The sequence below is a fragment of the Ranitomeya imitator genome, chromosome 3 (assembly GCF_032444005.1).
Source record: "Ranitomeya imitator isolate aRanImi1 chromosome 3, aRanImi1.pri, whole genome shotgun sequence".
NCBI lineage: Eukaryota > Metazoa > Chordata > Amphibia > Anura > Dendrobatidae > Ranitomeya > Ranitomeya imitator.
Genome location: NC_091284.1, coordinates 711,154,486 through 711,291,743, shown reverse-complemented (window position 1 = coordinate 711,291,743; position 137,258 = coordinate 711,154,486). Strand labels below are relative to the sequence as shown.

The 137,258-nt window shown below is 41.6% G+C and overlaps 1 protein-coding gene across 2 annotated transcripts; it reads right to left on the bottom strand.

Annotated features, from left to right (window-relative positions):
* Positions 1–21,643: 21,643 nt before the first annotated feature.
* COL2A1 (collagen type II alpha 1 chain) lies at positions 21,644–81,079 on the bottom strand. Of its 2 annotated transcripts, XM_069758674.1 has the most exons (54): positions 80,858–81,079; positions 77,812–78,021; positions 76,089–76,105; positions 75,781–75,813; positions 74,715–74,747; positions 74,563–74,616; positions 74,031–74,132; positions 70,498–70,575; positions 69,336–69,380; positions 69,201–69,254; positions 68,218–68,271; positions 67,909–67,962; positions 66,909–66,962; positions 66,699–66,752; positions 66,282–66,326; positions 65,727–65,780; positions 61,657–61,701; positions 61,247–61,300; positions 56,226–56,324; positions 55,325–55,369; positions 55,013–55,111; positions 53,721–53,774; positions 53,082–53,189; positions 51,452–51,505; positions 50,994–51,092; positions 48,411–48,464; positions 48,108–48,206; positions 47,278–47,331; positions 44,236–44,289; positions 42,511–42,564; positions 42,358–42,411; positions 41,174–41,218; positions 40,815–40,913; positions 40,601–40,708; positions 40,248–40,301; positions 39,724–39,777; positions 38,237–38,290; positions 38,002–38,055; positions 36,357–36,464; positions 35,932–35,985; positions 34,380–34,433; positions 34,072–34,233; positions 31,952–32,059; positions 29,662–29,769; positions 29,177–29,230; positions 28,724–28,831; positions 27,503–27,556; positions 26,723–26,830; positions 26,103–26,156; positions 25,902–26,009; positions 25,521–25,809; positions 24,488–24,675; positions 24,073–24,315; positions 21,644–23,095 (listed from the first exon to the last, which is right to left on the bottom strand). In XM_069758674.1, exons 1-54 carry the CDS (start codon positions 80,949–80,951, stop codon positions 22,949–22,951), a joined length of 4,476 nt encoding a protein of 1,491 aa, XP_069614775.1. In that variant the 5' UTR covers positions 80,952–81,079; the 3' UTR covers positions 21,644–22,948. The 2 variants fall into 2 exon arrangements, with proteins under 2 accessions (XP_069614775.1, XP_069614776.1); XM_069758675.1 differs by lacking the exon at positions 77,812–78,021.
* Between the last annotated feature and the right edge of the window lie 56,179 nt (positions 81,080–137,258).

The following is a 137,258-nucleotide window of genomic DNA, read 5'->3' as shown; positions in this document are numbered from 1 at the left end:
TTTGTTTAGCCCTTCGGGATTTTCCCAGGTGTCACTAGTTCTCTATGTAGGCTCATTACCATTGTTCTAAGATAGAGTATGTAATACAGATGTGCCTTGTTTTCTGGTCCTAATTTTCTTTTTTCTATTATAGAGTCGTCTTTATTGAAGTATATCTCTGCTATACTGCCATTGCTGTCACACCACCGCCCGGACTCCGTACCACTGGACTTTACCCACTGCACATTTGTTATGCCATATACCTCGGAGACACTATATGTTTCACCATTCAGCATGTATTGTCTTTTTGTGTGTACACCCACTGTGGCCACGTCATTCTTTTATAGGTCCTTCCCCCTTTTGTCTATTTGTTTAGCGCTACATCCCCATCAGGAACCACCCTTGCCGCTCCTCGTTCCGGGGGGAAGGTTCCTGTTGTAGTACTTCCCCATACCTGCGGACCATTTACCGGCGTTACACCTCGTTTCCTAGGAGACGCGCCTGTTGCTCTTCCCGCGGCGTCACTTCCGCCCACGTGTGGCGCTCTCTGATTCGTGCGCGCCACCTCTTGGGACACGCCTTCTTTCTATTTGTATGCGTACTTGCCGGCCTTAGCACAGACTAGCGGGGGACACCGCGTCTATCCGGGGCACTCGTTGTTATCATCCCGCAGGTAATATATAATATATATATATATGTTTCCCTTGGCACATGGTATTCTTCCGTTGGTACCTTTTTATATGTTTACATATACATCTTTTTCCCTTCCCTTAGCCTTTTGGGCGCTACTATCAGGGTTATTTCAGGTACGGCTTCCCTTTATTTTAGCTTGGGCATTTAGATGTGGTTCCTTTTACATAACACCCCTCACAATTTTCCATATAGGCGCTGCCTTCCTCGTGTCCTGGGACTAGTTTGTTCCATACCTTATTCCTTCATTTACCCACTAGTACGGTATGTTGTAGTTTCGTTCATTTTTTCCATCTTTCATTTTCTTTCACCTTTCTCTAAGTGCACATTGGTGCCAGATATTATACCTCTCGCTCTGCTTGACGTTATGTCTAAATACATATTTCCTTCATGTGATCCATTTTCAGTTTTGGCTCAGCTTCATTATATACTGGCAGGATTTTGTATATATTTTGTATATATTTTATTTTTTCACTGCACTGTATTTATGTATATATTTATTTCACCTTTGTAGTTACTGATGAAGGTCCTGTATGTTTTGGACCGAAACGTTTAAGTACTACAATAAAGTTCACCTGAGCATTAAGTTGAGTGCAAAGGTTTATCATTTTATGGTGGGGATATCTGAGACATGGCTGGATGAGAGCCATGACTGGGCTGTTAACTTGCAGGGTTGTAGTCTGTTCAGAAATGACCAAACGGATAAGCGAGGGGGAGGGGTGTGTCTATATGTAAAATCGTCCTTCAAACCCATCCTGCGTGATAATATAGGTGAATCTACTGAAAATGTAGAGTCCCTGTGGGTGGAGATAAGGGGAGGGGGAAAAATAATAAATTACTGATAGGGGTTTGTTTTAAGTCTACAAAAATAATGGAAGCAATGGAGAATATCCTCGTAAAGCAAATAGATGAAGCTGCGACTCAAGGACAAGTCATTATTATGGGGGACTCCAACTACCCTGAATTAGATTAGGGAACAGAAACCTGCAGTTCCAGCAAAGGTAATTGGTTTTTGACAACTATGAGAGACAATTACCTTTCACAACTGGTTCAGGACCCAACATGAAGAGGACACTGCTAGACCTAATATTAACCTAATATTAACCAACAGGCCAGACCGCATATCAAATATAAGGGTTGGGGGTCACTTGGGGAATAGTGATCCCAAAATAATAAGTTTTCATGTATCCTTTAATAAGATGTGTAGTAGAGGGGTTACAAGGACACTAAACTTCAGGAGGGCAAATTTCCAGCGGATGAGAGATGATCTTAGTGCAATTAACTGGGACGATATCCTGAGACAAAAATGCACAAAGAAAATAGGAGACGTTTATTAGCATCCTGGATAGGACCTTTGCACAGTATATACCGTATGGGAATAAACATACTAGAAATAGGAGGAAACCAATATGACTAAATAGAGCTGTTAGGGGCGCAATAAGTGACAAAAAGAAAGCATTTAGAGAATTAAAGGAAGTAGGTAGTGATGAGGCATTAAATAAATACAGAAAATTAAATAAGTTCTGTAAAAAGCAAATCAAGGCAGCAAAGATTGAGACAGGGAGACTCATTGCCAGAGAGAGTAAAAATAATCCCAAAATATTCTTTAACTACGTAAATAGTAAGAAACTAAAAAATGATAGTATTGGCCCCCTTACAAATAGTCTGGGTGAAATGATGGATGAGGATGAGGAAAAAGCCAATATGCTAAATGACTTTTTTTCATCAGTATTTACACAAGAAAATCCTATGTCAGACAATATGATCAGTGATAACAAAAATTCCCCATTAAATGTCACCTGCTTAACCCAGCAGGAAGTACGTTGGCATCTAAAAATCACTAAAATTGACAAATCTCCGGGCCCGGATGGGATACACCCCCGAGTACTGCAGGAATTAAGTACAGTCATTGAAAGACCATTATTTTTAATCTTTAAAGAGTCCATATTAACAGGGTCTGTACCACAGGACTGGCGTATAGCAAATGTGGTGCCAATATTCAAAAAGGGGACAAAAGCTGAATTCGGTAATTATAGGCCAGTAAGCTCAACCTCTACTGTGGGTAAAATCCTGGAGGGCATTCTAAGGGATGCTATGCTGGAGTATCTGACGAGGAATAACCTCATGACTGGTGTTGAGCGATACTTTTCGACATTGGGAAATTTTGGGATCAGATTGGATCGGCCGATATCCAAAAAATATTGGATATCGCCGATACCGGAAACCAATGCAAGTCAATGGGACACAAATATCGGAATTAAAATAAGCCCTTTCTGCCTTGTACATCCTGTACCGGGGGGGAAGAGTGTGGGCAGTGCCTGGGCGGAGACTGCGTGTCTGTGTGGGACCGTAGGGGGTCTGTGCGGGCCTGCCGGGGGTCTGTGCAGCCTGCCGGGGGTCTGTACGGGCCTCTCGGGGGTCTGTGCAGCCTGCCGGGGGTCTGTGTGGGCCACTCGGGGGTCTGTGCGGCCTGCCGGGGGTCTTTGTGCTTGTCCCATCGGGCTATGCCTGCTACAATGGCAATGATTGACACATTAGCCAATGATGGGACAGTAGTAGTCCCATTATCCGGCTAATGTGTTGAATGTAAAAAAACCAAACACAAACATACATACTACATGCATACAACATACTACATACATACATACAACATACTACATACATACTACATACACACTACATTCACACTACATTCACACTACATACATACTACATACATACTACATACATACTACATAACTACATACATAAAAACACAAAAAAGCACAGTAAAACCAAAAACGCTCTGTTGCAAAAAAAAATCACAGTGGACAGCTGGTGGTAGAAAAAAGGAAAAAAACAGGGTATTTGGTTGATACGTTTTTTGCAAAAAATGTATATTAAGCCGCTCTACCAAATGTCAAGGTTTACCCATATCAGAGCAGTCCTAACTAATGTATGTAATACCAATCTGATGTATTTAAAACCTGGTTATATGTGTTGTGAATTCTGCTCTTGGGCTCCCTCTGGTGGTTATGAGTGGTAGTGCTGCTGTCTGTGGATCGCAGCATTTATCAGGTGTGTTCACTTTTTGCAATTTGGACTCAGCTATTTAGACCTGCTTGATCCTTTAGTCAGTGCCAGTTGTCCATTGTTTTTGGAGGATTCACATCCATTACTGGTCTCTCCTGTTTGCTGTGCTTTTCAACAAAGATAAGTCCTGGCTTTGTTTTTGCTGTCCACATGCTGTGGGCCTTATAGTTCAGTGCATTTTCATGTTTTGTCTTGTCCAGCTTGTCTGTGTAAGGATTTTTTTGCAGCCAAGTGGTATCTCTGGAGATGCAGATATACCCTCCATGTCTTTAGTTAGATGTGGAGTTTTGTATTTTCTGTGGTGGATATTTTCTAGTGTTTTAATACTGACCGCATAGTTCTCTGTCCTATTCTTTCTTTTTAGCTAGTAAGGCCTCCTTTGCTAATCCTGATTTCAGTCTGCGTTTGTCTTTTCCCTCTCCTCTCACAGTCAATATTTGTGGGGGGCTGTCTATCCTTTGGGGATTTTCTCTGAGGCAAGATAGTTTTCCCGTTTCTATCTTTAGGGGAAGTTAGTCCTTAGGCTGTGTTGAGGTGTCTAGGGAGCGTTAGGTACATCCCACGGCTATTTCTAGTTGCGCTGCTTAGTTCAGGGTTTGCGGTCAGTACAGGTACCACCTTCTCCAGAGTACGTCACATGCTGCTCCTAGGCCACCATATCATAACACATATGTACAATACCTGTATGAGCAGGATTCAGAAAAGAAATGTCCATGTGGACAAGCTGGACAGAGCGGCTCCTGTGCGCACAGCTCGAAAAAAGAGGGGTGGAGGCCTCCCCAGTCTTTTGGACACAAGAAAACAATTATGTAAAACCAGAACACATGAGCTGCGCGCACAGTGAACAAGCCCATAGAGACATGTTCACACCATCAAGAGACTTGAAAACACAAAAAAGCACAGTAAAACCAAAAACACTCTGTTGCAAAAAAATCACAGTGGACAACAAGTACTAGTAAAAAGATGGAAAAAACAGGGTATTTGGTTGATACGTTTTTTGCAAAAAATGTATATTAAGCCGCTCTACCAAACGTCCAGGTTTACCCATATCAGAGCAGTCCTAACTAATGTATGTAATCCCTATCTGATGTATTTAAAACCTGGTCATATGTACAATACCTGTATGAGCAGGATTCAGAAAAGGAATGTCCCATGTGGACAAGCTGGACAGAAAGGCTCCTGTGCGCACAGCTCAAAAAATGAGGGGTGGAGGCCTCCCCAGTCTTGTGGACACAAGAAAACAATTATGTAAAACTAGAACACATGAGCTGCGCGCACAGTGAACAAGCCCATAGAGACATGTTCACACCACCAAGAGACTTGAAAACACAAAAAAGCACAGTAAAACCTTGTGGACACAAGAAAATAATTATGTAAAACGTTTGGTAGAGTGGCTTAATATACATATTTACATAATATACATATTTTGCAAAAAACGTATCAACCAAATACCCTGTTTTTTCCATCTTTTTACTGGCACTTGCTGTCCACTGGGATTTTTTTGCAACAGAGTGTTTTTGGTTTTACTGTGCTTTTTTGTGTTTTCAAGTCTCTTGGTGGTGTGATCAGACCCCCGAGGCTCTGTGCGGGCTGCCCGGGGTCTGTACGGGCCTTCCGGGGCTCTGTGTGGGCTGCCGGTGGTCTGTGTGTGTATGCAGGCATCGTCCGATGGGACTACAAGTCCCATTGGACGATTCCTGCTACAGTGACAGTGATTGGCACATTATCCAATGATGGGACAGTAGTAGTCCCATCGACCGTGTGTTGAATGAAAAAAAAAAAACATACATACTACATACATACTACATACAGTACATTCATACGTTACATACAGACATACAGTACATTAAACATAGAGTACAAACTCACCATTACTTGTCATTTTGATCTCCGAAGCCAGTGTCACATGTAAGAAATATTAAAATAACAATCAACCAATATACTCCCTGATCCGCAGAAATCCACGAGTGTCCCACGACGATCTCCCATGGAGAACAGCAGCATCAGCTAATGCGACCGCTCTCCAGGGGCTCCAGGAACACAATGACGGGAGGATGGTATCCTTCCGAACTGTATTCCTCCGCTGCTGTAAAAAAAATGGTCCCTAGTCCCTTTTCCCACGCAGCAATTGCCATAAAGTGAGACTTTGAACTATAGTAACCTTAGTGATGCACTGCAGGAGCCATTGTCTCCTGTCAGTGTGTCACTGGAGGTCCTATAGAGCAGTGACATCACCCGATGTCACTGTTCTATAGGGGAGATCGTCGTGCGACACTCGTTATTAATAGGACTACGGCGGACAGGTAGTATACAGTTTATTATTTTACGTTTTTTGCAGGCGCTGAAGTAAGTATGGTTAAATGAAGAATATTAAAATACTTTTTTCCTAATGTGTGTGTGTTTTATTAACCCTTTATTACTATTGGATTAATAATGGATAGGCGTCTTATTGACGCCTCTCCGTTATTAACCCGGCTTAATGTCATCTGAAACCGGGGGGTGGGTGGGGGTGCCAATATCCATGGCCCCTCCTTAGGCTATGAATATCAGCCCACAGCTGTCTGCGTAGCCTTTCTAGCTATAAAATATAGGGGGACCCCACGTCATTTTTTGGGGGGTCCCCCTATTTTAATAGCCAGTAAAGGCTACGCAGACAGCTGCGGGCTGATATTCATAGCAGGCTACAAATATTGGCCCCCGGCCATCAGCTTTCCCCCTCTGGTGCAGAAAATTGTGCGGGAGCCGTTTTTCTCCATTTTTAAAAAAAATTAAACGCTCATTATGGCCTCTTTCATATTTGCGTCGTTACGGGTCCGTTGCTATGCGTCGGGCGACGTACCTTTTTTTTTTTTTTTAATTAAACGCTTATTAAGGCCTCTTTCACACTACGCGTCGGGCCGACGTACCGACACGTTGTGAAATTTGTGCCCCGACGTGGGCAGCGGATGCAGTTTTAGAACGCATCTGCTGCCCATTCTGAAGTCCGGGGAGGATGGGGTGGAGTTTCGACCGTGCATGCGTGGTAGAAGATGGCGGACGCGACGGACAAAAAAAGTTCACTTGAATGTTTTTTCGTGCCGATGGTCCGCCAAAACACGACGGATCCGTTGCATGACGGACGCGACGTGTGGCCATTCGTCGCGATCCGTCGCTAAAACAAGTCTATGGGTAAAAACGCATCCTGCGAGCACATTTGCAGGATCCGTTTTTTTCTGCCGGATCCGTTTGTTTCTCATAGAGTTGTATTAGCGCTGGATTGCGCCAGATGGTCACATGTTTCATCCGTTTTTTGCCGGACCGTCGCTGTGCGTTTTTTTCCGCCGGACAGAAAAACCGTTCCTCTGTATGTGTTTTCCGTCCGGCGGAAACAGCTTTTTTGACGGATCCAGTAAAAAACGGATGTATGTAGTATGTCCCTGCAGGCCCGCACAGAGCCCCGGCAGGCCCGCACAGACCCCTTGCAGTCCGCACAGAGCCCCGGCAGGCCCGCACAGACCCCACCCGCACACACAGTGTCCACCCACGCACCGCCCACACTCTTCCCCCCTCTGGAACAGTATGTAGAAGGACAGAAAGGGCTTATTTACATTCCGATATTTGTGTCCCTTTGACTTGCATTGGTATTGGGTATCGGTATCGGCGATATCTGATATTTTTTTATATCGGCCGATCCAATCCGATACCAATAATTCTGGATATCGGAAGGTATCGCTCAACACTAATCAGTGGCTCTCCCCACTGGACCTCTAACCAGGTCTGGTTGTGTGCGATAATGGGTGTAACTTAGTGGCAGCTTTAAAGCTTGGCAAGCTTGTACACGTTCCATGCATGGCCCACGTGCTGAACTTGGTTGTACAGTGGTTTTTAAAAACATACCCTGACTTGTCTGGCCTACTTGCCAAGGTTTGCCGTGTCAGCACACATTTCCGAAAGTCATCTCAGGCTTTTGTCGATCTAGTTTCCCTGCGGCAGCACTTTAATTTGCAGACTGATTTGTGACCTGCCCACAATCTGGAATTGGAACTTCCATATGTTGGCAAGGCTTAGTGAGCAGCAGAGGGCAGCTTCTCAATGCCCATGAGAGTAACACTCAGCCCCCACACAAAACAACTGTTGAGTGTGTGTGGATTGGTGAGGTTCTTCCAATCTTTGAGTACTGCACCAAGATGGTCAGCGCTGATGACTCTATTATGAGTGTAACCATCCTGCTGCTCTGCCTATTAAAACATTTGCTGCAGAATCTCAAAGATTAAGCTTTGAATGCAGAGCAGGTGGCTATGGAGCAAAATTGTACAGTGGCTGATACCACATAGCTCAGCCTCACACAATATTCTCAGGCCACATTGGGTGATGACAAGGAACAGGAAGAGGAGGAACAGAAGTGTTTGCTCTGTGCTACAGAGGGGAATCCCAATCCCAGGTTCATGCCTGTCCAGCATGGTGGCCTGAAAAGGAGGAGGAGGCTATGCATCATGAGGAGGAGAGGATAATTAGTGTTCTTCCTGGTGAGGACACTGAATGTTTGACTCTTTGTAGTCTGCCACGCATGGCAGAGTTCATGTCCAGATGCTTTTCCCAAGATCCTCGCGTAAAAGACATTTGGTCCACTATGAAATACTGGCCATAGTGGAAGACTTGCTAAAAAGATTACCCTCAGACAACGCTAATCGCAGATTTTCTTCAACTTTGTAATCCCTACGAATGACAGCAATGTTACGTAAATGCAGGCCCAATTTTTTGCAGGGAAGTTGTCTGAAATCAGTGTCTGTCAGAGACATTGTACTTGTTAGGCACAAGCTAATGTACTGAGTTTTTGCACATCTTGTGAAATCCATGAATGTTACAGTGACTGTCTACCTCACATAGTGTGCATCTCGCTAGCAATTTTTGTTTGTTTTTTTGCACAGGTGTCAAATTTACATCTACAGTTGTGCTCAAAACTTTACATATCTTGGCAAAATATTTGCTTTCTTGGCCATTTTTCAGAGAATATGAATGATAACACCAAAACTTTTTGTCCACACATGGTTAGTGGTTGGGTAAAGCCATTTATTGTCAAACTGCTGTGTTTTCTCTTTTTAAATCATAATGACAACCCAAAACATCCAAATGACCCTGATCAAAAGTTCACATACCCTGGTGATTTTGTCCTGATAACATGCAAAGAAATTGACACAAATGGGTTTGAATGGCTGCAAAAGGTAACATCCTCACCTGTAACCTGTATCCAAGGAATTGATAATGCCAGTCAGCAGCTTTCAAACTGTGATTAACAAATGGAAAATCAAGGGCTCTGTAAAAACAAAACCATGGTCAGGTAGACCAACAAAAATATCATCCACAACTGCCAGGGAAATTGTTCAGGATGCAAAGCAAAATCCACAAATAACATCAGCTGAAATACAGGACTCTGAAAACTAGCGGTGTGGCTGTTTCAAGATACACAATAAGGAGGCACTTGAAGAAAAATTGGCTGCATGGTTGAGTTGCCAGAAGAAAGCCATATACTGTGCAAATGCCACAAATTATCTCACCTACAATACGCAAAATAGCACAGAGACAAGCCTCAAAACGTCTTTAACAAAATTGAACTTTTTGGTCACAACCATAAACCTTACATTTGGAGAAAGGTCAACAAGGCCTATGATGAAAGGAGCACCATTCCTACTGTAAAGCACGGAGGTGAATCGCTGATGTTTTGGGGATGTGTGAGCTACAAAGGCACAGGAAACTTAGTCAAAGTTGAAGGCAAGATAAATGAAGCACATTATCAGAAAATACTGGAGGCAAATTTGCACTCATCAGCCCTGAAGCTGCACATGGGATGTACTTGAATGTTCCAACATGACAACGATCCAAAACACAAGGCCAAATCAACCTGTCATTGGCTACAACATAGCAAAGTGAAGGTTCGGGAGTGGCCATCTCAGTCTCCTGACCTCAATATCATTGAACCACGCTGGGGAGATCCCAAGCACGCAGTTCATGCTAGACAGCCCAGGAATTTACAGGATCTGGATGCTTTTTGCCAAGAAGAGTGGACAGCTTTACCATCTGAGAAAATAAAGAACCTCTTACACAACTACCACAAAAAACTTCAAGCTGGCATTGATGTTAGAGGGGGCAATACACGGTATTAAGAAATGGGATATGTGAACTTTTGATCTTTTGATCAGGGTCATTTGGATGTTTTGGGTTGTCATTATGATTTAAAAAGAGAAAACATGGTAGTTTGACAAAAAATAGCCTCACCCAACCACTAACCATGAGTGGAGAAAAAGTTTTGGTGTTATCATTCATATACCGTATATACTCGAGTATAAGCCGAGATTTTCAGCCCAAATTTTTGGGCTGAAAGTGCCCCCCTCGGCTTATACTCGAGTCACGGTAGCGGTGGGGTCGGCGGGTGAGGGGGTGAGGGCGCTGAGGCATACTTACCTAGTCCCAGCGATCCTCGCGCTGTCCCTGCCGTCCCACGGGCTTCGGCGCTGCAGTTTCTTCCTCTCTTCAGCGGTCACGTGGGACCGCTCATTACAGAAATGAATAAGCGGCTCCACCTCCCATAGGGGTGGAGCCGCTTATTCATTTCTCTAATCAGCGGTGCCGGTGACCGCTGATAGAGAAAGAAGCTGCAGCACCGAAGACAGGAGGGGACAGCGCGAGGATCGCCAGTACTAGGTGAGTATAGCATATTCACCTGTCCTCGTTCCAGCCGCCGGGCGCCGATCCATCTTCCCGGCCGGCGCCTCCATCTTCCCGGCGTCTCTGCTCTCTGACTGTTCAGGCAGAGGGCGCGATGACGCATATAGTGTGCGCGGCGCCCTCTGCCTGATCAGTCAGAGCAGAGACGCCGGGAAGATGGAGGCGCCGGAACGAGACGCCGGGAGCTGCAATCAAGGGAGGTGAGTATGTGTTTTTTTTTCTTTATTGCGGCAGCGGCGGCACAAATTTATGTGGAACATCTATGGGGCACAGTGAACGGTGCAGAGCACCGTATATGGCACAGCACAGCTATGGGGCACAGTGAACGGTGCAGAGCACCGTATATGGCACAGCACAGCTATGTATGGGGCACAGTGAACGGTGCAGAGCACCGTATATGGCACAGCACAGCTATGGGGCACAGTGAACGGTGCAGAGCACCGTATATGGCACAGCACAGCTATGGGGCACAGTGAACGGTGCAGAGCACCGTATATGGCACAGCACAGCTATGGGGCACAGTGAACGGTGCAGAGCACCGTATATGGCACAGCACAGCTATGTATGGGGCACAGTGAACGGTGCAGAGCACCGTATATGGCACAGCACAGCTATGTATGGGGCACAGTGAACGGTGCAGAGCACCGTATATGGCACAGCACAGCTATGGGGTACAGTGAACGGTGCAGAGCACCGTATATGGCACAGCTATGGGGCACAGTGAACGGTGCAGAGCACCGTATATGGCACAGCTATGGGGCACAGTGAACGGTGCAGAGCACCGTATATGGCACAGCACAGCTATGGGGCACAGTGAACGGTGCAGAGCACCGTATATGGCACATCTAGGGGGCACAATGAACGGTGCAGAGCACCGTATATGGCACAGCTAGGGGGCACAATGAACGGTGCAGAGCACTATATGGTTCACACCTATGGGGAAATATGAACGGTGCAGAGCACTATATGGCACAGCTATGGGGAAATAATGATCTATTTTTATTTTTGAAATTCACCGGTAAATGCTGCATTTCCACCCTAGGCTTATACTCGAGTCAATAAGTTTTCCCAGTTTTTTGTGGCAAAATTAGGGGGGTCGGCTTATACTCGGGTCGGCTTATACTCGAGTATATACGGTACTCTGAAAAAAGGCCAAGAAAGATATATACACACCTTGAATTAAGAACAAAATGTTATAGGGAGTGGTGAGACGTAAAAAAAATATGTTGATTGTAATTAAAAAATGAAAACATTAAGCCTTAGCCTTTTCTCATATTTACAAATCCTACATGTTGACCTCTACTTATTTCTAGTTTCGGATGTGATCAGATAATGAAACAGGATAAACAAAAATAAGAGTCACCCATTTTAATAGTCATTTTACAAACCATATTAGTAATTTTTCCTTCTGACTTCCTTTTAAAAGATCTGGAAGAAAAGAGTTGTGATGAGTAGAGTTGAGCGACTTTTACTTTTTTAGGATCGAGTTGGGTTTCGCGACACCCGACTTTGTCAAAAGTCGGGTTGGGTGAAATCGGCCGATTATTGCGAAAAGTCGGGGGCCGACCGAAACACGAAACCCAATGCAAATCAATGGGGAATCAAAGTCGGCAGTGAGTGGAGGACAGGAAAACACCTACAGTGTCCATTTTAATGCCAAAAACATCAATTCTTATTTCTTAAGCTTGTCAATCTTAATTTACTTTATAATAATAGTTAGGCATTGAAATCAGGGGGTCATTTGGCTAAAGTTGTGGGGGGGGTAGGTCTGGCTCAAGAATTTCTTGGGCCCAGGAAATGCGGAATACGTCACTGCGGTGGAGCAGGGAGAGGTATTTCAACTTTGCAAGTGCTATGATCCTGAGCAAGCAGGGGGGGGGGCACTCATTGGCACTGGCACAGGGCCCCTCATAGTACGGCGGTGTGTTTGATGGCAGGTGGCGCCTCCCACTGCCAGAGACACTTTTGCGTACTATGAGGGGCCCAGTGCCAGTGACGTCGCCAATGATTATGCCCCCCACCTGATGAAGGAACCTGCACTTTCCTCTTTGTCCCCATGTAAGGTGGTATAGTATGCGGGATGGGGAACCTGACTTTCAGCAGGGTCAGATTCAGGCTGTGTAGAGTGCAAGGGTAATGTAGTGGTCTGGGTCAATGTACCAGTAGACTCATCTAGCAGTGGCTGGGCAATAGGCAGGATGAGGAGGAAACACAGATATAGGTCCAAATAATAAAGTAGGCTAAAAGCAGTTAAAAATTGGTAACAGGACAAAACAGGCGGCATAGCTTTGTTCAGTGGAGGACAACTGTAATGAGTGGCGCAGACACAGTTAGTAGGCCCACAATAAAAAAAGTTGGCTAAATGCAGTTCAAAATTGGTAACAGGAATAAACAGGCTGAATTGCTTTGTTCAGTGGAGGATAACTGTCATGAGTGGCGCAGACACAGTTTGTAGGCCCACAATAAAAAAGTAGGCTAAATGCAGTTCAAAATTGGTAACAGGACTAAACAGGCAGCATTGCTTTGTTCAGTGGAGGACAACTGTATTGAGTGGCGCAGACACAGTTTGTAGGCCCACAATAAAAAAGTAGGCTAAATGCAGTTCAAAATTGGTAACAGGATTAAACAGGCGGCATAGCTTTGTTCAGTGGAGGACAACTGTAATGAGTGGCGCAGACACAGTTAGTAGGCCCACAATAAAAAAGTAGGCTAAATGCAGTTCAAAATTGGTAACAGGACTAAACAGGTGGCATAGCTTTGTTCGGTGGAGGACAATTGTAATGAGTGGCGCAGACACAGTTAGTAGGCCCAAAATAAAGTAGGCTAAATGCAGTTCAAAATTGGTAACAGGACTAAACAGGTGGCATAGCTTTGTTCAGTGGAGGACAACTGTAATGAGTGGCGCAGACAGTTAGTAGGCCCAAAATAAAAAAGTAGGCTAAATGCAGTTCAAAATTGGTAACAGGACTAAACAGGTGGCATAGCTTTGTTCAGTGGAGGACAACTGTAATGAGTGGCGCAGACACAGTTAGTAGGCCCAAAATAAAAAAAGGTGGCTAAATGCAGTTCAAAATTGGTAACAGGACTAAACAGGCGGCCTAGCTTTGTTCAGTGGAGGACAACGGTAATGAATGGCACAGACACGGTTGGTAGGCCCAAATATAAAAGTAGGCTAAAAGCAGTTCAAAATTGGCAACAGGACTAAACAGGCGGCATAGCTAGGTACTGGGGTGGGCTCCTCTGCTGAGTAGCAGACAGTGGTAGTAGGTGCAAAGTATTAACTGGTCAAAATGGAGGCCAGGGCCCCTGTATATTTTAACTATCATCTATCATTTCAACAAACTTGTATTGGCAGTGCCATTGAAGGATTTAACAGCACAGACTACACAGTGGTGGAGCAGGGAGAGGTAACTATTGCAAGTGGTAGAGCACTTTTCAAGCTGGGGGGGAACACTCTCGTGGGCGGCGGTACTGGCAAAGGGCCCCTCATATTACGACGGTGTGTCTGACGTTGGTTGTGCACCACCACCATCAGAGACACTTCATTGTACTATGAGGGACCCTGTGCAAGTGCCATCGCCCAAGAGTGGGTGCACCCACCTGTCCAGGGTAACGGCACTCGCATTGGTGCTTGCCCCACGTGGTGACCACGGCCCTGTGCGGGGAGTCAGCCCATTTAGGGAGGTATAAAAATTGCCTATAGTGGACATTTAGCAGCTGCAAATGGCGGAATTGGAGAAGTCAGTAAGAGGAAGCCAAAAGCAAGACATTTTTCAGGCAAGCTACGTGTCAGCAGGAAAAGGTGGGGCAAAATAATTTGAAATCCATGATTGGTTCATTTTAATGAAGGTTAGATCATCAAAATTCTGGGTAGCCAGACGTGTCCTTTTTTCAGTCAGTATTGAACCAGCAGCACTGAAGACTCTTTCTGATAGCACACTTGAAGCAGGGAAAGCGAGCTCCTGTAATGCATATTCTGCCAATTCAGGCCAGGTGTCTATTTTAGATGCCCAGTAATCAAAGGGGAATGACCTGTGAGGGAGAACATCGATAAGGGAGGAAAAGTAGTTCATAACCATACCGGACAAATGCTGTCTCCTGTCACTTTGAATCAATGCAGCACTTCCTGTCGTGTCAGCGGTCATTGCGAAATCACTCCACAACCTGGTCATAAAACCCCTCTGTCCAACGCCACTTCGGATTTCTGCACCTCTAACACCTCTGCCATGTTGCCCCCTACGGCTCGTGTGAGAACCATCTCCGCTGCTGTGTGCTCGGAAAACCTAAACCAAACGGTCTACAAGAGTTGCTTGTTTGATAGCCAATATTTGCTCAAGGTTCTCATGCGGTGTGATATTTTGTAATTTTACTTTATATCGTGGATCCAGGAGGAAGGTCAACCAGTAATCATCATCGGTCATCATTTTGATAATGTGGGGGTTACTTTTTAGGATACGCAAGGCATACTCAGCCATGTGGGCCAATGTTCCAGGTGTCAATTCACTGCTTGTGCTGGGTTGAGGAGCACTTTCTTGCAAATCAACATCACTTGTGTCCCGCAAAAGCCCTGTACCTGAACTTGCAACCAGTTTCTATTGCCCCCTGTGAAGCATCCTCCTCCCATAAATATTCATCCCCATCATCCTCCTCCTCTTCATCTGCCACCTCGTCCAGGAGAGTTCCCTGAGCAGACAATGGCTGACTGTTATCAAGGCTTCCCTCCTCCTCGGCTGCAGACGCCAGCTCCTTAATGTGCGTCAAACTTTGCTTCAGCAGGATGCTCATGCTTATGATGGCGTCGTCTGCACTTACCAGCCGCGTGCATTCCTCAAAACACTGAAGGACTTGACAGAGGTCTTGGAGCTTCGACCACTGCACACCAGACAACTCCATGTCTGCCATCCAACTGCCTGCCTGTGTATGTGTATCCTCCCACAAATTAATTACAGCACGCCTCTGTTCGCACAGCCTCTGAACCATGTGCAGTGTGGAGTTCCACCTTGTTGCAACGTCGATTATTAGGTGGTGCTGGGGAAGATTCAGTGATCGCTGATGGTTCAGCATACAGCTTGAGTGTACGGGCGACCAGCGGATGTGCAAGCAAAGTCTTCGCACCTTCAGGAGCAGGGTGTTGTGAATTCTGCTCTTGGGTTCCCTCCAGTGGTTGTAGGTGGGAATGCAGTTGTCTCTGAGTCACAGACCTGGCCAGGTGTATCGGATGATTACAATTCTGACTGGGATATTTAAGTGGGCAGGATCCTTTAGCCCTTGCCAGTAGTCAATGTTCCTTGTGAAGTGTTGGATCACTTTCTGGCTTCTCGTGCTTGCTGCCTATTTCAGCAAAGATTAGTGTTTGGTTTTTGTTTCTGTGGCACACTGCCAGTGTGCTTGTTTCAGTTTTATTCCTGCTCTGATTGAAGGATTCACTGGAGTTGCAGATTTACGCTCCTACATCTTTTAGTAAAGATGTAGGAAGTTTTTGTATATTCTGCTGTGAATGTTTTGAAGGGTTTTTTATACTGACCGCACAGAACTCTGTCCTATTCTGTCCTATCTAGCTAGAGTGGCCTCCTGTGCGAATCCTGTTTTTCTGCCTGTGTATGTTTTTTCCTCTCCGCCTCACCGCCAATATTTGTTGGGGGCTGTCTATCCTTTGGGGATTTTCTCTGAGGCAAGATAGTATTCCTATTTCCATCTTTAGGGATATTTAGTTCTCCGGCTGTGACGAGGTGTCTAGGTGTGTTAGGTACACTCCACGGCTACTTCTAGTTGCGGTGTTAAGTTCAGGATTGTGGTCAGTACATTGGCCACTTTCTCCAGTGAATGTTCTCATGCAGCTCCTAGGTCACCGGATCATAACAGCAGGGCTGGTAACTCCGGATAATTTTTGAGGAAGCACTGCACCACCAGGTTCAAGGTGTGTGCCAGGCAAGGTATGTGTTTAAGTTCTGAAAGGGCTATGGCAGCCATAAAATTCCTTCTGTTATCACCGACTACCTTGCCTGCCTCAAGATGTACACTGCCCAGCCATGACTGAGTTTGTTGCTGCAAGTACTCGGCCAGTACTTCCGCGGTGTGTCTGTTGTCGCCCAAACACTTCATTTCTAACACAGCCTGCTGACGCTTACCACTAGCTGTTCGATAATGGGACACCTCATGTGCAACACAGGCAGCTGCGGATGGAGTGGTCGTGCGACTGCGCTCTGTGGACGAGCTTTCGATTCTGGAGGAGGAGGAGGGGTGGCGAACGCCTGCAGTCAACTGTTTCCTAGACTGTAGGCTAGGCAGAACTGTCCCACTATGGCTGTCCCCTGTGGACCCTGTATCCACCACATTAACCCAGTGTGCCGTGATGGATACGTAACGTCCCTGGCCATGCCTACTGGTCCATGCATCTGTTGTGAGGTGCACCTTTCTACTGACTGATTGCCTCAGTGCATGGACAATGCAGTCTTTGACATGCTGGTGGAGGGCTGGGATGGCTTGTCTCACAAAGTGTTGACTGGGTAGGTCATAGCATGGTACTGCGTAGGCCATCAGGGCTTTGAAGGCTTCGCTTTCAACCAACCAGTAGGGCTTCATCTCTTTTGAGATTAGTCTAACAATGTGGGCGTTCAAACCCTGTGTACGCGGATGAGAGGATGAGTACTTTCTTTTCCTAACGAGAGTCTCTTGTAGGGTGAACTGGACTGGAGAGGTGCATATGGTGGAACTAGTGGTGGTGGTGGTGGACATGGCGGATTGAGAGAGGGTTGGTGATGGTATTCTCGATGTTGGCCTACATACAGTGTTTCCTACCAAGAACCTTGTGATTCCCTGACCGCTTTGACCTTGCGACAATACCTCCACATTTGCTGCTGGTGGTATCCTAACCAGTGGGCTTACAGTGAGGGAAGTAATGTAGCGTTGCTGACTACCTTCATTCTGAGCAGGTGCACCAACGGTACGGGACGTTTGGTAGTTAGTCCAGGCTTGCAAGTGCATGCTGGTTAAATGTCTAAGCATGCACGTTGTATTTAAATTTTGAAGATTCTTCCCTCTGCTAAAGGTCTTTGAGCATTTCTTACAGATAACTTTTGACTGATCATTCGGATCTTGGTTAAAAAATTGCCACACTGCACTCTTCCTACTATGGAATACCTTTTCAGGCATTGCACGCTGTGCTACTTTCACCAGATGGCCACGCTGTCCTAAAACTGTTTTTGTTTTTGACAAACTTTTTGGCCTGATACAGGCCTGCCAGATGAAAGCTGTTGCTATGTAGATGGCTGCTGCGGATCATCCTCCTCCGCTTCTAAGCTACTGGCAGCGGCACCCTCTTCCCCCAATGGCTGCCAGTCTAGGTCAACAACTGGGTCATTTTCACCTCCTCTTCAATGTCATGTGCACCTTCCTCTGTGTCACCGTGTAAGTTGCTATAGCGTTCGGGACGGGGCACCATAGTCTCATCAGGGTCAGATTCTGGCTCAGTACACTACGAGGGCAATGTAGTGATCTGAGTCAATGGAACAGCATAATAATCTAGCTGTGGCTGTGCATCAGTGCACTCCATGTCCGATTCATCTTGTAATGGGCAGTTAACAATTTCCCTTTCTAACCCAGGCACGGTATGTGTAAAGAGCTCTATGGAGTAACCTGTAGTGTTGCCTGACGCATCCTTCACTTTTCGTTTGGGTGAAGGACACAAGGAAACGTCTTATTCCTGACCAGGAGCATCCACTGACGACTCGCTGCTTTTATATTTGGAACTTTCTGGGGAGGAGGCGAAAGATCTAGAGGCTGAGTCAGCAAGGAAAGCCAAAACTTTTTCCTGCTGCTCCGGCTTTAAAAGCCGTTTTCCTACTCCCAGATAAGGGAGCCTTCGAGGCCTTGTGTAGCCAGACGACGATGCTGGATCAACACCTCCAGGCTTAGGTGCTATTGTGCTTTTGCCACTACCACCAGATGCACCACCGCCACCATCAGTACCAGCTTGCAACCACCGCCAACGGCTTATTCCACCTGACTTCCTCATTTTTTAGAAAATCTAACCAAAATAACAACCGTTATATGGTACTGTAAAACAAGGTAGAAGGTGTATATAAACGTGTTGAGATTTTAAATCTCCCTTTTTTGGGGGGGAGACTGAACAAAAAATCAGCCCCTGTGCAAAAAAACAACACAATGTAAGTGGCTGAAAGTGGCTGGCTGATATACGACAAACTAACAGGACAGAAGTATATCCACTTTGTGAGAATTTGAATCTCCCCTTTTTTTGGGGGAGACTGAACCACAACTTAGGCCCAGTGTATATAACAACGCAATCTAAGTGGCAGAAAGTGGCTGGCTGATATACGACAAACTAACAGGACAGAAGTATATCCACTGTTTGAGAATTTGTATTGAATTTGCCGACTTCAACTCAAAAATGTTTCACAAATCCGTTCATTCCTCAACCAAGAATCTGCAAAAACCCTAGTCCATGCCCTCATCATCTCTCGTCTTGACTACTGCAACCTCCTGATCTGTGGGCTCCCCTCTAAAACTCTCGCACCCCTCCAATCTATTCTAAACTCTGCTGCCCGACTAATCCACCTATCCCGCTATTCCCCGGCCTCTCCCTTCTTTCAATCCCTTCACTGGCTCCCCATTGCCCAGAGACTCCAGTACAAAATCCTAACCATGACGTACAAAGCCATCCACAACCTATCTCCTCCATACATCTGTGACCTCGTCTCCCGGTATTTACCTACACGCAACCTCCGATCCTCACAAGATCTCCTTCTCTACTCCCCTCTTATCTCCTCTTCACACAATCGTATACAAGATTTCTCTCGCGTATCACCCCTACTCTGGAACCCTCTACGACAACACATCAGACTCTCGCCTACCATCAAAACCTTCAAAAAGAACCTGAAGACCCACCTCTTCCGACAAGCCTACAACCTGCAGTAACCACCGATCGACCAAACCGCTGCATGACCAGCTCTATCCTCACCTACTGTATTCTCACCCATCCCTTTTAGATTGTGAGCCTTCGCGGGCAGGGTCCTCACTCCTCCTGTACCAGTTATGACTTGTATTGTTTAAGATTATTGTACTTGTTTTTATTATGTATACCCCTCCTCACATGTAAAGCGCCACCATGGAATAAATGGCGCTATAACAATAAATAATAATAATAATTTGAATCTCCCTCTTTTTTTTGGGAGACTGAACCACAACTTAGGCCCAGTGTATATAACAACGCAATCTAAGTGGCAGAAAGTGGCTGGCTGACATACGACAAACTAACAGGACAGAAGTATATCCACTTTGTGAGAATATGAATCTCCCTCTTTTTTTTGGGAGACTGAACCACAACTTAGGCCCAGTGTTTATAACAACGCAATCTAAGTGGCAGAATGTGGCTGGCTGATATACGACAAACTAACAGGACAGAAGTATATCCACTTTGTGAAAACTTGAATCTCCCTTTTTTGGGGGGAGACTGAACCACAACTTAGGCCCAGTGTATATAACAACACAATCTAAGTGGCAGATAGTGGCTGGCTGATATACGACAAATTAACAGGACAGAAGTATATCCACTTTGTGAGAACTTGAATCTCCCTTTTTTGGGGGGAGACTGAACCACAACTTAGGCCCAGTGTATATAACAACACAATCTAAGTGGCAGATAGTGGCTGGCTGATATACGACAAATTAACAGGACAGAAGTATATCCACTTTGTGAGAACTTGAATCTCCCTTTTTTGGGGGGAGACTAAACCACTACTTAGGCCCAGTGTATATAACAATGCAATCTAAGTGGCAGAAAGTGGCTGGCTGATATACGACAAACTAACAGGACAGAAGTATATCCACTTTGTGAGAATTTGAATCTCACTTTTTTGGGGGGAGACTGAACCAAAACTCAGGCCCAGTGTATAAAGCAACACAATGTAAGTGGCAGAAAGTGGCTGGAAGATATATGAAAAAATACAAGGACTGTAGTACAATTTCAATCTCCCTACAATGATCTCAGGAAAAGTATGGCAGCAATAAAAAGGACTGCTGCACACAAAAGTGAGGAGTGGACAAATAAACAAGATAACTGTGCAGAAAGGAGCAACAGGATTTTTGCTTTTAAAAAAGCAGTTGGTTTGCACAGCGGCGTGCAAACAGCAGTGCAGCTATCAGGGAGCCTTATAAGGCAGCCTAATAAGCTACAGAGCTGATGCACAAAAATCTAGCCTCCACTGTCCATGCAAAGAAATGGTGGTGTTGGACAGTGGAAATCGCTAGAGCAGAAGCAGTTTGGGGGTTAATCTTCTCTCCCTAACTATATCCCTTCTTCTGATGAAGCTGCGGCAACCTCTCCCTATGCTACGATCGGCAGAAGTAAGATGGCGGTCGGCGTGCATGCCCCTTTATAGCCCCTGTGACGCCACAGAAAGCTAGCCAATCACTGTCATGCCTTTCTCTAAGATGGTTGGGATCAAGACCTATGTCATCACGCTGCCCACACTATGCGTCCTCCTTCATTGGCTGAAAAATGGTGCTGAAAGCGTCATACGAAACGTGACTTTGGCATGAAGATCGCCAACTTCATGGCCGATCCCACACTAGGATCGGGTCGGGTTTCATGAAACCCGACTTTGCCAAAAGTCGGCGATTTTTTAATTTGTCCGATCCGTTTCGCTCAACCCTAGTGATGAGACCCTTACCACTACCATATGTGCCAGATTGGAAAGCCTCTTCGGGCACCTCCAATTTTTGCCAACTTAGCCTGTCTATGTATTACATGGCTACATATTAGCAACTTGTGCGTGCCAGCAATGGCTTATCCTTTGTCAATGTCATCTGATCACCATGGCTTTGCAATGCTGGACCCACAGTGATCAGCTAATTGCCTGACTACAAGCTTTCATTACCACAATTCTAGGGTTAAATTAGCTGCATTATATCATATGAAGGTTCACTTTCTTGTAGTAAACATATTCAAGAGATTTAGTATTCTCTTAGGTTACTAGTATATGTTCCAGGTTTCTATACCTAGGGGCAGAACAAAAAAACAAATAAAAAATAAAAAGCCTTGTGAATTATTTTTTTTAATTAAAATTTTTATTTGTGTTGTTTCGTTCTGTCATGAAATATCCCAGATAAGATTAACATCATTCAACAAAGATTACATCATAGGATGGAATTTAATACAAATAAAAAAATCAAACAAAACGGGTTTTATTTTTTATAGAAAAAGCTTTCTATCTTTATTGCGGAAGAACAGAAGGGACGAGAAAATGAGAAGAGGAAAAAAAAAGGTACAGTAAGACAATTATTTCACAAGAAAGATTAGTGTTGGTGTTGAACATGTTTACTAGCCTACCATGCTGAAAATCAGTATTGCAAAATAAAAAAAAATATCTATTTTACATATACAAAATAGTACATATTTTTATTTAATCCGTTACGGTCTTGCTTCCCCCCCAACCCCCTCTTGCCAAAAATGTCTACCTGTTTGTCCCTTAAAGTCAGAAATACTTATAATTTTCGGATAGAAAATTCAGGGATCAACAATTTACATACATAATTGGGAAAACGACAAGGATATAATTTTGAATGGCTTTGACCTAAATAATATAAATCATCCACTTGCCCACTACAATACTGATTTTATTGACTCTAGCTGCTAAACTTTGGCATTGTCCACGTTCCACCATAAAATAGCAACATTTAAGTCACCATTTTCTATTCCACTGATTCCTCATGATCCTTGATCTTTGATCCATCTTTTAGTCTTCTACTAAACCCAGAAGCATAAGGGAGGCACCTTATCTTGATGAAACAAGCCACGATCTCTCCATCCATTTCTGGAGCATTTACTGTGTGTTTAGTTCAGCTTCAAGATTAAACTTGTGTCTTTATAGTTGTTTAGTTAGTGTGAGGTAGCTTAAACCTGGGAAGTTTTAGAATTTGTCCTAAACTTCCTTCATCTCATATTGGAAAAAAAAACAAAGGGCAGGCAAACTTGAAATCCTGGAACTTTTTTGTTTTGCTATCTACAGTATAATAAAAAAAAAAGCAAAAAGAACAAAGCTCAGATCGACTTGTACTTTCCAAAAAAGTTATTTTTATATCAGTTGATGTTACAAAATACAAACTTTTTTACAACAATAGCACCATTTTATTCAATGACACACAGTACTTCTGCTGGAATACACTGTGAGGGGGGGAGGGTCGCTTTAAACTGCACTTCGTACATCGGTTAGGAGGGGGCCTTCAATCATGCCAGTTAGTGTCACACCTTCACCTGACCCATAGGTCTTACAGGAAGACAATAAATAAATAATACCATGATTTTATTCCGTAGTCTGCCCAGTTCTGGCCTTGCAATACAAAATAAAATGTCCAAAATGTAAGCGCGTGGATGAATGGAAATTTGGGGTCGGTTCAGCCATTCAGTGCAGAAGTCCTAAAAGTGATTGGAAAGTACTCAGGTCCTTAGGGTTTTTATTTATTTTTATTTACTTTTTTGTTTTTGTTTTTACAAGAAGCAAACTGGGCCAATGTCAACGCCAAATTCCTGATCAGCTCCACCAATATCCATAGGTGCAATGTCTACAATGGGCAGGCGGGAAGTTTTCTGTGTCCTGTATTCTATAACTGTCTTGCCCCATTTGCCAGTGTGTTTCTGAAATAAATAAGAAACAATGGTTAGTTGAAAGATAAAATATACATCAACTCATTGTCCTTAAAACAGACTCAATGTACTGGGATGCGGAGAGGTATTCCTGAAATTTCCTACACATTATTGCCATTTAGCCCGGCAGATTCATCCCCGACTCAAACTCTACTATAATGGGAAACTTTTGGTGCAATATAGCTTCTATACAACATGGTGCACTTTACACAGACTAGAATAAGACATATTTTTACTTTTACTTAAAGGGAATCTGTCACCTCATTTTGGCCCTATAATCTGCGGCCACTGGCATCAGGGGCTTATCTACAGCATTCTGTAATGCATTCTGTAATGCTGTAGATAAGCCCCCAATGTTACCTGAAAGAGAGGAAAAACAAGTTAGAATATACTCACCCAGGGGAGGTCCGGTGCGGTCTGGTCCGATGGGCATCGCAGGTCCGGGTCCGGCGCCTCCCAGTTTCATGCGATGTCGTCCTCTTCTTTGCTTCCTGTCGCGGCTGCTGCGCAGGCATACTGATTTGCCCATTTGAGGGCAGAGCAAAGTACTGCAGTGCGCAGGCGCCAGGAAAGGTCAGAGAGGCCCAGCACCTGCGCACTGAGGTACTTTACGCTGCCCTCAACAGGGCAAATCAGTACTCCTGCGCAGGAGCCGCGACAGAAGCAAGGAGGATGACAACATCTTATGAAGATGGGAGGCGCCGGACCCGGACCTGCGACGCCCATAGGATCCGAACCGGGACCGCTCTGGGTGAGCATAATCTAGCTTGTTTTTCTTCTCTTTCAGGTTACATCGGGGGCTTATCTACAGCAGTACAGAATGCTGTAGATAAGCCCCTAATGGTGGTGGCTGCAGTTTATGAGGCCAAAATGAGGTGACAGATTCCCTTTAATATGCATTTATATGACCCTCATAGTTTATACTCTATTTAATATATTTTCTTGAGTATTTCTAGATTTTTATTTACCTTGCAGCCATCTTCCAAGGCGGTGTATGTAAATCTGCTGTTGCCCTCAGCTCTGATCTCGACATCATTGGATCCCTGGAGCAGGAGAGCCTTTTTCAGGTTGCCTGAGGCCTCTTCCATGAAAGCTATGCTGTTCTTGCAGTGGTAGGTGATGTTCTGTGATGCATCAGTAGACAGCAGGCGCAGGAAGGTCATCTGGATACTGGCAGTATTGGGTGCAGAGCTGTCTTCACCATAGCTGAACTGCAGTTACAGAGACAATAATAAATGTAAGTTGGTGACCAATGAAGAAATAAGAAATGTAACATTAACAATGTGCAGATTTTATTATCCATTAAACTTGTATTATGGTAATTTAGTACATTTGTTTACAGCTGTAGATTATATAAAAATGGGAAGATAGAAAAGAACTTACTTGGAATCCACCATTGATGGTCTCTCCAAACCAGATGTGCTTCTTGTCCTTGGTCTTGCTTGTCCACCAGTTCTTCTTGGGTATTTTGGTTGGGTTGGGGTAAACACATGTTTCTCCAGTTTCCATGTTACAGAAGACTTTAATGGCATCCACAGTGCAACCCTGGTTGGGATCAATCCAGTAGTCACCTGCAAAGAATGATCGTGATATTTAAAGGAGAGTCTTCACTTTTCTGCATTAGGTGTCTCATTATTTCAACATTATTTTTTTACATGAAATTCTACAATCCTGATCTAAAAACCTAAACTCAAATACAGACTGAATTTATCATATAGGTAAAGTGGGTGTCTACTCAAGGCCACACATACAATGTATCTGGTACTGTGGAAAAAGCACTTTATATCATTCCATGAATTAAATAAAAATAGCCTCTCATATTCTATTTTCTTAACTTAAAGGGGTTGACCAGGATTTATATCCTTAGGAAAAGTCATCAATTTCAATGCACAGAGCTGATCAATCTGCAATGGCTATTCTCTGGCATGGCAGCTCAGCTCTTATTGAAGTGAATGGGAGCTGAGTTGCAGTATCTGAGTCCTGTAGTTGAGCCTGAAATGCAGTGCTATTACGGCTATGTACATTGTATACATCTGGCCCAGGGACGGACATGTAATTGGTGCAGCCTGTGCAGTCGCACGGGGCCCATTTCTACCTCCAAAACAAGTGCAATTTTGAATTTTTAGCAGCTCTTGGGCTGCAAAGGGCCCATATATTGTTCTTGCACAGGGGCCCTTTTGTGTCTGTGTCCGCCAGTGATCTGGCCATAGTGGAGGTTGCAAACAGCTGATTAATGGGGTTTCTGAATATTGAACCCCAGTCAATCTGATATTAATGACCTATCCTAGGAATGGTTCATCAATATAGAAGTCCTGGGCGACCTCTTTTAGTTTTTCAGAAAGTGTTTTTGAATTTGAATGATTATATGGAAATTCAAGAAGACAGAGATCCATGTTTATGATTGTTTTATACATACCACTCTTCCAGTCAGGATGGCACAGTTTCAGGTCACGGCAAGTACGAGCTGGGTTCTTCTTGCTACCATCTGGGCTACGAATGCTCTCGATTTGGTTGTTCAGTGATTTAAGAGTGGCATCAACCTCAACATCATGCTGGCGAAGATTGCTAGAGGCCTGGTCAGCACGCATGTAACGGAGAGGATCAGGTCCTTTCTCAGGTTGAGATAGGCCAGCAAACGCAGACATGTCAATGCCAGGGCCGGGAGGACCAGGAGGACCAGGTGGACCAGGTTGACCAGGAGGACCCTATTAAAATAACCACAAAAGAGGAATTTTATCACTATCAAACTATACTTATTGTAAATGATTCAAGTAAATATCACATTGTTTATACTTACAGCAGGGCCAGTTTCACCACCACGACCACGGGGACCAGGTGGACCAATTGGACCAGGCAAACCATTAGAACCATCTTTTCCAGAAGGACCAACAGGGCCGGGAGCACCCTAAATAGGTTAAAATAAGATATATTAGTGATATTTATCAATATGACCTTTTTGTCTAATATTATTTTGTTTTTGGATATATTCAAAACTTACTCTTGGACCAGAAGGACCGGCAGGACCAGTAGCACCTTGATCACCAGCAGTACCCTAAAAGTAAAATATTAAATAAAATATATGGCACTTGTATTGTGAGCCCTATGTATGATGGCAATACTTGTGATTTAATTCAAGAAATGTCATTGGATCAAACGGCATTCAACATCTAAATGTAAAATAAGTTACAGATTGAGTAGCTCAATAACCTTTAAGTATTGACTGTGGTGCTTTAATGTATAAGTTTGCCAATACCTAAACTTTATTTTACCTTTTAATACCATTTTTTAAATTCATAATATCTAGAATTGTGATACTAGTCAACATGGAAATGGTCAGCGTACATTGATAGATGGTTTGTAGTCTGTTGCCATTGAGTATTTGACAGAATTGTATGTAGCACAAGACAAACATCAGTGAATCTACCCTATAGAACAGTGATATCACCTATATACCAGCACTAGAGTCATTATAGCAGCCTGGCACACAATGCTATATATCAGTGAGGACAGTCCATATATCTCCAGCACTACAAATACATACTAGATTGATATTCTAGTTTTTATCAGCCTTGCTATAGGCACCACATATCGTAAATATGTTTTTCCAGTTCTACTTACTGGAGGTCCGGGAAGACCCTGAAGACCAGTGAATCCTCTGTGTCCCTTTTGTCCTCTCTCTCCAGCTTCACCACCCTCACCCTTGTCACCACGAGGACCTTGAGGACCCTAAAATAGAGATGAGTGTTAACAAATTATAAATCAAAAGTGTATGACCTGATAAATTTTTACTTTCATACCGAAGATTTTACATTTGATGCCATTTCTAATGTATTTCCATGACACAGAAACCTTTCTATTTTAACAATATTGAAATAAATTTCGGCACCCGTGTAAAGTATGGACCCCACTATAAATTCTCTAAGCTGCATTTGCATTAGGTTTGTATGTTCTCCCCGTGTTTGTATGGGTTTCCTCCGGGTTCTCCGGTTTCCCCCCACACTCCAAAGACATACTGATAGGGAATCTAGATTGTGAGCCCCAATGGGGACAGTGATGTTGATGTCTGTGAAGTGCTGTGGAATATGATGGTGCTATATAAGCAAAGCATAATAGAATAGTCTTGAAAAACACCCAACATCGCTTTAAGGCTAGGTTTCCAATTATCAGTTTTTTTGTGCAGTTTTGAAGTAAGAACCAGAAACGCATCATAAGTGGAAGACACCTGGCAAGAAAAGACTGAGACTTCTCTTTCTCCTGAATCCACTTCTGGCTCTTAGATTCAAAAACTGGATGAAAAACCTGAATGTGTGAATGCAGCCTAATTTTATCTGTCACTATGCATATTAGTTATTTTATAGCATTATTGTGGCATTAATATATGTAAATAACTGTACTTACAGGCAGACCACGAGCTCCAGCGGGACCAGATGGACCCAAAGGACCTTGATTACCCTAAAAAAAGGAAAAAACCAAAATGGTAAATATATTGTTATAAGGTGTTGTTATATAGTTTTGGTTTCCTAGATGTCATTTGTTATATGAATAATTTTACAAACAATGAGTATACCTATGGTTGAAGACATCTAAGGAAAATAGAAAAAGAGGCAAAATATCTATGTATATTTCTTATGTTATTCATCATTGTTACAGGTCATTATTAATAAAATGTCTCCATAAAAATTCTGAAGGAGGTAGTGTGGTAAAGTGGCCATATAATGATAGTAGTAGGTATAAGTATTAATTTACAGTGAGAGGCATGACCACTTTACAATAAAAAGTACAGTGTGAGATTAAGATGCATTAAATAAACTGTAAATTTATGTAAAAATACTCTCTCAAGAGTCATATGTATTGTAGAAACCATTAAGTCATTTACACACGTCTTATGACCGGAACATCCCACAGATGCTCGATCAGATAGACGTCTGGGAAATTTAGAAGCCAAATCAAAACCTTGGCCTTGGGGGTCAAGTCATGTTCCTTAATCCATTCCTGAACATATTTTGCAGTGCGATAGGGGGAATTATCCTATTGAGAACGTCCATAGCCAATAGAGCATACTGTTCCTATGAAGGGATATAACGTGGTCTGTACAATGTCTAGGTGGATGGTCAGTGTCAATGTAACATTCACAATAAGGTAGGGCCCAAAGGTTTCCGCTATACATTCTTCTTCTTATAGAGCAATTAGTTGCCATCTCTTCTCGAGGCAAGTGATGCACAAACATTAGGCCAACCAGATGATGTAAAGGAAGACATGACCCATCAGACCAGGGCACCTTGGTCCATTTCCGATGCTCACTTGCCCATTGTAGGCACCTTTGTCAATAGACAAGACTAGCATGAGCGCTCTTCACTGATCTGCGGCTGCACAGCCCCGTATTCAGCAAGTTGCAATGCTCTGTGTGCTGACACTTTTCTACCAATTTGTGCTACAGACCGTAGGTGTAGCTTCTCAAGGGCTCAGATCTTTATGCTTGCCAAATTTTTCAGCTTCTACCACATTTAATTTAATAATTGACCGTTCTCTTGCCGCCTAATACATTGCACCCACGGACATCAATTAATACAATCAATTTTCCAGGTCATTGTTCCGATGCCAAATGAATAAGATACTTACAGATTCTCCTCTGTCTCCCTGTTTTCCAGTTGGGCCAACAGGGCCAGGAGCACCAGGGGAACCGGGAGCACCCGGAGCGCCAAGAGGGCCAGTCTCACCACGGTCACCCTGAAGGAATGAAAAAAATGATGGAGGATTATCAGAAATGGAGAACATCATGGAATGGATATCAATGTCTAATATTATCTTCTGTGTGTGCAAAATCAACAATGTGGCTAAAGTGCAATGTTTGGATTATCATTATTATCATTATTTTACACCAGATAGAAAAAATAATCAATGTGACAAAAATCTGGTTTATTAGGAATTTGGTATGCATGTATCAGTTTAGTATCTATAGTATCTGATCAAAATTACTAAAATGTAAAACTACATATTTACTTAATGAAATTTCAAATTAAAGTGGTTGTGATGTTTCTTAAAGAGATTACCATATGTACTAATCAATCTTACCTTTATACCAACAGAACCATCACGGCCAGGAGGACCATCAGATCCAGGGTTACCCTAAGGAAACATAATAGTTTTGAATCCTTTTCTTTGAGATCAGATTTATGTTTCCATACAATTTTATAGCTTTTTAAATGAACCACCATTTGGTCTGGATTAATGGATATTTATACCACAGTGTTATGAAGTGGTGTCTCTAGAAAAACCTAAGAAGGTGTTACAGTCCATGAGATCATGAAGAACATGTGGCGATATATCTGGGATTTTTTATTTTCTCCATGTAGTTTGTGCTTCCTGGGTATGTCAGCATGACACTTATTATAAATCAGTAATGTGTAAAAATAATGGTTCTAAACTTTTTGCACAAATGTAACCAGAAAATACTGAGTCAGACATTTGTTACATGGTTATGAAACTCATTGTATAACATGACTGATTTCTATTATTTGGTTAATACCTAATATTATGCGTCTAAATTTTCTACTTACTTCACGTCCAGGCTCTCCAGCAGGTCCAGTCAAACCAGGTGGGCCAACAGGGCCAGGGGGTCCACGGTCACCAGCACCTCCTGAGCTTCCTTGTTTTCCAGGCTCACCCTAAAAAACATTTGATTAATATCAGAATATTCAGAATATAATCACACACATTCATAGACAGTCAATGAACAGCTTAACAGGGTTCCCAATTTTACAAACTTATTATAATATGTGTTGTGAAACTAAGAAATAAAAAAAATAAAATAAGAGTGCAATACATCATCATGGACACGGATATTAATATGTATTGTTTTATGTTCAGATATGACATAAAAAACATTGAAGATTATGCACCAAAATCCACATGTGTTACAGACGTTAAATCAGTGGGGAAAATCCACGGAAATAATTGATAGACTGCACGTTTTAAAATCTGTAGGTCAGGTGAATTACCGTATGGTAAATTTTCCGGACTGTGGGGATGAAATTTTTAATCTCTGTTGCTACTTTAATCCAGTGTGTATTTTTTACACAAATCTGGACAGAACATCTGCAGCAAATCGGCATCACGTGAACAAGCCCTTACAGATCAAGAATTGACTTTATGAGTTAAGATTAGAAATTGAGTTTAATTTACAATGGCTGTCTTGACTCCAGTGGATCCATGAAAAGACTTGATTATTAAAAATTAAACAAAACACCTAAATATATATCCTAATGGTAGCCATTGAAATATATACACCTATACAAAAAGGCTCCATGCAAGAGCAAATGCGGATAAAAGATATTTTTATTTTCAAATCACAATAAAATAAGACCAAAAGGTAATAAAAATCAGTATAACAGGGCCCTGTAAACATACAGGGCCCTGGACGAAGCATTTCACTGCGAAACGCGCGTCGGGTGTGGTGGACGCCTGGATCCTCTCTGTCACCTCTGGTAATGATTATGTTTGTATACCTTAATATCTTATATACATGTCACTATGATTGAATAGACTTCATTGGACCCCCTTTTTGGCCTTATTTGGGATTATTTTCTCCTGTATGTTTAGATAATGTTCATACATACTCTGGCCTATTATATAGGGGTGTATTGTCTCGTGAGATAGGATTTTAATGTCATGTGTTGCACTATGCAGAAATAACTAACATTCATTACCTTACTTATACATATATTTATATTTTGATTGTTTATATGTGAGTTATCTCCAGGTGTGTCCACTTTTTCTTTCCTGTATTTGTGGTCCTCATCCTTGAGTTATACTGATTTTTATTACCTTTTGGTCTTATTTTATTGTGAGTTGAAAATAAAAATATCTTTTATCTGCATTTGCTCTTGTGTGGAGCCTGTTTGTATAGGTGTATATATATTAAAAATTAAATTCAGCAGTAATCCTCTGTGCAGTGGTAGGGCTCACTCACACTAGTGTATAACAGAGGCCGAGAGCTCTCTGATGTTTTATCGGAGAGCACTGGGTCCATTTTTATACAATGGGGCAGCTCAGATCTGCTGTTATTTTCTCATGTCAATTCCCTCAGAGAGATACAATAGTGAAAACTGATCTATAAGTTGTGATTATAAGTTGGATTTGGAAACCATCTATAATTGTCTCTATACGATCCCCGTGACAAAGCATAAGGTGAAACGTGTGTTAGGGCGTGGCCATCCATTTAGAGGTTGGGAATTATCGGTTGGATATTGGAATATTGAAGACTCTTGTACACTATCACTATCTATTTATGCCAAGTGTGTTAGTTCTTATACATGACTTATACAAAATACTTTTTGGCTGATTTGTACAACAAATGTACAGTATGTATATCCTTTTTGCAAGATTATGGTACTAATTTTGATGTCTGTACATGTTTTTTTTTGATTCCCCTATTTCTATAAAACCTTTTTAGATGTTTCTGATAAAAATGGTGTTTTTTATCATATTGTACCTGCTCGTAGGATTTATGTCTCTACATATTGTTAAAACAAAATCTTGAGTATTAATTTTGATTTTGCTAATTTTTGTTTAAAACCCTGTTTTGTTTTGTCAAGTACGTACATTTGTGGAATGAGCTTGTTATGTATTACTCTTTTTTGTAGAAGTTATCCTAAATAAAGTTTTGAGCTACATGTATATACATATAACATACTTATAATGCTCAAGTGTAAAGAGTTTTTATATTGCATGATAAAAAAAGAAACTTTTATAATACAAAGGAAATTTGCATTACTACTTTCATGCAAGAGTATTTACAAGGTCATTGCATAAAATACATAAAAACAATTGTATGTTGCACAAACTTACAGATGGTCCAGGAAGACCAGGGAAACCTCTCTCACCACGCTGACCAGGCAAACCAACAATACCACGCTGTCCAGCCAAACCTTGAGGACCAGGAGGACCATCAGGACCCTAAAAACAAGAATCATATTTAAAGTTAGAATATCTCTTATATATTCTGTATTGGTACAGTAGCAACAAGCAGCTCACTAGCCTCTTTCACACTTCAGTTATTTGGCGTCAGTCTAAAACCACCATTTTCCTCAAATAACGGATCCGTCATTTTTTTTGACGGATCCGTTATTTTCCCATAGACTTGCATTAGTGACGGATTGTGACGGATGGTCGTCCGTTCCATCCGCCATGCGACGGATCCGTCGACATTTGGCGGACGTTTTCTGAAAATAGACGGACATTGGAACGTTTTTTGTCAACGCCGAAATGGCGGATCGCGACGGATCCGTCGCGTCCGCCATTCCATAGAATGGGCGCCTATGGGCGACGGATCCGCCGCAACCGTTTTTTCGGCGGATCCGTCGCCCCAATCCGTTTTTTCAATTGCGCATGCTCCAAAAAGTAGATACTTCTCCCAGACAACCCCCAAGTAACGGATCCGTCAAAAAAACGGATCCGTTAGAACCGTTTTCGCAACAATTGTGACGGATCCGTCAATCCGTCACTATGTCGGTAGTGACTGACGCCAAAAGACTGAAGTGTGAAAGAGGCCTAAGGCTACTTTCACACATCAGGTTTTCGCTGTCAGGCTCAATCTGGCTAAATTAAAAAAAAACGGATCTGGCGGATCCAGTTTTTTTCCCCATAGACTTGTATTAGTGCCGGATTGTGCCGGATGACATTGCATTTCGTCTGTTTTTCGCCGGATCCGGAAAATCTGCCATTTCCGGTTTCTGTAAAAAACGTTTATAGCAACGTTTTTTGTCCAAATTGGATGTGTTTAAAAAAAATGTTCCTGTGCTGTGATAATCTTATCAATGTGCCCCTGTTTACTGTTACTGTTTAATGGCCGTGTCTGACTGTACAGGAACATGGTCTGATCATACCACAGCTCCTGGGCAGGGGAGGAAGCAAAAGAGTGTACAGAAATTACAGCATAGGATCGCAAATGATTCTTTCTTTGAGGTAAACTATTTTTAAAAACAGGCAGGGAAATGTTTTATCTCAGAAAAAGAATCAGCTGCGATCCCGTGCTGTCCTGTCTGTATACTCTCTTTTGCTTCCCCCTGCCCAGACCATCAGACCATGTTCAATAGATCAATACATCTTGGGATAATAGCTTCCACAATTGGATGTGTATAAAATATTTTTCCTGTGCTGAGATAATCTTATAAATGTGCCCCTGCTGTGTACTGTGTAATGGCCGTGTCTGACTGTGCAGGAACATGGTTGGATCGTACCACAGCTCCTGGGCAGGGGAGGAAGCAAAAGAGTGTACAGAAAGAACAGCATGGGGTCACAGCTGATTCTTTTTGTGAGGAAAAGGCAGGGAAACACTTTTCCTCACAAAAAGATTTTTTTATTTTTCATGATAAAAGTTTTTCTTCATCAATTGAGTGCTTGAGGTTGCTCTACAATATTGACTTTATTTTTTCCTCTGAAGCACTGAGTTATTGGAGTGTGCAGGTTATATCTAAATCACTTTATAAATATTTTTATATATAAAATGTACTTTGTTCGCGGTAAAACCCTTTTAACGTCAGTCGAACGTACCAGCTTTGACTGACCATCTATTGTGTACAGGGGCCACCCAACTTTTTGGCGAACAAAATAATGTTTATGGGGGATCTTAACTTTTTCCCAACAAGATATGACGGTCCGGACATAAAAAGGATTAGGCTGAACTTCAATGCCCAATCTTTTCTTTTTATTACTATGAGCAATATGCCACTATCAAAAGAGTTGTGGTAAGGTAGTGGATTACTTCTCACTTTTCTCATGGAAATCACAGTCACTCTCATAACCAAGACTACATGAATATCAGGAAGAATAGCTGTTGGACAAACTAGGGTTTGGCTGATAGCTTTTGTTTATGGCCTCCTTAAGTCTTTCAGAAGTACAATAAAGTGCTAACTCTTGCCTCCATCGGAAAATTGGATTAGTATCACAATGAGTGTGTGAATACTCACATTAGGACCATCTTCACCAGGCTCTCCCTTCTCACCAGGAGCTCCAGCAGGACCCTGAAGACCTGGATCACCAGCACGGCCAGGTGGACCACCATCACCACGGGCACCCTTAGGCCCATCTTTTCCAGAACCACCAGGTGGACCAGGGGGACCGGGGTTTCCCTGTGAAATATACGTTTTTTAATATTTAGGTATCAGTAAACATGGCAGGTAGCATATCATTTGTGCCAGGGTACATGATAGGAATATATAAGCCTTGTGATATTAATAAGTACTTGTGTATTTATAAATGAAATCAAGTTTCTTACATTTGCGCCAGGGGGACCAACTCTGCCTGCAGCACCTGGGAATCCAGTAGCACCCTAAAAAGAAGAAAATATGATTTAATCACAACCATTCTATACACTATTTCACGTACCATATAGCTAAAAGGAAAACTGTACTCTATTGTAAGACAACTAATTATCCATGTCCCAAAGAATATATTTATCATATCTGTTATATCTATCTCCTTGTATGAATTGGTAAATTTGTGTCTTGTATCACCATTATTATTATGCAGCGATGATGGTCTAAATTCACATGTGACCTATTTTCTCAACTTACAACAATATAAAGCAATAGAGGAACAAATATTAATGAAACAAAAGCTCGTTAACAAGAGTAAGTGATAATGGCTTATTTGGCATATGCCAATTTTCTTAAAGAGGCACTGTATTATTTTGTTTGGGCAACTGAATATGTAAGGTATTGGCTTAAATACATGTTTAATCTTTTTTGCTGCCCAGTAAACCTCCCACAGATAACTGCAATAGAGATGAAAGGTTCGTAGGAATCAGCCTTGATGTATTTATTCATTATCCTTCACTTGAATTAATGTCAGAAGCACATTTCCTGAATAAAGGACATGAGGCACCGTCGACCAATGATATTCTTTGTTCTCATAAAAGAAGCAGTCAATGACTTTTTCTTGCTTGTCATTTGATTGCTGAACATTACATTGTGATCGGGAGAAATCATGCAAACTATCATTTATGCGAACAATCACTGTGCTGAACACTGTGCCATATGAAAGGGCCTTAAAGGGAATTTGTCACCAGGTTTTTGCTACCACATCTGATGGCAGCATAATGGAAGGGCAGAGACCCCGATATCAGCGATGTATCACTTACTTAACTGCTTGCTGTAGTTTTGATAGAATCATTTTTTGTTTCTGTTGCAAAACTAGCAGTTCTCTGAATGCTGAGCTGTGTATAATCCCACCCACATCACTGATTGGCAGCTTTTTGTGTATACCATGCATAGGCAGAAAGTTGCCAATCAGTGGAAGGGGCTGGGTTATATAGAGTTCATGAATATAGAGGATTACATGGCAGCAGGTTTAATAGTGCTCTAGTGACAATCTCATGTTTATCAAAACTACAGCAAGCAGCCCAGTAAAAGACTGATCACTGTAATCCGAGTCTCTGCCTCTACATTCCGTGGCTATAAAGTAAAAATATGGTGCGCACAGAGGAACCTGAGTTTGCGTCTGGATTTTCCAACAGAAAATCCCCAACAGAATACCTTGGTGCATAAGGTTTTATCAGGTCACAACCACACGTTTTTAGTTGCTACATTGACCCATGAAACGTTTCTGCACTAAAGCTATCCTTATGTAAAATGTATTTTATGAAACACTCGGAAGAGCCACTTGCAGTGTCCATGTGATTAAAGACAATAGTTTTTAGGCCGAATCCAAGTATCATTGTTTGAGTGATGGTCTACACACATTCCTATTTTTCTTATTGTAGATGTTAGAAGGAATGTGTTATGGAATTAGTAGCTTAATACTGCCAATAAATAAAATAATATACTTACAGATGGACCTTGGGCACCACGAGCGCCTTTAGGACCATTAACACCAGTTGGACCCTAAAATTACAAAAGCACATTGAACATGTTACATATTTGATGTGACATTTTACTGCTGCAAACAATAATTTTCCATCTCGTATGCTTAATAGGTGTAGGAATATACAATTTAGTCCAGTTTCACACATCTGTGATGCACAGACCGCAATGCACAGACTGGGAACGGGTCTTCTGATCCAGAATCGGCAGCCTCTTATACAAACTGACTTAAGAGACTGCTGAGTTGAAGTCAGGAGATGGTGATTGTCCTAAATATCTAATAGTAAAATGGAAGCATTTACAGGTACAATATGTGCGTATTCTGAGGTTTATATTACTGTATTTAGTTTTCAGATTTTACTAGTTATTCATTTTAGAAATAAAGCGCAAACCTGTGGACCCGGAGCGCCAGATGGGCCTTGTGGACCAGGAGCACCAGCGTCGCCCTTCTGTCCAGATTCTCCCTGCTCACCCTTGATACCAGCTTGACCATCAGAACCCTATAATGCAAAGGAGAAAACATCTCAGAACAGATAGTAGTAAGACAAAAAAATTATGGAACTAAAATTCCCGTTAATCTCTTCAAATCAGTAAGTAATCCTTACAAATATGAGTTCCATGAGTGGATTCCAAGAAGAAGGAATGTTGAATCTCTAACCAAACGTTTCAATGGCATTGTTAAGGGTATTGAGCTACTTGTTCAATGCCCTTTTACTCCTCCTTAACCATGTGAATTGATAATGGATATACTCATATATGCCACTTAAACTATTCTAAAAAACTGCAGCATCAACGTAAGTAAAGATATTGACTTGATGCCCTCCTTGATGTTTATTGCAATGCAATTTCCAATTAATAGATGAAGTTATTTATTTTGTACAGCATTTAACCCCTTATCGCCCTATGACATTATATGTACGTCATTGGTTGCCTTCCTCTCTTTTATGCGGGCACTGGTGCTGAGCCTGCACCTGTTTCGGCACATGACAGCTAATTTGATCAGCTGTCATGTGCCCCTAACAGCCGCAGGTGGAATTGCGATCCACCCGCTGCTGTTAACTAGTTAAATGCTTAACCTGCGCAAACAAGGTGCGCGCCTCAGGTGTCACATGATTGCGGGGCGCCGATGAGTTAGCAGTGGCTGTCGTTCATAGCAGATGAGCATTTCATGTGTAACACAAGAGATCAGATGATCGCAGCTTCTAGTCTCCCATGGAGACTCCCATGGAGACTATTGAAGCAAGTAAAAAGTAAAAAAAAAAAAGTTTTTAAAAATATTTTAAAGCTTTCAAAAATATAAAAGTTCAACTCACCCCCCGTTTTGCCCCAATCAAAATAAAACAATAAAAAATACACATATTTGGTATTGCCATGTTCAGAAATGCCCAATCTATCAATATATCTAAAAAATTAATCAGATTGGTAAACGGCATAATGAGAAAAAAAAAATCAAAATGTCAGAATTACGTTTCCTTGGTCGCTGCAACATTGCAATAAAATGCAATAACAGGGGATCAAAACATTGTATCTATGCCAAAATGGTATCAATAAAAATGCCAGCTCAACATGCAAAAAATAAGCCCTCACCCAGACCAAGATAATGAAAAATGAAGACGCTGCGGGTATTGGAAAATGGCACCATTTTTTTTGTACAAACTTTTGATTTTTTTTACCACCTAAATAAAATAGAACCTATACATGTTCGGTGTCTACAAACTCATAATGACCTGGAGAATCATAATGGCAGGTGAGTTTTAGCATTTAGCAAACATGGTAAAAAAAAATTGTGGAATTGCACTTTTTTTGCAATTTCAACGCACTTAGAATTTTCTTCCCAGTTCCCAGCACATGATATGACAAAATGGTGTTGTTCAAAAGTAAAACTTGTCCTGCAAAAACAAGCCCTTACATGGCCATATTGATGGGAAAATAAAAAAGTTATGGCTCTGGCAAAAAGGGGAGCAAAATATGGAAACGCAAAAATGGAAATATCCCTGGTCGGTAAGGGATTAATGTACTAAATGTCATTTTACTTACAGGTGGACCAGCAAAACCAGCAGGGCCAGGTGGACCAGTCTCTCCACGATCACCCTAGAGGAAGAGAAAATCATGTATAAACAATCCAAAAAGAATCAACTTTATTGTTAACCTGTTTTCTAATACCAAATAATAACAGAACAATTGGCTGAATTGTAATTGTGATACTATCCTTTCTATAAAGAAAGCACCAGAATACTAATAATAAAATATTCTAAAAGAAAAATGTACTTACAGGAGCACCACGGGCGCCAACGATACCAACTGCACCTGGAGGACCAGATTCTCCCTATAACAGATAAAGAAACAACAATTGATTTCCTCAGTCCACAAAATCTACAAAAAAAAGAAGGTAATAATACGATCAGTATTATGTATACTAGATTGCTTTGCTTTTGTTTTAGTTTTCTTTTGCTTTTTAATATTTATGTTCCATCATTTCTGTTTCATAGAAGAGTCTGATGGACTGTATATGGACTCGGTGATAAGGTTCACATACTTTATAATGCATTGGTTATAATATAAGTGACAAATGACTGTGCTTAAAAGGGGTGTACATCAGAAATGAACACAAATCCTTTTTTTCTAATATTTTTTTATTTTGTGATTGTACAGTTTTTATATGTATTCTCTCTACGTGGTTTGGGGGCCGTCATCTTGCTTGTGCTTTGCTTCTGTTACCAGCATTTACAGATGCTTTATAATTTATCAACTACATGAACCATAACCAGCAATATTCTGGGGCATTTCTTGATTTTTTATGGGAAAGCTTTCTAGGCATGCTCAGTGATCTGCGCAGAGATCATTATACAGAGAGGTGAGCTCTGAACATCACCTATTTTGAATGGAAGTCTATATATAGTTCTTACATATACATCTGAGGATATATTCTTTTTTAGGTAACTAAATACCATGCATTTTCTACTCTCTAAATTTTTTATATATTCTTTCTGATTATAAAGAAAGATTTGCTTCTTTGAGAATAGACCTGGCTAGTTATAGAGCCAACAGAACCTGGTAATACCAGCTTTACTATTTTACTTACAAGACAAGTTAACGCTTTGCAGAACATATTGGTTCTCAGAATACAGAATACAAAAATAACAAGTTTTGATTAGCGAATTCTGAAACAAAATACCTGTCCTCTCTGTAAGACTCATCTCATGGAATAGGCGACCAAACACACTAATGTATTATATGAACATCCAGAGTGGCGTAACTTGAAGTTTATGGGCCTCAATGCAAAAGCTCTAACAGGGCCTCCACCTATTGCAAAGTCTTCAACAGCAATGAGCTTTTCATTTGGGCCAAAGGGACCTTATGGGCCCCCTAGACTCAAAGGCCCTGCTGCGTTTGCAACCCCTACACCTATTATAGTTACACCCCTGAACATCACATTCATTTCAATGAGAACTGTAATGTCTAATTTGCCCTGAGATGGTGTTACAGGGAAATTGAATTTGCTATGAATTCCTCCACAGCTTCCATCTAATTGGTAGCGTTTCCAGCAATGGGACACCCTTTGGTTATTTTATCATTTAGGACACTTCGGTCATTTATTATCTATAAGAAAGGTCTCATGCATTACCAATAAGACCTTATACTTAGCAGTATTTCTCCAATGTTTTCTATTAGTGTGGGATATTTAATATTGTTGAGTTGTTGGTAGAACAGTCTGGAAAAAAATAAATATAAATATTGTACAGATAAAATGGTACATACCTTCTCACCATTAGGACCAGAAGGACCAGGTGGACCAATTGGACCAGTCAAACCCTGCAAAGAAATCAAAATTTGAATGGTTGAATAGGAAAGTTCTAGACCTTCTTCCTATACCAGCTCGATTAATGAACATCCAATACCCTTTACTACTGCTTTTTGTGGTAATGTTATAATTATTTCACACTTAATATAGACATAAGAGTCTACATGTATCATGAAATGAGTGCTAAACGTTCAGTTAAGCTCTGCTATACATGGCTGTAGACAACTAACCCTCTCATCTCAGTTATCTAACCACTGAACCCTACACTTACTAAAAATGACCTTACCATTGGACAAGTAAGTCTTAATTATACGGCCTTCTACAGTTTAGAAATGTAGATCGTTCTCTAACTAAACAGAGCCCAACCACAGCACATGAGCCTGATATAGTCCCATGCCCTTTATAATATTTATACATAAGACAATGTTGGCTTCGAGAGGATTTTTATCATAAACAGATTGTAGTGATATGTTATACATACTCTAGAACCATCTTTTCCGGGAGCACCTTCTGGACCCTTTTCACCAGTGTCACCCTATTTGAAAAGAAAGCATAATTATGAATATCTTAAGAATATTTGCGCTGTGATCTTATCAAATATGATAATCAATGTTAGATCTAGAAATTACGCATTTCACAAAGAGCTTGGAATGATGGCCTGATAATGTTATCCAAGTGTATGTTCATTTATGAAAAGATTATTGGTTTATGATCGGTTCAGTAAACGTTTCAGCCAATTGCAACATCATAAATTTGGCTATTGGTAAATTATGTTAGATATACCGTAATCTAAAAAGCTACATGGGGAGTGGAAAATTAAATAACTTCACTTACTCTGTCACCTTTAGGTCCTGAAATACCAGATGTTCCTCTTTCTCCAGGCATACCTTGAAGACCAGGTGGACCTTGAGCACCATTTGGACCAGTTGGGCCACCAGCACCCTACAAGGCATATACATGACACATAACCAAAAAGTTCAAACATGTTGTTAGGCCATGTATACTGCCATCTCTAGAAATGTGGATGTATATTTTAAATTCATCCTACCTTAGGACCATCAGTACCAGGAGTACCAGGAATACCACGAGGACCTTGGAGACCTTGAGGACCTGAGGAGCCACGTTCTCCTGGGAAACCACGTTCACCCTAAAGTAAAGTGGTAAAAATGATCAACTGATTGACAATAATTTTAAATTACGCACAAGTGCAAAAACTACTAGTGGATGATCTTTATGGTTTATTTTGCATTTATTTTTTATTATTGTAAGTTTTTGTAATTAGTTATAGATATATGCATTTTAAAAGTATCCATGTATTTTTACCTATAGATTTAACGTAAATTTATGCATATGTTTATTTCTAAATTACATAATATTCTGAAGAAAAATGAAGTCATCAATACTTACTCTGGGACCAACAAGACCTGGGGCACCGCCTTCTCCTGGAACACCCTAAAAGAGGAGAAAGAAAGTGATAATAAGTTTTTTAATGTTGAGATATAATTTCCTTGGAGAACACTACATATGCTATGAGTCCCCTTTATCCAACTTGGCGCTCTCCTCAAAGACAAATTATTCATTTTACCAACCAAGTCAACATTGACTTTTAGGATTGCTATATCCAATAGGTGGCCCTAGAATCCAATCATTTTCTTCTATTAAAAGGCTATTTGCTAAATAAAATTTATGTAATAATTTGGCACAGTGAAAACAGTGCCTGAGCATAAAAGGAAGCTGCATAAATAGCTAGAAATTGAACAAATTCCTTTATTTTAGCTGGGAAAAACTACGTAGTTCATTGGACTATTTTGACCAAAATATTAAATAATGTGACTATATCTGCTTCAGTTATGCTTGCCATAACCAATATACATATGAAAAAGTTCACCTGTATTGTGAATATTGTTATGATAATATTGCATCTGCTACTGTCTTACTTTGATCTCATATGAATTAGATTCTAAGCATCACACTTTATATGTGGACTTTTATTCTAAGGCTGGGTTCACACTTCATTATGGGCGTCCGTTAGACGGACTACATTACACCGCGGCATAAACGCGGTGTAACGTAGTCTGTTAAGGCCGCCATTCCTATGTCGGACGCATCGCTAGCGCACGCCCACAATGGGCGAGCGCTAGGGATGTGCCGTCATTGAGTGACGGACCCTGAGACGCGGGCTGCAGCGTTTCCGGGTCCGTCACTGCTAGCGCAGATAGAGCTAGCAGATGCTTTATCTGCGCTAGCGATGTGACAAGTCGGCACTTGCGTCAACAGCAGCCCGCTAACGTATGTGTTGAACGGGCTGCTGTTAACGCAGTGTGAACCCAGCCTAAGCCAAACACAGTACAAAAATAATGATACATAAGGAAAAGACCCGCTAATGATAGTCTCGACTACATGATAATTGTTTTCACTTTGACTTGATTCTTATAATATCAAGAGATTATTAGCTGTCGTCATAACAGTTTTTTTACGTCATCATCTTTACTTTGTTGTTTTGTTTCGACTACGACTTTAACCGTTTACAACTATAATACACTTCCGTAAAACAATCGACAGTTGGCTTCAGAAATACACATTTTGCTCACCTGATCACCTGGTTTGCCTCCCTCACCAGGAGGACCTGGGGGACCTGGAAGACCCTGGTAAACAAGAGAAATAAATAATATTTTAGCATTGCATTACACAAGGAAAAGACTACTGAGGAACACACATTAATGTTACAGCACTGACTACCATACCTGGAAGCCAGATGGGCCAGGAGGACCTTGTTCGCCTCTCTCACCAGCAGGCCCCTGTAAAAGAAACAATATTAATATCCTGAGAAATAAATTGAAGGCATACAGTAAGTCAGTAATATGCAGGCAATATAGGCAGTAATTGACTTACCTGTCAAAAGTTGTGTACCATAGTTTATAATAGAATATAATGTACTACTAGCAATACTACCAATAATCTGGTCATAGACCAACAAACTCGGAAGGCATTTTTAGGTACAAGTCACAGGTATATTTCTATAGACTGACTTAATATTATAGCATCTATTCACCAGAACTTGCATTTTGATATAAAGACATATTGCTCCCTATATACGAGTATCAAGCATCAGGACGCCCCCTGAAGAAGCACATTGTGAAACGCGCGTTGGGGTCCACTCTCCCTCGTCCCAGTACAGGTTGGTCTCATTGTGTCTCCATATGTTTAATTAGCCACTTTGGCTTTTACAGGTTAGGGTCTTTTGCTATCCACTGTGGATTGACATCTGGCTTAGTAGTTATATTCTATGTATGAGAGCACTGATTAACTGATATTTGTATAATTTCACATATGCTTTGTAGGTCTGCTGACCATGTAAAAATTAATGCACTAAGCACTTTATACAATTTGATGCACAATTTTCTTATCTCTGTGCTCCTTTTTCATATATTGACCCTGAATAGACAGTTATAGACTTGTGTACCAACCAACCATGCTGGACCTGGCACCACGGTGTTGCCGCCTTTTGAAATTTAAATTTTAATGGTACTTTTTGCCTTTTTATATTTTGTATTCTATGTATTATTTATTTATGTAATAAATTTGAATATTTCATTTTTAATACTGCTCTATTATCCATTTGTTATTTGGTTATATGACTTATTATAGTATCTATTCACCAGAACTTGCATTTTGATATAAAGACATATTGCTCCCTATATACGAGTATCAAGCATGAGGATTCCAAATTCATGTCTTACGATTTTAGCATATAGTTGTGAAGTTATAAGAATGATGGACACAAATGTTTTTCCAATGCTCACAGCTAATTTGACCAATGGATGAAGTGACTGATGCTTAGCAATGAGCATGTGCAAATGTAACACATGATCAATCACTTGAGCAGACTTCTTATTGCAGTATGTCTCATGGTTTAGAATAGCAAACTTACTAATGTGTTTGAGTCTAGGAATGAAATGCTTCAAGTTTTAGGACTATTTATTATGTGTTTAAAAAAAAAGTATATATATATATAACCATTGAAATGGGGGTCTGGTTTCATGAAGAAGAGGCGTGTATTTACTGAAAAGGTGAGAGACAAATTTCAATAAAAATGTAGGTTCAAAGTGGAGACACAAAGTAGGGTAATCGAGGAGTGTCTTAAGAGGCGCTATACTTATCATCCACTGTGATTTATCAGGCACATTTCCAGACTGTCTACTCTAAGGCGCCACTGTCTAACTATAGGGCAAAGTTATTAAATCCTCCCCAGTGTTTCAAAGCCAAGTCTCCTCTTTTCCAAAATATTACACCAATGTTCCCTCAAAGCTATAATTCACACTGTCCTCCATGTTAAAAGCACAGCGTGAGTGCAGTATGCACACCCTGGAGACATGCCGGGTGCGGTACATGTACCGCAGTTTGAGAACCCCGAGTCCGCAGCAAATTATATGTGTTTGAAAACAAGGCAGACATAAATCTTTACTTACAGCTGGACCATTTGGACCTTGAGAACCAGTTTCACCATCTTTTCCGGGCAGACCCTAAAACAGAGAGATATTGTTTTATCAGTTTTACATTTTTGTATCTGTATTTAAATATAACAGAGAAAGTATTAAAAAAAAATCTGTTTATATTTTTACAATTATTCACTTTAGATGTACTGGGTTATATACAAATGTGAGGGGGTTTAGCGATACATAATAGCAAGATTATAACGGTACTATGAAAGTCCTAGCTGTGTAATTTCACAAAAAGCTGTCCACCAAGGGCTGCATCTGGGAGGGCGGCATGTCCAGTCTAACAAGTGAAAGGGAGCTTAACATGGGCTCCGCCTGCCTCCGCATTGCAAGGGAGGGTCAACTGTTCCACCAGTGCTTGGGCTGGTGAGTGAGTGAGGGGAGGAAACCTGCCTGGCCCCGCTCCCCTCCAATGTGTGTTAACCATGCCCCCTCGGGCTCTTCCCATCGCACCACAGTCAGCTTTGAATCTCCTTCCAGAAGCCAGAAGAGGGAAGGAGAAAAATGGAGAATAAATGAAGTGGCAGATCCAGAGAGAACGAAAGAGAAAATGAGCAGCGAGTGGAGGAAACAGATAGATGGATAGAGACTTAAAAAAGGATGGGGAGAAAAGAATCAGGAAAAGGGATCAGAAGGAGGTGAGGGAAGTTAAGGATCAAAAGAATTACACTACTGTATGAGCTGATACTATTTAATAGGTAGGGAAACACTTTTGTGGCAGGAACTACCCTGTGTTTAGTTTTAGTTTCATAGTACAATAGATTTGCCTAATACTAACTACATATTAATGTCAGCCACAAATATAACCACCAGTTATCACACTCGTTTGTCATATATTTTAAGTTATTTAAAAGGGTATCTGTCAGCAGGTTTTTGATACCTCATCTGAGAGCAGCCCGATGTAGACAATGAGAAGCTGAATGCAACGATGTTTAGTTCTTAGATTTGGCATGAAGCAGAGCTGAGGAAGCTAACCCCGCCCACACCAGGCTCTCCATGTACAAAGTCCATAGACAGTGAGGAGCCTATCACAGGAAGGGGAGTGTCAGACTAGAATACAAGTGCTGCTGTGTCCCAGCAATGATAAGCTACTGGTGCTAAAACAATCATTGTAAGAAAAAAAACAAGTATGGATAGGCATTGCTGAATTCTGCCCTTTAACCCCCGCTTCATGTTGTCCTCAGATTACATAGCAAAATCCTGCTGACAGATTCCCTTTAAAGAGTAACTAAATTTTCTTTCTTAGTTTCCTTATTTAGCAGCCTCTTGAATTTTTTGCTGATCAGTGGGGGTCCTGGTCATGAGACCACTATGAATCTCACAATAGACTCCCGAGAAGTGCACAGCTCAGCAGACAGGAATGCATATATCATGTCTGACCGAAAGTCTATTACTTGATTGTTGAGGGTCTCAGGACATGGAATGCATCTGATCTGCAGGCAATTCAAGTGTCAGTTAAATATGAAGAATCAGGAAGAACGTTTTGGTAGCTTGTTTAAAAAATATTGTTCTCGGCAGCACATTGCTCTGTCTAACAAGTAATGAGCTGCCGATAACATGATGTTTTATGCACAAAGAATGATCTTCTACTGATCGTTCTGTGCTCATGGGAAGTGTGGTTTGCTTGTCTAAACAGACAATTAAATGACCAGCAATTGCCTCAAACCTTTATCTATCGCCATTGGCTGGTGTACGAACATTTTGTACAAACAGGAGGAAACTGTTTGGATAGTTTGGATAAGCAAATTATTATGTATACAGTTTGTATTTGGTAAGTGCACACAGGGCATTTTTTCTGCTTTTTTTTCTGCAGCAAAACCTGATATTCTTGGCAGGAAAGAAGCTGCGTCAAAAACACAGGTTTTGTTGCGTTTTTGTTGAGTTTTTTGCTGCATATGTGGTGCATTTTTTGGTGCGTTTTTTTTCTCTTTGTCTATGCTAATGTCCTTGAATTTTCAACCGCAAAAACACAGCAAATAATGATACCTGCGTTTTTGCTACGTTTTTTCAACACCCATTCAAGTCAATGGATGAAAAACGCTGAAAAAACGCAGCAAAAACGCTGAAAGAAGTGACATGCTCTCTGTTCAAAAAACACCGCAAAGCACAAAATACTGATCACACAAAAAAACCAATGTGTGTGCATGAGATTTCTGAAATTTCATAGGCTTTGCTGGTTCTGTAAAAAGCAGCTGAAAATTAGAACTTACCCTTAGCATGTATACAGGTATGTACTTCACTTATATGATTCTTTCTTAAATTGTTTGGTCTATTAATTATGTCCCTCACTTCATAGGATAGTATTCTACTTCTATTTGTGGCTGTTTGGAGAAAATATGTTGATGCTCTGCTATATCATGGCTAATATCTATTTACACACAGACTCAATAGGAATGGTTAATTTAAAGGCAGTCTACCAGCTCCAAAATCTGTATCAAAGTCCTACAGGTCCTTGTAGAGAATCTCGTGCTGGAAAGAGACATGCCTTTAAGTATCAATATCCACTGGATAGTTGTTTTTTTTTTAGAGAAAACTACAAATGAGATGCTCAATGCACCATATGTAGGTTCAGAAAATCCAGGACACCCGTACACCAACATAGAGCAGCGATGGGAGTGCTCTGCGCTATGTGGCCCTGCCCACAAGGAGCTGAACATCTAATTTGCAAATAAACATAAAGCATATTTTCTCAAAAACTATCCAGCGGATCTTGAAACAAAATGTATGCCTCCTCCTAGCGCAAGATTCCCAACAGAGTAACCTTGATAACGATTTTAGAGCTGACAGACTGCCTTTAATTTTTTGATTTATTTTTGTCTGTATTCTTTTTTTACTAACGGGCGGCTCCATTTCAAGTTACAGATAGCGAGATATACACCTTATCTAGTAAAGGAAAATAGTCTGTGGTTCTATATCAGGTCTTCTTAAGTGAATATAAATGAATAGAATTCTAGGAATTATTAAAGAAACATTGTGCTTTAAAGTGTATTACATGCAAAGTAAAATGCTTACTCTTAGACCAGGAGCACCGAGCAATCCTTTCTCACCAGGCTTGCCAGCTTCACCCTAAAAAGAAGGAAAAATGTGTTATAGTTAATAGATAACGGTATATTGTGAAAGCAAGTCAGTATAATATACCGTAATTATGCATATATTATATATTATTATTTATTATTATAGCGCCATTTATTCCATGGCGCTTTACATGTGAGGAGGGGTATACATAATAAAAAAAAGTACAATAATCTTGAACAATACAAGTCACGACTGGTACAGGAGGAGAGAGGACCCTGCCCGCGAGGGCTCACAATCTACAAGGGATACTGCATATAAATATATATATATACACATATATAAAAGAATTTGTATAATTTTGAAGAATACATAGTATTGGGGGTATCTAACATATATGTAACTATGTTCTATGATATTATTCTGGATCTGTATCCATAATGGAGCTGAGAAGATGACGTAGGTAAAAACCTTAATGAACGTTATTGTCAGTATTGGCTCATGCCATTTGAGCCACCATTACAATCCGGCAATTTCCCTTCACATGCTGTAATTGTGGAGAGGGGAACTGCTTGGGAATTTCACATAACGTACAGATATTGATTTTAGGGCTTGAATCTTCTCATGACCCCTATCATATATTTTCTCCATATCTTTCCCTATAAGACTATACAAAATCTGAATATCAATCCACTATGAGAAGATTCATCTCTAGCAATTCTTCGAGATATTGTTTGTATCACAACTTTTTAGGGACGAACGAGATATACATTTTATGAATATTACAGGATGGAAAATTGGCAGATAATAGCAGATAAATAGAGTCTTACATTGGCACCCTTGGGTCCTGGGAAACCCATAACGCCAGGCTGACCACGGGCACCCTGAGGGCCAGGAGGTCCAGGACGACCATCTTCACCAGAAGCACCCTGAAGGGATAAAAACAAGTCTTTATTTTTGTACCATAATATAAATACCGTTTAGTTTATTACTACTTTAAGCTTCATCTTTATCCGCAACCTATGGGATCGTATCGATGATCCCAACATTGTATGTGATTTGTAACACATCCATAATGGATAAAACAGATGTAAATAAATCATAACAGCAAATATAATATTAAATAAACTGACCGTTGCACCAACTTTTCCTTGAGGACCGGCATCACCGGGGCGACCAGTGAGACCCTGTGGGGAAAAAAGATATTTGTTGGTGAACTTGAATCATATTCACACGTACATTCGACTGGTATAAAATTCATGACGACAATGGCTGACATTTACTATTTGGGAAGGCGTAAACTGCGCCTTCTTTTGGGCAATTATAATATTGATTTTCACCAAAAAGAACAGACATGTGCTGCCTCACCATCCTGGTGTAGAGAAAAAGAGAAGTGATTTGGTGAGTCCAAAAATGTGCCAGATTTATTATCGGCATGTGACAATTTTTGGTTTTGAGTTAATGGTGTAAAGGTAGATAAATTACGGACAAAATGAACCAAATTTGTCACAGTGTACGCCACCGCGATCCAGTTGGTACATTTTTCTGGCTTGGCTGATGACTAATTACTGCATTAGACAGCATATGTAAATGAGGGCCAATGTTCATTAGGCACAAGGACAGTTCAGGACCTTGTTTTGCTTTTTATGATTTAGGTGTTATGTCTCCAGAATGTGACCTACACATATGTATACAGGTCAGTGGTGAAGTCTACCCAAAGCAAAACATGAAATGACATCACCCTCCACGACAACTGCGCATGGCTAGATATAAAATACCAGCTGTGACAGGAAGAGTAAAATATTCGTCATATAAATATTAGGACAAGGTGAAGATTAGGTTCTAGGTAATTTGTGACATGTGCCGTATAAAAATGGACAATAACATGTAAAATAAATGTCCTTATTCAGTTCTATAAATGGCCTCAAAAACCTCTTCTAAATACAGTATGTAGTATCTATAGAGTATGTAGTATTTATAGATTATGTAGTAGCTATAGGGTATGGAGTATTAAAACAGTATGTAATACTTGTAGGGTAAGTAGTATTTATAGGGTATGTAGTGTGTATAAGTTATGTAGTACGTGTATTGTAGTAATGTAGTATTTATAGGTTATGTAGTATTTATAGATCATGTAGTATCTATAGAGTATGTAGTATTCATAGATCATGTAGCATTTAAAGGGTATGCAGTATTTATAGATCATGTAGTATCTATAGGGTATGTAGTATTTATAGATCATGTAGTAGCTATAGGGTATGTAGTATTTATAGATCATGTAGTATCTGTAGGGTATGTAATATTCATAGATCATGTAGTATCTATAGGGTATGTAGTATTTATAGATCATGTAGTATCTGTAGGGTATGTAGTATTTATAGATCATGTAGTAGCTATAGAATATGTAGTATTTATAGATCATGTAGCATTTAAAGGGTATGCAGTATTTATAGATCATGTAGTATCTGTAGGGTATGTAATATTCATAGATCATGTAGTATCTATAGGGTATGTAGTATTTATAGATCATGTAGTAGCTATAGAATATGTAGTATTTATAGATCATGTAGCATTTAAAGGGTATGCAGTATTTATAGATCATGTAGTATCTGTAGGGTATGTAATATTCATAGATCATGTAGTATCTATAGGGTATGTAGTATTTATAGATTATGTAGTAGCTATAGGGTATGTAGTATTAAAACAGTATGTAATACTTGTAGGGTAAGTAGTACTTATAGGGTATGTAGTATGTATAAGGTATGTAGTACGTGTATTGTAGTAATGTAGTATTTCTAGATCATGTAGTATCTATAGAGTATGTAGTATTTATAGATCATGTAGTATCTTTAGATTATTTAGTATTTATAGATCATGTAGTATCTATAGAGTATGTATAATTTATAGATCATGTAGTATCTTTAGATTATTTAGTATTTCTAGATCATGTAGTATCTATAGGGTATGTATAATTTATAGATCATGTAGTATCTATAGATTATTTAGTATTTATAGATCATGTAGTATCTATAGTGTATGTCTAATTTATATATCATGTAGTATATTTAGATTATTTAGTATTTATAGATCATGTAGTATCTATAGGGTATGTAGTATTTATAGTGCATGTGGTATCTATAGGGTATGTAATATTTATAGATTATGCAACATCTATAGGGTATGTAATATTTATAGATCATGTAGTATCTATAGGGTATGTAGTATTTATAGATCATGTAGTATCTATAGGGTATGTAGTATTTATAGATTATGTAGTATCTATAGGGTATGTAGTATTTATAGATCATGTAGTATCTATAGGGTATGTAGTATTTATAGATCATGTAGTATCTATAGGGTATGTAGTATTTATAGATCATGTAGTATCTATAGGGTATGTAATATTTATAGATTATGTAGCATCTATAGGGTATGTAGTATTTATAGATCATGTAATATCTGTAGGGTATGTAGTATTTATAGTGCATGTAGTAATAGTAGCTAATATAGTATTTATGGGGATTATAAACTCTATGGAGTATGTAGTGTTTATAGATTACGTAGTATTTATAGGGTATGTAGAATGTATAGGGTGTGTAGTATTATAGTGTATGTAGTATTTTGACCTATGTTTACTGTATGTAAAGACCAAGCTCTATTTTACAGAGAACAAACAGAGACCACAGAGACCAAATGTTCTCTTTTATGTCACTTACTCTAGCACCAGGGAGACCAGGTTCACCAGGACGGCCAGGGTCTCCATTACCTCCTTTTGGACCACCAAGACCAGGGACACCACGATCACCAGGAGCACCCTAAAAGGAAAAGGTAATGATGTTAAGATATTGGTTTAAAAAACCATTAGAGTATTTTTTTTATATAATAACTATTGTGCTATCATTTATATATTTAGATTCTCTTGATAGCATTACCAGTTAATATAATACACCACTTTCAATGAGAGAGTTTTTATTTCAATAGACAAAATTATTTTGATTTTTTTTAGATAATATCTAGTTTATAATTTACATATTGGGTAATCACATATTAAGTAATAATACTAACAGAACCATAATTTACACAAGGTGGTGAGATATTACGTATTAATAATCTCTAATATTATCATAATAATATTAATTATAATATATTTAATATTATATCTATTTCCACACACCTTTGGACCAGCAAGACCATCTTGACCAGGGAAACCACGATTGCCAGGAGCACCCTGATAAGAGACAGAAACACACACTGCTATTACTTTATACCTAATAATGGTCATTTTATTTCTATAGCGCCAACATATTCCACAAAACTTTACAAATGAGCAGAGACATGTATACATGGGTACTACATTTCAGAAAACTAGAGCAGCACGAGAGAAGTCTTGCAGATGGAAGTTGGAAGTTTGGATTATTGAGATTGTTAATCTTTAATCAGTTGCAGAATGAAGAGCACAGGTAGGGTGATAGACAGAGATGAGAGAGATGAAGGGTGGTGCAGAACTGTGGAGAGCTGTGTGAGTGAGGGAAATAAGCTTATATTGAACTCTGTAGCAGATGGGTAACCAGTGCAATGACTGGCACAAGGTGGAGGCATCGGTGTAGCGGCTGGACAGAAATACGACCCTGGGTGCTGCATTCAGGATGGATTGAAGAGGAAAGAGTTTAGTAAGAGGGAGACCGATTAGATGACAGTTGCGGTCATCCAGACGAAAATGAATCAAAGCAACAGTAGGAGTTTTTGCATTTTCAAAGGGGAGAAAATGTCGGATTCTGGAGATGTGTTTAAGATGCAGACAACATGAACAAGCAAGGAATTGGATATAGGGAGTAAAGGAAAGTTCTGAATCAAATATGACCCCAAGAAAGCGAGCATACTGCTTGGAAGCTACGGTTGAACCACCCAAGGTAATTGCAATACAGGTATAGGGAGGTTAGTAAAGGGAGGAAACACAATTTCATGTTAAATGTCAAGACATGCTGCAGAAATGTCACTAGGGTAATTAAAAGACCTTGAGTCTGCAAATGAAGACTTGTGCCAGTATAACTGAGTATTGTTTCTAGGGCGGTAACTTAATAAGAAGCCTGTGTACATTAAGTTTAGGTGCAAACCCACAGAATTGCCCCTATATGTATCATCATATGCATAGTGGTGTAATAAACACATAAGTATGATGTTTGTTTTTGCAAGAGAACATAATGTAAAGCATCATAGGGGCCAATATGCTAGTGCCATATCTAAAAAAAAAAAATATTACCCCAATATTTCACATTTGTATTCTCGTATTTATCCACACTGACTAGTTATTATATAACTAGTTACTGTATTTTTGTTCAGGTATGAAGTGGTGATATCTGAATATGTCTCATTAGTATAGGAAGGGGGTGGTAGATAATTATTATCTATAAATTATGTAATTTATGTGCTGTATTAGGAGTGGTATTCTTCCAATAACTTGAGTCAGTAAGGTTAAAGTATGTAATAAGTGAGATGAGTGAACGTATAGAGTCATTCTATAATATATGAGGCTCCCTTTAGAGTCATATTTTAGGAGTAGAAAGGAGACACCGTAAAGCATGCTGGGTGCTCCACTTGCTATTGGTAGAAGAATACTAAACTTATGATTTGTATTAGAGGGTGAATTATACGAAAGTGTTATCCACCCTGCATACATAGTAGTGTAGTCTAATCCTACCTTATAGGTTTTTTAGATTGGAAGTACTGTACTCTAGCTGCTCTTTTGATGCTGATAGAAAGGTTAGAAGTGTTGGTAATTCAACAATTTGAAGTTTGACACTTACTCTTTCACCAGGTGGACCAAGTGGACCAGCAGCGCCAGGCTCACCACGGGCGCCTCTTTTGCCTTCTTCACCCGCTGGACCAGGAGCACCCTGAGGACCTGATGGTCCCTATAAAACATGATGAAATCTACATCAGTATTGAGCATGGAAGCTTAGTCACAAGATAAATCTTATTTCTTAATTATGTTTCTTGCTTTCCAGGGCTATGCAACTTACCAGCTAAAAAAAAAAAAGATACATGATTATATGAGTAATATGTCTTTGCCCACTACCCAAGAAGTCTGTGGAAATGACTGATCTATGAGTAACACAGTTAGTTATCTGGACTGGCTCTATAGATGAGAGTTGCTAGTAATCTACTAATATCAGTCAATGAATCATTTTTCCATGTATTTCCACTTCAGCTACCAAAAGTGGCTCAATTTTCAACTTATCTCTTAGACAGGTAATTGCAAATACTGTATTTAATGGTATATGTCGTGAATCAAAAATAACATAATTTAATGTGACTTCTTTGTGGAACGTTATTACTGAATTATAGATAGTATTATTGAGGAAATGACATCTTACATGTATTTGGCCATTATTGTGTTCACGGTACGGGGCTACAGGTGTACAAGGAAGCATTTCAATACTTACCAGTTCACCCTTTGGACCTTGTTCACCCTTAAATCCTGCAATACCTGGGTCACCCTACAATAAAAAGAGGTAACATTAGTCATTAATTGTCTTATTGTACTACAAGTGGTGCAGGTGCTCAATTCCTTCTGCATAGCCTAAGTAACACTTAACCTCTTCTTATTTTTATGTTTAGCCAAACATTATCCTACTCTGTACTGATGAAGGGCAAGAACCCTGAAACAGTGCTCTCTACAGATATGGCTAATATGAATTAATTTGCTTATTTTCCCCATGGAGCACTGTCTGGTGAAAAGCGCTTTGAAGGAAGATTCATTGAAATGAATTTGTTGCAACTGTCAGTCACCGTGAGCCACCAGAAGAGTTGTACTCCATTTTTTGATTGGGGTACAATTTTAATTTTTGTTGTAATTTAGTTCACTTTTTGGGTGTAAGTTGGGATAAATTTATCAGGTGTGGTTGGCCACAGTATACTAAATGCCGCGCTTTTCTATAAGTTGCTGGCCCGAACTGACTTACGAATTGAGCAAAAATTTGGAGACATTTCAAGCCGTTTTACACTTCAAAACTGGCATAGACTGCTTGATGAATCAAAGCCATAGAGGCCAAATCATCAAGATTGGCCTAGTGCACGCTCCTGCTACCCCAGTGTTGTTTGAGTACAAGGTGCAGAAGTCATTTAGGCACATAATGAAATCTGAGTGACCTGCACCTCAACAGAAATGTTATTCCAGTTAGTGACTGGAGTATTATTTCTGCCATTCAAAGTGCTGGCACTTTTAATGAATTTAATGACCGAGCCCCCGCCCCACACAGCAATGCCCATTTAGGAAGAGTTAATTCAAACTGAAAACTCCAAAACCCATAAACTTTTTTGACCAACACAGAAATTTATTGACTATTTAAAAAGCTTTTGCAACACTTTTCTGGAGTAAACGTTTTGATGACTTGGCCCTAAAGTCTCTTCAATAATAGATAGCAGCGACCTTTATCTTACTCACCCACATATAATATGTAGCGTACAATTAATGGAAGGAACCCAATGCCATAAAGAGCATGGATTCTCAATATTTACTAGTCCAACACGCTCATTTGCTATGTCAATTATTCAACATCACCTCCACTCATACTAACAGATATTCTTTCTGACCATTTAATATTCATGAGTTATTCATCAAAAGGCTACTGAAAAGTTATTGGTATGGTCTAAAGATGGTCTAAAGATCTTCCATATTCATATTATTAGTCACTAACAGCGTCCAAAGAGAACAAAGCAAGTAGAGATCACTTACCTGTTGACCTTTTGGACCAAGAGGGCCAGTGGCACCCTGTGGCCCGGGTGGACCACGTGGGCCAGGGAAACCAGGAGCGCCAGCAATACCAGGACCACCCTGTAGAATGACGCAAACGAAGAAATTGTATTATCTGAATGCAATTGATACATAATTGATAACATCTCAAATATATTGTGCAACTTTCAGAAATGTTTATTAATTATAGTATTAAAGGGTCTTTCTAACAAGAAGCATATACTGTATTAGGGGCGAAGGATCTGACATGTTATTATAATAAAGTTCTAGAATAATTGTAGACTAGTTACTTACAGTTGAACCTTTAGCTCCGGGAATACCATCAGTACCAGGGTTACCCTATAACAATGGAAGAAAACAAAGAGTTAATATAATACATTATATAATGGTAGGTATGGATATAATTCTGCAATACCAGATGGACAAAGCTTTATGTGTTACTCAGGGGAGATGATGGTAGCAGGTTTATGATTTGGGGGTGACATAAGCTAAATATTTTACCTCTTATGATCGTGAAAAATCATTATGAGAAACAGAATAAAACGTTGGTGAATGAATAGAGAATAGAATGGAGTAAATGTAGATTATTATACAGGGAACGGGATACGTTATTTTACCTTGTGATAATATCACATTATGTAATCTCTAGTAAATATCTATTGCTTGTGGGTCATGTAGTACATGTAGCTGCAGTACCACTCATGACCAGTAGGCCGAATGAACCCTTTTAGTCATTGGTAGAGCTTTGACTAGTGACTTAGAGAAAAGATAAGGCTAGTGTTTTTGGGAACAAAAGCGTGATTAAAAAGCCCACAATATAGTGTAAACCTGACAAACGTAGTCAAAATCATTTTTTTCTACTCCCTCTAGCCCATTTTAGTTTAGTTAATGCTTCCAGATACATCCAAGTACAAGTTTTGGCAATTCAGGTTTCTACGTCCTGTGGAATCCACTGTATAAATGGGATCCTAGCCTAAGATTCGAGGGATTTACAGATTCCCACCGAAGTATTTACTTTTATACATTTGCAAGATAATATTTCTTAAGATTAAGAACTTTTCTTCCACATTCGCTCCCTCTGTACCATATAAAAGTTTGGCCAATCGTTGGTGACCTACACGGAAACGATCTGAATCATTCTGAATTGGCCAATCTAGATATTTGATTTGTCAAACAGATCCTTTAAGAAACTTACAGGAGAGCCAGAGGGTCCAGGTGATCCAGGTGTTCCAGACTCTCCCCGGGGACCTTGGGCACCCTCAGGACCACGGGCACCAGTGGGACCAGCTTCACCCTGACAAAATGAGATAAGTGGTTAAATAGATATCCTCATTATATGGTGGTGATGATGAAGATGATGATAATCATCACGCTATTATTGTCGTAAGATGAACCACCCAATAAGAAGACCCACTTAAGCTTCATCAAAGTATGGGTTTGTGTACACGTTAGGTATTTGGTGCCGAAATTTCGGCATCTCTTGGCAGGAAAACACACTGTAAAACAGACACATTTTTTATGCATTTTTTTACTTGTGTTTTTGTTGCTTGATTTTTCCCCATGGGATGAAATCTGCAGCAAAAACGCTGAAAGAATTGACATGTCGCAGACTTAAATCTGCAAGTCACAAATAAGCAACGTGTGCATGAGACGCCAGGATTCTCCTTCACTTGCTGGCATCAGGAAATCCTTCAGGTTTTGGGACAAATCTGAGCAGAAGAAAAACATGACAAAACCAAGACAAATCTGCATCGTGTGCACAGGCCCTAAAGGCACAGAGCATTTGCTTTTTATCTGTTTTTTCAGAGTATTTATTTTGCTAATTAATGTATTCCTATTATAGTTCTTCATTTTATTTTTATAATATACGAAGTATACTACGATAATATTTATTGAAGCTTTACTGCTTTTAATATTTTGGAAATGTATTAACACAGATTATGAACTGGAAAAAAAAGTGTGTGATGCTTCTAAAGAGAATAATTATTAATCCATGTTTTACAATAATGTGAAATATAATGTTTCTATTAATATTGGTATTTTGTTCTCTTCCATTATAACACATCTGGTCCTCTTGGGTGTGGCTGAGCCATGACGCTGGATGGCAGGAATCTAGGACAAAATGACGGAATGCCTGTGTATTATTTCACTATGCCACCTAGTGGCTGGATGAATGTTTTACACTAAAAAAAGTATGGTCACGTTATACACACAGACCTATCTGTGGGCAGCTGCGTCATGTCATAGTCAGGAGAAGCTGAGCCTATTGACGTGTAGTATTGTAGGAAGAGATTCCGTGTAACCTGTATTTTATCATTTAAATGAGTCCGGTGGGCGGGTCTACTCAGTAACTATTTCTGCATGCAGTGTCACACAGGGGTGACTGTCAGTCAGTGATTAGGACCGCCTACTGGACTCTTATACAAGTTATATTGAATCTTTTCCCATAAAACTTATCAAGGTGCTCCACTCCTCCTGCAACATACCCTAAGATACCATGTCCCATATGGGCGATTCTCTTTATCGTGGGGGATTTGTGATGTTGTGGGGGGGAGGGTTGCATTACATATTGATTTTTTTGGTTATGACTAATATGGCTACGAGATGTCGCAGCCGTTATAATAACCTAGCTCTGCGGGATCTAGATGGCAGTTGAGCAGTTTTTCTTAATGGTAAGGGGATATTGTGGCCACTTTTCTTTAAAAAAAAAAAAAACTTTTCCAACAAATCTATTTACCGTAGTCTTTTTTTTAGGCCCGTGGGACAAATTGCAGTTTTTCCGATGAAGGTCATTAGCTTATGGGAATAATATCTAATCTTAATGTGGATAGTCAGTATGAAGCAGAGCGTATCCGAGCCATAGCATTGTGCCTATCTGCATATTTCGGTATCCGGCATGTCAGGTCCTTGTGTTATTCATGCTCTAATGCATTCTTTTCTGTCTCTTTTCCACAAAAGGGCCTTGTATAGCCAAATTCCGGGCTGGACCCCTGTGCATTCCAGTTACCAAGGCAACTGCTGCAATTAGAACTCCTGGGAATGGAAATACCGAAGCTTCTTACTGAGTTTTCCTCCAAACCTGGAGGGGCTGGTATAAAAGTGCCCTCAGCCTCCTCATACTTCGCTCATCTGGTTCTTAGATTGAACTTCTCTGATCTAATCCCTTTAAATGCTTAGAAACGGGACACAAAACCAGCGAAAAAGTAGGGTGAAGGCACGCTTATTAGTGAACGTGTAGGATCAGGCCAAAGGGATTCCCTAACTTAAGAGGCGTTACGTGAAAAAGTCATGGAGAAGCCACGTTTATTATTCACGTGACAGCATCATGCTCGCTTATGAGAGGAATAGGCAGCTTTTATTATTCTGTGCTATGTTCTAGTGTAAAGTAAGTATGCGTATAGTAAGAGTGTGGAACTTCATCAGTGTCCCCGAGTGTGCGCAGTAGTGGCCCCAATGTATTCGTGCTCCACCATCCACTTTAGAAGTATGCAAATCCAACTACCTAAAAATGGATTATCAGGAGTCACTCTGGATGTTACTACAAACTACAAAAAAAAATTACTGGTAAAGCCAAAAGGTCCAAACCGCTAGATATTGTAAGGTAAATCATTGGGACCCCCAGTGGTGAAAACTAGCATTACACTCTAATGGATTCAGTGTTCAAGGAACACATTTTTTTAATTTTATTTTTTCGGTTTGTTATTCTGATTTTTATCAATAACTTATAGTATGAAATACTAGAAACTACAAAAAAGATATTGATAAAATTCTCTAATCCAACAACTGCTGATATTGTAATGTAAATCATTAGGACCCCTGGTGGTGAAAACTTACATCACATGCTAATGTGTTCAGATTTTAAGGTGCACATACTTTTTTCACTTTTTTTTTTCTGTGGGTTAGTCTCTATTATATCAATAAGTAATAGCATAAATTACTAGAAACTACAAAAAGTATAGTTAAAAGTCTGTTGATATTGTAATAGAAATCATTAGTACCCCCAGTGGTAAATACTAGTGTTAAATGCTAGTGTATTCAGTGTTTATGGTGCACATTTTTTTTATTTTACTTTTTTCCCATTTATTAGTCTCTATCTTATCAATAACTAATAGTATAAAATGCTAGAAACTATAAAAAAGATATTCTTAAAAGTCTATGGTCCAAAACCTGTTGATATTGTAATATAAATCATTAGAACCCCCGGTGGTGAATACTAGCGTTACATGCTAATGTATTCAGTGTCTAAAGGTGCACATTTTTTTATTTAACTTTTTATTTTGGTGTATTACTGTTATTTCTTTATTTCATCAATAAATAATAGTATAAAATACTAGAAACTGCAAAAAAAAAAGATATTGATTAAAGAATATAGTCCAAAACCTGTTGATATTCTAATACAAATTAGGACCCCCAGTGGCAAAAACTTGCAGTACGTGCTAATGTGTTCAGTGTTTAAGGTACACATTTTTTTATTATACTTTTTTTTCCAAGTATTATTCTATAGTTAATCAATAAGTAATAGTAGAAAATACTAGAAACTACAAAAAAAAAGATACTGGTAAAAGACTATAGTCCACAACCTGTGATATTGTAATAGAAATGTTTAAACCCTGGTGGTGAAATCTTGTATTACGTGCTATTGCATTCAGTGTCTAAGGTGCACATTTTTTTATTTTTACTTTTTATCTGTATATTAGTCTCTATTATATCAAAAACCAATAGTGTAAAAGTGAATGTTTTATGATAACACGTTTCACTTCTTTTATCTTTTATTAGTCATAATATGTGGATGGAGTGACACAAAGCACTTAAAGCACAACACCATTGAGACCAATGTATCTGGTCTATCTTGTTGTATGTGTATGCCATTATTTTCCACAAAAAAATTTAGCAAAAGCTGAGCTCCTCTATTTTTATTTTGGGAGAATAAGAAAATGACAAAAATTAATATAGGGCAATATTCAGACGTCCATTTATCATGCACGTGTTCTGTGCTTTTTTGTGGACCAAGTGTGACTGGTCTGCACCAATATACGGAGATCCAATTTTGATCAAAATCACAGATCAAACTCGCCCATTCAAGCCTACAGGTCAGTAAAAAAATAGCACAGCACTCAGATGCCATCCGTATGCTATCCCATTTTCATGTTTGCTTGATAGGAGAAGTTTTAAAAAACTTCTTGCACTCAAAAAAAAAAACCTGATAAAACTTTGATGGTAAAAATTGACACATTGACCAAACACTGATGGAAATCAGTTTACTTTATGTCCATGAGAAAAATCACTGATATCTGAGTAGGCCCTAAATTTGATCACATTAATGGAAATTGGTCCATTTTTCACAAATAAAAAGTAAAAACGGACGTCTGACTGTTTCGGCTTCTAACATTTCTGTTAATTTGGTGGCATGTTCTGAAATAGATCTAGAGAAGAATGTGGCGGCAGTTGCTCTTTGAAACATGTTTTTTTTTTTAGACCCCTTGAGGGAGCAAGTGTTCAGGCGAAACGGTGCAGTCTATATGTTATTGGTATAAAATAAAAAAAACTGCATGTTTCAAGGAGTGAATGCTGCTACTTCCTTCTCTAGGTTTATGGGTATTGATCTATTTTTGTGCTGAGCACCGCCACCTGCGCACTTGATGCCCTGTAGATGAGTGCTCCACGGCAGGGGTGTCAAACTGCATTCCTCGAGGGCAGCAAACAGGTCATGTTTTCAGGATTTCCTTGTACTGCACAGGTGATAATTTAATCACCAACACAGATAATGATTGCAGCACCTTGTGCAAAGCTAAGGAGATCTTGAAAACACGCATGGTTTGCGGCCCTCGAAGAATGCAGTTTGACACCCCTGCTCCACGGTATATGTTGCTGCATATATGAACTTTACAATGCAGAAACAAAGTCTCTTGCTGTTTATTTTCTGACATCGACAGTCTGATACACAAATTCTTTAATGCCGTAGTGTTTTTTTTTAATGCTTTGTATCTAATGTTTGGTTTGAAGTCTTTAAATACCCCAAATTTAGCTGAGGGTTTCCACATTTCTAACATTTTTCCAGCCAATAAACTACAGTGATGTAATACAATCATTTTTCTCTGCCTTATGTATCACCATGTGTTGTTAATGTCAATGGTTGCTACTTATGTCCACTGATCCTGTGAACGTGTCTGCTTTCTAACAAGCCTGATTGACAAATTGCTGTAAGTTGACACATACCTTAGAGCCAGGGGCACCGGGGAAACCAGGAGCTCCAGCTGGGCCAACAGGTCCCTGTACACAAAATGAGGCCGTGAGTGATTTAAAGGCAATGAAATGTCTCAGTTTAGCCCTAAGTATTTTGACAGCTGCGGAGGAAATGAGAGCCGGACTAGCACAGTATACATTCTATCTAAACAGACGATTGCAAGGGGCAACTTCACTGTCAGTCTGTTGGGCTCCCATCAGCAACTGACTCCATTGTAATTGCCGAATATCCTAAAGTATAATATCACATTGCTGAGGGGATTTACAGAATCCTAAAACCGAAAATAGTCCTGATTCCGGCTGCTTCTGAATTATGTCTCAGGAGGTTAAATTGTGTCATTTACTAAAAATCAAATGTATCGAAAACCGATTAGATAACTTACAGGTGGGCCAGCGGGACCGGGCAGACCGTCATTACCACGAGCACCCTGAAAGAGAAATATAATGACATAGTAAGTGATAATAATAGATTGCGCTCTGGTATTTCATAGGTGTTAAAGAGGTTGTCTCATGCTCTTAAATAGGTAAAACTCAACATTTCTAGTAAGTTTACAATTTATCCCCTCTTAAAAGTCCTTAAGAGAGGAGGGATTGTTCATTTTATAGTTTACAGCTCATTGCAGTGTTAGAGAAGTCAGTTTCCCCGGGAAGGAGGGTGCGCTGCTCGCAGATCCTATGCCTTAGTGGCTGCTCGCTATGCTGGGCCGCTGGGTCTGACCACTTACCCCACGTTGCAGAGGCAATGCTGTCTACTCTAGAAGTCTGGGGAACAGCACAATTCGGAGAAGTGACATGACCATGCTGCTGGTCCAAAAAGTCAATCTTCAGAACAGTACCGGCCCAGGAAACCGCCCGCCGGGAGCGCGGCACTCCTGAATATAGAGCATTAATGGTTATCGCTCCAACATATTCTGTAGCGATGTTTGCATGATATCTCTTTTATGAGCCCCCATCTCTGAAGGAGGTCACTCACTAGGGCCACTGTCACAGGAAGTCAAAGAACTGAAATCCTGTGGTCTACATACCTCAACCTCAATAAATCATGTATCATCAGATGACATAATGTAAGTTTAAGCTTTGAACTATAGCTATTGATAGTCCATCTACATTGACACCTGCTGGATAATATGTTGCACTGCATATTTTGCTTTTTTTTTTGCTGACATTGACAATGTTGCAGTTGAGAAATGATTTTTTTCCCCATAGCACGGGTAATGAAATCGTTTAAATGTGCCGCAATATACATTGATTGATGGATTTACACTAAGCATTAAAAATACTTTACAAATCAGTTTTTTATGATGAAAGGTTGGGAATTATTAAGATAAATAATCGGTCAATAATTGAATCAATAACATCATGAATAGCTACAAGTTTAAACTGACTCACTGGCGCCACTTAGAGGCAATAGTCTTACAATGCATCCATTTGTCTTGTCTCGGTAGTAGTATTTGGTGAGAGCTAATGCCTCTATACTGCCACCAGGTGGATGAAATGTGACATTGCGCATGTTTGCGAACACCTGCATTTATATACAGGCATTCAGGGGAGTGGAAAGAATGTGGAGGTCATAGAGATCATTATAGATTTACGTTGGGCATTGCTGCCATAGGGATGGCAGGCCAATTTCAAATCCAATTATAATATTGATAAACCTTCTTATTTTCTGTAATTCTCCCATTACCGGCCCCGCTCTGGGTTTCATTTAAATTAATTCACCATGCTTTGTAACGTTTGTGTTCTTATCATAGATTCCTGGCAGCCTGGTGCCTTTTATATACTAGATGGACGGTAAATGATGGCAGCTAAGTTCACAATTGCCCCATCACTGTATTATGTATCATTGTTCATACCCATCTGTGTAATTTGTTACTATAGAATACACTTACATGCACAGTTACAATGGTTGCTTTTCCTTAGGCTGCGTTGCAGTTTTAGGCTATGATAGCAGCAGGACATTTTTCCCATGATTTTGGAGAATTGAGCCAAACCATAGCATTTAAAAAAAAAACGCAATGTGCCTGCAATGTGTGAATGCATCCTTAGCGATTGGGCCATTACATAGCGAATTACTCATCTGATTGTATTTCACGGAGCATCTCCAAACACTTGGCAAGAATCAAAATGTCACCTAAATCAAAGGTGCCTGAAACTGATTGGTGCGCGGATATTCCTCCTGGACCCTCCATATACATGCAGGCTGTGCACGTGTGTTTTCACTAATAAGACAAGAGTGGGCCATAGGCATAAACCTCCAGGACAAAAATCACCATGCCGTAATTAGGGTCCTTTCACACCCTCCTACGTTCGGGGGATTCATCGAGGCTTTCGTCCAAACCCCGTGCAGAACGGGATTCGGGAGTATATGCCTAATGGAGGCGGACATTCATACATAGTAGACTGCGCCAATGGACGTATACACCCCAAAATGATGCACAACTTAGCACACAGTGACTGTCTACGCCATTATAGTCAATGGCCCCGTCAGCACGTACACCCAAATCCCTTTATATGGGGGGTTCGGATGTAATTCCTGACGGGACCACTGAACATGGGGAAAAGCGCTATGCGAAAGGGGCCTTATTCTTTTTCCTGACATCATGATTTACAGTTGGCAATCCCCCATACACTTTAGATCATGAACCAGCAGGTTGGGCTGACATTGTAATGTGTACAGGGGCCTTAAAGGGTTTGTCTGCATATCTAGGGGGTGTCAGCCATAATGCCACCCCGTACACAGGTCGTGTGAGGTATTGCGGATCATCTCCATTAATATTCATAGAGTTGGGCTACAATACCAGCCCATGTACATGTTTCTGAAATATCAGAAAAGTTTAACTCTGTGGTGTTTCAATTGCTTGATTTAGAATCAATTAATGTTATCCAATAAACTGTGCGGCTGACTGTACCGGTTTTGAGGTTAAAACAGTGGTTTTCTTGCATTAAGGGATTTTAGGAGGAAGAGTTTGACGACCTCAATTTTGGGTCTAAAAATTGGGCCTAAATTTTCAGTAGTGAGCACGTCCTGTTTTTGTGAACCCAACCTAATTGGGCAATCCTTTAAAGCCCTGCACTTGTTTATTTGATCAGATTATGATGATCGGGACTAATCAGACATGATTCAGCCTCGTGTATGTTGTATGTGGTAACTCCTGAAGAAGGGGCCAGAAGAGCCCTGAAACGCGTTGAATAAACCACTGTTTTAAGTCTACTACCGACTGAAACCTCGTCATTATTACGGCAGCGCGGCTTTAATCCACACTTCCTATAGTATAATGATTCCGCCTCGTAACTTCATCCCAAATTGTGTGATTGGACTGTATGTAGATAGAGAAAAAGAAACTTTAGGTGACTCTAAAATCCAGCGAGGACTCTCAGGGCTGTGACCGGGCAGCTGTGAGCCATGGGAAGCTATGGAGGAGGAATGTTGGAGACAAGCCTAAACAGAGGCCATCCCTAGATACGCCGGCATGGTTGTGCTCCCACTGCAGGGGATTAAGGACAGACACTGATCACATCAGTTTCCTTCATGTAGTCATCCTCATCACACAAATGCGGTTTTGCTGTGAATATCCTTAACAAGTTGTATCAATCCTGCATTTAGTGCGGAAGTTTACATTGATTTTTTTTTTACAAATTCATGCTCTGGTGTGAATGACGAGCTGCCGGTCTGTACATGTAAGCGGTGGACTGGATGACAACGTAATCCTTATTCGCACTCCTAATTGTTTTCACCATGCAAGTCATGTCAGGTTTGTCTGACCGACGTCACTTCAAAGATACAAGGACTTGTAATCTAAGGAGAGACGCCGGAGATATCGGAGACTTCCTGCCTGCAATTATAGCTGCTACACTGCCGGGTATATGGTCTGGAGAAAACCTGGGTAAGGGGGCAAATAGGAAGTCAACTCCGTGTAGGCTCCAGACGCTCATAAAGGGGTTATCTGGGATGTAAAAAAAGCCTAAAAATTGTCAAATAGCAAGAAAGTTGCTAACACAAAAAAAAAACATAAATCAAAATTGAATGCCCCACAGGCTTTATTTACTTCCCCTCAGCGATGATGTCACGTACAGTCACATGACCACTGCAGCCAATCACTTGCCTCAATCTTTTGCCAGTCACTGGCTGCAGCGGTAATGGTTATGTAGAACACATCATTGCATTACAAAAAGAGAGGGCGAAATCACCCAAATATCAGGGGGTATGAACTAGATGTTATTGGTGAGTATTTGATATTTTTTATTTCTTTCTGTTACCTAAAATCTTAGACAATCACTTCAATCTAATCCGTTATGTGTATCTCTATAACTCTGGTCGTTGATGTGTGAAGAGCCCATGGTGATGGCTACAAGCTGCGATTCCTGCTAATTGGTTCTTCAAAATCATTAAAATACATGAATATCCTCAAAAATGAATGTATTGTTTTTGGATTTAACGGTGTTTAATACTTACAGCAGCACCAGAAGCTCCAGGACGTCCTCTCTCACCAGGGAGACCACGTGGACCCTATAAATGAAGATAGAAGTCAACTATCTGCCTGTATGAAGAACATGAAGAACTCTTTGGTTACACTACCTTATTCTATGTCCTTTTTTGAAAGCAAAAGGAAAAAAAAAACAACTTCTATCAAAATTGACATGATCTATGGCAGGAGACCTACATATTATTATATACTTATATCCTAATCATATATGCCATGGGGTTATAGACAATATAAGTGCGGATGACTTAGACTATTTTCATAAAATTTTCTGACAATTCTCTCACTGCCAGAGGAAGCACAGTTTGGACTAATCCTACTGCTCCCATGGAGGATGTCTACATATGCTTTATACACTGACAGTATTACAACCCCTCCGAGTGATAATGAATGGTCCTTAAAAAGGAAACATACGGCCTGTCTTAGTAATGAAAATATACACTGGCTTTAAATTTTATTCTGCAGTGAATCTTTCTGCTGGAAAACCAACAATCTACAAAATTCTCTGCTAAAAAAAGGCTACTTACCATTGGGCCAGGAGCACCAGCCTCACCAGGAGCACCACCTTCACCCTACAGGAGTACAAAGCAAATGTCAAGGTGAGTCAGTAAATGCCAGTGACTTTATAAGTATCGCAAGTATCACAGTAGTCATGGTATAATTTCTATAGAAGTGCATGGAGAGCACGGTGCACACGCCGCCATCTTTCCGCAGCGCCCGTAAGGAATACTTGCATCTATCAGATGTTTGTGGCATATAGTCCAGGTATGCCATAAATGCCTATAATGGGAATTCACAAATTCTATATGTTCTATTAAAAGCCACTAACAATCTACTATATGGGTTGTAGTCTTATGGTGTTGCAATAGAGCCCATATAAGAGTAGAAACGATCCCTTCTGGATAAGGCGGACCCTCAGCATTCTTTTACAATCAGGACATTACCTTGGCACCAGCAGCACCAGACTCTCCCTTTGTGCCATCCAGACCTGGGTAACCCTATAAGCAGAAATAAATTATATCAATGTGTAATATGCACAAATTAGACAGTGAGTAACTACTGCAGTCTTATAGGTAGTGGCACTCCATGTTTTATGGTGCATTCTACATTTTATAAAGTTAAGCGTTGACTATGGTTCATAGTTCAGTACATACTCTGTGTCCTTTTACTCCTGGAAGTCCTGGGGTTCCGGGGAATCCACGAGCACCCTATAAAAATAAGATTGGGATTAGCACAATTTCCAAAAGTCTAGAGTGAGACAATAAGTGACGTGTCATAGATTTGTTTGCTATAATTGGACTAAGTCATGGTCACTATTGTTTATAAAGCTTGTAGTAAGTAAGATCTTATAATAATATCTCCATCCACATACAGCGTGATGTCCTCCAACAGTAACGTCTGTCTGTGTTCCAGGGAACACTTTCAATCCAGCAGCCAGATATGGTGTCCTTTATTCTGTATCTCACAAGTAGGTCCTCACGATGTGTTCCATAAACACCGTTACTGTGCCACCAGCCGGATGTGGCGCCCAACAATCATTGTATGAATCTTCCAATAAAATGGCTTGGCTCCAAATAGTAATTTCACACGTGGTGTTCTCCAGTATTGGTGTCAATGTTCCAACAGTGGCGTATGATGGTTTCCAATATTTGTAGGAATATTCCACTAGTTGTAGGTGTTGCTTTTCATAAAAAATTGCCATTGTTCATCCAGCAGGATTGTAGGTTTTCCAATAACCATATCAACACTCCACCAGAACTTCCATTATTATACCGTGAAGGTTTTCGATAATAGTATCCAAAATCCAAGCATTGCATCATGACATATTCCATAACTAGAATTCGGTGTGAGATTAGCAATCTTCTACTACCAGTATAATGGATTATGAAGCCAATATTCCACCTGTACAGCCAATGTCCTCAGCGTCTGGGCCATGCGAAGGAGACGTGTAGACTCTTGTATCGCCCTCTAGGAGCGATATGTTATTGTCTTACTATATATATTATCTGTATACCATTTTTTTGTTAAGTTGTGATGACACCGTAGGTTTCATGCTTTCTGATGACTACTGGAACTAGATCATTCTCATTGCCAGTCGATTATCTCTACATGGTCCTGTGTAATTTAATGTGATAATTGTCAAAAAGCTCTTACCTGTGGTCCTGGGGGTCCACGCTCACCAGATTTACCAGGTTTTCCAGCTTCACCCTAACGAGAGGAAACCTTAGTTAAATACTGTAGAGCCTACTCAATTTTGACCCTAACAATTAGTGCATGTATGTAATCCCACGCTTGTTAAAAATGTTTTATATGCTTATATACTTGTATTACTACACTTTTAGTATGCATATTTTGTTACACGAGTTATTTAGCATAATCTCACATGATATTTCTAAAATTTGAGAAGATAATATTTTCTTTCCACTGATACATGTTATATATAAATAGAAATCTGATTCTTACATCATCACCAGGCTTTCCAGATGGGCCAGGAGGGCCACGGGGACCCATAGGGCCCTAAAACACAAAGCAAAATTGGAATTAATGATGGTCTGAAACAAATTTGAACACAAGAAGAAAACTTTTTTTGAGGGTAATCCTCTTCCCTCAAATAATGGTTTATATTCAAAAGAGTGTATTATTATTATTATTTATTTATATAACGCCAATATATTCTGTAGAGCTTTAAAAATAATGACATCACTCTCCCCATTGGGGCTCACAATTTATATTCCCTATCAGTAGGTCTTTGGAGTGTGGGTGGAAAGTTGAGTACCGGAAGGAAACCCACACAAACATGGGGAGAACATTGAAACTCCTTGCAGATGTTGTCCTTGGTGGGATTTGAACTCAAGACCTCAACACTGTAAAGCAATAGTACTAACCACCGAGCCACCGTGCTACTGATGTACCCACTGTACATGGTAGTTGATAAGGTTAGAAAAAGACATTGGCCCATCAAGCCCAACATATAATCGTAAATGTAAAGCACAAATAGGTCTTCTTGAAACCCAAGGTATCACTTTTAACCTTTGCCTAATTTTGCTAATAATAATGGAAATCACTTATATGACTAATAAGCCTGAGCTACCTCTCTTTCTCTGAGGGATTCACATAAAGACCAAAGCAGTCATTGACACTGTCCAGCTTTATCGTTTAGTCTGTACGCCCACACCCGTATTTTATACACACAGACATTCTTTGATCTAACTAAGATGTCTGTTTATGGGCAGAACCATTCGCTATTGGTAATTTAAATGTACCATGAAGGGAAGGGGACGTCTACTATAATCACAGATCGAGAAGACATAACTCCTCCAGTGTTCTGCGTATGCCCCATTTCCCTGCCATAGACATAACATTACATCACATAACATGAAGGAGGATCTCCTGCTGAGGATGGCTACTGACTAGTAACAACATACAAATAAGGGCACTTTACTTACAGCAGCACCGGGTTCACCAGGTTCACCGGGATTTCCTTGGAAACCTTGAGGTCCCTACATTTAAAACCAATTAAAGTTAATTAAAAGAAGTTAATGAGATTCTAATCAATGAGACGCATTATAACAGACACTTACAGGAGAGCCAGTTGGTCCGGGAGGTCCTCTAGGTCCCATAGGGCCCTGTGATATGAAAAAAACATGAGTAAAATCTAAACTAGATAGTGAAAAACCCCTGTAGAGGCAATCAATGGCCTTCTGTAAAGCAGAATAGTATGGAACTGTATGCTTCTTGTGTGTACTATGTAACACATCGATATTTATTTAAAGCGGCTTCTCAGAGGCTTCGAGCTGGAAGGCAGCCATGTTTACCAGCTCCAGAATTCATTTATTGCCTGCCAAGAGGGGCTGGAGAGCAGACGTTTCCTGAAGGAATTCACTGGGGATTTTATAAAGCAGTAGCTGTTGTCTGCATGGTTAAGACTTCCAGTCCACCACTGAGTAAAGTCGAAACAATCATGGTGCTATGTGTACGGGATTCATTATATATATTTTCTCGCAAGCTGAAGTTAGGACTGGAAATAAGTCCCAGTAACTCTATGTAATATCTCCTGCTACAGCTGTATCGGTGCTATACAGCGCGGCCTGAGGTGCTAACAGATTCAAGCTGGATTGGATACACGAGAAGATTTTTTTATTCCTCTAAATCTGTCCACTAGGTGGCGTTATACCTGTAGGCATTGATTCCAGGCTACAGCCTGAAGGCACATATAGATTTTGAAGCATATTTTCCAATTCAGTTGCCCCACACCTTATACAATAATATCTATATATCCTATTTAAGATGTCAAATACTTAATATATTTGTATTTATCTTATATTTTATATATAAGATAATATCAGGGGTGGATGGGGGTCCAAGAGGTAAGGGGGGCCACTACCCCCTCCAAATCAGCAAGCAGCTTCTCTTATAGACAGCTCTATCATACTGCTAATGGCCCATATATTGTTCTTTACCAGAGGCACTTTTCTATTTGTGTCCGCCTCTGCCTGACATGATATATATATACTGTATATATATATATATAATACATCACGTATATATATGTATATATATAATAGTATGATATAGATATATAATAGTATGTGCTGTGTAACAATTCTTCTATTATCACACTGTATAGCAGATGACATACGTTGTCCATTCAGCCCTGATCCACTCTCTCTTCCGTTGCTTATACTGCCCTCTAGGTGGTGATGCAAGTTACTACAAGTACTGCAGCGGAGGAGTCTGTCTTACCATTGGTCCTTGCATAACACCCATCTGTGCGCCTCCAGCTTTCTCATCAAAACCTCCTGTCATCTGAGCAGCAAAGTTCTGTGGAATCAGAGCTTGTTATTAGTATTTCATTGCAAACTGCGATATGAAGAGCAATAACAAGGCTGCAGAATAATATAACGTCTTTCTCGGACCTTTACTTTCCCTGAAATAATCTTATGGTCAGGTCTAATATATAAAATAATACTGTCATCCATTTGGTCGCGTATATTTTTTGTAGTTCACTTTACTATGGAAAGCTACAATGTTTTTTTTTTTATTATATTTTTATTTTTCAAAAGATTGTAAACTTGTTTCCGGAATTTATTTTGATATTTAGCCAAAATTTCTATATTGAGATATTGAAAAGAAACCACAAATTGCAGGGAAAGGTTTTCTTACAAAACTAAAATCCGTGTGTCTCGTGCGACTCTTTATATTGTGTAACGCGTTTTATAGATGCATTAATCGTACACGGCAGGGAATCGTTATTGCAGTACGGTTATTGCAGTACGCCTGTGTTAGTTATTGTGTTATTCACTAACTGTAAAGGTCAGAAGTTTAAACTCATGACAGTGCCACCTAGTGGTAAGGCTTGGAACAAATTTTCTCACGACTATTACTAACCTTGGATGAATGACATGAGCACATTTACTTCCTGTAGTTATAGTAAATGATTTTTTTGAGACAAGCGCAATACAAATTTGTGTTCATGATTTTCCTTATAATGGAGACCTAATATTGTCAGTTAACACCTAGTCCCTATTAAAGGGTTGCCTACAATAATAATAACTAAATATTAAAGAGTAATCGTCGTCTTAATTTTATACTTCATCAATCAATGGTTCACATGAAACTAAGCAAATGTGTAATATGTTTTTTTTTTTAGTAATTTGCAAAATGATTTAAGGACTAACCGCTGTCTTAATGTATACTTCATCAATCAATTGTTCACATGAAAAGAAGCAAATGTGTAATATATCGCATCAGAGAAATCTGCTTCTTTCTGCGCCAGAATTGATCAGTGATTACCAAAATTCTCAATTCTGGGGTCCAATCTGTATTCAGTGAAGACAGACTGTCCCATTACTGAGAGAGGAGATGGCGGTTGGTGCTGATAAGATTCTATGTAGACAGGAAGAGGGAGGAGCTAGAGGCAGAGCTCTATGCCGTCTACATAGGATATCATCAGCACCAACCGCCATCTCCTCTCTCAGTAATGGGACAGTCTGTCTTCACTGAATACAGATTGGACCTCAGAATTGAGAATTTTGGTAATCACTGATCAATTCTGGCGCAGAATGAAGCAGATTTCTCTGATGCGATATATTACACATTTGCTTCTTTTCATGTGAACCATTGATTGATGAAGTATACATTAAGACAGCGGTTAGTCCTTAAATCATTTTGCAAATTACTAAAAAAAAAAATCTCCTCTCCAATTTGGTATTAACCCTGCTGTTGTCTTCGGTCAAAAACGACCGACCTTGAACTTCAATATTCTTTAAAATATTCAAGATGCGGCTCTGAAACCCGTGGCCGACCGACCCATCCTCATTTAAGTCAATGAACCACAAGTTTCAGAACCGCATCTTGAACACCCCAAAAAATACCAAAGTTCAAAATCGGTCTCCCCAGACCGAAGACAACAGCAGGGTTAATACCAATTTTGCCACACACATGGTTACTCATGTAACTTACTCTTGGGACAATGTGAAAACACTATACGCTACTCGTCGCATGCTTAGAAGGCAACACAAAGAAAAAAATGGCATCGAGTTCAATGAAACTAAGGGTTTGTGCACACAGCAGCTTTGTCTGAAAAAGCACCACAAAAGTGAACATAATGCACAGCAATGCAAGAATGACATTGCTGTGCACGGGTTCAGTCTTTTGTTACTTCTTTGAACCACATCAGGGCCCAGAAACCATGAAGTGATAAAAAGAAGTCGCATGATCATCTTACGGGCGACTTTCATCAGGATGTTATAGTTTAATTTACTGAAAAAAGATTCTGCGAAAACAATGGCAAAGTTGCCAGGGTATCTGCTTCAAGAAATAGACCGCCGGGCTTCTTCCTAAAGTGGCTTTGCCTAGGAAAACCTTGGCGTCATCCTAAAGCAGGGATGTGCACATACCCTAACTTGTCCATAGAGGAATCTCCATAATTACTCGGCGTAATGAACGTATTTCTTATTACATTTTTATAATGATTGCTCAGTGCAATCAAATCTGCGCATGAACCAGGTAACCCCTCATATAAGGTTCTCATTTTTCTGTATTTATTAAGTATTTTATATTATGGTTTTTTTTTTTTCAGTTCTGGTAGTAAGCAGACTATATCGCATTGTTCCTAAATATAATAATATACAAAATATAAGGTCCAATCTGTCCAAGTGAAAACCGATAAAACTTTCCCTATACAATGACAGTGTATTCAAAATGGAAAATATTGAAGAGGTAACATCACTGCATATTCATAATAAGGACAATGGGGTGTCAAAACCACCAGGGATTGATGAATTTTTGAGTGGTGCTAGGTATAATGAGAAAACACATAGCATCATATATAATGGTTATTAAACAGGTCTCTATATGGTTTTTTAGCAGCTATAAAAACTATTTTTATTGGTATCTTCCATCAGAATGTTTCCTGTATGTGACATCCAGAAGAAACTGAATTTATAACCTAGATCCATTGACCGGGGTGCACTTAATATTAATGTATGGGTCCAGCACAGAGATCATCCGTGAAAGGTATATATTGTAGTTCACAATGACGGTATAATAGAAAATATAGGAGGAGAGTCTAGTAAAGCACATCCAGAGAAACTCGCGGACGGGATCTCAATCTATTGGCGAATGGATGTATTATAATGTATTCTTCTACAATAGAATCTGTAGGAATTGCATTCTTTATGGACTGTGAAAGGTTAAATAGGATCAGTCTTTGAGGTGACTTTTTATTTGTTTCTGTATTTCTGCGTGAGATTACGTCTTGATTTAAGAATCTGTGTAATTGTCTCTTCCTTGTAGATTGGAGATAAGATTTCTGTTATGTCTTCTAGATTAGGATAATAAATGTCATTGCAGACAACCATGTTAAAAATAGTGCAGAAAAAGTAAAAGAAAAAAAAAATAGTCCTAACGTGTTTCTTTAAATATGGATGCAATTTTCATTTGCGGCATAGCTGGATGTGTTCAGGTTGTACCCGCGGGATAGTATGAGGGCATCTCGTTTGCATGTCTCTGATGTCGGACAATCATCTACTTGTACAGTGTCCAGCAAAATAGGGGGGGAAAAAAAAACGTTCTGGGCAGAGAAGATATTTTGTGTCAGAGGAATGCAAACAAACTGAGGGATTACAAAGAGTGGCTGTGTGTGAGGTACGTGGTAACAGTGGAGCCTTTCAATGCTGTCAGCTTCATTTAGAGATGTAGAGCAAATGTGCTGAGTGGATGTGAACTTTACAGACCTGTGACAAAGATTGGGCGTCAGTGTCAAGCCTACTTACTCCGCCAAGGCCAGGGGGTCCGGGAGATCCAGCTGGGCCAGGGGGTCCTGGGTTTCCAGGAGTGCCGGGTTCGCCATCTCTTCCACGGGGGCCGGGTGCACCCTAAAATAGAGACACATGATGGGTACATTACATACTCAGGTTTATAAAATGGGGACATTGATTTGGAATGACACAAGATAGTCTCTAGATAGACAAGGTGGGCACATTATCTGCCAGACTCAGACAATGGAAACTTTCTAGGTGCATAAGGTGGAAAGTTTCCCAGCCATATGGTGGATACAGTAGGGGGCATTCATGAGGATGGGCTAGTAACAACATATTAGACATCAACTAGATTCTCATTGGATTGACCATATGTAGGGTTTTGGCTGGTTTTGCACTTTCTGCGTTTGGCTTATTTCCACCTGAATTTAGTTGCAGTTACCTGTATTACTTTTTATTCATTCCATTGCTTATTCCCACCATTTACAACTTATATTAAACCCTCATAGTTCCCTACAAAACAATTTTTAAAGTGTTTCTCACTTACTTGTTCACCTTTATCACCACGGTCACCTCTTGGCCCTTGTTCACCAGAAGGTCCCTGAAAAAGGTCAGAAAATATGTTAATATCAATCTGATTCAAGTATTTGATATTAGATTCAAAGGATCAATCAATTATTTTGAATAGATTTTCTATACCTGTGGTCCTGGAGGTCCTCTTGGTCCTAATACCTATTGTACAAAAATATGTAGAGAATCCAATATTATGTCATGTAAAATCAGCAAATGTTATAAATATACAAATATCGTAAATCTAAGCTGATAACTAAACTGTGAGATAAAAATACTCAGAGGAAATAGATAGATAGACAGACAGACAGATAGATAGATAGATAGATAGATAGATAATAGATAGATGATAGATAGATAGATAATAGATAGATAATAGATATGTGATAGATAGATAGATAGATAGATAGATGATAGATAGATAGATGATAGATAGATAATAGATATGTGATAGATAGATAGATAGATAGATGATAGATAGATAGATAGATAGATAGATAGATAGATAGATAGATAGATAGATAGATAGATAGATAGATATTGGGGTGGACATATCATTGGTCATCGGTATATTCTGTTCTACCACATCGATACCCAAAATAAAATGGGGCCCATTACCACCTACAAAGCAGCAAGAAGCTTCTGTCACAGGCACATACACTGGTGCATTATGACAAACTATTGGACTGCAAAGGACCCATGTACTGTTCTTGTTCATGGGCCCCCTTTTGTCTGCGTCCACCCCTAGACAGATATAGATAGATAAATGGAATAGATAGGTATGTGACAGATAGTGATAGATAGATATGAGATAGATAAATAGATAAGGGATTGCTAGATAGATAAATATGGGAGAGATCTATAGATAGATAGATAGATAGATAGATAGATAGATAGATAGATAGATAGATAGATAGATAGATCATTGTCCATCCTGTGCAGCCACATTGGGACCCAAGATAATTTGAGGCCCACTCCCACCTCATAGGCAAAGAAAGTGGTGCATTATGATGAACTATTGGACTACAAAGGGCCCTTATACTGCTCTTGTTTATGGGCTCCCTTCTGTTAGCGCTACACAGATATAAATAGATAGACATATAGATAGATAGATAGATAGATAGATAGATAGATAGATAGATAGATAGATAGATAGATAGATAGATGATGGATAAAAATAAAATGACGCACTTACATCTTTAATATCACCAGGTTCGCCTTTTTGACCCTAGAGAAAGAAAACAGAAAAAATACTGTAAAGTTATATATTGATATATTGAGTTTGTATATGCCTATGCTATATCTGTATAGATATGATTACTTGCTATAGTTACACTATTGTACTAGCCATGTATAATACTTGGAGTGGGTGTGGAAGAAGTCGGCAATAGACCTTCTATGTCGCTGGTGGCAGCTGTCATTAATGTTAAGTTCTGTACATTAGTGTACTTTGTAGTCGTATTCTACGATGTTTGTGGTTATTCTCGTAAGAAATAGTATTACCTTAATTCCTCTTTGCCCTATTTATTGGAGGAAAGATAAAGAAAAAGGGGATAAAAGTCAGCTGGTAGAAATTCATTGGATGATTTGGTGACATAAGAAAAACATAAAGTACATAAAACGGACTATAAATGTCCACAGACCATAGAACAGGCTAACATAAGACACGTTAAGGCCTTCTTCCCAGGAAGAAGTTATGTGTTAAATCACGACATCGAGCTTCCTCTAGTTCCGATTCCCTCACTTGTCTCAGGTGGATCTCTTAGAAGACCGCTCGATCCTACTGCCGCTATCCTCAGTGCAAGACACGTCTATGGGGGGAGCGCTAAGGGCTCACTCACACTCAGGATTTGGCCGCTATCCTCGGTGCAGGATGGTTACACGTCTATGGGGGGAGCGCTAAGGGCTCACTCACACTCAGGATTTGGCCGCTATCCTCGGTGCAGGATGGTTACACGTCTATGGGGAGAGCGCTAAGGGCTCACTCACACTCAGGATTTGGCCGCTATCCTCGATGCAAGATGGTTACACGTCTATGGGGAGAGCGCTAAGGGCTCACTCACACTCAGGATTTGGCCGCTATCCTCGGTGCAAAATGGTTACACGTCTATGGGGGGAGCGCTAAGGGCTCACTCACACTCAGGATTTGGCCGCTATCCTCGGTGCAAGATGGTTACATGTCTATGGGGAGAGCGCTAAGGGCTCATTCACACTCAGGATTTGGCCGCTATCCTTGGTGCAGGATGGTTACACGTCTATGGGGAGAGCGCCAAGGGCTCATTCACACTCAGGATTTGGCCGCTATCCTCGGTGCAAGATGGTTACACGTCTATGGGGAGAGCGCCAAAGGCTCATTCACACTCAGGATTTGGGTCAGCATTTTGCCATCAGGAGTCGAACTTACAGAGAAAAACTATCATTGAAAGATTGACACTTCTGGTTTTGGCATAGAAACACTGATCAAAAATAGCGATGCGTGAATAAAACCTTATTCGGGAAGCTGGTTAGCAAATGTTGAAAGAGGGTTGACTTTAGTAGTAAAAATAGAGGGAGCTAAAATAAATGATTAGTTACGGGAAAACCTAATTACGGACAAGGATTAGCACACGTTAATGATGACTGCACATAGCACTGCAAGTCTCCCAGCCTGCCTGATACCACTGAGGTTGGACCTCACTGGCCACAAGAGCTTGTAATCAAGCAGAGATACTGCTAACAATCGCATTGCTAATAATGCAGGACCGGTCGTTAAAAAGGGGACCTCCGTCATGTTTTAACCTCTGCCTCCGAACGTAAAATGATTGTTTGGGTTCCATCTCGAACAGGTTAATAAGTGCCTTATGCTTAGGGATGCACGTGGTCGGTTCAGCGGGAGCTTCCACATTGCCTGCCAAACGAAACCGCAGGAGTGTAGACCTGTGGCTTCAACTCAAGGCAGAAGAAAGCCAACAGAGCCGCTCCTGCTTGTGATCTCTGTAATTTAGTTGTATCCAGGCTTTGATCTCATGGGCATTACTGCACTGTTAGACATCTTATATACTATTTTCCCTTGGGGTATATATATATATTGCACGTTCATATATTTTAAAGGCAGAAATCTGAACAGGAGGGGCCCTTTTTAACCACAGCAGGGACCTATGGTTGCCCATTCTGTTAGGGAATGGGGTGTTAGCCATAGGTTTGCACAAGTAATTTATTTATAAAACACAAATAAATAAATTACGACCACTGGTGGTGGAGGACTGCTCAGTTGGGCAAATGGGACAACACTCTCCAAAGGGGATCTCAGCATTGGGGCAGTCTTTATTTTCCTCGCAGATTATCTCGTCGCACAGAATAGTCCCGGTGTCACAGACACAGATTTGGCAGGGTTCTGGTTTCCACACATCTTTGTCACTATATGTCTGCCCATCCTGTACGCAGCTCCCTGCATCCACTGTGCCAGAGGGGAGTAAGCATAAGCCAAGAAAGAGGCAGCAAAAAGAGAGGAAGCAGAAATTAAAAAAAAAAAGCAAAACATCACACAATATTCATATACAAATGTCATATATTGCAATGAGTTCAGATGCACAAACATATATATATACATGGGGGGTTTATGTATATATAGATATATGACATATTGGGAGAGCCAGATTTTGATATTTGCTAAATTATTCACTTTGCTTGATAAACTTGCTGTGAAATTAGTATAAAATATTGTTCTGCTTTTCACGGTATAATGATAAATATTCAGTATATTAGTAATCAGAGATTTAATATGAAATATTACCAGACGAGGGCAGTGTTGAGCCAGACAGATGGAGGTGATCTAAGTTCAGAAAATAATGGGGCTGCTTGGGGTAAGAGGGAGGAGATTGCCCGAATGCAAAGTTTTCTGGCTTCTGATATAGGAAGTTGTAATACAATGTTACAACGTGAACTATGGCGGCTTGTTGTTAACTGCAGGTTTCTTTGAGGTCATTTAGCGGAAAGTTGTCTCCAATTTGGTGTCCGTAGAGTTTTTTTTTTGTTAATAATATTTTACAAAATGCCATTATCTTTGGATTTAAGCTGCAAGTAAAGTGCATTATTCAGTGGCATACGTTAGGTATACAGTATGGAACGTAGACATATATGTGATGATCGGGTCAATAAAATGTAATAAAATCTGAAGTCCTAAGGAAATAGAAGCGTATTTATATCACTGATAATAAAAGCAAATAAAACAGCTATAAACAATATAAAATGACGGGGGGATATAACATGAGCCCACTGGTGCTTGTGATCTGTGCGCCATTATGCTCAGGCGACCTCCCTTTGGGTGCCATGCCTGGGCTTGGGTAGCCCACAGGACCCTGTATGAATGGGCCTTTCTGTAAAATACACAGAGGTTTCAATTCACATTTCACTGTCAGGGGCCAGTTTAAATAAATATGGGCAACATTTCAACTCCATCTGGAAACCATTGCTGCCAGTCCTCCCAGTGCAAACAAACGATCACAATAGCCTATTGGGGTCTTCACATCGGGTCATATCTTAAAAGCTCATCCACATACATATAAAAGATAGCGTCCAGTTATTTTAGATTCCCCTAACAGGTATTAGCATGACCCCTTTCCATTTAAATATTTGATTTTTTACCTCCGAAACCAGCCACGTTTGGGCCTTCGCTTGTCCAAAGGGTTAAAAAAAAACGCAACAACTATCTAGAAGGCCGACATACCAAATCCTAGGCAAGTCTAAAAAGTCGACCCAGTCTTAAATGACTCTATCATTCATCTATGTCCTTTTTTTTACTGGAAATGATAGAATATTTCTGTCTGGCTACTTCAATATTTCATGCACATATTTCCCCTTTTTGCAGATGTCAGACGCAGAAAAAAAAAAAAAGAAACTTTCTTTAAGGAATGGAAGAATGATTCCGACGGAATAAAATGGCAAACAGTCAAGGGAGCGTGCCTTTTCCATACTAGCAGCGCAATGGATTTACAATCTGTAGTATGCAAAGACTCGTAAAGGACTTTTTTTTTTTTTTTTTGTACCACTGGGGACCTGCCCAAGCAAGTTAAAAAATTTCTCCCGAGAAATAAAGCTTCAAGCTTTTTCTAGAAGAATTGCCCGGTCTGCGTATTCGCCAGGTGTTTTCTCATATATTCCGTCATTTTTTTTTTTGGCCAGTTTTAACAATATCTGAGTAAAATCTATCGCTCGGTTATTTTTTGGTTATAATTCTGCGTTTTATTGATGCGATTGGATGTTATGTTTAGATAATGGAATATTAGGTGTCGTCACGATAGTTTTGTGGCATCACACAATGGCTCGGTAAAACTATTTTAAGGTTCTTTTGGAATGAGACGTGTCTGGCAGGAATGCCTTTCAGCGTTCACACGGCCTCTTAAGGGAACGTTCCCCTTTTTTTTTGTGATCCTTAAATACTGGGAGAGATCAGTTGGTGGAAAGAATGCAGCTTTTGTGCCTTCTGCGCTCAGGACTAACACCTTGCTTAGAAACTAGAAGTCAGATTGATGATCTATGATACAGGAAAGAAATATATCTTCAGATTCGAATCTTATCTTCAGATTGATGATCTATATCACTTATTAACATTTTCTATTGGGAATTGCTAGTTAAGCAATTCCCTCTCATATTCTTTAAAATTGTTAAAGGATTTTACCATCAATCAAGATTAATATTTGCAGCCCTGAATGGAAGCACAGGAATTTCACTATTATATATGGCTACTTCAGATCTTCTCAGCATAATCTTAATATTTGGGGATACAGGATAGGAATATTTCATGATAATGTCTGTAAAGCGCTGCGGAATACAATGGCGCTGAATAAGTGATGCATAATAATAATAATAGTTTGCAAGAATAAAACAATTTTATAACTAACCACTTTACACCACAGTAATCCAAAACTGCTTCTTAGCCCCATATATTGGGAATTCATTGCATACTTATACAATGCGCCAGTAATGATCTGTCCTGCCATTGCCAGGTAGGGGCAGAAGTCTGGATGTTGTGTCTAGGAAGGATGCAATAACCTTGAGATTACATTTACACCATGCACTTGGTTGACTGTGAGCTACAATGGAACCCTGACAGATTTACAGGTGAGATTAGATTAACCCTCAACCTGCTGGAATGAGAAGTGCAGTCAACGCCAAAGCTGCTTTCAGGTTGCCTCGCAAGTGCAATTTTTAAGACTAAATACAGCATTATATATTCTAAAGGAAAAAAACAAAAAAGAATGATTAAAAAAAAAATCAAACAGTTGGTCACTTACGGATGTCTTGATCTTGGCATCTTACAACTGCTAATAATATCACTTGTATGGCTGCGAACAGCACTAGTGTCCTTGAATCCACAAAGTTAAACATGTCTAAATGTTAGACATGCAAAAGCTTTGCGGGAAGAAATGAAGAAGAGAAGGGGAGGAGAGGAGGATGACTGTCCCCAAAAGTTATCTTGTCTTCATGCAGCCGATTTCTTGGGAAAAGAAGGAGAATCCAGTACCAGGCCCCAGCAGAAACTTAGTACTATCTGCTCTGGGCCAAGGTACTGAAATTATAGTCCTGACTGCCTTGAAGACAACGTATATGCCCACATCTTAGTCCTCCCCTGCCCCCAGCAGTGCTGAAATCTGAGCCCCTCCACTCCTCTCTGCCCTCTCCCTCTCCCACCAGACCCCTCCTCCTCCTGCAGGGTCCCTTGGCTAGACTTGCCACACTCTGTCCCCCTATCTCCCTCCCCTCTCGGTGTCTCAGCCTCCCCTTCCCTGTGTCCTGCCTCCCCCCCATCACCTACACTCTTTCATTCCTCTGTCAAGGAAAAAAAAAGTACCACTATTTAGAAAGAAGTGGAGGAAAAAAAAAAATCCCAGTTTGCTAAAACAGGTCTCCTGTCCTGAGTTTGCTGAAAAGTTTGCTGGGGAGTCCTGGTGCAGGAGAAGCTTTAGTTGCCTGGGGAGGTCTGCCAGGTTCTTACGGTTCTTGAGATTGTGAGGCTGAGGATGGTTCCTGCTCGGTCAGGTGGCACGTCTCCCAGGTTTAGGGCAATGCATGGGACATTTAGGATTCGCTCTGCTTCTTCACTTTGCACTTTTTATTCCTGAGATGCTTGCTAGAATCTTTGAGATGTATCTATCAATGCTATTCCAACAATTTATATTCACAGGTATTGTCTGTTGTATAATTCTAAAAAAATAATAATTAGGATTAATTGTTTTAACACAAGTTTTGTAATTATCTATCAGGCAGTTTATCTAGATCTGTCTGTCTAGAGTTCCACCAATACTTTATTTCGCATGCACTACTGTAAAGTTTAATTTCACTTTTTTTGTATTGTCTGTATGTTGTTTGTTTCTCCTCTTTCACTTCTTTTCATGTTTATTTGACTTTTCTGTGTTTCCATAAATGTTACATTGTATCAGGTCATTGGGCTCCTTAGATTTATGTTACCCTGGATGTATTTCTCCCCATTGATACATTGTACGCTTAGCTTGTCTCACCCTCATTTGACTCTTGACATGAATATGCTATTGTATCTCCTGTCATCCTCGTTTGATGCTCACCTCTCCGCATAGATGCTTCATTGTGTCATCTTGTCTTATCCCTATGGATATGACATTGTATCAATGCTGCACAGAATGCTTTCAGTGGGATCACAGGAGTGGAACTGAATCATGAATGATCTTTCTATTACGTCCTACACATTCTAAGGCAGGGAACTGGTTTTCAGTGGGATGCTGGTGCTGGCCAGGTGGTCCTGCTGAATGGGAGCTATGTTTGTCTGCTTTTCCCTTTTGGGCTCTAAGTGTTATAAGGGAGGGTCAGTAATTGAACTTTATGTTCCAGTGTAAGGTCGGATGTTTCAGCAGACAATGCCGGAGCTTATTTATTGGTTACTGTCCTGAATTAGGCAACTAATCGATATTATTATTTCATCAACCAATAGATTCTACAGATTTCAACTGTGGGCTCTGTGTACTGTACATAGTGAATGTTTGCCAGAGCAAATCAGACTTCACTTCTCATTAAATTCCTATCTGCTCATAAACCATTTACTGAATTTGTTGTTTCTTTCAATTATTTTCCTTATAATTACATTAATAGTCATTTAAACATTTAATATATATACATATCAATATAATAATCTTTATTAATAATAATAATCTTTATTTTTATATAGCGCTAACATATTCCGCAGCGCTTTACACACATTATCATTGCTGTCCCCATTGGGGCTCACAATCTAAATTCCCTGTCAGTATGTCTTTGGAATGTGGGAGGAAACCGGAGTGCCCGGAGGAAACCCACGCAAACACGGAGAGAACATACAAACTCTTTGCAGATGTTGTCCTTAGTGGTGCTTGAACCCAGGACTCCAGCGCTGCAAGGCTGCTGTGCTAACCACTGCGTATCTATCTATTTATCTATGTATGTATCTATCTATTATATATGTCTGATCTCATTAAATATTATTAATAAGGATATGTATGTGCTAAATGTAAGCATTGGCTAATCACCAACAATATCTAGTTTAGATATTCTTTCCCCCCCCCCCCAAAAAAAAAGTAATCATTTAGATGTGAAGGAGGAGTTTTAGTTAAGAAGGACATTAGCATATCGGATACCATGCGGGTGGTATATGTGACCAATAGTAATTTATTTCCTTGACACATTTCATTGGATGAAGCAGGTCTCAAGGGTGTTGCCCAAGAGGAACCAATTACAATAGGATCTGTCCACCCAATCTATGGCATCTGTCATTACGTAGATAGTGGCACTTTCAAGTCATGAGACTTTTAAAAATTCAAATCTTAAGTAGTTTGGAAAGTACTTGATGATTTTACTCATGTTTATTGAAAAACAAATAAATTATCAAAAGATGTTTTTTTTTATTAGACCTGTTTTACTCCCACATGGTAATCGTAATATGTGTAAATATAGATTTTTTTTTTTTAATGAATTGAATATTTTCCAAATCCTGGTTAAAGTGATTCCACCTATAATTAAAAAACCCCCACTAGTAAGTATATATCTTTCAGATTTATAGCAGTCATATCTTAATCAGGGAATGCTGGGTTACAACAACTATTATGACTTGTGTTCCAGTTGAAGAGTTGTCACAGAAGTTTGTATATCAAGGCAGCATTACCAAGCTGGCCGGGATACAATTAATATATGAGCTGTATTGTTGACCATTAGTGGGTTTAAAGGGAACCTGCCTGTCACCATGAAAATACAACCCCCTCTGCAGGGCACCATGTTATACAGTACGGGCAGCTGAGTAGATTTATAAATCGTTCTGTGAGAAAAGATTCAGTATAACCTGTGTTTTAGTCATTTAATCCTCTGCTTTTTCTGGGGTCTTCAGTCCGGTGGGCGGTCCTATCAGTGATTGACAGCTCACTCTTATGCCTACTTATACAAAGAAAGCTGTCAGTCACTGCTAGGACCGCCCACTGGACTGAAAGCCCCCCAAAAAGCAAAGGATTAAATGATAAGAACACAGATTATTCCAGATCTTTTTTCACAGAACTATATATTCATCATCTCAGCTCTTCCTGGTCTATATTGTGGTGCCAGCAGATTGGACTACCTTTCATGGTGTCAGGTTCTCTTAAACTTTGAAAGAGAACAAACCATGGACTAATCCAATTTCCCCTCACTCCTAAAGAGCAAATATGCCTAACAACAAGATGGTGAAGCCAATAATGAGGTCATTTTCCATCCAGGAGCCTGGGAAGATTATCCAGCTGCTATAGATATAGACATGGAGTTTGATGAATGAATGAATGGATCACCAAAGGTTTCTGCATTGATCCATCAGTAGGCTGTGGCTACACTTAACAATGTATGATCATCCTTTCAGTCTAGTCATGGCTACATTAAATAGGTAGAATCCAATTGGCTATTCATGCAATATGATGCCATGATGTCACATACCACTTCCTACAAGCTACAGTCTGGCGCACTCATCCAGGAATGTGCCCAACAATGCAGCACTGTGCTCATCTGATCCCAGGAGCCAACCTCGAGCAGGCTTCTTACTAGCAGCAGCATTCAGCAGTGACATCAATGGACTAAGTGTTTTTACTAACATTATGAAAAGCTGTTCTCATCTGATCCACTATCTAAAAAATACACACTGGGGCAACTTTATCAATAACATCAATGTTTTATGTTATGCTAATTATCAAAATTTGGACTAATATGTCCACCATATTAATTACAGTGGCAGAGGGCTTATAATAAATGTTTTGTGTAATATAATTTCATGTTTTCAGTTCCTGTGGTCTTCCAGATGCTGTAAAACTACAACTCCCAGTATGCCCTCATAGTCAGTCACAAGTTGTCATGACATGCTGGGAGTAGTTTAAAAACAGGTTAAGAAACACCAATCTAGATATTTTAAATGTGCACATTCTATACTGCATCTGTCCTGTCACTCATAGGGTCCATAATATAAAGTCAAAATACCAAATTGAACAATTAAGAAACAATGTTGTACAGCTATATACAGTACAGACCAAAAAGTTTGGACACACCTTCTTATTTAAAGATTTTTCTGTATTTTCATGACTATGAAAATTGTACATTCACACTGAAGGCATCAAAACTATGAATTAACACATGTGGAATTATATACTTAACAAAAAAGTGTGAAACAACTGAAATTATGTCTTATATTCTAGGTTCTTCAAAGTAGCCACCTTTTGCTTTGATGACTGCTTTGATGACTGCTTTGCACACTCTTGACATTCTCTTGATGAGCTTCAAGAGGTAGTCACTGGGAATGATCTTCCAACAATCTTGAAGGAGTTCCCAGAGATGCTTAGCACTTGTTGGCCCTTTTGCCTTCACTCTGCGGTCCAGCTCACCCCAAACCATCTCGATTGGGTTCAGGTCTGGTGACTGTGGAGGCCAGGTCATCTGGCGTAGCACCCCATCACTCTCCTTCTTGGTCAAATAGCCCTTACACAGCCTGGAGGTGTGTTTGGGGTCATTGTCCTGTTGAAAAATAAATGATGGTCCAACTAAACGCAAACCAGATGGAATAGCATGCCGCTGCAATTTTGAATAAATGCCCAACAGTGTCACCAGCAAAGCACCCCCACACTATCACACCTCCTCCTCCATGCTTCACGGTGGAAACCAGGCATGTAGAGTCCATCCGTTCACCATTTCTGCGTTGCACAAAGACACGGTGGTTGGAACCAAAGATCTCAAATTTGGACTCATCAGAACAAAGCACAGATTTCCACTGGTCTAATGTTCAATCCTTGTGTTCTTTAGCCCAAACAAGTCTCTTCTGCTTGTTGCCTGTCCTTAGCAGTGGTTTCCTAGCAGCTACTTTACCATGAAGGCCTGCAGCACAAAGTCTCCTCTTAACAGTTGTTGTAGAGATGTGTCTGCTGCTAGAACTCTGTGTGGCATTGACCTGGCCTCTAATCTGAGCTGCTGTTAACCTGCGATTTCTGAGGCTGGTGACTCGAATAAACTTATCCTCAGAAGCAGAGGTGACTCTTGGTCTTCCTTTCCTGGGGCGGTCCTCATGTGAGCCAGTTTCTTTGTAGCGCTTGATGGTTTTAGCAACTGCACTTGGGGACACTTTCAAAGTTTTCCCAATTTTTTGAACTGACTGATCTTCATTTCTTAAAGTAATGATGGCCACTTGTTTTTCTTTACTTAGCTGCTTTTTTCTTGCCATAATACAAATTCTAACAGTCTATTCAGTAGGACTATCAGCTGTGTATCCACCAGACTTCTGCACAACACAACTGATGGTCCCAACCCCATTTTAAAGGCAAGAAATCCCACTTATTAAACCTGACAGGGCACACCTGTGAAGTGAAAACCATTTCCGGTGACTACCTCTTGAAGCTCATCAAGAGAATGCCAAGAGTGTGCAAAGCAGTCATCAAAGCAAAAGGTGGATACTTTGAAGAACCTAGAATATAAGACATATTTTCAGTTGTTTCACACTTTTTTGTTAAGTACGGTATATAATTTCACATGTGTTAATTCATAGTTTTGATGCCTTCAGTGTGAATTTACAATTTTCATAGTCATGAAAATACAGAAAAATCTTTAAATGAGAAGGTGTGTCCAAACTTTTGGTCTGTACTGTACAAACTCCTTGCAGATATTGTCCTTGATGGGATTTGAACCCAGGACTCCAGCGCTGCAAGACTATCCACTGAGCCACCGTGCTGCCATAGTTCATGTTCATGCCATAGTTACACTGATACAACCAGGATAAGCTTCAGAGCAACTAATGAAAATATCGGCGTTAGTTTTAGTATTTGTGACCTGCTCCTTTTAGTCATTATAACCATATCTAATATCAGTTGCATATACGTACAGTGCCTTGAAAATATATTCATATTTCCACCTCACTTAAAAACCCGATAATATTTTTATGTGATATAACAACACAGAGTAGCAAGTATTTGTAAAGCTAATGATACATGGTTTTCTAATTATTTTTAAAATATACATTTGAAAATTGTGACGTGCATTTGTATTCAGCCCCCTGTAGTCTGATACCCCTTTATAAGACGCACCTGATTATAAGACACACCTAGATTTTCGAGAGGAAAATAAGAAAAAAAATATTTTGAGCCAAATAGTGTGCAATAACCTTTAATGTTATGGGGGATCTGTAAATTACAGTACAGTGCCTGCAGTACCGTAAATTGTGACAACCATCTCCCTCATCCTCAGGGTTATATGATGTTTCGCCCCCAGCAGTTCGCCCCCAGCAGTCTGCCTCCAGGTACATCCTGTTCATGACGCCAAGTTGAGTCGCCCACCAGGGCAGTGGGGTACTCGGTACCGGGTTCGGTACTTGAAGGGGACGTCACGGTGGCTGCGACTCGGTCCGTGGCCCTGGGTGACCAAGTAGAGGGAAAGGTCCTTAACCCCTCTCTGACCTTAGACATACTATCCCGTCGAGGTGCCCTGGGCCTATCTGACCCTGGATGGGATAGTACGTCATAGCGATCGGCCGCGCTCACGGGGGGAGCGTGGCTGATCGCAGCTGGGTGTCAGCTGCCTATCGCAGCTGACATCCGGCACAATGTGCCAGGAGCAGTCACGGACCGCCCCCGGCACATTTACCCCCGGCACACCGCGATCAAACATGATTGCGGTGTGCCGGCAGTATAGGGAAGCATCGCGCAGGGAGGGGGCTCCCTGCGGGCTTCCCTGAGCCCCCCGCAGCAACGCAATGTGATCGCTTTGCTGCGAGGGTCTCCCTACCTCCCTCCCTGTTCCAGGCCTGGATCCAAGATGGCCGCGGCATCTGGGTCCTGCAGGGAGGGAGGTGGCTTACCAAGTGCCTGCTCAGAGCAAGCGCTTGGTAACCCTGCAGCACTGCAAGTCAGATCGGTGATCTGACAGAGTGCTGTGCAAACGGTCAGATCACCGATCTGTCATGTCCCCTGTTATGATCTGGTGATTAAGGAGCGACATGCGTCTAGCTCTGAGCAGGTGGCAACTATACTGACCGCAGTCCCTAAGCTCAACACAACACTAGAAGTAGCCGTGGAATGCTCCCAACTCGGCCTAGGCATCTCGTCACAGCCCAAGAGCCAACCACCCCTAAAGATAGAAGCAGGAAAACTATCTTGCCTCAGAGAAAATCCCCAAAGGATAGATCAGCCCCCCACAAATAATGACCGCGAGAGGAGAAGGAAATTACATACGTAGTATGAAACAAGATTTAGCACAGGAGGCCATTTCCAGCTAGACAGAAAATAGTACAGGACAGAATGCTGTGCAGTCAGCAATAAAAACCAGAAAAAGTCCACCACAGAGAAATGCAAAAATCTCCACACCTGACCAAAGGCGGGGAGGGCAAACTCTGCCGCCCAGAGCCTCCAGCTAGCTGAATAGATCCATACTGAAAAGCTGGACAAATGAACAAAACCAAAGATAATGCTGAACAAAAAAGTCCACAACAAGAGAACCGCAAAAGGACAAGCAAGGACTTAGCCTTGATGAACTGGTCAGAGTGTCAGGAAAATCCTAAGAGCAATGACTCCAGGCAGGAACAATTGACAACTGGCATTGAATGAGGGATAAGGCCAGACTAATATAGCCGAGCCAGAAAGACGATCAGTGAAAACAGCTGCTGAAGCTAAATCCAAGAAGCAGCCATACCACTCAAAACCACAGGAGGGAGCCAAAGAGCAGAACTCACAAAAATGCTACTTACAACCACCGGAGGGAGCCCAAGTGCGGAATTCACAACAGTCCCCCCCTGGGGCAAAGTAAAAAAGTTTAAAAAAAACATTTCCAAATGTGTAAAAAAAAAAAAAAAAACCTAAATAATGAAAAAATATACAGTATACAGTGGGGCAAAAAAGTATTTAGTCAGTCAGCAATAGTGCAAGTTCCACCACTTAAAAAGATGAGAGGCGTCTGTAATTTACATCATAGGTAGACCTCAACTATGGGAGACAAACTGAGAAAAAAAAATCCAGAAAATCACGTTGTCTGTTTTTTTAACATTTTATTTGCATATTATGGTGGAAAATAAGTATTTGGTCAGAAACAAACAATCAAGATTTCTGGCTCTCACAGACCTGTAACTTTTTCTTTAAGAGTCTCCTCTTTCCTCCACTCATTACCTGTAGTAATGGCACCTGTTTAAACTTGTTATCAGTATAAAAAGACACATGTGCACACCCTCAAACAGTCTGACTCCAAACTCCACTATGGTGAAGACCAAAGAGCTGTCAAAGGACACCAGAAACAAAATTGTAGCCCTGCATCAGGCTGGGAAGACTGAATCTGCAATAGCCAACCAGCTTGGAGTGAAGAAATCAACAGTGGGAGCAATAATTAGAAAATGGAAGACATACAAGACCACTGATAATCTCCCTCGATCTGGGGCTCCACGCAAAATCCCACCCCGTGGGGTCAGAATGATCACAAGAACGGTGAGCAAAAATCCCAGAACCACGCGGGGGGACCTAGTGAATGAACTGCAGAGAGCTGGGACCAATGTAACAAGGCCTACCATAAGTAACACACTACGCCACCATGGACTCAGATCCTGCAGTGCCAGACGTGTCCCACTGCTTAAGCCAGTACATGTCCGGGCCCGTCTGAAGTTTGCTAGAGAGCATTTGGATGATCCAGAGGAGTTTTGGGAGAATGTCCTATGGTCTGATGAAACAAAACTGGAACTGTTTGGTAGAAACACAACTTGTCGTGTTTGGAGGAAAAAGAATACTGAGTTGCATCCATCAAACACCATACCTACTGTAAAGCATGGTGGTGGAAACATCATGCTTTGGGGCTGTTTCTCTGCAAAGGGGCCAGGACGACTGATCCGGGTACATGAAAGAATGAATGGGGCCATGTATCGTGAGATTTTGAGTGCAAACCTCCTTCCATCAGCAAGGGCATTGAAGATGAAACGTGGCTGGGTCTTTCAACATGACAATGATCCAAAGCACACCGCCAGGGCAACGAAGGAGTGGCTTCGTAAGAAGCATTTCAAGGTCCTGGAGTGGCCTAGCCAGTCTCCAGATCTGAACCCTATAGAAAACCTTTGGAGGGAGTTGAAAGTCCGTGTTGCCAAGCGAAAAGCCAAAAACATCACTGCTCTAGAGGAGATCTGCATGGAGGAATGGGCCAACATACCAACAACAGTGTGTGGCAACCTTTTGAAGACTTACAGAAAACGTTTGACCTCTGTCATTGCCAACAAAGGATATGTAACAAAATATTGAGATGAAATTTTGTTTCTGACCAAATACTTATTTTCCACCATAATATGCAAATAAATTGTTAAAAAAACAGACAATGTGATTTTCTGGATTTTTTTTTCTCAGTTTGTCTCCCATAGTTGAGGTCTACCTATGATGTAAATTACAGACGCCTCTCATCTTTTTAAGTGGTGGAACTTGCACTATTGCTGACTGACTAAATACTTTTTTGCCCCACTGTATATATATTATTCCCATAAATACATTTCTTTATCTAAATAAAAAAACCAAAACAATAAAAGTACACACATTTAGTATCGCTGCGTCCGTAACGACCCCACCTATAAAACTATATCACTAGTTAACCCCTTCAGTGAACACCGTAAAGGAAAAAAAAAAAAAACGTGGCAAAAAACAACGCTTTATTATCATACCACCAAACAAAAAGTGGAATAACACGCGATCAAAAAGACGGATATAAATAACCATGGTACCGCTGAAAACGTCATCTTGTCCCGCAAAAAACGAGCTGCCATACAGCATCATCAGCGCAAAAATAAAAAAAGTTATAGTGCTCAGAATAAAGCGATGCAAAAATAATTATTTTTTCTGTAAAATAGTTTTTATCGTATAAAAGTGCCAAAACATAAAAAAATGATATAAATGAGGTATTGCTGTAATCGTACTGTCCCGAAGAATAAAACTACTTTATTCATTTTACCAAACGCGGAACGGTATAAACGCCTCCCCCAAAAGAAGTTCATGAATAGCTGGTTTTCGGTCATTCAGCCTCACAAAAATCGGAATAAAAAGCGATCAAAAAATGTCACATGCCCGAAAATGTTACCAATAAAAACATCAACTCGTCCCGCAAAAAACAAGACCTCACATGACTCTGTGGACTCAAATATGGAAAAATTATAGCTCTCAAAATGTGGTAATGCAAAAAATATTTTTTGCAACAAAAAGCGTCTTTCAGTGTGTGACGGCTGCCAATCATAAAAATCCGCTAAAAAACCCGCTATAAAAGTAAATCAAACCCTCCCATTAGTTAGGGAAAAATAAAAAAAATTGAAAAAATGTATTTATTTCCATTTTCCCGTTAGGGTTAGGGCTAGGGTTAGGGTTAGGGCTAGGGCTAGGGTTAGGGCTAGGGTTAGGGTTAGGGCTTGGGTTAGGGCTAGGGTTAGGGCTAGGGTCAGGGTTAGGGCTAGGGTTAGGGTTAGGGTTAGGGCTAGGGTTAGGGCTAGGGTTAGGGCTAGGGTTAGGGCTAGGGTTGGGGCTAGGGTTAAGGCTACAGGTAGGGTTGGGGCTAAAGTTAGGGTTAGGGTTGGGGCTAAAGTTAGGGTTAGGATTACATTTATGGTTGGGAATAGTGTTATGATACGGTGGTCTAGGAGCAACATGGAACGAGCTCTGATGGACGTGGTAACTATACTGACCGCAGTCCCTAAGCTCAACACAACACTAGAAGTAGCCGTGGAATGCTCCTAACTCTTCCTAGGCATCTCGTCACAGCCTAAGAGCTAACTACCCCTAAAGAAAGAAGCAGGAAAACTATCTTGCCTCAGAGAAAATCCCCAAAGGATAGATTAGCCCCCCACAAATAATGACTGTGAGTGGAGAGGGAAAAGACATACACAGAATGAAACCAGGATGAGCACAGGAGGCCAGTCTAGCTAAATAGATAGGACAGGATAGAATACTGTGCGGTCAGTATAAAACACTACAAAAATCCACGCAGAGTTTACAAAAAAAAAAAATTCCACACCTGACTAAAGGTGTGGAGGGCAAATCTGCCTCCCCGAGCTTCCAGCAAGACAGAATTAATTCACACTGATAAGCTGGACAAACATAGAAAGCACAGAACGGACAAGTCCACAATCTATGGACAGAAAAGAGCAAGCAAAAACTTAGCTTAGCTGAACTGGTCAGGATAACAGGGAACTCCAAAGAGATGTGAATCCAACCAGGAACCATTTACAAGTGGCACTGGCTGAAGACAGAGCCAGACCTAAATAGCCGAGCAGAAGAGAAGATAAGTGGAGGCAGCTGATGACAGCTAACTCCAAGGAGCAGCCATACCACTAGAAACCACAAGAGGGAGCCCAAGAGCAGAACTCACAAAAGTGCCACTTACAACCACCGGAGGGAGCCCAAGAGCGGAATTCACAACAGTACCCCCCCCTTGAGGAGGGGTCACCGAACCCTCACCAGAGCCCCCAGGCCGATCAGGACGAGCCAAGTGAAAAGCACGAACCAAATCGGTGGCATGGACATCGGAGGCAACAACCCAAGAATTATCCTCCTGGCCATAACCCTTCCACTTGACAAGATACTGAAGCCTCCGCCTCGAAAAACGAGAATCCAAAATCTTCTCAACCTCATATTCCAACTCTCCCTCAACCAACACCGGGGCAGGAGGGTCAACCGAGGGAACAACGGGCACCACATATCTCCGCAACAAAGATCTATGGAAAACATTATGAATGGCAAAAGAGGCAGGAAGAGCCAAACGAAAAGACACCGGATTAATAATTTCAGAAATTTTATAAGGACCAATAAACCGAGGCTTAAACTTAGGAGAAGAAACCTTCATAGGAACATGACGAGAAGACAACCAAACCAAATCCCCCACACGAAGCCGGGGACCAACACACCGATGGCAGTTAGCAAAACGTTGAGCCCTTTCCTGAGACAACGTCTAATTGTCCACCACATGAGGCCAAATCTGCTGCAGCCTGTCCACCACAGAATTAACACCAGGACAATCAGAAGGCTCAACCTGCCCAGAAGAAAAACGAGGATGAAAACCAAAATTACAAAAGAAAGGTGAAACCAAACTAGCTGAACTAGCCCGATTATTAAGGGCAAACTCGGCCAACGGCAAGAAAGACACCCAATCATCCTGATCAGCAGACACAAAGCATCTCAAATAGGTCTCCAAGGTCTGATTAGTTCGCTCAGTTTGGCCATTAGTCTGAGGATGAAACGCCGAAGAAAAAGACAAATCAATGCCCATCCTAGCACAAAAGGCCCGCCAAAATCTAGAGACAAACTGAGAACCTCTGTCAGACACAATATTCTCCGGAATGCCATGCAAACGAACCACATGCTGAAAAAATAATGGAACCAGATCTGAGGAGGAAGGCAACTTAGGCAAAGGTACCAGATGGACCATTTTAGAGAACCGGTCACAAACAACCCAGATAACAGACATCTTCTGGGAAACAGGAAGATCCGAAATAAAATCCATGGAAATATGCGTCCAGGGCCTCTCAGGGACCGGCAAAGGCAAAAGCAACCCACTAGCGCGGGAACAGCAAGGCTTGGCCCGGGCGCGAGTCCCACAGGACTGCACAAAAGCATGCACATCGCGCGACAAGGAAGGCCACCAAAAGGACCTAGCAACCAAATCTCTGGTACCAAAAATCCCAGGATGACCAGCCAACACTGAACAATGAACCTCAGAAATTACCTTACTTGTCCATCTATCAGGAGCAAACAGCTTCCCCACTGGACAGCGGTCAGGCCTATCAGCCTGAAATTCCTGAAGCACCCGCCGTAAATCAGGGGAGATAGCAGAAAGAATCACCCCCTCCTTAAGAATGCCAACCGGCTCTAAGACTCCAGGAGAATCAGGTGAAAAACTCCTAGAGAGGGCATCAGCCTTAACATTCTTAGATCCCGGAAGATACGAGACCACAAAATCAAAACGGGAGAAGAACAGGGACCATCGAGCCTGTCTAGGATTCAGCCGCTTGACTGACTCGAGGTAAATCAGATTCTTATGATCGGTCAGGACCACAACACGGAGTTTAGCTCCCTCAAGCCAATGTTGCCACTCCTCAAACGCCCACTTCATAGCCAACAACTCCCGATTGCCGACATCATAATTGCGTTCCGCAGGCGAAAACTTTCTGGAAAAAAAAGCACACGGTTTCATCAAAGAACCATCAGACTCCCTCTGAGACAAAACGGCCCCTGCCCCAATCTCAGAAGCGTCGACCTCAACCTGAAAAGGAAGAGAAACATCCGGTTGACGCAACACAGGGGCAGAAGTAAATCGGCGTTTAAGCTCCTGAAAGGCCTCAACAGCCTCAGAGGACCAATTAGTCACATCAGCGCCTTTCTTCGTCAAATCAGTAAGGGGCTTAACCACACTGGAAAAATTGGCAATGAAACGGCGATAGAAATTAGCAAAGCCCAAAAATTTTTCAAGACCCTTCACAGATGTGGGTTGGATCCAGTCATGAATAGCTTGGACCTTAACAGGATCCATTTCTATAGACGAGGGAGAAAAAATAAAACCCAAAAAAGAGACCTTCTGAACTCCGAATAGGCACTTAGACCCCTTCACAAACAAAGCATTATCACAAAGGATCTGGAACACCATCCTGACCTGCTTCACATGAGACTCCCAATCATCGGAAAAAATCAAAATATCATCCAAATATACGACCATGAATTTATCAAGATAATTGCGGAAAATACCATGCATGAAGGACTGGAACACAGATGGAGCATTAGAGAGCCCAAATGGCATCACAAGGTATTCAAAATGGCCTTCGGGCGTAATAAATGCAGTTTTCCATTCGTCACCCTGTTTAATACGAACAAGATTATATGCCCCTCGGAGGTCAATCTTAGTAAACCAACTAGCCCCCTTAATCTGAGCAAACAAATCAGTAAGCAAAGGCAAGGGGTATTGGAATTTGACCGTGATCTTATTAAGAAGACGATAATCAATACAGGGTCTCAAGGAGCCATCCTTCTTAGCAACAAAAAAGAAACCCGCTCCCAATGGTGACGAAGAGGGCCAAATATGCCCTTTCTCCAAAGATTCCTTAACATAGCTCTGCATGGCGGCATGCTCTGGCACAGACAGATTGAAAAGTCGGCCCTTAGGGAACTTACAACCAGGAATCAAGTTAATAGGAATAGGAATAGGAATCAAGTTCAGGTTAGCATCCTCAATAATCAGAACCTCCCATTCCCGTCTCCAAGACTTTACACGTGCTGCGCAGTTTCTTTGGAATGCACTACCTAGGTTAATATGATTAATCCCCAATCCCCACAGTTTTAAACGTGCCCTAAAAACTCATTTGTTTAGACTGGCCTACCGCCTCAATGCATTAACCTAACGATCCCTGTGTGGCCTATTTAAAAAAAAAAAAAAATCAGGTTCCTCGCATTATGTTCTTATTCACTTTATGCAGTTAATAGCCCTCTGTGTCTGTACTGCTACATACGTAGGCAGTTAACTGGTTCATGCAGCTTTACATGAACACCCGAGCCTTACACTATGGCTGGTCCGAATAACTGTAGCAATTGTTACCATCCACCTCTCGTGTCTCCCCTTTTCCTCATAGTTTGTAAGCTTGCGAGCAGGGCCCTCATTCCTCCTGGTATCTGTTTTGAACTGTATTTCTGTTATGCTGTAATGTCTATTGTCTGTACAAGTCCCCTCTATAATTTGTAAAGCGCTGCGGAATATGTTGGCGCTATATAAATAAAAATTATTATTATTATTATTATTATTATTAATAGCACAATCACAGTCCCTATGTGGAGGAAGGGAACTGGACTTGGGCTCATCAAATACATCCTGGAAATCCGACAAAAACTCAGGGACCTCAGAATAGGGGGAAGAGGAAATTGACATCAAAGGAACGTCACTATGTACTCCTCGACAACCCCAACTAGTCACCGACATAGTTTTCCAATCCAGCACCGGATTATGTTCCTGTAACCATGGAAATCCCAGTACAACAACATCATGCAGGTTATGCAACACCAGAAAACGGCAATCTTCCTAATGTGCTGGAGCCATGTACATAGTCATCTGCGTCCAGTACTGAGGTTTATCCTTGGCCAAGGGTGTAGCATCAATGCCCCTCAAAGGAATAGGGCTCTGCAAAGGTTGCAAGGAAAAACCACAGCGCCTGGCGAATTCTAAGTCCATTAAGTTCAGGGCAGCGCCTGAATCCACAAATGCCATGACAGAAAAGGACGACAATGAGCAAATCAGGGTCACAGATAAGAGAAATTTAGGCTGTATAGTACTAAGGGTAACAGACCTAGCGACTCTCTTAGTACGCTTAGGGCAATCAGAGATAACATGAGCCAAATCACCACAGTAAAAACACAGCCTATTCTGACGTCTGAATTCCTGCCGTTCTATTCTAGTCAAAATCCTATCACATTGCATAGGTTCAGGACTTTGCTCAGAGGATACTGCCATATGGTGCACAGCTTTGCGCTCGCGCAGACGCCGATCAATCTGAATGGCTAGAGACATAGATTCGCTCAAACCGGCAGGCGTAGGAAAGCCCACCATAACATCTTTAAGGGTTTTAGAAAGACCTTTTCTGAAAATAGCAGCCAGAGCCTCTTCATTCCATTTAGTGAGCACAGACCATTTTCTAAATTTCTGGCAGTATAACTCTGCCGCTTCCTGACCTTGACACAAGGCCAACTGGGTTTTTTCTGCATGATCCACAGAATTAGGTTCGTCATACAATAATCCGAGCGCTTGAAAAAATGCATCTATATTCAATAATGCCGGATCCCTTGTTTCAAGAGAAAAAGCCCAGTCTTGAGGGTCACCACGCAGCAAGGATATGATGATTTTTACTTGCTGAATAGGATCACCAGAAGAGCGGGGTTTCAAAGCAAAAAACAATTTGCAGTTATTTTTAAAGTTCAAAAACTTGGATCTGTCCCCAAAAAACAAATCAGGAGTAGGAATTCTGGGCTCTAAAGCCGGAGTCTGGACAACATAGTCCTGGATACTCTGTACTCTTGCAGCAAGTTGATCCACACGAGAAAACAAACCCTGAACATCCATGCCAAAGCATATATCCTGAACCACCCAGATATCAAGAGGAAAAAAAAAAAAGACAAACCAAAGCGCAGAAAAAAAATGGTTCAGAACTTTCTTTTCCTTCTTTTGAGATGCATTTAATTCATTTTTGGCCACTTGTACTGTTATGATACGGTGGTCTAGGAGCAACATGGAACGAGCTCTGAAGGACGTGGTAACTATACTGACCGCAGTCCCTAAGCTCAACACAACACTAGAAGTAGCCGTGGAATGCTCCTAACTCTCCCTAGGCATATCGTCACAGCCTAAGAGCTAACTACCCCTAAAGAAAGAAGCAGGAAAACTATCTTGCCTCAGAGAAAATCCCCAAAGGATAGATTAGCCCGCCACAAATAATGACTGTGAGTGGAGAGGGAAAAGACATACACAGAATGAAACCAGGATGAGCACAGGAGGCCAGTCTAGCTAAATAGATAGGACAGGATAGAATACTGTGCGGTCAGTATAAAACACTACAAAAATCCACGCAGAGTTTACAAAAAAAAAAACTCCACACCTGACTAAAGGTGTGGAGGGCAAATCTGCCTCCCAGAGCTTCCAGCAAGACAGAATTAATTCACACTGATAAGCTGGACAAACATAGAAAGCACAGAACGGACAAGTCCACAATCTATGCACAGAAAAGAGCAAGCAAAAACTTAGCTTAGCTGAACTGGTCAGGATAACAGGGAACTCCAAAGAGATGTGAATCCAACCAGGAACCATTTACAAGTGGCACTGGCTGAAGACAGAGCCAGACCTAAATAGTCGAGCAGAAGAGAAGATAAGTGGAGGCAGCTGATGACAGCTAACTCCAAGAAGCAGCCATACCACTAGAAACCACAAGAGGGAGCCCAAGAGCAGAACTCACAAAAGTGCCACTTACAACCACCGGAGGGAGCCCAAGAGCGGAATTCACAACAGAATAGGGTTGGGATTAGGGTTAGGGGTGTGTCTGGGTTAGAGGTGTGGTTAGGGTTACCGTTGGGATTAGGGTTAGGGGTGTGTTTGGATTAGGGTTTCAGTTATAATTGGGGGGTTTCCACTGTTTAGGCACATCAGGGGCTCTCCAAACGCGACATGGCGTCCGATCTCAATTCCAGCCAATTCTGCGTTGAAAAAGTAAAACAGTGCTCCTTCCCTTCCGAGCTCTCTCGTGTGCCCAAACAGGGGTTTACCCCAACATATGGGGTATCAGCGTACTCAGGACAAATTGGACAACAACGTTTGGGGTCCAATTTCTCCTGTTACCCTTGGGAAAATACAAAACTGGGGGTTAAAAAATAATTTTTGTGGGAAAAAAAAGGATTTTTTATTTTCTCGGCTCTGCGTTATAAACTGTAGTGAAACACTTAAGGGGTTCAAAGTTCTCTAGAAGAGCATAACCCAATAGAATAAAACATAACAAGTGCTCACGCCGAAAACTTTGCTCAGATAAAAAAATGGTTTGATCTCACCAATCATGGACAAAGGGTCCCATAGCCAATGCTGAAGGTCCCTATAGGGTTTCAGTAGTTGTGGGCTAGAGAGATGGGGGGGACGGGGGGCCTGTTCCCTAAACCACTGTCGTGCCCCAGTAATAACTCCTGTCCTCACAAGGACAGGCCCAAATCAGTCCCACTACGGACACCCTCCAAAAAGTGTTAGTTGCAGTAATAAATAGCGTCTCCCAACGCGTTTCTTCTCCGATCACAGAGATTCATCAGGGGAGTATTTCATGGCCAACCGGCCCAGATACAGCTAACAAGTCCGTAGGAAAATGAATAGTCCAAACGAGCAGAGCCCATACGCAGTGGCTGTATGGCTTCCCAAATAAAGGCAGACCTGTGTGCTGTCTGCCGGCAATGGACGAGTGAGTCAGCTACACATGGCGTCCGCTGTTTCCTTATAAGCCAGAAGTCCCTCCCCCCTGGCCAGCTGTAATAATCAACAGACACCCCCACTAACCTATCACAGAGTCCCTAATAGGAACAGGGTCCCAGCCGCACTCCCTTCATGAAGCACACGTGCAGATTTCCCCATGTCCACAAGCCACTACTTACGGCGAAACCGGAAGTGTCCGCGCCATATTCAGAATCCGGCTTCCGGTGTACCGCTGGTGTCCTAAGCTCCACCTCGGGAACACAAGCCAGGGCCGCTCAGAACGGCGAGGCCGGAAGTACCGGCGCCATATTGAAAGTCCGACTTCCGGTGCGCCACCAGTGTACTGCGCTCCACAGCTGGAACGCAAGCGCCGGGCGCCTGGATATGACCTCGGCGCACCCAAAAGTAGTGCCAAAATACGGCGCTACTCAGAACACCCACCCTGAGCATTCAAATCCGTACCCGAACAGCGGTGCGCCATAACTGAAGAACGCTCCAGCGTACACAAGACTAGAGAAGGTTAACCCATATACGGCCAACACAAGAGCACTTAAGAGTAATGCCGATGCACGGGGTAACACTTATCATTAGAGGGGGGGGAAGAGGACTATAAGAACCCTGGTTCCTTGTATCTAATGCACCAATATAGGATAGGTAGAAGTGGGGAGATAATAATAACAAAAGGTGCCTCCACTAAAATACCTGCTCCACTACAAGAAGCATAATGTAATATCAGCGGATGTCACTACCATATACAGATTATCATGGGGATGCTTCCCGGAAGTGTCCGGACTAGAAGACCCCTATAGTACATTCACAGCAGTAATAATTAAAGGATATATAAGAACCTATAAAAAGCTTGGTTCCTAATATCTAATGCACCAATATAGGATAGATAGAAGCGGGGAAATAATAATAACAAACGGTGCCTCCACTAAAATGCCTGCTCCACTACAAAAAGCATAATATAATATCAGCAGATGTCATTACCATATGCAGATTGATAGGGGGATGCTTACCGGAAGTGTCCGGACTAGAAGACCCCTGTAGTACATTCACAGCAGTAATAATTGAAGGGTATATGTATCTGCTGACAATCACTGGAAGTGTCCAGAAATTTAAAGGGAGGAGCAAAGTATATGTATATGCCAACTATAATAAAATTCAAATCCAGCTGGAAAATCATTGATGCAACATAATATACCCATGAGATCCCCGTATGTAATAAGATCTATATAGATTATCAAAGAGATATCTGCTGGAAATATTCAGATGAAAAAACTAGGGTGCAATAGGGACAATGATGGATAAAGAAAGGGAACGAGGTATAGTGGAGGGGGTCGGAGAGGCCTAGCGGAGGAGGAGATAACAGACACTGCTAGTCTAAATGCAAAAAATGCTATCGCCAATTGGCAACAATTACAGACGCCATGAAATAAAAACGCTGTAAAGATTGCCCACTTAAGGCCAAGGTACCCCTTCCTTCCTGAAAATTCCATCAGAGAGAAAAAGACAGAGATTCCAAAAATATGATGTCAGGAGGAGATCATAAGGGGTACACCGTTACAGGGTAGTGACCCTATAGCGACATTTTGCAATTGTTTTGTTTATTATGGCTGTTTCTAGAACAGAGAAACCGAGCACCGACTTGTAATACATACTATATAGGAAGAAGCCCAGATAGACAATAAAGGTGATCTGAGGGAATAACCATAGAATGCTGGGACAGTCTACAGGAAACAACTAAAGTTGAGCTGATCGTTTAGACCGTGAGGATGACATGTGTCCAATATAAAAATCCATCTTGTTTCTTTTTGCAACAAGATCTTATCAAAATCCCCTCCTCTCAATGGGGGGGCAACCTTGTCAATCCCCATGAAACTCATGACTCTGGTATTTCCATCATGGCAGGTGTTAACATGTCTCGCAATGGGGGTATCCCTCAGATTCCGGATATCCCCCAAATGCTCGCCCACTCTTCTTCTGAGTTCTCTGATGGTTTTACCAATATATGTCATGCCACAAATACAGGCTGCTCTATATATGACACCTTTTCATTTGCAGTTAATGAATTCTCTTATAGTATAGGTTTTTTGCGTGTGGATATTGTGGAACTCCCTGCCCACCTGTATGCTTTCACACGCTGAACAAGTGCCACATCTGAAGCTCCCCTTGGGTCTATTTGGTAGCCAGGTCGTCTTGCTGGGTGTAGTAAGATGGCTATGCACCAACCGATCCCCTAATGTTTTGCATTTTCTGTATGTAATTTGTGGTTGTGTGCCCACAACATCCTTCAAATCATCATCCATAGCGAGTATACCCCAATGTTTCTTGAGAACCGTCCTAACCAATGGAGCCCCATTGTCAAAGGCACAGATCATTCTAATAGTCTTGTCAATCTCTCTCCTCCCCTCTCGTGGTACCAATAGATTATTTCTGGTTTGTCCTCTGGCATGATGGTATGCCTCCCTCAGCACCCGGTCAGGGTAACCCCTATCAAGAAACCTAGATCTCAGGTCCCTTGCTTTGGTTTTAAAATCTGTATCCTCCGAACAGTTCCTCCTCAAGCGAAGGTATTGCCCTTTGGGGATGCCCTTCCGGAGAGAGTATGGGTGATGACTATCCCATCTTAGTACGGAGTTTGTGGAGGTGGGCTTTCTAAAAATGGTGGTATCAAGGCCATCCCCCCTACTCGTCTTGGAGATCATAATGTCCAGAAATGGTAGACTGTTCTCCTCCATTTCGAAGGTGAACCTCAGACCTATATTATTCTGATTCAATGATGTCATGAATCTCTGAAAGGTCTCTCTCGTACCTCTCCACAAGACAAAAACATCGTCTATGTAACGAACCCATAGGTCGACATAGACGGTGAACTCCTCATTATTTTCCGAGAAGACGATACTGTCCTCCCACCAGCCCAGGAACAAATTTGCATAACTGGGCGCACAAGGGCTGCCCATAGCAGTGCCCCTGAGCTGGTGGAGGATCCGCCCATCAAAGCAGAAATAGTTATTATTGAGGACAAAGTTCAGCAAGCACAGTTTTCGGCGTGAGCACTTGTTTATTTCTTTCTGTATTGTTTTGTCCACTTTTTAACATCATTAGTAAAAGTTATGTTTTATTCTATTGGGTTATGCTCTTCTAGCTATTTCTACTGTTTACCCTAAGAGTTGTGCAACAGTCTGGTACTTTTTGGCTGTAGCTGTCCTATTATTGATCTAGTTTTGGTATGGCTGGTTTTCTGGCAACAGGGCCGGATACGGATTTGTGGCTCACCGAAGCAAGAGACATTTTTTCTGAAAAGACCTTTGCGCAGAAAAAGTATACACCCACGTATAGTACCGTCTTTAAAGATCTGACTAGAATGTATAAAGAACAAATTGTGTCGTGGTGGGAGTTGCAGAGTTTGGAGAACTATATAGCTAACAACATTGTACCTAGGGGCCTTCGTATCTCACTATTACCAGCAATACGCTGTAGAACACCACAGCTTTTGAGTTTGTGGGAGAAAGAGGCCACATCTAGTTCTCTTAGACTTATGCGTATTTTGGCGAATGAGGAAAAGGCCAATTTGGAGAGATTGAATCTTAAATTAAAGGAACAGATTGATATAACAAAGAAATTCAATACAGAGAGCGACTTTTCCGTCAAAGAAAGTCAGCTGCAAAATACCATTGAAAATTTCCAGTACAATCTTAAGGAAAGGAAACACAAGCAATACCTTAGAGACCTACAGGACTTTAAGGACAATAGAATTTATCAAGTGGTGGGAGAACGACAGGAGAGGGTGGATAGGGACGTGGAGCTCTCTTCTACGGAAACTGATTTGTCCGACACTGAGGGGAGGGCTGGTCCATCCAAGACACGACAAAAGGGGAGAGGTAGAGGTTACCAGAGGGGAGGTAGATACCATTCCGTGAACCCCAGGCCTGGTTTTTTAGACCGCCCATACCAGCTGAGGAGTCACAACTTATACGGCAGGGAATAGCCCCTCAGATTATTAATCTATCTAAGAGACCACTGGACCCTTTAGAAATGTCGGTCTTATCCAAAGGACTGTCGTTCATACCTACCACGGATTTTGCACTATTTGACATGGTAAAAGATCTGCACCTCTTTGTGAGGAGACTGAGATGGCATAAGCTATTCAAGCAGAGGGACAAAAAGACTGCAGCTGATCTAGGTATTCCTCCTGATATGATAGAGGATGTTCGACTGCTGGCGGACCTGGACACCATACCACAGACAGAGAGGGGTCTCGGTCCGTTCACGCAGTTGAGGAATCCTAGTAAAAGAATGGCACCTGTAGGAGGAGATGTCTCTGCTATTGATGTTTTCCTTAATTTGGCTATGAGGGATATGAAACAAATTACACAGAAAGAATCAAGGCACAATCTGAGTAAAGCACAGATTATAGCTCTCCGCAACCTGGAAACTGATCAAACCATAATTTTTAAGCCCTCTGATAAGGGGGGCAATGTGGTTGTTATGGATGTGGAGAACTATAAAGACATGTGCCTGGCCCTACTAAACGATCAGACTACGTATACTCGAGTTGCACATAATCCAACAGTCTGCTGTAAGAGAAATCTAGAGGGCATTTTGGAAAAGGCCAGAAGTGATAAACTCATTAGCCAAGAGGAGTTTCTTTTTCTCCACCCCCAGCACCCGGTCATGGCGACCTTTTATGCCCTTCCAAAGGTGCATAAGGGGGTTGACCCCCTAAAAGGGAGGCCCATAGTTTCGGGGATAGGGAGCATCTGTCAGCATGCAGGGACCTATATCGATCAGATTTTGAGACCATTCGTCACCTCCCTCCCTTCCTATATCAGGGATACTATGGATCTCTTGCGGAGATTGGAGGGGATTTCTCTAGAACCAGGGACATTGCTCGTCAGTATTGACGTAGAGTCGCTGTACTCCTCTATCCCTCATGTTCATGGCATTCAGGGGGTGCGGCACTTTCTGGGGATGAGGGGTCAGCAACATGCCCCTCATAACGAGTTTGTGTTGAATTTGCTGAACATTGTCCTCAATAATAACTATTTCTGCTTTGATGGGCGGATCCTCCACCAGCTCAGGGGCACTGCTATGGGCAGCCCTTGTGCGCCCAGTTATGCAAATTTGTTCCTGGGCTGGTGGGAGGACAGTATCGTCTTCTCGGAAAATAATGAGGAGTTCACCGTCTATGTCGACCTATGGGTTCGTTACATAGACGATGTTTTTGTCTTGTGGAGAGGTACGAGAGAGACCTTTCAGAGATTCATGACATCATTGAATCAGAATAATATAGGTCTGAGGTTCACCTTCGAAATGGAGGAGAACAGTCTACCATTTCTGGACATTATGATCTCCAAGACGAGTAGGGGGGATGGCCTTGATACCACCATTTTTAGAAAGCCCACCTCCACAAACTCCGTACTAAGATGGGATAGTCATCACCCATACTCTCTCCGGAAGGGCATCCCCAAAGGGCAATACCTTCGCTTGAGGAGGAACTGTTCGGAGGATACAGATTTTAAAACCAAAGCAAGGGACCTGAGATCTAGGTTTCTTGATAGGGGTTACCCTGACCGGGTGCTGAGGGAGGCATACCATCATGCCAGAGGACAAACCAGAAATAATCTATTGGTACCACGAGAGGGGAGGAGAGAGATTGACAAGACTATTAGAATGATCTGTGCCTTTGACAATGGGGCTCCATTGGTTAGGACGGTTCTCAAGAAACATTGGGGTATACTCGCTATGGATGATGATTTGAAGGATGTTGTGGGCACACAACCACAAATTACATACAGAAAATGCAAAACATTAGGGGATCGGTTGGTGCATAGCCATCTTACTACACCCAGCAAGACGACCTGGCTACCAAATAGACCCAAGGGGAGCTTCAGATGTGGCACTTGTTCAGCGTGTGAAAGCATACAGGTGGGCAGGGAGTTCCACAATATCCACACGCAAAAAACCTATACTATAAGAGAATTCATTAACTGCAAATCAAAAGGTGTCATATATAGAGCAGCCTGTATTTGTGGCATGACATATAATGGTAAAACCATCAGAGAACTCAGAAGAAGAGTGGGCGAGCATTTGGGGGACATCCGGAATCTGAGGGATACCCCCATTGCGAGACATGTTAACACCTGCCATGATGGAAATACCAGAGTCATGAGTTTCATGGGGATTGACAAGGTTGCCCCCCCATTGAGAGGAGGGGATTTTGATAAGATCTTGTTGCAAAAAGAAACAAGATGGATTTTTATATTGGACACATGTCATCCTCACGGTCTAAACGATCAGCTCAACTTTAGTTGTTTCCTGTAGACTGTCCCAGCATTCTATGGTTATTCCCTCAGATCACCTTTATTGTCTATCTGGGCTTCTTCCTATATAGTATGTATTACAAGTCGGTGCTCGGTTTCTCTGTTCTAGAAACAGCCATAATAAACAAAACAATTGCAAAATGTCGCTATAGGGTCACTACCCTGTAACGGTGTACCCCTTATGATCTCCTCCTGACATCATATTTTGGGAATCTCTGTCTTTTTCTCTCTGATGGAATTTTCAGGAAGGAAGGGGTACCTTGGCCTTAAGTGGGCAATCTTTACAGCGTTTTTATTTCATGGCATCTGTAATTGTCGCCAATTGGCGATAGCATTTTTTGCATTTAGACTAGCAGTGTCTGTTATCTCCTCCTCCGCTAGGCCTCTCCGACCCCCTCCACTATACCTCGTTCCCTTTCTTTATCCATCATTGTCCCTATTGCACCCTAGTTTTTTCATCTGAATATTTCCAGCAGATATCTCTTTGATAATCTATATAGATCTTATTACATACGGGGATCTCATGGGTATATTATGTTGCATCAATGATTTTCCAGCTGGATTTGAATTTTATTATAGTTGGCATATACATATACTTTGCTCCTCCCTTTAAATTTCTGGACACTTCCAGTGATTGTCAGCAGATACATATACCCTTCAATTATTACTGCTGTGAATGTACTATAGGGGTCTTCTAGTCCGGACACTTCCGGTAAGCATCCCCCTATCAATCTGCATATGGCAATGACATCTGCTGATATTATATTATGCTTTTTGTAGTGGAGCAGGCATTTTAGTGGAGGCACCGTTTGTTATTATTATTTCCCCGCTTCTATCTATCCTATATTGGTGCATTAGATATTAGGAACCAAGCTTTTTATAGGTTCTTATATACCCTTTAATTATTACTGCTGTGAATGTACTATAGGGGTCTTCTAGTCCGGACACTTCCGGGAAGCATCCCCATGATAATCTGTATATGGTAGTGACATCCGCTGATATTACATTATGCTTCTTGTAGTGGAGCAGGTATTTTAGTGGAGGCACCTTTTGTTATTATTATCTCCCCACTTCTACCTATCCTATATTGGTGCATTAGATACAAGGAACCAGGGTTCTTATAGTCCTCTTCCCCCCCCTCTAATGATAAGTGTTACCCCGTGCATCGGCATTACTCTTAAGTGCTCTTGTGTTGGCCGTATATGGGTTAACCTTCTCTAGTCTTGTGTACGCTGGAGCGCTCTTCAGTTATGGCGCACCGCTGTTCGGGTACGGATTTGAATGCTCAGGGTGGGTGTTCTGAGTAGCGCCGTATTTTGGCACTACTTTTGGGTGCGCCGAGGTCATATCCAGGCGCCCGGCGCTTGCGTTCCAGCTGTGGAGCGCAGTACACTGGTGGCGCACCGGAAGTCGGACTTTCAATATGGCGCCGGTACTTCCGGCCTCGCCGTTCTGAGCGGCCCTGGCTTGTGTTCCGGCGGTGGAGCGTAGGACACCAGCGGTAGACCGGAAGCCGGATTCTGAATATGGCGCGGACACTTCCGGTTTCGCCGTAAGTAGCGGCTTGTGGACATGGGGAAATCTGCACGTGTGCTTCATGAAGGGAGTGCGGCTGGGACCCTGTTCCTATTAGGGACTCTGTGATAGGTTAGTGGGGGTGTCTGTTGATTATTACAGCTGGCCAGGGGGGAGGGACTTCTGGCTTATAAGGAAACAGCGGACGCCATGTGTAGCTGACTCACTCGTCCATTGCCGGCAGACAGCACACAGGTCTGCCTTTATTTGGGAAGCCATACAGCCACTGCGTATGGGCTCTGCTCGTTTGGACTATTCATTTTCCTACGGACTTGTTAGCTGTATCTGGGCCGGTTGGCCATGAAATACTCCCCTGATGAATCTCTGTGATCGGAGAAGAAACGCGTTGGGAGACGCTATTTATTACTGCAACTAACACTTTTTGGAGGGTGTCCGTAGTGGGACTGATTTGGGCCTGTCCTTGTGAGGACAGGAGTTATTACTGGGGCACGACAGTGGTTTAGGGAACAGGCCCCCCGTCCCCCCCATCTCTCTAGCCCACAACTACTGGAACCCTATAGGGACCTTCAGCATTGGCTATGGGACCCTTTGTCCATGATTGGTGAGATCAAACCATTTTTTTATCTGAGCACAGTTTTCGGCGTGAGCACTTGTTTATTTCTTTCTGTATTGTTTTGTCCACTTTTTAACATCATTAGTAAAAGTTATGTTTTATTCTATTGGGTTATGCTCTTCTAGCTATTTCTACTGTTTACCCTAAGAGTTGTGCAACAGTCTGGTACTTTTTGGCTGTAGCTGTCCTATTAAGGTTCAAAGTTCTCACAACACATCTAGATAAGTTCCTTGGGGGGTCTAGTTTGCAATATGGAGTCACTTGTGGGGGGGTTTCTACTGTTTAGGTACATTAGGGGCTCTGCAAACGCAATGTGACGCCTGCAGACCAATCCATCTAAGTCTGCATTCCAAATGATGCTCCTTCCCTTCCGAGCTCTGCCATGCGCTCAAACGGTGGTTCCCCCCCACATATTGGGTATCAGCGTACTCCGAACAAATTGGACAACAACTTTTGGGGTCCAATTTCACCTGTTACCCTTGGGAAAATACAAAACTGGTGGCTAAAAAATAATTCTTGTGGGAAAAAATGTTTGTTTTATTTTTACGGCTCTGCATTATAAATGTCTGTGAAGCCCTTGGTGGGTCAAAGTGCTCACCACACATCCAGATAAGTTCCTTAGGGGGTCTACTTTCCAAAATGGTGTCACTTGTGGGGGGTTTCTACTGTTTAGGTACATTATGGGCTCTGCAAATGCAATGTGACGCCTGCAGCCCATTCCATCTAAGTCTGCATTCCAAATGGCGCTCCTTCCCTTCCGAGCCCTCCCATGCGCCCAAACGGTGGTTCCTCCCCACATATGGCACATCAGCGTACTCAGGACAAATTGGACAACAACTTTTGGGGTCCAATTTCTCCTGTTACCCTCGGGAAAATTCAAAACTGGGGGCTAAAAAATAATTTATGTGGGAAAAAAATTTTGTTTTATTTTTACGGCTCTGCATTATAAACTTCTATGAAGCCCTTCGTGGGTCAAAGTGCTCACCACACCTCTAGATAAGTTCCTTAGGGGGTCTACTTTCCAAAATGGTGTCACTTGTGGGGGGTTTCAATGTTTAGGCACATCAGTGGCTCTCCAAATGCAACATGGCGTCCCATCTCAATTCCTGTCAATTTTGCATTGAAAAGTCAAACGGCGCTCCTTCCCTTCCGAGCTCTCCCATGCGCCCAAACAGTGGTTTACCCCCACATATGGCATATCAGCGTACTCAGGAAAAATTGTACAACAACTATTGGGGTACAATTTCTTCTCTTACCCTTGGGAAAATAAAAAATTGGGGGCAAAAAAATGATTTTTGTGAAAAAATATATATTTTTTTATGGTTCTGCATTATAAACTTCTGTGAAGCACTTGGTGGGTCAAAGTGCTCACCACACCTCTAGATAAGTTCCTTAGGGGGTCTACTTTCCAAAATGGTGTCACCTGTGGGGGGTTTCAATGTTTAGGCAAATCAGTGGCTCTCCAAATGCAACATGGCGTCCCGTCTCAATTCCTGTAAATTTTGCATTGAAAAGTCAAACGGCGCTCCTTCCCTTCTGAGCTCTCCCATGCGCCCAAACAGTGATTTACCGCCACATATGGTGTATCAGCGTACTCGGGACAAATTGTACAACAACTATTGGGGTACAATTTCTTCTCTTACCCTTGGGAAAATAAAAAATTGGGGGCAAAAAAATGATTTTTGTGAAAAAATATATATTTTTTTACGGTTCTGCATTATAAACTTCTGTGAAGCACTTGGTGGGTCAAAGTGCTCACCATACCTCTAGATAAGTTCCTTAGGGGGTCTACTTTCCAAAATGGTGTCACTTGTGGGGGTTTACACTGTTTAGGCAGATCAGGGGCTCTCCAAACGCAACATGGCGTCCCATCTCAATTCCTGTCAATTTTGCATTGAAAAGTCAAATTGCCCTCCTTCGCTTCCGAGCTCTGTCATGCGCCCAAACAGTGGTTTACCCCCACATATGGGGTATTGGCGTACTCAGGAGAAATTGTACAACAACTTTTGTGGTCCATTTTCTCCTGTTACCCTTGGTAAAATAAAACAAATTGGAGCTGAAGTAAATTTTTTGTGAAAAAAAGTTAAATGTTTATTTTTATTTAAACATTCCAAAAATTCATGTGAAACACCTGAAGGGTTAATAAACTTCTAGAATGTGGTTTTGAGCACCTTGAGGGGTGCAGTTTTTAGAATGGTGTCACACTTGGGTATTTTCTATCATATAGACCCCTCAAAATGACTTCAAATGAGATGTGGTCCCTAAAAAAAAATGGTGTTGTAAAAATGAGAAATTGCTGGTCAATTTTAACCCTTATAACTCCCTAACAAAAAAATTTTTTGGTTCCAAAATTGTGCTGATGTAAAGTAGACATGTGGGATATGTTACTTATTAAGTATTTTGTGTGGCATAACTCTGTGATTTAATTGCATAAAAATTCAAATTTGGAAAATTGTGAAATTTTCCAAATTTTTGACAAATTTCCGCTTTTTTCACAAATAAATGCAGGTAATATCAAAGAAATTTTACAACTATCATGAAGTACAATATGTTTCGAGAAAACAATGTCAGAATCACCAGGATCCGTTGAAGCGTTCCAGAGTTATAACCTCATAAAGGGACAGTGGTCAGAATTGTAAAAATTGGCCTGGTCATTGACATGCAAACCACCCTTGGGGGTAAAGGGGTTAAAGGGAGTTTAAGAATAAAGTTTGTTCGTGATGCCACCTGTGGTATTCGGTCAGTAGGGCCCGACGCTGCTTAAAGGGGTCCTCTGGGATGATGGTATGGCAGCTGGATGGGAATAGCTATGGAGGATATCCACTAAATTAAAACATAACCTTTAATACATATATGGATAAAAAATTCGGATCCTAACACGACACATACAAAAACAATACAAATGTGCTCAAGTGAACCAGTGCTCGAGATAAAAAATTGGATCGGTCTTACCAATTTTCACGGACATATAGAAAGGACCCCTCAAAGTCCATGAGGGTGGTGGTTCCAGATGTAAAGGGCCAAGGGTAGGGAAGGTACACTGCCACTGTCTTCCCTGTAATCCCTTAGAAGAACTCCTGTCCTGACAAGGACAGGCCCCAAGTGTGCCCTACTATGGGAGACCACCAACCAAAATGTGACCCTAAATGTCTCTCTTCTCCCTACGCGTTTCACCTCTGATGGGGGAGCATCATCAGGGGAGTTATATAAAGGAAAGGAACCAGTGGGTCCGCTCACAAAGTCCTAAACAGGATAGTCCAGAAGCGATTCCATAGAGTCCGTATTAGTATCAGTCCGTACTAGATGATTAAGAGGGTCCCGCAGTGGCTGGGAGGTCCCCTAAAAAGGTCAAAGATGCTGGCTGTGTCTGCAGCTTATGTGAGTCCTGACGTGCTGACCAGACGGCCCCCCTTATATAAAGATACTAAACTATGCAGCTGGAGTCAATCGACCCCCAATTAGTCAGAGGGATATCGCCACATACCGGATTCCGGCCGTGTCATCCGCCATTGTATTCCGGAGCCGAGGACGCGCCTTACCGGAAGTTCCGCCGCCATCTTGAATACATCACTTCCGCCCACCATTTTGTCGGAGTCCGGTGTCTCCGCTGGGTATTGTGGACACATACTCCCCCCCCACTGCGCCGCTCCAAACAAAACAATGTGTCGATCCTCACGTACCATTCTGGATCCACCATGGCCGCCTGCCCAACATACAATTAGATAATATGAGGCAATCACGCCATTTAGTGTATGCTCTTAATATCGGTGGCAGGACGCCATATTGCTGGAGGCCGGGTGGTTCATATGGGGCATCGGCGCCATTATATGTGTGCCATGTTTACAATCAGTTATATGTGCCATATATAAGGTGTAACTAAGTATCCGCGCCAGCGCCGGATGGTTCATATGGGGCATCGGCACCATTATATGTGTGCCATATTTGCAATCAGTTATGTGTGCCATATATAAGATGTAACTAAGTACCAGCGCCAGTGCATATGTGCCCTGTACAACGCCAGTAATGGACACCATATTCATAGGGTCCAAGTGGAACGGTATCTATACCATACTCCATATATCTCACACATGGTTACTCATGGACGCCATATTTCTTGAGTATCTAGATACTATAATACCGGCGCCAGAATAACCCATCATAAAAGGGACACCTATGCATGGTCACTCATAGACACCATATTTCAAAGGCGCAAGGGCGCCACGATACCTGTACCAAAGTGACACCTTATTAAAACGACACCATACATACATCACAATTGTGGAAACAGAGTCCGCAAATACGGACAACACTAAGCGGGCGCAGGGGTAAAAGGAAAGAAAGAGGGGGAAATGACAAGTAGTTCCCCATATGGATATGGGTGTCAATGAGTAGCCCAAATCCGTAATGCCATAATACCCCATAGGTATCTATGCTATAATTATACAGGGACATGAGTAATGGATGAACCGACCACTGCAAACCTAGTGATGGTCAGAAGAGGATAATAGAAGTATACATAGTTTTCAAACCATATCTATATCATGTCCCTAAAAAAAAACTAGAGTTTAATAGGGGAAGGGGGGAGAAAGAAAAAAGGGGGGGGGTGGGGTTCAGCCATAGGAACAAACTAAGTGACTTAAAAGTTAGATCCGAAAAAAATATATATACAAAAGAAAAAGAAACTCCTTTCAGGGCCAAGAAATGGGTTTTAAGCCCCTGTAATGGGGGCCCCATTACGTATTGCCACTGAACGTAACTAGAGTAGGGAATGGTGGCTCCTATACTCCATGATAAAGAACAATAAGACTTGCTTTGTTTTCTTTGGCCGACTCTATAGCAAGGGACACCCATAACAAAGCCTGACTCACTGGGCGAGATGTACTAGTGTAGGGAAATACAGAGTTGACTATGTAGTCAATCTGTATATATTGGGAAAGACTATCCCGTTGAAAGGAATAAGAAAGGCGGCAAAACAGGGGGGGGGTTTGGGGTAGAGGTAAGCTAAAAGGGGGGAGAGAATTATTCCTATAGGAAGCACCCAAAGTTAATCTGGTCATTCAAGCCTCGAGGATGGCAGGTATCCAGCGTGAAGATCCAGCTGGCCTCTCTCTGCAATAGCAATCTGTCCAAGTCACCACCTCTGTTTGGCATGTCAATTTTGTCAATCCCCATAAATCGTATAGCTCTAGTGTCTCCTCCATTTGTATCGTTAACATGTTTGGCGATTGGGGTATCTCTTTGATGTCGTATATCGCCAAGGTGTTCCCCCACCCTTCTCCTAAACTCCCTAATTGTCTTCCCGACATAGGTGATGCCACATTGACAAGTGACTCTGTAGATAACCCCTGTACTCCTACAGTTTACAAATTTCTTTAGCTTAAATGTCTCTTGTGTGTTGTCATTAAAAAATTCTTTACCAGTGCATATCGATTCACATGCTATGCACCCACCACACCGAAAGCACCCTGCCGGCCTTTGTGGGAGCCATGTTGTTACCCTGGGTGCAGAGAAATGACTATGTACGAGTCTATCACCCAGTGTTTTGGCCCTACGATAGGTGATCACTGGTTCCTTTCCCAGAGTGTCTCTCAAATCCTCATCCATCTTTAGCACCTCCCAGTGTTTCAGTATGATGTTTTTTACGGATGATGCTCCATTATCATAAGTGCAGATTAATCTCGTTACTGTGGATGATTGGCCCTCCTCCCTACGTGGTATGAGGAGGTTTTCCCTCTTTTGTTTGTTAGCATATCGGAAATCTTCTCGCAAGATCCGATCCGGATAGCCTCTGGCCAAAAACCTCAATCTGAGGTCGTCGGCCATAACTTTGAAGTCCTTTTGGTCAGAGCAGTTTAGTTTTAATCTTAAATATTGGCCTTTCGGGATCCCTTTCTTGAGGGAGTAGGGGTGGCTACCATCCCATCTTAACAAGGAATTAGTTGCAGTGGGTTTCCTATAGATTGTACTCTCTAGACGATCCCCATCCCTAGATTTAGTAATTAGTACGTCAAGAAATGGTAATTGGATTTCTTGAACATCAAAAGTGAATTTAAGACCGACCTGATTGTCATTCAATGACGTCATGAATAGGCCAAACTCCTCTTTTGTCACTTTCCATATCACAAAAATATCATCAATATACCTGACCCATAAATCAATATGGGCCAGGTAATTGGTGTGCAGTTCTGAAAAGGCAATACTCTCCTCCCACCAGCCCAGGAACAAGTTTGCGTAGGTGGGCGCACAGGGATTCCCCATAGCGGTGCCCCTGAGCTGGTGGATGATTCTGCCATCAAAGGTGAAGTAGTTGTTGGTAAGCACAAACTCGAGGAGAGTCACGATGAACTCATTGTGAGCATTGAATTGACAGCCCCTCGCACTATTGAAGTGTTGTACCCCCCGAATTCCACATTCGTGTGGGATTGAGGAGTACAGGGCCTCAACATCAATGCTGGCGCCCTTGCGCCTTTGAAATATGGTGTCTATGAGTGACCATGCATAGGTGTCCCTTTTATGATGGGTTATTCTGGCGCCGGTATTATAGTATCTAGATACTCAAGAAATATGGCGTCCATGAGTAACCATGTGTGAGATATATGGAGTATGGTATAGATACCGTTCCACTTGGACCCTATGAATATGGTGTCCATTACTGGCGTTGTACAGGGCACATATGCACTGGCGCTGGTACTTAGTTACATCTTATATATGGCACACATAACTGATTGCAAATATGGCACACATATAATGGCGCCGATGCCCCATATGAACCACCCGGCCTCCAGCAATATGGCGTCCAGCCACCGATATTAAGAGCATACACTAAATGGCGTGATTGCCTCATATTATCTAATTGTATGTTGGGCAGGCGGCCATGGTGGATCCGGAATGGTATGTGAGGATCGACACATTGTTTTGTTTAAAGCGGCGCAGTGGGGGGGGGGGAGTGTCCGCAATACCCAGCGGAGACACCGGACTCCGACAAAATGGTGGGCGGAAGTGATGTATTCAAGATGGCGGCGGAACTTCCGGTAAGGCGCGTCCTTGGCTCCAGAATACAATGGCGGATGACACGGCCGGAATCCGGCATGTGGCGATATCCCTCTGACTAATTGGGGGGCGATTGACTCCAGCTGCATAGTTTAGTATCTTTATATAAGGGGGGGGGCGTCCGGTCAGCACGTCAGGACTCACATAAGCTGCAGACACAGCCAGCATCTTTGACCTTTTTAGGGGACCTCCCAGCCACTGCGGGACCCTCTTAATCATCTAGTACGGACTGATACTAATACGGACTCTATGGAATCGCTTCTGGACTATCCTGTTTAGGACTTTGTGAGCGGACCCACTGGTTCCTTTTCTTTATATAACTCCCCTGATGATGCTCCCCCATCGGAGTTGAAATGCGTAGGGAGAAGAGAGACATTTAGGGTCACATTTTGGTTGGTGGTCTCCCATAGTAGGGCACACTTGGGGCCTGTCCTTGTCAGGACAGGAGTTCTTCTAAGGGATTACAGGGAAGACAGTGGCAGTGTATCTTCCCTACCCTTGGCCCTTTACATCTGGAACCACCACCCTCATGGACTTTGAGGGGTCCTTTCTATATGTCCGTCAAAATTGGTAAGACCGATCCAATTTTTTATCTCGAGCACTGGTTCACTTGAGCACGTTTGTATTGTTTTTGTATGTGTCGTGTTAGGATCCGAATTTTTTATCCATATATGTATTAAAGGTTATGTTTTAATTTAGTGGATATCCTCCATAGCTATTCCCATAATCTTCCAGAGGGTACAGACAGGGCTGGTTTCTATATAGGCCTCAGCTATTTCTATGGCAGCTGGATGGTATAACTTCCCACAGGTGAAGTAAATGCAACCGGGGTGAACTGCTGGGGGCGAATTGCTGGGGGCAAACTGCTGGGGGTGAACTGCTGGGGTGCAAAGCATCCAAATCCCCATCCTCAGGAATACACCCACTTACTGTACACATGGATGTATTCTGAAAGATGAGGGAGGTGGTAGTCACATTTGCAATAAACACTACATTACAGAGTATATTTGCACTAAATATGACTAAAACCCCCATTATCCTTCAGAATATACCCATTGATACAGTGTATTCTGAAGGATGATGGGGGTTGTTTGCTCACCTTTCCTAAAAGGATCTCAGACTTGTGAGTACCATAGTTGCAACATTAAATAGTGTGCAGGCACAAGTATGTGATTGGTGTTGGCAGCTCAGCAACATTTCCCTCTGACAATCATTATCCATCCCTGCAGAGGATGAGGAGAACCGCTCCTCTCTCCCTCCTCAGCCTTAGGCCACTTTTACACATCCGTGTCTCCAGTACATGTGGTGACAGTTTTCACACGTACCGGAGACACTGACACACGCAGACCCATTCAAATGAATGGGTCTGTGCACGTGTCAGTGTGTTTCCACGGACCGCGTGTGTGTGTGCCCCACACATAGACATGTCTGTTTTTATCATCAGCATGGGCGGCAAAGCGTTCCGCACGCGTGCACACCGAGAACACACATGGATGTCAGCCATGTGACACGCATTGGCGCCAGGGAAAAAGTGCTACGGTGCTGAGTGCCGAAGACGGCACCGCGAGCAGAGGAAAATGATGAGAGTTATATTCAAGTCAGAGCAATGAAAGCAGGTGGGAGCTTTTTGGACTATTACTCCCATCAACCTACATCTGCTAGTAACAGTGACAGCAGGAACGGATGATGTGGGTATTCCTCATCTGCCGCCCGCGATATAACTAAATGAATGAAAAACCTGGCTTGGGTTCCCCCGTATTTTCTATAACCAGCCAGGCAAAACTTACAGCTGTCAGCTTCAGCATGGTTGGTTATCAAGAATAGAGGGGTCCCATGCCTTATTTTTAATTATTTAAATAAATAATTTAAAAAAAATGGCATGGGGTCCCCCCCATTTTTGATAACCAGCCTTGCTAAAGCTCACAGCTGGGAAGCTGGTATTCTCAGACTGGTAAGGGGCCATAGATATTGGCCCCCCTTAGCCTAAAAATAGCACCCCACAGCTGCCCAGAAAAGGCGCATCTATTAGACACCTCTCCATTACTAATCCTATAGTTGTATTGTAAATAAAGACACAGCCAGAATAAAGTCTGCCTCTGTACAAATCCCTAGTTAGACCGCACATGGAGTACTGTGTCCAGTTTTGGGCACCGGTGCTCAGGAAGGATATAATGGAACTAGAGAGAGTACAAAGGAGGGCAACAAAATTAATAAAGGGGATGGGAGAACTACAATACCCAGATAGATTAGCGAAATTAGGATTATTTAGTCTAGAAAAAAGACGACTGAGGGGCGATCTAATAACCATGTATAAGTATATAAGGGGACAATACAAATATCTCGCTGAGGATCTGTTTATACCAAGGAAGGTGACGGGCACAAGGGGGCATTCTTTGCGTCTGGAGGAGAGAAGGTTTTTCCACCAACATAGAAGAGGATTCTTTACTGTTAGGGCAGTGAGAATCTGGAATTGCTTGCCTGAGGAGGTGGTGATGGCGAACTCAGTCGAGGGGTTCAAGAGAGGCCTGGATGTCTTCCTGGAGCAGAACAATATTGTATCATACAATTATTAGGTTCTGTAGAAGGACGTAGATCTGGGTATTTATTATGATGGAATATAGGCTGAACTGGATGGACAAATGTCTTTTTTCGGCCTTACTAACTATGTTACTAAGTCCTTTAATTGAAAAAATGATACAGACTCCTGTAATAATCTCAATTAAACCATACATACAGCGTCGCCTAAGCACTCGATCTCTTGTAATAAAAGTAAAACAAAAAAACAACAACAATATACCATACCTATCTGTCGTTCTGTCCCTCGCTATAATCCATGTCAGGGGAGAAACAGTTTTCAACCTGGACGGTGCCAAGATGCAACCATCCAGGTTGAAAAACATTGGTGAATGAGCTTCTGCGAGCACAGCATCATTGACCAGCGTTGACATCGTCGAGACCGGGCCGAGAGCTCCATCTACGCCTGTGCCGCATCTGCGGCCATTTTTCTGGAGACACTGCGTAGAGGCAGGTGTTGATGGAGATCTCGACTTTCCTCCATCTGTGCTGACTGAGAAGCCGGAAGCTGGATGCAGGACCCCGGAAGAAGAATTGCGGCTGCCATATGCCGCCACCGCACGGCTTACCGCTCACTGCCGTACCACCACCGCAGGACCACCGCTCGCCACCATACCACCACCACAGGACCACTGCTCACCGCCGTACCACCACCAGCTCCGGGCCTGCAGCATTGGTAAGAACAGTGTTCAGTTTATAAGACGCATCCCCATTTGTAACCCAATTTTGGGGATCAGATCAAAGCATATCATATATGAGTGGCCCAGTCAAAGTTCAGACCTAAATCCCACTGTGGTAAGACTTGAAAATTGCTGTTCACAAATGTTCATTATCTAACCCCACTGAGATAGAGCTAGTTTGCAAATAATGGGCAAAAATGTCTAGATGTAGAAGCTAGTAGACACATACTCCAAAAGACTTAGATAGATCTATCTATCATCTGTATGTCAGCTTAGTCTTTGTGCCACTGAGTATTTTATATCAGAGTGAAACGTTTAGATTTGCTATATTTGCATATTTATAATATTTGTCTTGTTTTCCATATATATGTTACATATATCTATCCCATCTATGGACATTACAAATAGTATAAAACCTCTCTGACAACATACGGGTGTATGGGTAATGACTAGGACTTTACAAAAGTTGAATTTTGGTATCAGGCACTCCTTGATGTGGCACACTAAATTCCCTATGTAAAAATGAATGTGCGCACATGAAGGTACAGTAATGGGCCTCCACGTTTATAGGGGCCATATTGTAGAGGCCATGTTTGGGATGTTTGATACAGATGGACCTTATACTGGTCTTACCCTATGTATTAATTATCACAATTAAACCTAAATCGTTTATAAACTGGCATATGAACATGATCAATTATAGATTTTTTTTTAAAGAAGATGTCCTATTTTCGTTTTGAAGACATTTGATGCATTTTTTATGTTTGTATTATTATTATTATAGGATACTAGAGAAAGTAAAAGTATTCAGATTGGTCAAAGGCAGGGTCAGTTGAATAATGCCCAGTGCCCACTCCATATTTCCTTCACCAGGTCAGTGCTTTGGAAACAATTCGCTGTATTGTGTACCTCCACCAATGGTCACCAGAGGACAGAACCAGCCCACATAGTGGGGGCCTTGTGCTAGAACAATGGTTATGTCATTGTGGTTATGTCATTTTCCATGTACAACAAATGACCTATAACACATTTTGATTTCCACTGCGATGTATTTTATATAAAAAGAAGAAATGTCAAGTTATCTCTTTCCATAGGCGCTTTGTATAGCACAAGACGTCTTTGTTAGAGAACTGACATTTATTGTGATGTTGTGATCAATTAACAGCACGATAATTGCCTTGACATTTCAGGATCTACCTCTACCAAGCACAGCAGAGTAACCTTTTAGATAGATATTTGTATTGATCGCGGTTACAAAACTAAACAAGCAAATGTAGCATTCTAAAAGGCTGAAGTATAAATTTGTATGTTTTCAGCTTGTTTTTATGTTTCATATTTTCAATGGAATCAGAAAAAATAGCATATGAACAGCAATGTGCGGCGTCTGTTGTATATTTGGATATCTTGTATGTGACTCTGCATTTACTTTTAGCGTTCCTTCATTTTGTTTTCAGTTACATATAGTTAGTAAGGCCGAAAAAAGACATTTGTCCATCCAGTTCAGCCTATATTCCATCATAATAAATCCCCAGATCTACGTCCTTCTACAGAACCTAATAATTGTATGATACAATATTGTTCTGCTCCAGAAAGACATCCAGGCTTCTCTTGAACCCCTCGACTGAGTTCGCCATCACTTCCTCAGGCAAGCAATTCCAGATTCTCACTGCCCTAACAGTAAAGAATCCTCTTCTATGTTGGTGGAAAAACCTTCTCTCCTCCAGACGCAAAGAATGCCCCCTTGTGCCCGTCACCTTCCTTGGTATAAACAGATCCTCAGCGAGATATTTGTATTGTCCCCTTATATACTTATACATGGTTATTAGATCGCCCCTCAGTCGTCTTTTTTCTAGACTAAATAATCCTAATTTCGCTAATCTATCTGGGTATTGTAGTTCTCCCATCCCCTTTATTAATTTTGTTGCCCTCCTTTGTACTCTCTCTAGTTCCATTATATCCTTCCTGAGCACCGGTGCCCAAAACTGGACACAGTACTCCATGTGCGGTCTAACTAGGGATTTGTACAGAGGCAGTATAATGCTCTCATCATGTGTATCCAGACCTCTTTTAATGCACCCCATGATCCTGTTTGCCTTGGCAGCTGCTGCCTGGCACTGGCTGCTCCAGGTAAGTTTATCATTAACTAGGATCCCCAAGTCCTTCTCCCTGTCAGATTTACCCAGTGGTTTCCCATTCAGTGTGTAATGGTGATATTGATTCCTTCTTCCCATGTGTATAACCTTACATTTATCATTGTTAAACCTCATCTGCCACCTTTCAGCCCAAGTTTCCAACTTATCCAGATCCATCTGTAGCAGAATACTATCTTCTCTTGTATTAACTGCTTTACATATGAATTACATGTGAATTACTGGTATGATGGACTCCTCGCCAGAGACGGACTACACCTCAACAAACCTGGGAAACACACATTCGCCAGAAGACTCGCTACACTCATCAGGAGGGCGTTAAACTAGAAGAAGAGGGGACGGGAAGAAAAACATTAGACTCGAACAAAGACGACCCAGGAAAACATACTCAGAAGGGAGGTAAGAACATTTCTAAAACAATCCACAGTGAGGAGATTGGAACAAAACAAAATCCTCTAAACTGCATGCTCGCAAACGCCAGAAGCCTGACAAACAAGATGGAAGAACTAGAAGCAGAAATATCTACAGGTAACTTTGACATAGTGGGAATAACCGAGACATGGTTAGATGAAAGCTATGACTGGGCAGTTAACTTACAGGGTTACAGTCTGTTTAGAAAGGATCGTAAAAATCGGAGAGGAGGAGGGGTTTGTCTCTATGTAAAGTCTTGTCTAAAGTCCACTTTAAGGGAGGATATTAGCGAAGGGAATGAGGATGTCGAGTCCATATGGGTTGAAATTCATGGAGGGAAAAATGGTAACAAAATTCTCATTGGGGTCTGTTACAAACCCCCAAATATAACAGAAAGCATGGGAAGTCTACTTCTAAAGCAGATAGATGAAGCTGCAACCCATAATGAGGTCCTGGTTATGGGGGACTTTAACTACCCGGATATTAACTGGGAAACAGAAACCTGTGAAACCCATAAAGGCAACAGGTTTCTGCTAATAACCAAGAAAAATTATCTTTCACAATTGGTGCAGAATCCAACCAGAGGAGCAGCACTTTTAGACCTAATACTATCTAATAGACCTGACAGAATAACAAATCTGCAGGTGGTTGGGCATTTAGGAAATAGCGACCACAATATTGTGCAGTTTCACCTGTCTTTCACTAGGGGGACTTGTCAGGGAGTCACAAAAACATTGAACTTTAGGAAGGCAAAGTTTGACCAGCTTAGAGATGCCCTTAATCTGGTAGACTGGGACAATATCCTCAGAAATGAGAATACAGATAATAAATGGGAAATGTTTAAGAACATCCTAAATAGGCAGTGTAAGCGGTTTATACCTTGTGGGAATAAAAGGACTAGAAATAGGAAAAACCCAATGTGGCTAAACAAAGAAGTAAGACAGGCAATTAACAGTAAAAAGAAAGCATTTGCACTACTAAAGCAGGATGGCACCATTGAAGCTCTAAAAAACTATAGGGAGAAAAATACTTTATCTAAAAAACTAATTAAAGCTGCCAAAAAGGAAACAGAGAAGCACATTGCTAAGGAGAGTAAAACTAATCCCAAACTGTTCTTCAACTATATCAATAGTAAAAGAATAAAAACTAAAAATGTAGGCCCCTTAAAAAATAGTGAGGAAAGAATGGTTGTAGATGACGAGGAAAAAGCTAACATATTAAACACCTTCTTCTCCACGGTATTCACGGTGGAAAATGAAATGCTAGGTGAAATCCCAAGAAACAATGAAAACCCTATATTAAGGGTCACCAATCTAACCCAAGAAGAGGTGCGAAACCGGCTAAATAAGATTAAAATAGATAAATCTCCGGGTCCGGATGGCATACACCCACGAGTACTAAGAGAACTAAGTAATGTAATAGATAAACCATTATTTCTTATTTTTAGTGACTCTATAGCGACAGGGTCTGTTCCGCAGGACTGGCGCATAGCAAATGTGGTGCCAATATTCAAAAAGGGCTCTAAAAGTGAACCTGGAAATTATAGGCCAGTAAGTCTAACCTCTATTGTTGGTAAAATATTTGAAGGGTTTCTGAGGGATGTTATTCTGGATTATCTCAATGAGAATAACTGTTTAACTCCATATCAGCATGGGTTTATGAGAAATCGCTCCTGTCAAACCAATCTAATCAGTTTTTATGAAGAGGTAAGCTATAGGCTGGACCACGGTGAGTCATTGGACGTGGTATATCTCGATTTTTCCAAAGCGTTTGATACCGTGCCGCACAAGAGGTTGGTACACAAAATGAGAATGCTTGGTCTGGGGGAAAATGTGTGTAAATGGGTTAGTAACTGGCTTAGTGATAGAAAGCAGAGGGTGGTTATAAATGGTATAGTCTCTAACTGGGTCGCTGTGACCAGTGGGGTACCGCAGGGGTCAGTATTGGGACCTGTTCTCTTCAACATATTCATTAATGATCTGGTAGAAGGTTTACACAGTAAAATATCGATATTTGCAGATGATACAAAACTATGTAAAGCAGTTAATACAAGAGAAGATAGTATTCTGCTACAGATGGATCTGGATAAGTTGGAAACTTGGGCTGAAAGGTGGCAGATGAGGTTTAACAATGATAAATGTAAGGTTATACACATGGGAAGAGGGAATCAATATCACCATTACACACTGAACGGGAAACCACTGGGTAAATCTGACAGGGAGAAGGACTTGGGGATCCTAGTTAATGATAAACTTACCTGGAGCAGCCAGTGCCAGGCAGCAGCTGCCAAGGCAAACAGGATCATGGGGTGCATTAAAAGAGGTCTGGATACACATGATGAGAGCATTATACTGCCTCTGTACAAATCCCTAGTTAGACCGCACATGGAGTACTGTGTCCAGTTTTGGGCACCGGTGCTCAGGAAGGAAATAATGGAACTAGAGAGAGTACAAAGGAGGGCAACAAAATTAATAAAGGGGATGGGAGAACTACAATACCCAGATAGATTAGCGAAATTAGGATTATTTAGTCTAGAAAAAAGACGACTGAGGGGCGATCTGATAACCATGTATAAGTATATAAGGGGACAATACAAATATCTCGCTGAGGATCTGTTTATACCAAGGAAGGTGACGGGCACAAGGGGGCATTCTTTGCGTCTGGAGGAGAGAAGGTTTTTCCACCAACATAGAAGAGGATTCTTTACTGTTAGGGCAGTGAGAATCTGGAATTGCTTGCCTGAGGAGGTGGTGATGGCGAACTCAGTCGAGGGGTTCAAGAGAGGCCTGGATGTCTTCCTGGAGCAGAACAATATTGTATCATACAATTATTAGGTTCTGTAAAAGGACGTAGATCTGGGGATTTATTATGATGGAATATAGGCTGAACTGGATGGACAAATGTCTTTTTTCGGCCTTACTAACTATGTTACTATGTTACTATGTTACATAGTTTTGTATCATCTGCAAATATCGATATTTTACTGTGTAAACCTTCTACCAGATCATTAATGAATATGTTGAAGAGAACAGGTCCCAATACCGACCCCTGCGGTACCCCACTGGTCACAGCGACCCAGTTAGAGACTATACCATTTATAACCACCCTCTGCTTTCTATCACTAAGCCAGTTACTAACCCATTTACACACATTTTCCCCCAGACCAAGCATTCTCATTTTGTATACCAACCTCTTGTGCGGCACGGTATCAAACGCTTTGGAAAAATCGAGATATACCACGTCCAATGACTCACCGTGGTCCAGCCTATAGCTTACCTCTTCATAAAAACTGATTGGATTGGTTTGACAGGAGTGATTTCTCATAAACCCATGTTTTTAAACCCTCATAAACCCATGTTTTTAAACTCTTGTAAAAAAAATGAAAATCAACATGAATTCGATTTTATAACAGTTAAAATAATTACAGGAATTTACGGGAACAACACGTATAAAAAAACACCATACCCAGAGCATTTAAAGAGGTTAATCAGGACTTTTAATATTTTTTGCGTATGGGGCCAAGAACTAACAGGCAGGTAATTGCTAACTTGGACCACTCCTGCTGTCAAATTCTATGATTTCTGCTGACGTCACATCGACAGGGCAGTGCATTCTCTTCTGCTCTGCTCTGTTGACGGGGCATCTCTGCTGATGTCATGCTGATTGATAGCTGGCTTCCTGCTGCCTTACTGAGACGAGTTGGCTGTCAATCAGCAAGATGTCTGCAGTGATGCCCCATCAACAGAGGAGAGCAGGAGAGAAGGTTCAGCTCTGCTGATGGTTGATGAGGGGTGAATGAAGTAGGCAAATCATGGGCTGAGCAAGCAGAGTTTGTCCCCATGCGGAACAGGCAGATAGTTAGTTCTTTGCCCCATATCCAAAAACATTAAATGTCTTGGATAACCCCTTGTAAGAAAACTGCAATTTACCTAAAACATGTCACCAAGTCTCATAGTCTGTAATTCTTTTTTTTTCACATTACTAAAAAAAAGTCAATTGCATAAAGAAAATGCCATTAAGGGCTTACTCACACCAGGTTATACATCGGACGCGTGCCATCCAATGTATTATTGCATAGCACTAGGACCAATGTTATTCTATGGAGCAGTGCTGATCAGCATTTTTGTCTCAGACATTGGGAAAAAAATTGCAACATCCTGCGATTTAAAGAGCAAATCAGATGATGCTCACCCATTCAAGTCTGTGGGGATGTGGAATCATTGCACTGCACTCGGATGACAAACAAGTGCTGTCCGATTTCCACATATTCACAAAATTGAGAAGATGGAGAAATTTTGTTCTCCAACTTCTCCTCGCCTGTAGTACGATTCTCTTATCCAAGAGAATCTGATCAGGCTTAGCTGACAATCTGATCAAACGGAGATCAGTGCTTGACCAGAATGTCATTAACATAGTCGATCTGATTCTTTCACATGAAAAATTTACACTTATGTGAGTGAGCCATTAAAATGCTACATGTTTGACAAAGAAAGAATGCAAAATGTTTTACTGACCAGTACAGAAAATCTAGGAGAATCTTACAGCATCTGCAAGGTCTTGGAACTCATTATATATTTTTTTAAATATACAAATGATAAATCAAAAACCATATGTTGCAGCATAAAATAGCAAAAAAGTTTCAATGGATAAGGATGAAAACAAAATACAGTTGTGCTCAAAACTTTACATACTCCGCCAGAATTTTTGCTTTCTTGGCCTTTTTTCAGAGAATATGACATCAGCGATCCACCTCCGTGCTTTACAGTAGGAATGGTGTTCCTTTCATCATAGGCCTTGTTGAACTCTTTCCAAATGTAACGTTTATGGTTGTGGCCAAAAAGTTCAATTTTGGTCCCATCACTCCAAATTACCTTATTGCAGAAATTTTGAGCCTTGTCTCTGTGCTGTTTTGTGTATTGTAGGCCAGATACTTTGTGGCATTTGCACAGTAATGGCTTTCTTCTGGCAATATGACCATGCAGCCTATTTTTCTTCAAGTGCCTCCTTATTGTGCATCTTGAAATATCCACACCGCTAGATTTCAGAGAGCCCTGTATTTCAGCTGATGTTATTTATGGGTTTTTCTTTGCATCCCGAATAATTTGAGGTGAGGATGTTACCTTTAGTAGCCATTCAAACCCATTTGTGTCAACTTCTGTGCATTTTGTCAGGCCAAAATCACCAGGGTATGTGAACTTTTGATCAGGGTCATTTGGATGTTTTGGGTTGTCATAATGATTTAAAAAGAGAAAACACAGTAGTTTGACAATAAATGGCTTCACCCAACCACTAACCATGAGTGGAGAAAAAGTTTTGGTGTTGTCATTCATATTCTCTGAAAAAAGGCAAAGAAAGCAACAATTCTGCCGGGGTATGTAAACTTTTGAGCACAACTGTAAAGAGGGAGGAGTTTTATCAATATTGTCATAAAATATATCCTTTTAAAAAGCAGCAAATATAGTGCATGCTGTATGATACATTTGATGTCAGTGATCTAGACTTTTTGTTACACTATATCATGATTGGCTCATATACTGTAATAATTTAAGAAAAAAGTTATTAATGAATTTGGTATCTATATATATAATTGTCTAAGGGGTACTTCCGTCTTTCTGTCCTCAACTTCCGTAACGGAAATCCTGCATCGCTGATTGGTCTCGGCAGCTGCCTGTCATGGCTGCCGTGACCAATCAGCAATGGGCACAGTCCTATTAGTCCCTCCCCTAAAGTCACAGTGCCCATCGCCCGCTCCATACTCCCCGCAGTCAGTGTCCCCATCGCTCCGCTCCATACTCCCCACGGTCAGTGTCCACGGCGCCCGCTCCATACTCCCCGCAGTCAGTGCCCGCTCCATAATCCCCTCCAGTAACCGCTCACACAGGGTTAATGCCAGCGGTAACGGACCGCGTTATGCCGCGGGTAACGCACTCCGAATCCGCTGCTATTAACCCTGTGTGACCAAGTTTTTACTATGGATCCTGCATAGGCAGCATCAATAGTAAAAAGATGTAATCTTCAAAATAATAAAAAAAAGCAAAAAACCTGCTATACTCACCCTCCGTACTCTGCCGATTCGCTCGCATCGGCCGCCATCTTCCGTTCCCAGAGATGCATTGCGAACTTACACAGAAGACTTAGCGGTCATCTGGGTAATTTCGCAATGCATCTTGGGAACGGAAGATGGCGGCCGTTTCACACAGCTTCGCTGGATCCCAGGGGTGAGTATATAACTATTTTTTATTTTAATTACTTTTTTTAACAGGGATATGGTGCAGACACTGCTAAATACTGCGTGGGTAGTGTTATATACCTACGTGACTGGCCAATATACTACGTGACTGGGCAATATACTGCATGACTGGGCAAAATACTACGTCACTGGGCAATATACTACGTCACTGGGCAATATACTACGTGACTGGGCAATATACTACGTGGCTGGGCAATATACTACGTGTTATGATCTGGTGATTAAGGAGCGACATGCGTCTAGCTCTGAGCAGGTGGCAACTATACTGACCGCAGTCCCTAAGCTCAACACAACACTAGAAGCAGCCGTGGAATGCTCCTAACTCTGCCTAGGCATCTCGTCACAGCCTAAGAGCTAACTACCCCTAAAGATAGAAGCAGGAAAACTATCTTGCCTCAGAGAAAATCCCCAAAGGATAGATTAGCCCCCCACAAATAATGACTGTGAGAGGAGAAGGAAATGACATACGTAGTATGAAACAAGATTTAGCACAGGAGGCCACTTCTAGCTAGATAGAAAATAGTACAGGACAGAACGCTGTGCGGTCAGTAATAAAAACTAGAAAAAGTCCACCGCAGAGAAATGCAAAAATCTCCACACCTGACTAAAGGTGTGGAGGGCAAACTCTGCTGCCCAGAGCTTCCAGCTTAGCTGAATAGATCCATACTGAAAAGCTGGACAAATGAACAAAAACAAAGAAAGTGCTGAACAACAAGTCCACAACAAGAGAACCGCAAAAGGACAAGCAAGGACTTAGCTTTGATGAACTGGTCAGAGTGTCAGGAAAGTCCTAAGAGCAATGACTCCAGGCAGGAACAATTGACAACTGGCATTGAATGAGGGATAAGGCCAGACTAATATAGCCGAGCCAGAAAGACGATCAGTGAAAACAGCTGCTGAAGCTAAATCCAAGACGCAGCCATACCACTCAAAACCACAGGAGGGAGCCAAAGAGCAGAACTCACAAAAATGCCACTAACAACCACCGGAGGGAGCCCAAGAGCGGAATTCACAACAGTACCCCCCCCCTTAAGGAGGGGTCACCGAACCCTCACCAGAGCCCCCAGGCCGATCAGGATGAGCCAAATGAAAAGCACGAACCAAATCGGTGGCATGAACATCGGAGGCAACAACCCAAGAATTATCCTCCTGGCCATAACCCTTCCACTTGACAAGATACTGAAGCTTCCGCCTCGAAAAATGAGAATCCAAAATTTTCTCAACCACATATTCCAACTCCCCCTCAACCAACACCGGGGCAGGAGGATCAACAGATGGAACAACGGGCACCACATATCTCTGCAACAAAGCTCCATGGAAAACATTGTGGATGGCAAAAGAGGCTGGAAGGGCCAAACGAAAAGACACAGGATTGATAATCTCAGAAATCTTAGAAGGACCAATAAACCGAGGCTTGAACTTAGGGGAAGAAAGCTTCATAGGAACATGACGAGAGGACAACCAAACCAAATCCCCCACACGAAGCCGAGGACCAACACACCGACGGCGGTTAGCAAAACGCTGAGCCTTTTCCTGGGACAACGTCAAATTGTCTACCACATGAGTCCAAATCTGCTGTAACCTGTCCATCACAGAATCAACACCAGGACAATCAGAAGGCTCAACCTGCCCTGAAGAAAAACGAGGATGGAAACCAAAATTACAAAAGAAAGGCGAAACCAAAGTAGCCGAACTGGCCTGATTATTAAGGGCAAACTCGGCCAACGGCAAGAAAGTCACCCAATCATCCTGATCAGCAGACACAAAGCATCTCAAATAGGTTTCCAAGGTCTGATTAGTTCACTCAGTTTGGCCATTGGTCTGAGGATGGAACGCCGAAGAAAAAGACAAATCAATACCCATCCTAGCACAAAAGGCCCGCCAAAACCTGGAAACAAACTGGGAACCTCTGTCAGACACAATATTCTCCGGAATGCCATGCAAACGAACCACATGCTGAAAAAACAATGGAACCAAATCAGAGGAGGAAGGCAATTTAGGCAAAGGTACCAAATGGACCATTTTAGAGAACCGGTCACAAACCACCCAGATAACAGACATCCTCTGGGACACAGGAAGATCCGAAATAAAATCCATGGAAATATGCGTCCAAGGCCTCTCCAGGACGGGCAAAGGCAAAAGCAACCCACTAGCGCGGGAACAGCAAGGCTTGGCTCGGGCGCAAGTCCCACAGGACTGCACAAAAGCATGGACATCGCGCGACAAGGAAGGCCACCAAAAGGACCTAGCAACCAAATCTCTGGTACCAAAAATCCCAGGATGACCAGCCAACACTGAACAATGGACCTCAGAAATCACCTTACTCGTCCATCTATCAGGAACAAACAGCTTCCCCACAGGACAGTGGTCAGGCCTATCAACCTGAAATTCCTGAAGCACCCGCCGCAAATCAGGGGAGATGGCAGAAAGAATCACCCCTTCCTTAAGAATGCCAACCGGCTCAAGGACTCCAGGAGAATCCGGCAAAAAACTCCTAGAGAGGGCATCCGCCTTAACATTCTTAGATCCTGGAAGATACGAGACCACAAAATCAAAACGGGAGAAAAACAGGGACCACCGAGCCTGTCTAGGGTTCAGCCGCCTGGCCGACTCAAGGTAAATCAAATTCTTATGATCGGTCAAGACCACAATGCGGTGCTTGGCTCCCTCAAGCCAATGTCGCCACTCCTCAAGTGCCCATTTCATAGCCAACAACTCCCGATTGCCGACATCATAATTGCGTTCCGCAGATGAAAACTTTTGGGAAAAGAAGGCACATGGCTTCATCAAGGAACCATCAGAATTCCTCTGTGACAAAACGGCCCCTGCCCCAATCTCAGAAGCGTCAACCTCAACCTGAAAAGGAAGAGAAACATCCGGTTGACGCAACACAGGGGCAGAAGTAAATCGGCGTTTAAGCTCCTGAAAGGCCTCAACAGCCTCAGAGGACCAATTAGTCACATCAGCGCCTTTCTTCGTCAAATCGGTCAGGGGTTTAACCACACTAGAGAAGTTGGCAATGAAACGGCGATAAAAATTAGCAAAGCCCAAAAATTTCTGAAGGCTCTTCACAGATGTGGGTTGAATCCAGTCATGGATGGCTTGGACCTTAACAGGATCCATTTCTATAGACGAAGGAGAAAAAATAACCCCCAAAAAAGAGACCTTCTGAACTCCAAATAGGCACTTAGACCCCTTCACAAATAGAGCATTATCACGAAGGATCTGGAATACCATCCTGACCTGCTTCACATGAGACTCCCAATCATCGGAAAAAATCAAAATATCATCCAAATACACAATCAAGAATTTGTCAAGATAATTGCGGAAAATATCATGCATGAAAGACTGGAACACAGATGGAGCATTAGAGAGCCCAAATGGCATCACAAGGTATTCAAAATGGCCTTCGGGCCTATTAAATGCAGTCTACCATTCGTCACCCTGTTTAATACGAACAAGATTATATGCCCTTTGAAGGTCAATCTTGGTAAACCAACTAGCCCCCTTAATCCTAGCAAACAAATCAGAGAGCAAAGGTAAAGGATATTGGAATTTGACCGTGATCTTATTAAGAAGGCGATAATCAATACAGGGTCTTAAGGAGCCATCCTTCTTGGCAACAAAAAAGAATCCCGCTCCCAATGGTGACGAAGACGGCCGAATATGCCCCTTCTCTAAAGACTCCTTAACATAGCTCCGCATGGCGGCATGCTCTGGCACAGACAGGTTGAAAAGTCGGCCCTTAGGGAACTTACAGCCAGGAATCAATTCAATAGCACAATCACAGTCCCTATGTGGAGGAAGGGAACTGGACTTGGGCTCATCGAATACATCCTGGAAATCTAACAAAAATTCAGGAACATCAGAAGAGGGGGAAGAGGAAATTGACATCAAAGGAACGTCACTATGTACCCCTTGACGACCCCAACTAGTCACAGACATTGATTTCCAATCCAGCACTGGATTGTGTACCTGTAACCATGGAAAACCCAGTACAACAACATCATGTAAATTATGCAACACCAGAAAACGGCAATCTTCCTGATGTGCAGGAGCCGTGTACATAGTCATCTGCGTCCAGTACTGAGGTTTATTCTTGGCCAATTGTGTAGCATCAATACCCCTCAAGGGTATGGGACTCTGCAAAGGCTGCAAAGAAAAACCACAGCGCCTAGCGAATTCTAAGTCCATTAAGTTCAGAGCAGCGCCTGAATCCACAAATGCCATGACAGAAAAAGATGACAATGAGCAAATCAGGGTCACAGACAGGAGAAACTTAGGCTGCACAGTACTAATGGTAACAGATCTAGCGACCCTCTTAATACGCTTAGGGCAATCAGAAATAGTATGAGCAGAATCACCACAGTAAAAACACAGCCCATTCTGACGTCTGTATCCCCTCTGTTCCGCTCTAGTCAAAATCCTATCACATTGCATGGGCTCAGGACTTTGCTCAGAGGACACTGCCATATGGTGCACCACTTTGCGTTCGCGCAGGCGCCGATCAATCTGAATGGCCAGAGACATAGATTCGCTCAAACCAACAGGCGTGGGAAACCCCACCATAACATCTTTAAGGGCTTCAGAAAGACCCTTTCTGAAAATAGCAGCCAGAGCATCCTCATTCCATTTAGTGAGCACAGACCATTTTCTAAATTTCTGGCAGTATAATTCTGCCGCTTCCTGACCCTGACACAGGGCCAACAGTGTTTTCTCAGCATGCTCTACAGAGTTAGGTTCGTCATACAATAATCCGAGTGATTGAAAAAATGCATCTACATTAAGCAATGCCGGATTCCCTGGCTCAAGTGAGAATGCCCAGTCCTGAGGGTTGCCACGCAGAAGAGAAATAACTATCTTTACTTGCTGAATGGGGTCACCAGAGGAACGGGGTTTCAGAGCAAAAAACAATTTGCAATTATTTTTAAAGTTCAAAAACTTAGATCTATTCCCGTAAAAGAAATCCGGAGTAGGAATTCTAGGCTCTAAGGCCGGAGTCTGAACCACATAATCTTGAATACTCTGTACTCTTGCAGCAAGCTGATCCACACGAGAAAACAAACCCTGAACATTCATGCATCCAAATCCCGAATCACCCAGAGATCAAGAGGAAGGAAAAAGACAAAACAAACTAAAGAAAAAAAAATGGCTCAGAACTCTTTTTCTCTTCCTTCTTTTGAGAGGCATTCAGCTCATTTTTGGCCAGTTGTACTCTTAAGATCTGGTGATTAAGGAGCGACATGCGTCTAGCTCTGAGCAGGTGGCAACTATACTGACCGCAGTCCCTAAGCTCAACACAACACTAGAAGCAGCCGTGGAATGCTCCTAACTCTGCCTAGGCATCTCGTCACAGCCTAAGAGCTAACTACCCCTAAAGATAGAAGCAGGAAAACTATCTTGCCTCAGAGAAAATCCCCAAAGGATAGATTAGCCCCCCACAAATAATGACTGTGAGAGGAGAAGGAAATGACATACGTAGTATGAAACAAGATTTAGCACAGGAGGCCACTTCTAGCTAGATAGAAAATAGTACAGGACAGAACGCTGTGCGGTCAGTAATAAAAACTAGAAAAAGTCCACCGCAGAGAAATGCAAAAATCTCCACACCTGACTAAAGGTGTGGAGGGCAAACTCTGCTGCCCAGAGCTTCCAGCTTAGCTGAATAGATCCATACTGAAAAGCTGGACAAATGAACAAAAACAAAGAAAGTGCTGAACAACAAGTCCACAACAAGAGAACCGCAAAAGGACAAGCAAGGACTTAGCTTTGATGAACTGGTCAGAGTGTCAGGAAAGTCCTAAGAGCAATGACTCCAGGCAGGAACAATTGATAACTGGCATTGAATGAGGGATAAGGCCAGACTAATATAGCTGAGCCAGAAAGACGATCAGTGAAAACAGCTGCTGAAGCTAAATCCAAGAAGCAGCCATACCACTCAAAACCACAGGAGGGAGCCAAAGAGCAGAACTCACAAAAATGCCACTAACAACCACCGGAGGGAGCCCAAGAGCGGAATTCACAACACTACGTGACTGGGCAATATACTACGTGACTGGGCAATATACTACGTGGCTCTGTGCTGAATACTACGTCGCTGGGAAATATACTATGTCGCTTGGCAATATACTACGTCGCTGGGCAATATACTACGTCGCTGGGCAATATACTACGTGACTGGGAAATATACTATGTGACTGGGCAATATACTATACTATAATATACTCCCTTTCTGAGGGATGTTATTCTGGATTATCTCAATGAGAATAACTGTTTAACTCCATATCAGCATGGGTTTATGAGAAATCGCTCCTGTCAAACCAATCTAATCAGTTTTTATGAAGAGGTAAGCTATAGGCTGGACAACGGTGAGTCATTGGACGTGGTATATCTCGATTTTTCCAAAGCGTTTGATACCGTGTCGCACAAGAGGTTGGTACACAAAATGAGAATGCTTGGTCTGGGGGAAAATGTGTGTAAATGGGTTAGTAACTGGCTTAGTGATAGAAAGCAGAGGGTGGTTATAAGTGGTATAGTCTCTAACTGGGTCGCTGTGACCAGTGGGGTACCGCAGGGGTCAGTATTGGGACCTGTTCTCTTCAACATATTCATTAATGATCTGGTAGAAGGTTTACACAGTAAAATATCGATATTTGCAGATGATACAAAACTATGTAAAGCAGTTAATACAAGAGAAGATAGTATACTCCTACAGATGGATCTGGATAAGTTGGAAACTTGGGCTGAAAGGTGGCAGATGAGGTTTAACAATGATAAATGTAAGGTTATACACATGGGAAGAAGGAATCAATATCACCATTACACACTGAATGGGAAACCACTGGGAAAATCTGACAGGGAGAAGGACTTGGGGATCCTAGTTAATGATAAACTTACCTGGAGCAGCCAGTGCCAGGCAGCAGCTGCCAAGGCAAACAGGATCATGGGGTGCATTAAAAGAGGTCTGGATACACATGATGAGAGCATTATACTGCCTCTGTACAAATCCCTAGTTAGACCGCACATGGAGTACTGTGTCCAGTTTTGGGCACCGGTGCTCAGGAAGGATATAATGGAACTAGAGAGAGTACAAAGGAGGGCAACAAAATTAATAAAGGGGATGGGAGAACTACAATACCCAGATAGATTAGCAAAATTAGGATTATTTAGTCTAGAAAAAAGACGACTGAGGGGCGATCTAATAACCATGTATAAGTATATAAAGGGACAATACAAATATCTCGCTGAGGATCTGTTTATACCAAGGAAGGTGATGGGCACAAGGGGGCATTCTTTGCGTCTGGAGGAGAGAAGGTTTTTCCACCAACATAGAAGAGGATTCTTTACTCTTAGGGCAGTGAGAATCTGGAATTGCTTGCCTGAGGAGGTGGTGATGGCGAACTCAGTCGAGGGGTTCAAGAGAGGCCTGGATGTCTTCCTGGAGCAGAACAATATTGTATCATACAATTAGGTTCTGTAGAAGGACGTAGATCTGGGGATTTATTATGATGGAATATAGGCTGAACTGGATGGACAAATGTCTTTTTTCGGCCTTACTAACTATGTTACTATGTTACTATGTTACTACGTGACTGGGCAATATACTACGTGACTGGGCAATATACTACGTGACTGGGCAATATTCTACGTGGCTCTGTGCTGAATACTACATCGCTGGGGAATATACTACGTGACTGGGCAATATACTACGTGGCTCTGTGCTGAATACTACGTCGCTGGGCAATATACTACATCGCTGGGCAATATACTACATGACTGGGCAATATACTATGTGACTGGGCAATATACTACGTGGCTGGGCAATATACTACGTGACTGGGCAATATACTACGTGGCTCTGTGCTGAATACTACGTCGCTGGGCAATATACTACGTGACTGGGCAATATACTATGTGACTGGGCAATATACTACGTAGCTGGGCAATATACTACGTGGCTGGGCAATATACTACGTGACTGGGCAATATACTACGTGGCTGGGCAATATACTACGTCGCTGGGTAATATACTACGTCGCTGGGCAATATACTATGTGACTGGGCAATATACTACGTGGCTCTGTGCTGAATACTACGTCGCTGGACACTATACTACGCCGCTGGGCAATATACTACGTGGCTGGGCAATATACTATGTGACTGGGCAATATACTATGTGACTCAGCAATATACTTTGTAGCTGGGCAATATACTACATGGCTGGCCAATATACTACTTGGGCTGTGCAATATACTACGTGGACATGCATATTCTAGAATACCCGATGCGTTAGAATCGGGCCACCATCTAGTATTTTATAAATGTCTTAGGGGTGTAGTTATAGATGGTGCAGAAGTAGCACGCTGGAGGCTCAAAAGATCCATCTGCCCAAGCCTGGGGTCACATGAGCGTATAAATAAATGTGTCTGATTTTCATCCAGAATAGTGGGTCGAATTTTTCTGACTTGTCATCTGTGTGCTGTCCATGTGAAAGATTTTTTTAATCAGCAGCTATTAATCTTTTACAGGACCATTTAGAGTTTCCCATGCTACAGAATTGTAATCTATCTGTAAAAATCGAATGCCATTCTGATGGTCCGTGTTGCATCCAATTGTTTTCTCGCACCCATCTGATTTTGGAGTGAAATCTGCAATTTTTTCCACACTCTAAATACAGCCTAGAAAAAAACCCACATATCAGCACTGCCTCATTGAATAACATTGGTCCGAGTTCAATCCTTTTTTTTATCTGATTGCACTCGTCCGATTTATACGCTCTTGTGAGCGAGCCCTAATAAGAAAACCATTTTTTGTACTGTGTTAGCCAGTAGATAGAAAAAACATCAATTTCTGTTGACTCCAAGTTTTTAAAATGTTAATAGAAAGGTGCAAGTTTTATAAATGTTGAATGTTCAAGGAGAAGGGCCCTTTCACTAGTTTTCAACTGAGTTAAAGAATATTCAGTTTTATTGTTGGCAAAGGAAAGAAATATATCTTGGTACCGTGTTAGCCAGTATATAGAAAAATATTTAGAATTGAGAGTCCTCAGTGGTTGATTAAAATGGTTAAAATGGCCCCACAGTATGCAAATCTTTTCATGGCCAAGCTTGAAAGCGATTTTTTGTCCTCATGTCCCATCAGGCCTCTGGCGTACTACCGCTTCATTGATGACATTTTAATCATCTGGACGGAGTCTGAGCCGCAGCTAAAGACGTTCCATGAACAGTTTAATCAATTTCATCCTACCATCAACTTGACACTCAACTACTCCTGCACTGAAATTAACTTTTTGGACACCATCATTAAGCTGCAGAACAATAAAATAGAGACATCCCTGTATCAGAAGCCAATCGACTGCCCAACATACCTTAAATGGGACAGTTTCCATCCAAAACACATAAAAAAACTCTATTGTCTACAGCCAAGCCATCAGATACAATCGTATATGTTCAAACCCAATGGATAGGGATGAACACCTTGGTCGCCTCAGAAAGACCTTTTTGAATCAGGGCTACCATCCAAGAACAATTGAAAATCAGATCACAAGAGCAACTAGAATATCAAGGAATCACCTGCTACATTACAAAGCTAAAGAAGAAAATAACCAGGTACCTCTAGTAGTTACCTACAATCCAAATCTGGAGGAGCTAAGGGGAGCTGCATGGAAATTACAACCTTTACTGCAAAAAGATGCCCGCTTACAATCCATTTTTCCAGACCCCCCACTACTGTGTTTTAGGCAGCCGCCAAATCTAAGAAGCATCATTGTCAAGAGCTCCCTGTCCTCCAACAGCTGCAGATACCTTTCCTTGCAACCAGAAAAAATGTAAAACCTGTCCATTTATAATGACCATGGACAAGATAAAGATCCCCAATTCACATCAGGACTACAAGATCCCAGGTACTTTCAGCTGCGTCACTTCTAATGTGTTGTACCTAATTATTTGTTCTAAATGTCCAACTGGGGGTCTGTATGTGGGGGAGACAGGGCAGAAACTGAGAACAAGGATGAACTCTCATCGCCATACAATAAGAGAAAAAAGAATGGATCTACCTGTGGCAATACATTTCTGTCTCCCAAATCATAACATTATGGACATGAAATTACTTGTGTTTAAAAGGTAGCTTCAAATCTTAGAGAGACAGAAGAGTCTGGGAATATAAACTGATGACGATCTTTGACACTCACACTGCAGGAATGAATGTGTGACACGGATTTATGTCTTTTTACATCAACTAAGGAACTTGCCCCTCAGACCATGTGGGGTCATCACAACAGAGACCCTAATCACAGGACAATAAAATAATCCTTATCTAAGAATTGGCCCAATATTTATGGACGTAACTGTTTATCACCCATGGTAATTCTGCTTCACGTCACCAGTCTTATCCATGGTTTTTCCCTTTTTTTTTGCTATACCATTTTGTGCATAAATATGTGATTCTTCAGAATTTGTTTTAGTCTTTGCCTGATGAGGAGACCTGTGTAGTCTCGAAAGCTTGCAATTTGTTACCATCTTTTCAGTTAGCCATTAAAAGGTATCAACCACTGAGGACTCTTAATTCTAAATATTGTTGGCTAAGACATATGTCCATTTTTCTATACACTTTAGCACAGTCTTTGTAGAAAAAAAGTTTCTAA

Coding starts and splice junctions, on each gene's coding strand:
- COL2A1 (XM_069758674.1), bottom strand. CDS start 80,951: ATGTTTAACTTTGTGGATTCAAGGACACTAGTGCTGTTCGCAGCCATA. Junction 42,565..44,235: donor AAGGTCCAAATGGTCCAGCT/GTAAGTAAAGAT, acceptor TTTCTTTTACAG/GGGCCTGCTGGTGAGAGAGG. Junction 40,709..40,814: donor CTGGTACTGATGGTCCTAAG/GTAGGATGAATT, acceptor TATGCCTTGTAG/GGTGCTGGTGGCCCAACTGG.